The sequence below is a fragment of the Pelophylax lessonae genome (assembly GCF_965119305.1).
Source record: "Pelophylax lessonae genome assembly, chromosome: 11".
NCBI classification, from domain to species: Eukaryota; Metazoa; Chordata; class Amphibia; order Anura; family Ranidae; genus Pelophylax; species Pelophylax lessonae.
In genome coordinates this window covers 75,501,253-75,645,431 of record NC_138778.1, presented here as the reverse complement: position 1 = coordinate 75,645,431, position 144,179 = coordinate 75,501,253, and the positions used below count along the sequence as shown (strand labels likewise).

At 44.9% G+C, this 144,179-nt stretch overlaps 1 protein-coding gene across 8 annotated transcripts; it reads left to right on the top strand.

Annotated features, from left to right (window-relative positions):
* The first annotated feature begins 33,765 nt into the window (after window positions 1-33,765).
* On the top strand, window positions 33,766-123,010 carry EXOC7 (exocyst complex component 7). Of its 8 annotated transcripts, XM_082271855.1 has the most exons (22): window positions 33,766-33,930; window positions 49,953-50,018; window positions 50,100-50,284; window positions 56,236-56,341; window positions 56,577-56,799; window positions 60,795-60,962; window positions 66,162-66,173; window positions 68,899-68,991; window positions 70,671-70,739; window positions 73,372-73,517; window positions 73,612-73,764; window positions 78,509-78,607; window positions 79,505-79,567; window positions 79,756-79,822; window positions 82,145-82,183; window positions 104,958-105,023; window positions 109,980-110,100; window positions 110,178-110,273; window positions 113,171-113,231; window positions 113,320-113,361; window positions 118,568-118,701; window positions 122,792-123,010. In XM_082271855.1, the coding sequence occupies exons 1-22, from the start codon at window positions 33,871-33,873 to the stop codon at window positions 122,895-122,897; spliced, it is 2,175 nt and encodes a 724-aa protein (XP_082127981.1). In that variant the 5' UTR covers window positions 33,766-33,870; the 3' UTR covers window positions 122,898-123,010. The 8 variants fall into 8 exon arrangements, with proteins under 8 accessions (XP_082127981.1, XP_082127976.1, XP_082127974.1 ...); XM_082271850.1 differs by lacking the exon at window positions 68,899-68,991; XM_082271848.1 differs by lacking the exon at window positions 70,671-70,739.
* Window positions 123,011-144,179: the final 21,169 nt, after the last annotated feature.

The following is a 144,179-nucleotide window of genomic DNA, read 5'->3' as shown; positions in this document are numbered from 1 at the left end:
AACAGGAATCGAGATGGACATGAGTAAAATATCCTGCATTCAGGATTGGCCTACACCAACTACACGCAAGGCGCTACAGCGATTCCTGGGATTTTCAAATTTCTACAGGAAGTTCATAAAAAACTTTTCTGCTATTGTGAGACCCCTCACACAGCTCACTAGCATAAAAATACCATTTAAATGGTCAGAAGAAGCAAATAAGGCTTTCCACTTGTTAAAGACAAGGTTTACTTCCGCTCCCATATTACGCCATCCAGACCCATCCCTCCAATACATTCTGGAGGTAGATGCGTCAAACATGGCAGTAGGAGCAATACTCTCCCAACGACCTACCCACACTTCACCACTTCATCCAGTCGCCTTTTTTTCTAAATCCCTGAGCAGTCCGGAGATAAATTACCCCGTGGGTGAAAAGGAACTGCTTGCTATAAAATTGGCTCTGGAGAATTGGCGACATTTACTCGAAGGCACCCAACTACCAATAATTATATACACGGACCATAAAAACCTCCAATATCTTCAGACTAGCAAAACTCTCTCGCATCGACAGGTACGATGGTCACTATTCTTTCTAAGGTTTAACTTCCTAGTGACCTACACACCTGCAGATAAGAACAAAAAGGCGGATGCACTATCACGACTAACTGAAGAAAACTACTTTGAAATCCCTTCCGTTCCTATAATACCTCACAAAAGCATTATTGGAGTTGTCCGTTCCTTAAAGGAAGAGGTTCTGCATGGTATAAGTTTGGATTCACCCCCACCACAACTAAATACTGATGCAGAAGGCTTCCTCTACTACAACGACAAACTTTACATACCACCTACCCTACGCACCAAGATCTTGGAATTATCGCATGATGTGCCTATGGCAGGACCTATGGGTATGACAAAGACTTTCAATTTGATTTCTCGACAATTCTGGTGGCCTGACATGAAAACATCTATACAAAAATTTGTCTCTTCATGCAATGTCTGTGCCAGGTCCAAAATTGACAGTACGAGACCATCCGGTCTACTATGCAGTCTACCAATACCCCAAACTCCATGGGAGGTTTTGTCATTGGACTTCATCGTAGAATTGCCTCCTTCCAAAGGATTTAATACCATCTTGGTGTCAGTGGACCATCTGACAAAGATGGCACATTTCATTGCTATTCGCAGACTACCTTCGTCCAAACAAACGGCAGAACTCCTGATGAAACATGTCTTCAGATTACATGGTATCCCAAAAACTCTTCTGTCTGACCGTGGATCCCAATTTATTTCGAAATTCTGGCAAGAACTATGTCACATACTACGGATTGAGCGGAAGCTCACTTCTCCTTACCATCCGCAGACCAACGGACAGACTGAAAGAGTCAACCAATGCATCGAGCATTATTTACGTTGTTACACTTCTTACCAACAGGATGATTGGTTGGATCTTCTCCCCCTGGCAGAATTTGCCTACAACAACGCAACTCACAGTACAACCAAGCAGAGTCCGTTCTACTTGAACTATGGGTTCCATCCCTCTATTCTCCCTCCACGCATCCTTCCTTCAAATAACCCAGTAGCCTCAGACTATCTTACCCAAATAAAGGATTCTCTGGGTTTACTAAATACTACCATTGCACACGCTCACAGTCAACAAAAGAAGTACTATGATCTTCATAGAAGACCTTCTCCACAGTATACTATCGGGGACCTCGTTTGGCTCTCAACAAAAAACTTGAGACTGAAGATCCCTAGCAAAAAGCTTGGACCTCTGTTCTTGGGACCTTTCCCAATCAAGAAACTTATTGGAAAAGCTGCAGTGCAGCTTACATTGCCAATGGACCTAAAAATCCATCCCATTTTCCATGTGTCGCTACTAAAACCCCATGTTCCGGACCAAGGAATAAGGCCTAATATTCCACCTCCCCCTCCTGTACAAGTTGAAGGTGGAGAAGAATACGAGATAAAAGAGATTCTGGATTCTCGTATCTACAGAAGAAGACTTCAGTACTTGGTTAGATGGAAGAACTATGGGCCCCAAGACGACACCTGGCTAAACACCTCTGACATACATGCCCCTAGATTAATCCGCAATTTTCATGCGAGATACCCAGACAAACCAGCTCCAGAGGCCTTCAGGAGCAGGCCTTAAGGGGGGGGTATTGTAATGTTCCGGTACCTTTGGTACCCTAAATTACACTTTCCACAAGTGTATGCGCCCTACCATTTACTTTTGGAAAGGTGCGCATACACCTTTAAGACTGGAGCTGTCATCACTCAGCGCCGGACTAGATGGCTATTTAAGGCGTCGGTTCTCACTCACATGTGTTCGTTCAAACACCCTTATCTGGATGCTAACCTTGCTTGAAGCTTCCATGCTTGCAAGCTTACTTCGCTGACGGAACCTCGCTGCGCTGATCCCTGTATCCCGCTACTGGATCATCCGCCTCTCCTGAACCACCCTTCGGCTGTATCGCTAATAGTGCTAAGTACCCCACAGGGGAATTCTCTATAAACTTATACTAAGCTTACACTATCTAGCTCTGCATAGTAAAGACTGTTTATTACATCTGCATAAACTAGATTGCTAGCTCTTGAGACTACTGCTACTTTTCTGCACTGGGTTGATCTCTTTTGTATGTCCACCTGCTATTCTATCATCTGCTATCATACAACATTGCTAAACCTTCCTGCATCCATCTGCTACTGTCTCACCTTCAAGTGTCTATCACCTATCACCTCCACTCAACCTATCCCTCAACCTTCATCATTGTGTTACCACATACATAAAGTCACTCTAGGAACCAGCTTGCTAATTGTGTGTATTTACTGGCTGAAATAAGACCTTCCACACATGATGAGTCATTGAGGTTGGGAATGGTATCTCAGCATATCTCTTACATGACTACTGACGTGGAACTATTTCTGCAGCTGAAAATCCACACCATATAAGAAACGCAGGAGCGTTACACCGGGGAGGCAAGGGAGCCTTCCTCGGCAGAGCCAGATGCCGCACCCTAATGAGGAAAGTGTGAAGCAAAGAATAAGATGCCAAGGGACGTGGAAAAAGACAGCCAAAGCCGACAACTGACCCTCGATCGTGTTCAGCGCCAAACGCTGATCCACTCCATTCTGCAGGAATGCCAGAAACTTTCGCCACCGAGAAGGAGCGAGGATGGAACGCATGCCATCCGCACCAGGCCTATACACTTTCCAGGTGCGATGAGAAATCTTCCTCAAGGTAGCTTTACAAGCCTTCAATAATGTAGGGATGACCGCCTGTGGAAGACCCCTCAAGACCTGGCTTCCAACAGCCACGCCTTGCAAAGCAGGAAGGAAGATCTTCCCTTGAGACAGAAAATCGTCCCGCCAGGGAGGCCCGATGACTATCTGAACGATGTCCGTGTACCAAGACCGACGTGGCCAGTCTGGGGCCACCAGAAAGACTGATGTCTGTTCCAACCCCAACCTGCAGAGGAACCTGGACAACAGTCGAACCGGAGGGAAGGCATACAACAGCCGATACCGGTGCCAAAGGCACCCCGAACGCACCCGTGGCATCCGCCAGAGGATCGTGAGGTCCGGCCACGAACTTCCCAACCCCATTGTCGAGACGGGGTGTGAACAGATCCACGTCCAGAGTCCCCCACCGGGCACACAGGAGGCAAAACACTTCCGGATGCAGACTCACTGGTCCAAGGTCAGGTGACTCAGACAGTCCACCTGCCAATTTTCCATACCCGGAATGGGAACAGCCGAAAACGCAGGAATGCGCAATTCGGCCCAAGACAGGAGCACGGCCGCCCGGGCACTCTTGGTGCCACCTTGGTGATTGATATAAGCCACAGCTGTGGCGTCGTCCCTCCGTACTGGAACCGGACACCCCTGAAGTTGAGATAACCAACGGAAACAGATAAAGCTTGAGCGCGCGGAGCTCCAAGACGTGTAACAGCAAGGAGGCCCCCACCACCGACCACAACCCCGGGGCACAAGGCGTGCTCAGGACTTCTCCTCAGCCCGACAGGCTGGCATCCGTGGTGAACACCGTCCACAGCAGAGGCCGAAAGGACTGGCCCTGTGTCAGGGTCGGTGACCCGAGCCACCACAAAGGATCCGACCACAGCCGGTGGTACAGAGAAACTACTTGTCCAATGACCGAGGCGTTCTGCCTCAACTGGCCAGAATCCCCGCAGGCAGGGTCCTTTTGTGAAATGGAGCAAACGGGACTGCTGCGAAAGTTGAAACTATCAGACCCAGAGACCGCACATAGGTCCACAAGGAGGAGGGATCGTCGTCCCTGAGGGATCTGATCTTGTCCTACAGCAGCCGGGGGGCAGCCCACCGGAAGAAAAAACTCGCGCCTAAGCCGAGTCAAGGACCATCCCCAGGTAATAAAGATGACCTGAAGGAGTCAGTGCCGTCTAATGAAAATGGATGTTCCACCCGAACTCCCGAAGTGTCTGAAACCGGCACGGTCAGAAAACTCGACAAAGATGCACACAAGCTCGAACTGAACAGGAGGTCAGCCAGATAAACGAGTACGCAATCTCCTTTAAACGCAGTAAGGCCCGCAATGGAGCCAAAATCTTGGTGAAAAAACCTGGGACCTGAAGCGAAAACGAAGGGGAGCGCCACAAAGCTGGCAAGCTCCCCTGCCACCGTGAAGCGGAGACATCTCTGAGAACCCTCGTAGATAGGGATGTGTAGACACTCATCTAGCAAGGCGATGGGAGGCCAGGAAGTTCCCTAGACCCAACAACGCCAGGACCGACTTTGAGGGATTCCATCCAGAACTCCAGCACCCGCAAAAAAAGGTTCTGAGACTGCAAGAGCCGAAGCGGACGCACTGTGCCCCCTGTTCTGAGCAGAGTGAACAGGATGGAAGAAAAAAAGGGGAAACCTGTCCCGTGAAGACACGGGCACAAAGACTCCTTGGGCGAGCAGAACATGCGCCGCCCCCATGAGACCCCTGAGATGAGCAGAAGGCAGCTGGAGAGCCGACAGGAAGAACCTGTCCATGGGGCGAGATTAAAACCTGATCTTGTACTCTGAAAAAAAAGCAACTCGTGAACCCACCTGTCCTGAATACTGGACAACCGGTATCAGGACAATATCCCCCCGGACAATATCCCCCCGGACATTATCCCCGGGGCAATATCCCCCGGGACAATATCCTCCTGGAAAACATCCCCCTGGACATAATCCCCCCGGGACAACATTCCCCCCCCGGATAATATCCCCCCGGGACAACATCCCCCGGCCAATATCCCCCGGGACAATATCCCCCTGGAAAACATCCCCCTGGACATAGGGTTAGGGGGTTAGGGTTAGAGGGGGGATATTGTCTAGGGGGATATTGTCCAGGGAGGATAATGTCCAGGGGGGATGTTACCAGGGGGATATTGTCCGGGGGTGATATTGTCCAGGGGGGATATTGTCCTAGAATCGGACACCAGGGAACCTGAAAGCAACACAGACGTCCCCCCACCCCTAAGAGCTATCAAGGAAGGCCCCCGCCTAGCACGGGAGGACCTACCCCTAGTGACCGGGGGCAACCGTGTACTCTGACCCCCGTAAGCCCCTTAATCAACTCAGCCCGAGTGTTCCCATAGGACGACTCACCAACAAGGAACATCAGACACCGTCTGTCTGGAAGTGTGGTCAGCCGACCAGCTTTTGTGCCAAAAAAAAAAAATTGCGACCCCGACCGCAGACAACCGAGCGACCAACGGAGCCTCGCCCAAGGCCGTGTCACACAGGTTCATCCCCGTTCGGGTAACTCAAATCACCAAGTCAAGGGCAGTCGGATAGGTCGACTCCGCCACCAGGATGCACCGAAGCACCTTGGCCCATGCCGTAAGAGCCTGAGAGGCCAACACCGCGGCAAACACAGGTGTAAACAGGAAAGCGCCTCATTGAGCCTATCAGCCAGATCTGTGAACTGGCATCGAGGTGGATTCAGTCAGCCCAGAGACAGTGTGGTCCACGTAAGGGGACACCGTCCAACGTCTGATCACAGCCTCCTAAAAAGGCACAGGCACCACCAGCATATGTGTAATGTGAAGTCACCGGACATGCACAAGTTTGCCAAAATAATTGTGTAAAAAAATATATATATATATATATATATATATATATATATATATTTTTTTATAAAAGAGCACTCCGCAGATCCACCATGGATGTAAAAAAAGTGCAAGAGCAGCAGAAAACGGAGACCAGGGAAGAGGCTTCAGGAATACCCAAAGCCTCCACCAGGCCTGCGGTGGAATTTTGGTCTGGGAGTCCAGAAAGCCAAGATAAAATAAATGGGACGCTGGTCCTTTAAATCGGCGGTTCCTGCGGAACCCCACCGCAGCCTGCATTATTTGAAAGAGCTCCTTCAGAAAATGCAAAATCCACAAAAAAATAACAGTTTTGGCAGAAAAATGCCTTTGGCATTAGTAAAAAACCCCCACAGTTTCATAAACTGTCACAGACTGCTCTGAGGTAAAATGGAAGGAAAGAAAGGGAAGTGACCTCACGCCCTTAGAGGCCTAGCCCAGGAGCCACAATAAAATGGTGCCTAATGAAACTCTATGTAAAAAAGGCACCAGCAAGATCACCGCTTGCCCTTGCAGCAAGGCAGTATACATGACATGGCTGCTGCCCACACACAGAGCCCAGTGACCTGCCCTCACCTAAAATGGCGGCCGCGCTAAAACGGCGCCAAGCTAAGCGTACACACGTGGTCTAGCCACCACAGGGGACCCTAGGGAGACCCCACACTGCTATGGAGCCCCTCCCAAAACCCCCCAGGTACCACAAGTACCTCACACAGTGCCCTCAGCAGGGCCAGGGAGGGAGGGAAATAACACCAAGCCAGCCAGACGGGGGATCCCACAGAGACCACCAGCCCTGCCATCCCCTAAGAGTGGGCCCACAAACCCCCCAGTACTCACCAGTCCAGAGAAGTGGGCACCGCTCTGATACGGGAGACCTCCCACCCTAAGTGGGGGTGCCGTCAGCCAAGGAGGGATGCTGGTAACACGCGGGCGTTCTGGGTTGAGACACCCTCAGCGAAGACGTAGCTCCGCAGGCTCATCCCCATTCCGAGGGGAACTGTCGTTGCGAGGCCTGGGCGCACCAGTAGCCTGCGACGCTCGTTGGCAGGCTGGGACTCCATAAGGATCTATATTACCCAGTGCGAGGCCCAGCTCTGCAGTCACTTGTAGTCCTCCAGGAAAAAGTCCCTGACTAACTAGTGATAGTGAGAAAATTAAAAACCTATTTTCAGTAGAAAAATACATATTGTTAGAAAACAACAGAAAGAAAAACCGAGACAATAGGTCCCGGCTAGAAAAGCTCCTAAGCTAGGCAGCATAAAACTGAGGACCAGTTGTGACCGGATCAGGGATAATGGCTGGGGACCGCCCCCTAGAGGTGTGTCTAAGTATAGAAAAGTTTTGTATTAACATTTCTATCTGCCTAGCTTACTCCTGCAGAGGGCGCCATTACCCAATAGTGAAGGCTTATATGTATCGGCGGCGACTGTCAGAGGACTTAAGAGAAAAAGACATTGAGCTCAACCAATAGAAAATAAAACCCCTCTAAAAGTATGATCCAATTTGCTCCAACAGCAGAAAAAATGCTTCCTAATCTCTCTCCAATGGCAACTGGATATTCTCTGGTTCAGCAATCTCTGTTATTCCCTTTAAACTTTATTATCAAGTTATATTTTGTGCATTTAGGACAGGGTGACCAGACGTCCAGGGTTTCCGGGGACAGTCCCCAGATTGAGGACACAGTCCCCGTTCCAAATCTGTCCCCGGTTTTGTCCCTGAATTCAGGGCTGGATTAATGTAGACAGGGCATCCCATGCTGGCTGAGTGAGCCTGGTGGCTGGGATGCTGACGCCCCCTGCTGGATGATCTCACTGCTGCTGTTCAGTGGAGGAGAGGCAGAGCCAAAAATTGACTGTGTGGAGGGCTGAGAACAGGAGATGAGCAGATGTACAAAGGTGAGGGCAGTGGGTGAGCAGGGTTCAGAGATGATGCAGCTGCATGGAGAGATGGAGAGTTTAGCTGTGGTGGGGGGAAGGGCTAAGAGGTGGCTACAGAGATAATCTGTGAGAGCAGGGTGCAGAGGTGAGCTATGGATGTGGGGGGGGGGGTGCATAGCAAACCTCTGAACCCTGTACTCTATGCCTAACACCCTCCTTTATATTATGTAGTCCTGTGCCCAACGCTCCCTCTATAATATAGTCCTGTGCCCAGCACTCTGTATTATGCAGTCATGTGCCCAGCGCTCTGTGTATTATGTAGTCCTGTGCCCAATGCTCTATGTATTATACAGTCCTGTGCCCAGCACTCTGTGTATTATGTGGTCCTGTGCCCAGCACTCTGTGTAATATGCAGTCCTGTGCCCAGTGCTCTGTGTATTATGTATGTAGTCCTGTACCCAGCGCTCTGTATATTATGCAGTCCTGTACCCAGTGCTCTGTGTATTATGTAGTCCTGTGCCCAGCTCTCTATGTATTATGCAGTCCTGTGCCCAGCATTCTGTGTATTATGTAGTCCTGTGCCCAGCTCTCTGTGTATTATGTAGTCCTGTGCCCAGCGCTCTGTGTATTATGTAGTCCTGTGCATATATATATATATGTCCCCGGATTTAATTTTAAAAATCTGGTCACCTTAATTTAGAAATGCATTTAGCTTTTTTTTCTAGCAATCAATCAAGCTAACAATTTTCAGTAAAGAAGTTCAAGGAACATAGGTAACATGTAAAGTGCAGATGCCCACAGCAATCACATTTAATTTTGCAAGTGTTAGGTCAGAATGTTTTATTAGGGTTCTGCCCTTTGCATGTTGCTTTTTGCCTTAATAAATAAAACCACAATGTTTAGGACTATGATTTCTTGTTTTTTATGTGTGTTAACTTTTGGTAATGTGTCATATGATGTGATTTACAGTATACAGAGTGTTTTATAGCCACCAGCGATAATAAAAAAGCTGAATGGACAACAGTACAAAACATCAGAAGATCTATTGCACCACCTAGTGGTAATCCATGCACAGCACATTGTTAATATATTTGTCTTATAAATTGCATGCCTTGAACATGGATCAACTCATAGGGGGAAAGTTACTAAAACTGGAAAATACAAAACCTGGTGCAGCTCTGCATAGAAACCAGTCAGCTTCCAGGTGTTTATTGTTAAAGTTTAATTAAACAAGCTGAAGTTAGAATTGTGAGTGTACCATTTTTAGTAAATCTCCCCCTTAAAGCGGAGTTCCACCCTCGGAAAGTTTTTTTAATAAAAATACCCCCGGGACAGTCAGGGCTAGTGCATTCCACAATAAATAACCTCTGAACTGTCCCAGGTCGCACTTACCTTTAAGAAGAAATACTTACCTTGAAAATGTCTTGTCCAGCGCTGCCATCTCAGGTGTGGGCAGCTGAAGCCAGTGCATCCTCTTCGGCGTCCTCTTTGTCCCAGAATGCCCTGCACCGGCCCCGCTCGTCATGTCCGGTGCAGGCACGTCATTCCTGTACAGCTTCTGGGCATGCCCAGAAGCTGTTTAGCAGTGAATGACGTGTCTGCACCGAAACTGACAAGCGGGGCCAGTGCAGGCGCATTGATTCCTGGGAGCGATGACGCTCAGCTCCCAGGAATCAATGCAAGCAGGAAGTGACGGCGCGGGCAACGGCCGAAGAGAGAGAAACAGGAAGTAACGTGAGTATATTTTCTTCTAAAACAAGGTAAGTAAAGATAAAAAAATGTTCGATTATCCAATTGTTTTACAGGTGACAGAGAGGAAAAAGATGGCCAATTTTAGGGTGGAACTCCACTAAAGTGGAGTGGAACTCCACTTTAACTGGTTCCTGCCTGACCTATGGCAAGAGGACACTGGCAGGAACCACTTGTCCTTCCGGGTGGATTTCCTCTTGGTCATGCCACGCTGTGGCACAATCTGTCACTAGCTGTCGCCCGGACACAGCCAATGACTGATCACTGTACTAGTCGGTTGCAGGTACCAGATGACTGCTGTAACCAATCACAGCGGGTCACAGGACAGTTGTAAAAAATGGATGGCTTCCTTTCAAGACATCCATTGTATACAATTGTGTTGCTAGCTGTGATTGGTCACAGTGTTCACATGGTACAGACTGGGCCAATCACAAACAAACTGAATAAATAGATTTTATTCAGTAAAATGCAATAAAATTAATTGTTAAAAGCAAACATAATGTGTAAAATAATGTGTAAAAAAAAAAAAATACTGATCACTTTCCCAGAGTAGTACAATGTTACTATGGTAACATTCTATTGCTCTGGTCAAAGTATGTAGAGTGTTTTTCTTCTTTCCAAAAAGGGGTCGCTTGGGGGATATTTGTATTGTCCTGACATTTTTGGGTCTCAAGTATTGAGATAGGCTATCAGTACATCAGAAAAGAGGGGGGGGGGGGGTGAGAGGTAAATGGCACTGTCTATACTGGTTTGTTTTGCAAGAACATGTGAACCAAAAAACTCAATAAAGGTGGCAAATGCATAAAAAGTGCTGTAAATCAGTATATTATCACACATATCATAAAAATAAGTGTATGTAAACATAAATCAAGTATAAGGTGCATCAGATGCAAACTTGTCACAATTGTCACAGGAATAGAAAGGGAGGGGAAATCTTCTAAACAGGGCACAGACACCAAAACAAACATTACAGGGGTGTTAACTCTTCCCTATGTTATCCAAACCTTGAAAATGTTTTTTTGGCTGGAGTTAAGCCCCGTACACACGTACCGATGGTCGGCATACAAATGTTCCTCTTTTCTCCCCGGGATGTCGGTGTCTGCTGAAAAGTGCAAAGACAGCACAAGGACAGCACAAGAATTTTGTCCGCCGACTGCAGAAGTGATGTCATGTAATGGTTAACTTTCCCTGTGTTTTCTATTTTCTGAGCATGCCCAGTCTTGCAAATCTGCGGTCTGTCGGCCGAATTGTGTACTGACAGGCGAACAATCGTCCGTTCTGGTGTCGGCATACAAATATTTTCATGTTTGCACGAAAGACTTTTGTCCGCGGATTGTGCGCAGACATCTGTCGGAGGCACCATACTAACACGCGTACAATCGGCAGATCCTTCGTCCACCGACGTTTGTATGCCGACGATCGGTACGTGTGTACGGGCCTTTACACTAACAAATGTGCCTTTTCCAACATACATACACATTCATCTTCAAACCTACAGAACCTATCTTGTAACCCAGAAACTGCCTGTACTGCAAAAGGATATGGATAAATGTCTCCATTTTTTTAGGATGGCGCATTGTTTACAGCTACTTAAAGAGGAACAGCAGCAGAATCACTGTTGTGATATAAGTGTTACCAGCAACTACCAAAAAGGAAGGTGGACAGCGCCCTCTGTTGGTAATTTGACAAAAGCATTGATGGTGTTGGCCACCAACAGAGTGGCGATTCTCACAGTAGTAGTTTTGGAAATCCTGGTGGTGATTTAGACAATTGGAGTTCAAGAAGTCCTGGTGGAGATTCAGACAATTGGAATTCTAGAAGTCTTGGTGGGAATTCTGACAATAGGAGTTCTGGAAGTCTTGGTGGAGATTCTGACAGATGCAGTTCTGAATGTCCTGGTGGAGAGTATAACAGTTGGAGTTCTAGATGTCCTGGTGGAGATTCTGACAGTTGGAGTTTTGGAAGTCCTGGTGGAGAGTGACACGGGTATTTTTTTTCTCTGAAGATACATACAGGCAGTTTCCTGTGTAACCAGTTTAGGGAATATTGTGGCTTTGTGGTGTCTAGTGTGATTGTCAGATGCAGAATAATAATTGTAGATATAGTCCCTTGAAAAAATATTTATACCCCTTGAAATTTTCCTAATTTTGTCATGTTACAACCAAAACATAAATGTATTTTATTCGGATTTTATGTGATAGACCAACACAAATTGCCACATAACTGTGAAGTGGAAGGAAAATGATAAATGGTTTTCAAAATTTTTTTTTACAAATAAATATGTGTGCGACTGTGAGTGTTGTGCGACTGACCGGGGGGTGCGACTGTGAGTGTTGTGTGACTGTGAGTGTTGTGCCACTGACCAGTCTGTGCGATTGTTAGTGTTGTGCTACTGTGAGTGTCAAGTGAGTGTAGCGGAGTACCAGAGGGTGAGAAGGTAGAGTTAGGAAGCTAGGAAACAGCCACACAGGTTAGACTAAAATTACTGAATCCCCATTAGATTAGATTAGTAGGTAAAATGCCCAGCGGGTGTGGAGATGCGATTTGGTGTGCATCTTGTGATATGTTTGCGTTCCTTGATCATGCGATCGAGGGTGAGTACAAATGCGCAAAATGTAAGCACGTTGCTTCCCTGGAAGTTCAGGTCCTGAATCTAGGGAAGCAGCTGGCAACACTGAGCCAAATGTCCATACCGAAGGAGAGCTGAGATTGTACCCGTCAGGCGCAGGCAGGGGCCTGCACAGGGGTGGGCGGAGTATTGGAGGTGCAGGCATCAGAGTAGAGGGGTGACAGTTAGGAGGCGTAGAAGGGGACAAGGCAAGGAGGCCAGTCCTGGGCTGGAGCACCCCAATAAATACACCCTGGTGCGTGATGTTGGGGAAACCAGTCAGGGACCAGCATTGCTGGAGCAGAGTGACGCCCCTAGCTGCCAGGGGAAGAACTCCTCCAGTGAGGCCGGGAGAGAGGGAAAGGAAAGACAGGTGCTGGTGGTAGGGGACTCAATCATTAGAAGGACAGACAGTGCAATCTGTCACAAAGAGCGTGAGCGCCGAACAGTCTGTTGTTTACCGGGCGCTCGGGTTCGGCACATCGCGGATCGGGTGGAAAGATTACTGGGTGGTGCTGGGGAAAACCCAGCTGTCATAGTACACGTGGGTACCAATGACATAGGCAGAGGAAGATAGAGAGTCCTAAACGATTTCAGGGACTTAGGAGCTAAGTTGAGGAGTAGGACCTCCAAGGTAGTATTTTCAGAAATACTACCTGTACCTTGAGCCACACCAGAGAGGCAGCAGGAGATTAGGGAAGTTAACAAGTGGCCGAGGAGTTGGTGTAGTAAGGAGGGTTTCGGGTTTCGGGTTCCTGGAGAACTGGGCCGACTTCTCAGTTGGCCACCGGCTCTTTGGTAGGGACGGATTGCACCTAAATGGGGAGGGTGCAGCTGTACTGGGTGAGAAGATGGCCATAAAGTTAGAGGGGCTTTTAAACTAGGTGATGGGGGGGGAGGGTACAGATGTAGAATTAGCCAGTGGAAAGCAAGATTCAGAGGGCACAAATGGGGACATTAGCGGTAGGGTGTTCAGAGCTCCTAAACCCAGGGTGGGAATGGGGAAAAATCTCAAGAGCAGCCTAAAAACATCAAATGAGGATATATGCAACCGGTCAAAATTAAGAGGTTTATATACCAATGCCAGAAGCCTGGCCAACAAGATGGGAGAGCTGGAGCTACTGATGTTTGAGAAGGACTTAGATTTTGTGGGGATAACAGAGACTTGGTTCGACAGCTCTCATGACTGAATGGCGACCATTCAGGGGTACTCCCTTTATCGCAGAGATAGAGAAGGTAAAAAAGGGGAAGGGGCATGTCTGTATATTAAGAACAGTGTACAGGTAAATATGAGGGATGATATTACTAATGGAGCTATGGACGAGGTAGAATCCCTATGGGTAGAACTTCAAAGGGACGGCACTGTGGAGAAGGTAATATTGGGCGTATGCTATAGGCCCCCCAACCAGAGGGAGGAGGGGGAGGCAGACCTCCTTTTACAGATAGGATTGGCAGCAAGGATGGGAAATATCATTATAATGGGGGACTTTAATTATCCAGATATAGACTGGGCAGAAGGAACCGCGCATTCAGTCAAGGATCGTCATTTCCTAAATGTTTTGCAGGACAATTTCATGGGTCAGATGGTGAATGCACCGACAAGAAACAATGCGGTACTTGACCTACTGATCACCAACAATACAGACCTGCTCACGGATATAGAAATACGGGGCAAATTAGGAAACAGTGACCATAGGTCAATTAGTTTCAGTATTAATCATAGTAATACGAAACATAAGGGTAATATAAGAACACTGAATTTCAAAAGAGCCAAATTCCCAAAACTGCGCTTGCTGCTAGAAAATATCAAATGGGATAGAACCCTGGGAACAAAGAACAGGGAGGAAAAATGGGAGTGCTTCAAGAGCATACTTAACAAAGGGATTGGCCAGTGCATTCCAAAGGGAAATAAATTTAAAAGAGCGAAACTAAACCCTGGGTGGCTAAACTCCAACATAAAAATGCATATTAGTGCTAAAGAAAAGGCCTTCAAAAAATACAAGGCTGAGGGGTCATTGGCAGCATTCAAGCATTACAAAGAGTGTAATAAGAAATGTAAAGACGAAATCAAGGCGGCTAAAATAGAACACGAGAGACATATAGCGGAAGAGAGTAAAAAGAACCCCAAAAAATTCTTTAAGTATATAAACAGTAAGAAAGCGAGGCCAGAACACATTGGCCCCATAAAAGATGACAAAGGAAATATGGCCACAGAGGACAGAGAAAAGGCGGAAGCGTTAAATAATTTCTTCTCTTCAGTCTTCACAAAAGAATCGGGGGGCTACACTAACCCAGCTTGTAAGGCCAAACTAAATAAAACACCTCAGGAAGTACCGCCATGGCTAACAGATGATAGACTTAGAACTAAACTAGAGAAACTTAACATAAATAAATCACCGGGACCGGATGGCTTGCACCCAAGGGTTCTTAAAGAGCTCAGCCAGGTGATTTCCAGACCATTATTCTTGATCTTTAAGGATAGTCTACAGGTGGGTATGAAGCCAGGGATTGAAAAAAAGCCAACGTGGTACCAATATTTAAAAAAGGGCAGAGATATATCCCGGGTAACTATAGGCTGGTCAGCCTAACATCATTAGTCTGCAAGATTTTGGAGGGGATGTTAAGGGACCACATACAAGACTTTAGTAATGAAAATGGTATTATTAGTAGTAATCAGCATGGATTCATGAAAAATCGTTCTTGCCAAACCAATCTATTAACCTTCTATGATGAAGTGAGCTGCCACCTAGATAAAGGTAAGCCTGTGGATGTGGTGTATCTGGACTTTGCAAAGGCCTTTGACACCGTTCCCCACAAACGCTTACTGTTCAAACTAAGGAAGGTAGGTATGGACCATAAGGTGAGTACCTGGATAGAGAACTGGCTCCAGGGGAGAGTGCAAAGGGAGGTGATTAATGGGGAGTACACGGATTGGGCGGGTGTAGAAAGTGGGGTCCCCCAGGGTTCTAGCCTGGGACCAATCCTGTTTAATTTATTCATAAATGATCTAGAGGAGAGGATATCTAGTACAATCTCAGTATTTGTGGATACTAAACTAAGCATGCCAATATCTTCTATGCAGGATTTGGAAACCTTACAAGCGGGCCTGAACAAAATAATGTGGTGGGCAACTACATGGCAGATGAGGTTTAATGTTGAAAAATGTAAAGTAATGCACTTGGGTGCCAGAAACCAGAAAAAAAAACCTCTGGGTGAGTCTAGGATGGAATAGGACCTGGGGGTACTGGTAGATAACATGCTTGGCAGTGGCATGCAATGCCAAGCCGCTGCAAGCAAAGCCAACAGAATACTGGGATGCATAAAAAAGGGGATTCACTCCAGAAATAAAGAGATTATTCTGCCACTCTACAAGACTCTGGTCCGGCCACATCTGGAGTATACTGTCCAGTTCTGGGCACCGGTCCTCAGGAAGGATGTGCTGGAACTGGAGAGAGTCCAGAGGAGGCCAACAAAAATAATTAGGGGAATGGAGGACATCAGCTATGAGGAAAGACTACAAGCACTGGACTTATTCTCTCTCTCGAGAAGAGACGATTGAGGGGAGATATGATATCAATGTACAAATACTGTACTGGCGACCCTAGCATAAGGAACAAACTATTCAGAGAAAGGGAATACAATAAGACACATGGCCACTCACTAAAACTAGAGGAAAGGCGGTTTAACCTTAAAATACGTAGGGGGTTTGTCACTGTAAGAGCAGTAAGGATGTGGAATTCTCTTCTACAAGCAGTCGTATCAGCAGGGAGCATCGATAGTTTCAAAAAACTATTAGATGGGCACGTTAAAGACCACAACATAGAGGGGTATACAATGTACGGTTAACAGCAAATACACACACACACATCATAGGTTGAACTGGAGGGACGGATGTCTTTTTTCAACCTCACTAACTATGTAACTATGTAAAAAGTGTGGCGTGCATTTGTATTCAGCCCCCCAGAGTCAATAGTTTGTAGAACCAACTTTCACTGCAATTACGGCTGCAAGTCTTTTTGGGGATGTCTCTACCAGTTTTGCACACATAGGAATTTTTGCCCAATTCTTCTTTGCAAAATAGCTCAAGCTCTGTCAGATTTGATGGAGAGCATCTGTGAACAGCAATTTTTCAAGTCTTGCCACAGATTCTCAATTGGATTTAGGTCTGGAATTTAACTGGGACATTCTAACACATGAATATGCTTTGATCCAAACCATTCCATTGTAGCTCTGGCTGTATGTTTAGGATCTTTGTCCTGCTGGAAGGTGAACCTCCGCCCCAGTATCAAGTCCTATGCAGACTTTGCTTCTAAGATTGTCCTGTATTAGGCTCCATCCATCTTCCTATCAACTCTGACCAGCTTCCCTGTCCCCGCTGAAGAAAAGCACCCCCCACAACTTGATGCTGCCACCAACATGTTTCACGATGGGGATGGTGTGTTTGGAGTGACGTGCAGTATTAGTTTTCCGCCATACATAGCGTTTTGCTTTTAGGCCAAAAAGTTCAATTTTGGTCTCATCTGACTAGAGCACCTACTTCCACATTTGTAGTGTCCCCCACATGGCTTCTCGCAAACTGCAAACTGGACTTCTTATGGCTTTCTTTCAACAATGGCTTTCTTCTTGCCACTCTTCCATAAAGGCCAGATTTGTTGAGTGCACGACTAATAGTTGTCCCATGAACAGATTCTCCCACCTGAACTGTGGCTCTCTGCAGCTCCTCCAGAGTTAAGATGGGCCTCTCAGGCTGCTTCTCTGATTAATGCTCTCCTTGCCTGGCCTGTCAGTTTAGGTGGATGGCCATGTCTTAGTAGGTTTGCAGTTGTGCCATACTCTTTCCATTTTCGTATGATGGATTGAACAGTGCGTGTGAGATGTTCAAAGCTTGGGATATTTTTTTTAGAACCTACCCTGCTTTAAACTTCTTCACAACTTTATCCCTAACCTGTCTAGTGTGTTCCTTGGCCTTCATAATGCTGTTTGTTCACTAAGGTTCTCCAACAAACCTCTGAGGGCTTCACAGAACAGCTGTATTTATACTGAGATTAAAGGAGATGTACAGCCAAACGACCTTTGGCTGTACATCTCCTATGGATCACAGGAGTGCAGTTCGTTCTGCACTCCTGTGACCCGTTTTCAGCAGAGAGCGGTCTGAAATCTGCTCTCTGCTGATGTCACAGATGTCAGTCCAGGCACTGCGTCATCAAGAAAATGGAAGTCAGGATCCGCCAGGTGCCTGGACTGATACCCGACTCAGCCTTTTAGCGAGCTGCTGAGAGCCTGAGCCAGCCGCTCCCTGCCCCTCCACAGCTCAGCGCTCAAATGAGTGAGGAGGGGTCTGAGCAGAGAGCTGCTTACTGACAGTCAGAAGCTCTCTGCTCAGGGAGCTGTCAGAACCGAGCGAGCGGAGGTGTTCGATCACTTCTCAGTGCAGAGGCACCAGATGCAGCATCAAACTAGGTAAGTATAAATGGGCAATAACCCCAAACCCCATACTTCTCTTATAAATTACACACAGGTGGATTCTATTTACTGATTAGGTGACTTCTGAAGGCAATTGTTTCCACTAAATTTTAGTTAGGGGTATCAGGAAAAAAGGGGGCTGAATACAAATGCACGCCACATTTTTCAGATATTTATTTGTAAAAAATTTTGAAAACCATTTATCATTTTCCTTCAAATTCACAATTCTGTGCCACTTTGTGTTGGTCTATTACATAAAATCTCAACAAAATACATTTAAGTTTTTGGTTTATTACAGGGGAAACTCCTGCAGAGCCATTGTGTTCTTCCCCTGCTGGGAGAAGACATCTCAAACAGCCTACGCTCACCACTCCCCCCACACACACACCACACACATGGGAGGTTGGATGTGTTAAGGATGTCAATTTTCTCTATTAGCTCAGTGTTTCTTAATGGGGAGGGGCTCTCTATAAATAAGCAAACCTTGATTGTAGTGGGAGGTCTGCTTTAAAGTAGAAGTGAAGGCATTTTGTTTAAATTTTGGACAGAGTAATGGAGGGTTATAACTAGGGTTGAGCAAACACGGACTGTATTATTCGGGTCCGTACCGGATAATTGGATTTTTGTTACACGGACACGGACCCGAAAACTTTACTGTATATTCGGGTTTAAAATCCGTGTTCGGTAATTTTATTTCCTGTTTTGTATGTAATGGTGCGGTTTTAATGGCGCGGTTTCAACAGCCAATCAACAAGCGTTTAACTGGTGTGCCATAGAAGCCATCACAGCCATGCCTACTAATGGCATGGCTGTGATTGGCCAGCTGAAGCATGTGACCCAGGTCTTTATAAGCTAGAGACACAGCGCGGTGCGCGTCAGTCTGTTCTAGTGTAGGGAGAGAGCACACACAACGGTGCTGGCTGCTGCTGATTAGGGACAGAGACAGGAAAAAAAAACATTGTGGCTGAAAAGAATGTAGGGACAGGTCGGAGTGTAGGCAGGGAAAGATAGAAAAGCATTTTAGGGACAGGCTGGAGAGAGTAGGCAGGGAGAGATTAGGAGACACAGGACAGAACAATCGTTCGTTAGCAATCTACATCGATTTTGCTGTGTGGGGGGTGGTGCAGTGAACAATCTTTTTGCCCTCACTTGAGCCTACTGAGGAGGAGGGAGAAAAAAAAATATTTCTATCAGTCTGTTGTGTGCAGCGTTCAGCTATATTTTACTACACAGTGCTGCTCTAATCTGCTATTTAAAAATTACAAATTTAAAGGGGAATTTTTTTTTTTTTTCCCTTCATAGCCTGCTGCTGACCGTGATATAAAACATAAGACACTGCTGTGTTCACATCTGCTATTGAAAAATCACCAATTAAAGTGAAAAATAATTATTAATTTTTTCATTCATACGTTACTATGACATATAGCCTTTACACACAGTGCTGTTCTAATCTGCTATTTAAAATTTACAAATTTAAAGGGGAGTCTGTGTTTGTACGTGTGAGATAGCAGGGCGCTTCAGTTTGCCTCCTGTTCCGAACTCCTCCTACTCCTCTTCCTCATCCTCCCTTTAGGGTACAAAAAATTGTAATCGGGGCCTAGTCTGTGTGTGTACGTGTGAGATACACCTTTTTATATACTTTTTTCTATTCCGCTATTCAATATACACGCTTTTGGGGTGAAAAAAATGTAATTGCGGCATAGTCTGTATCGGTACGTGTGAGATACACCTTTTAAATTTGTTTGGCGCATCTCCTTCCACCGCCGAGGATTGCAGGGCGCTTCAGTTTGCCTCCTGTTCCCAACTCCTCCTACTCCTCTTCCTCGTCCTCATCCTCCTTTTAGGGTACAAAAAATTGTAATCGGGGCCTAGTCTGTGTTTGTACGTGTGAGATACACCGTTTTATATACTTTTTTCTATTCCGCTATTCAATATACACCCTTTTGGGGTGAAAAAAATTAAATTGCGGCATACTTTGCATATTTGACTGTGAGATACACCCGTTGAATTTGTATACTGTTTTTCTATTCCGCTATTTAATAAACACCCTTTTGGGGTAAAAAAAAATAAATTGCGGCATAGTTTGCATATTTGACTGTGAGATACACCCGTGGGATACTGTTGTTGTTTTGTTCCGCTATTCAATAAACACCTTTCTAGGGCAAGATCATAAATTACAGAAATATGAGGAGAACGTCAAATAGGGGCCGTGGCCTGGGTCGTGGTGCTGCTGGTAGAGCTCCTGTTGCAAGGAGAGGACGTGGTCGATCTGTGCCAGCTACACGCACAAGTGAAACACCTTCCTCAAGTGTGAGTAGGCGACAGAACCTGCAGCAGTATTTGGTAGGGCATCATGCGCCTCTACAAGTGTTGAGGCAAGAACAAGTACAGGTGATAGTAGATTGGGTTGCTGACAGGGCCTCCAGTTCCTTCACATTGTCTCCCGCCCAGTCTACTGCAGAAAGGTCAGAGTTGGCACCTGCAGCCGATGTCCAACCGTCTTTCACCTCACCCCCTTGCAAATCAGGCAAGCAGTCTGAGCCCCAAGTCATGCAGCAGTCTCTTCTTCTTTTTGATGACTCTGTCAGCAGGGTTTCCCAGGGCCATCCACCTAGCCCTGCCCCAGAAGTGGAAGAGATTGAGTGCAGCGATGCCCAACCACTTATTTCTCAAGATGATTACATGGAAGGACCATCGCAGCACGTCTCCGATGATGACGAAACGCAGGTGCCAACTGCTGCGGCACTCAGAATTGTGGAGACCGACAAGGAGGGCAGGGGTGAAGACTGGGTGGAAGATGATGTGGAGGAGGATGAGGTCCTCGAACCCCATATGGAATGAAGGTCATGCAGGTGGCCTGAGTAGTTTGGAGGAAGAGGCGGTGGTCGCACAGAGCCACCAGCACAGCAGAAGAGGGAGCAGGGTGCAGAAGCGGAGCGGCCGTGCCCTAGACACTACGCCTGCTACTGCCCAACGCAGCAAGGGACCGAGCGCACCAAAGCCAGGTCAAAGGAGTTCTCTAGCGTGGAAGTTCTTCAGACAATGTGCTGATGACAGGACACGAGTGGTTTACACGCTGTGCAATCAGAGCCTGAAGCGAGGCATAAACCTTCTCAACCTGAGCACAACCTGCATGATCAGGCATCTAAGTGCAAAGCACGAGCTGCAGTTGAGTAGACACCTTCAAAATCATGAAAGGTCTCTGGCTCCTCCTGCTTCCTCTTCTGCTGCAGTCTTGGCCTCTTCATCCACCTCTGTAGTGATACCGGCACCTGCCACCCTGCAAACAGAGGATCTGTCAGCAACACCACCACCTGGGTCACCAACCATCTCCACAATGTCCCGTGGAAGCGTTCAGGTTTCCATCTCCCAAACACTTCAGAGGAAGAGGAAGTACCCCCCTACCCACCCGCGATCCCTGGCCCTGAATGCTAGCATTTCAAAATTCTTGCCCTTTGAAATGCTGTCATTCTGTCTGGTGGAGACGCACAGTTTTAAAAGCCTTATTGTCGGTGGCTGTCCCACAGTATGTCGTGCCCAGCCGCCACTACTTTTCCAGGCAAGCCATCCCTTCCCTGCACAACCAAGTGGGGGAAAAAATCAGGTGTGCACTGCGCAACGCCATCTGTGGCAAGGTCCACCTAACTACCGATACGTGGACCAGTAAGCACGGTCAGGGGCGTTATATCTCCCTAACTGCATACTGGGTAAATGCAGTGGCGGCTGGGCCTGAGTCGGATAGCAATTTAGCGCATGTCCTTCCACCACCGAGGATTGCAGGGCGCTTCAGTTTGCCTCCTGTCCCTAACTCCTCCTACTCCGCTTCCTCATCCTCTACCGCCTCCTCATCCGGTCAGCGTAACACCTTCACCACCAACTTCAGCACAGCCAGGGGTAAACGACAGCAGGCAGTTTTAAAACTTGCCTGTTTGGGGGAAAAACCACACACCGTGTGTAATGTTCTGGTACCTTTGGGTACCCTAATTACTCTTTCATAAGTGTATGCGCCCCACCATTCTCTTTTGGTAAGGTGCGCATACACCTTTAAGACTGATGCTGTCATCACTGAGCGCCGGACTGGATGGCTATTTAGATCGCCGGCTCTCACTCACATGTGTTCGTTCAAACTGCTTTGTGCCTTGATGCTAACCTGTCTTGAAGCTCTCATGCTTGCAAGCATACCTCGCTGTCGGAACCACGCTGCGCTGATCCCTGTATCCCGCTACCGGATCATCCGCTCTTGCCGAACCTCTCCTCTGCTACATTGCTATTAGTGATAAGTACCCCACAGGGGAAACCTCTATAACCTTTATACTAAAGCTTACACTATCTAGCTCTGCATACTAAGGACTATTACTACATCTGCATTATCTAAGATTGCTAGCTCTTGAGCCTACTACCACCTGTTCTTGCAGTGGGTTGATCTCTCTTGTATGTCCACCTGCTACTCTGTCATCTGCTACCATACATGATTGCTAAACCTATCTGCATCCCATCTGCTACTATCTTACTTTCAAGAACATTTCCTTTCAAGTGTCTGTCATCTACCATCTCTACCCAACCTGTCTCTTCAGCCTATCATTACTGTGTTACTATATACATAAGTCACTCTAGGAAACATCTTATTGAGTGTGTGTATTTACTTGCTGAATTGAAATCATCCACACATGATGAGTCATTGAGAGTTGGGAATGGTGTCTCAGCGTTTCTCTACATGACTACTGAAGTGGAATATTTCTGCAGCTGAAAATCCACATCATACGTAAAACGCAGGAGCGTTACACCATGCAGGAGTTGTGGAGGAGCATGAAACAGCAGACCGATGAGTGGTTGCTGCCAGCGAGCCTCAAGCCCAGCCTGGTGGTGTGCGATAACGGGCGAAATCTCATAGCAGCTCTGGGCCTAGCCTGTTGGACGCACATCCCTTGCCTGGCGCATGTGCTGAATTTGGTGGTGCAGAGGTTCCTTAAAAATTACCCCGATATGTCAGAGCTGCTGCAGAAAGTGCGGGCCGTCTGTGCGCACTTTCGGCGTTCTCACCCTGCTGCTGCTCGCCTGTCAGCACTGCAGCGTAACTTCGGCCTTCCCGCTCACCGCCTCATATGTGACGTGCCCACAAGGTGGAACTCCACCTTGCACATGCTGGAAAGACTGTGCGAGCAGCAGCAGGCCATAGAGGATTTTCAGCTGCAGCACGCACGCGTGAGTCGCTCTGTGGAACAGCACCACTTCACCACCAATAACTGGGCCTCCATGCGAGACCTGTGTGCCTTGTTGCGCTGTTTTGAGTACTCCACCAACATGGCCAGTGCCGATGACGCCGTTGTCAGCTTAACTATCCCACTTCTATGCCTCCTTGAAAAAACGATTTGGGCGATGATGGAAGAGGATGTGGCACAGGAGGAGGAGGAGGAAGAGGGGGAAGAGGGATCATTTCCAAGGCTTTCAGGGCAGTCATTCACAAGTGGCTCCGAGGGTGGGTTCCTACACCCACAAACGCCAGGTACACAATTGTGTCAGGATACAATTCCTGCTTGTGAGGAGACGGGGCTCTGATACAGGAGGGAGCTGTACCCAGGAGATAAAGTCACCTACATCTCTGGTCGGATTCCCTGGTTATTCGTTTAACATACAGGCTTAGATTACATGCAATTTGGGGTCGGTTTTTGGCCACTTGGTTTACCCTACAGGCTTGATATAACTTCCCATGTGGTAAGAGGCAACTCTCACAGGTGTGATATTGCGGGCTCCTGAGTGGTACACTGGATTTGTTTAGTACACTTTGGCTAACCTATATCTATCCAGGGTAAGAGGCGAATCCAGCTGGTGGTGGTTCAGCACGATTATTTCTTTTCAGCGTTCTCTTCACTGTGTTATTACTTTTCTGTTTGGTAAGAGGCCACTCCAACCGAGACACATTTCAATCACTTAAGGCGTTAACCCTTAACCTATCTGGTAAGGGGTATTTATCCTAAATTCCCCATTTTTTGCATGACTTAATCTATTTATTATTATTGTGGTGGAGGTTATTTCACATCACAATCCTTATTTACCCACACCTGCGGTGATAGTCACAATTTATTTGTTTGTTGGGTTTTACGCTATTGCGGTATTTTTTGCCTTTCATGATCCTATGTCCACTGAGTTGACCGATCATAGAGGCTTGGATCTACTGTCAAGGTGACAAGTTTCTGTTATACCTGAAGGGTTTCACATGTACTGTCACTTTAAGGCTGGCTCCACCCAGGAGTGATGACAAGGGTCAAGGGGCAGAGTGGCCATCTTTAGAGACATGTAGAGATGTATTGATATGCAGAGCTGTCCTGTAATGCTGTACAGTGAGTCCTGAATAAACAACCGTTGTTCCAGACCAGAGTCCTGTGTCTCTCACAACACGGAGAATATAACAGTGGCGACGAGGATGGGATTTACAAGGTTACTATCCGTGTGAGAAAGGAAAGGAAGAAAAAAAAAAAAACTCTGGATTGTCAGGAATACAAACACCCACAGAGCCCAGCAGGAAAATGTCATTGATCGGGACATTAAGTGAATTTGATGGCGAACAGACAACGTGGATTTCTTGGATTGAAAGATTAGAACAATATTTCTGTGCAAATGCCATCCCAGGCGACAGGCAAGTAGCAGTTTTTCTGACAGTGGTTGGTGCTAGGACATATGACACTCTTAGGGATCTCCTTTTCCCTGAAAAACCAGCAACTAAGACTTTGGCAGAGCTCCTGACACTGTTAGGGAATCACTTCCAGCCTAAACCACTAGAGATTGCAGAAAGATTCAGGTTCTATCAGCGGCAGCAGCAGCCAGGTGAAGATATTAAGGCTTATGTGCTCGCCCTTCGCAGACTAGCCTCAACCTGTTCTTTTGGGGAGTATTTACCGACTGCACTGAGGGATACGTTTGTCATGGGACTAAATAGTGAGTCTAGCCAAAAGAGACTGTTAACAGAGAAAGACCTTACCCTTACAAAGGCAATTGAGATAGCTTCAGTGATGGAAATGGCTGTGAAAGATACAGAAGCTTTGAACCCCCAGAGCAGAAGGGAAGAGGTTAAAGAGGAAGTTTTCAGAACAGCAGTCAAGCCAACTGCAGCAAACTGTAAATATAGAACCTCACCAACCAGGACGTCAGCTTGCTACCGTTGTGGGAATACAGACCATGATCACAAAGTCTGCCGGTTTAAGGATCAGCTCTGTCATAATTGTGGTAAGGCAGGCCATCTGAAACGAGTCTGCCGTAGTAAGAAGGTGCGAAATAAACAACCTCTGAACCCCAGGACAAAGGCATATATGGTGGGAAGATATACATCGTCATCGGAATCAGAGGATGAGGAAGTGCTCCACAGATTGGACATACATCATATGCATTCAGCACCCTCAGCAATGACTGTAGAGGTAACCGTGGAAGGAAAGAAACTCAAGATGGATGTAGACACAGGAGCAGCAGTTTCAGTTATCACCCAGAAACAATGGAGAAAACTTCTGATCCGAACAACTGTCCGTCCAACACCAATCAAACTGCAGACATATTCAAAGCAGATACTCCACCCACTGGGGTACGTGAAAGTACAGGTATCCTACAAGGGTCAGACAAAGAGAATGCCATTATATATCCTAGAACATGGGGGACCCCCTCTTTTTGGGAGAGACTGGATTGCTCACTTTGGCATGCCAGACATCGCCATTAACCCCTGCAACACCGTGACCATCCCATCAGGGGATGAAGAGGGATGGGTGAAGTCCCTGAAACAGCGATTCCCGCAAGTCTTTGATAACCATTTGGGAAAAATAAAGCATGACTGTGTGAGACTCAGGCTGAAACCCAATGCCCAGCCTAGGTTCTTCAAAGCTCGGACGGTACCTTTCGCACTCCGAGCAGGTGTGGAAGCTGAACTAAGCCGGCTGGAGGAACAAGGTGTCATCTCAAAGGTAGAGCACAGCGAGTGGGCATCACCAGTTGTACCAGTAAAGAAAGCGAATGGGGACTTACGCATTTGTGGCGATTTCCGCATGGCACTAAATTCTCAACTGGAGATAGACCAGTATCCCCTACCCAGAGTAGATGACATTTTTGCCTCTCTTGCAGGAGGTCAAAAGTTCACCAAGCTTGATCTCAGGCAAGCTTATTTACAGTTTGAGGTCCACCCTTCGTCCCGCAAGTTTCTAACAATCAACACTCACAAGGGACTGTATGAATACAATCGGATGGTGTTTGGGGTAGCCTCCGCCCCAGCCATTTGGCAACGCAAAATGGATGAGATTTTGGCGGACATTCCTTTCACACAGTGCCTGTTAGATGACATGCTCATCACGGGCCTGACGGACCAGGAACACAAGCGTAACGTGGAGCTTGTGTTGGCCGGACTCCAAGAGCAGGGTCTAAAAGTGAACTTAGCGAAATGCCAATTCATGGTACCTAAATTGGAGTTTTGTGGCCACCTTGTGGATGCAGAGGGTATACACACCACGGAAGCCAAAGTTGATGCTTTAGTAAAAGCTCCAGCCCCGACCAACGTCCAGCAGCTGCGATCATACCTGGGCTTGCTGAACTATTACCACAAATTCCTGCCGGATCTAGCACACACTTTGTTTCCATTAAACAAGCTTTTGGAGAAACACTCCAGATGGAACTGGTCGGCTGCATGCCAACGTGCTTTTGAAGTTTCTAAGCGAAAGCTGTTGGCGTCACGCATGCTCGTGCACTATGACCTCCAAAGGCCTCTCACCTTGGCTTGTGATGCCTCACCCTATGGTCTAGGGGCTGTACTATCTCACGTTTTACCAGATGGGTCAGAGAAACCTGTGGCATTCGCCTCCAGGTCCTTGACAAAAGCAGAAAGCAATTACTCTCACATTGACAAAGAGGCTCTGGCGCTCATATGGGCAATTAAGAAGTTTCATCTTTACCTGTATGGTAGGGAATTCACCATACTGACTGATCATAAACCACTCCTTCAGATCTTTAGCCCTGACAAAGGCATCTCCCAGACGACTGCAGCCCGTCTTCAACGCTATGCCCTATTCTTGGGAGCATATAGCTACAAAATCCAGTATCGCAGCCATGATGCCAACGCTAATGCAGACGCCATGTCCCGTCTGACAAGGACATTAACAGACTCTTCTCCACCTGTCAAGAGTTGTCGTTACACTAGCCTGTCCTTTCTGTCTTCCGGGGAAGTAGCAGCCCATACAGCCAAGGATACCTTCCTTAAGACAATACTCTCCTGGGTACGGTACGGTTGGCCTGCAACTGTCACACAGGATTATGAGCCTTACTTCCGTAGGCGTCTGGAATTAACTGTGTCTGGCAACTGTGTTTTATGGGGAGACCGAGTGATCGTTCCACAGACCCTCCGGAGACACATTCTGGAATTGCTACATACTGGTCATCCCGGGGGCACACGTATGAAACAAAAGGCCCGAGGCTATGTGTGGTGGCCGAACCTCGACTCCGATATCACGACATATGTGAATGCGTGTGCTGGATGTGCACAAACTGCGAGAGACCCTCCTCGAGGGTGCGTCCAGCCCTGGACTTGGCCCACGGTTCCCTGGTTTCGCCTACACTTGGACTTTGCAGGCCCGATCAGAGGACACACCTTTTTGATCATTATTGATGCCCATTCAAAGTGGCCTGAGGTCGTTCCTGTTACTCAGCCAACGACTAAGGCGACGATTTCCATACTGTTACATCTCGCTGCTACGTTTGGATACCCCAGAGAAATTGTCACAGACAACGGTGCTCAATTCACAAGCCAGGAGTTTCAGGGTTTCCTGACTGCCCACAACATCAAACACAAGTTGACCGCACCTTACCACCCGGCTACAAATGGTCAAGCAGAAAGGTTTGTACAGACCTTCAAACGCTATTTCAAAGCTACTGTGGCTACAAGTAAACAACAGTCCCTGTCACCCCAGCAGCTGGACTCCTTCCTTTCTGCTTACAGAACCACACCACATGCAACCACTGGGAAAACTCCAGCTGAACTTCTTTTGGGTCGGCAGCCATGGACTGTTTTGGATATGCTCCGCCCTCAAACGGTCCAGGAACATGTACGGCAGTCCCAAGACAAGAGGGTCGAACACGACGAGATTCCCCGGTTTACAGCCCAGCAAAAGGTATGGGCCCGATCTTATGGCGCTTCCAACACTCGTTGGCTTCCTGCTATCGTCGCAGAGACTTTGGGACCCAAAATGTATAGGGTCTGCCTGGAAGATGGTTCCATTTGCAGAAGGCATGTGGACCAATTGCGTTCTCGTTCTCAGCTGCCCGAATCCCTGACATCGGCTGCACCTCCAGTGTCTCAAGGATCTGCTCCTACCGGATCAGGAGGCATTGAGACTGATGCTTGGGGAGACTCTGAACTTTTGAACTCAGCTCCAACAGAGCCCTCCAGCCCTGGTCCAGAGGTCTGCTCACCCTCTGAGCTAGGGAATCCCCTCTTGGCCCCGCCGGTGTCCATTCCGGCCAGCCCTGCTTCCTCCAGCCCCGAGTCGCTGGGTGCCCGTCCTCAACGACACTGTCGCCCTCCTGACCGGTTTCAAATGCAAGACCGGTTACGAGACTTTCGACGGGCCCGCCGAAAGTGATCCGCTGCCATTTTCCCCCCGGAGCTTCCCTGGAAGTTGTTCTCACATCCGGACGTGGAAGAAACCATGTAAATCTCCTGAGTTGGAGGACTGTATTGGACAATTATGAGTTACTGTTTTATGCCTGTTCTTGTTTTGTTGTTTTTTTTTTTTGTTGTTTTTTGTTTTTTTTTTAGGTATGGATGGAAGGTGTTATACCTGAAGGGTTTCACATGTACTGTCACTTTAAGGCTGGCTCCACCCAGGAGTGATGACAAGGGTCAAGGGGCAGAGTGGCCATCTTTAGAGACATGTAGAGATGTATTGATATGCAGAGCTGTCCTGTAATGCTGTACAGTGAGTCCTGAATAAACAACCGTTGTTCCAGACCAGAGTCCTGTGTCTCTCACAACACGGAGAATATAACAGTTTCCACGCAGCGAGACTGCCTTTTCCTTACCTTCATCTGGTAAGCACATACCCTTAAGGGAGCTTGATCCTGGAATCTTATCAACAATACATTTTTGGACTTTTATGGACTTCACATCTCCATCTAATATATTTAGCGCGACTTATATATACAACACAATTGTCCAGCAGGGGCACAGTTCTGGAGGATGAGGAGGAGGAGATGGAGGAGGAGATGGAACCATGTTCACAGCAGGGTGGCACCCAGGCCAGCTCATGGCCATCACTGGTGCGTGGCTGGGGGGATACAGAGGACACAGACGATACACCTCCCACAGAGGACAGCCTTTTGTTGCCTCTGGGCAGCCTGGCACACATGAGCGATTACATGCTGCAGTGTCTCCACAACGACCGCCGAGTTGCCCACATTCTAACTTGTGCTGATTACTGGGTGGCTACGCTGCTGGATCCCCGTTACAAGGACAACGTACCGTCCTTAATTCACTCACTGGAGCGTGATCGCAAGATGCGCGAGTACAAGCGCACGCTGGTAGACGCGATGCTGCTGGCATTCCCACCTGACAGCGGGGCCACAGTGGAAGCACAAGGCCAAGGCAGAGGAGGAGGAGGAAGAGGTCGCCAATGCAACCAGGGCACCGCCAGCACCTCAGAAGGCAGGGTTAGCATGGCCGAAATGTGGAAAAGCTTTGTCAGCACGCCGCAACAAACAGCAGCACCAGCAGCTCATATGGAACGTCTTAGCAAGAGGCAGCATTTCACCAACATGGTGGAGCAGTATGTGTGCACACGCCTACATGTAGTGAATGACGGGTCTGCCTCCTTCAACTTCTGGGTCTCCAAATTGGGCACATGGCCTGAGCTTGCCCTTTACGCCTTGGAGGTGCTGGCGTGCCCTGCAGCCAGTGTATTATCTGAACGTGTATTTAGCACGGCTGGGGGCGTTATCACAGACAAGCGCAGCCGCCTGTCCAGAGACAATGTGGACAAGCTCACATTCATTAAAATGAACCAGGCATGGATCCCACAGGACTTTTCCGTACCTTGTGCAGAATAGAGATGGATACCGGCATTACCCAGCCATTGTTATATTTTTGATCTTTCTCACTCTTTTGGGGTGTACCCTAATTTAAAATGACAAAAAAAAGCAGTGTTGGCTACCTCGTCCCCCTCCACCGCCGCTTCCACCTACACCGCCACATCCACTGCCACCTCAACCTCCCTCCTACTCCATATGGGCCTCGTCCTTCACAGATGAAGAAAATTGTTTTATTTTTCTGTTTTTTTTTTGTTGTTTTAAGTTATTTCCCTATCCACATTTGTTTGCAGAGCACTTGCCATGCTCTTAACTACGTTTTGCTGCCATTTGCAGCACTCTAGCCCTTTCCATTGGTTTTTTTAGAGCCATTTTAGTGCCTGAAAGTTCGGGTCCCCATTGACTTCAATGGGGTTCGGTGTCCGGGTCAAGTTCGGAAAAAGTCCGGGTCACGGACCCGGACTTTTTTTTCCAAGTTCGGCCGGACCCACCGAACACGGACATCCAGGTGTCCGCTCAACTCTAGTTATAACCCCTGGCATGTTTTTTTTTTTTTTTGTGGCATCTGTGTCTCATTGGGGAGAAAGTGAGAAGAAATCCCACCAAAGCAAGGGAATCCCTAGTTGTCACCAAAACTAGTGCCCTTACTGGAAAATTTCCCCCATATTCCTTTTCTGGTGACAACTCGGAGGTCTCGTTTACACTTGTGTCCAATGATAGATCGCTTTTCAAAGGCAACTAACAGGCAGCTGGGAGGTGATATGTCGCCTCCTCACTGTCTGTTTTACCTACAGTACAGCACCATAACCATGTACAGTGCACACACTTGCAGGGCAGTTGGGGCACTGCCCTATTCAATTGAATGAGTGGTAATGCCCACTTAACACGGCAGGGGGTATTCTTTTTGCTGTGGCATGTGTACCAACCCATGCAGCCACCATGTTAGCATTAGGTGGGTGTTAAGGGGGCAGTAAAACTACTGCTCAACTGTCAATGTTTACCCACTGTTTTGAATTGTCACCAGAAGAGGAGTTGAGGGGAAATCTTCCAATGGGGACACTAGTTCTGGTGACAACCAGGTATTTCCTCATTTCCCGTTGTGGCTGGGGGACAGGGAGTGAAGGGATATCATATGATCACAGTGCAGCGCTAAGGAACAATAGAACATTAACAATAGATATAAACGATGGAATATATGGAAATGCAAATGAGAGTCCCAAAGTTAAAGGAGCACTCATGCAGTCAAGAAAACCACTGGATGTGCTCCACTGAGTGAATCCTCCACCAGCCACACTAGCTTCTTACCTCCAGGAGAGCCCCTGTTTTACCAGACGAGTCAAACAAGCAGAGTCCTTGAAAGAGTATGTGGATAGTAATCACAGCTGAAGCACTCTGAGACCCGGGATCCTCACTCAATTGTGGTCCAATCGATCACCATGAAAAAACAAAGTAATGCACATATGGCACTTTTCCACTATATGGACTACCGGCTTGGCTCCACTCAGCACTGCTTGGCCCAGCTCGGCTCGGTTTGCTTTTCCACTGCGTGGTACGAGTCAGCACGTTTCAACACTGTATAGGCTCTACTCGGCTCGGTTTGCTTTTCCACTAAAGTAGTAAGTGGGTGGGATTACAACGATTATCTGACCAATCAGTGGCTAGTAGTGACAAACAATCAAGGCTGCATTCGAAGGATTGTGGGATATGGTATAGGTACGGCCCGCTTGGAAGCCCAACCGAGGTGGTACTGTTTAAGTGTGCCGTACCGAGTACATGTAGTGGAAAACCGCCGCTGTACCAAATCGTACCGAACCGTTCTAACTCGTAACATGCGGTACCATGCAGTGGAAAAGTGCCAAAGCGCCTTATTTATAGGTGTGTAATATATAGTGTGTAACGTACTAAAAGAATCCTTTATTGTATCACACATAAGGTTAAAATTACCGGATAAGGCACTGTACCCAGTGCACAGTATACATTTGAACAGTGGAATCGTTCTCCGAGCTGGATGGCGGGTGACATCATCGACTCCTCCTCCCTCCATACGCGTTACGTCCCCGTAGGTGGGACTTCATCAGCGGATGTGAGGGAGGAGGATGTGATTGTATAACAAGGTAAAGGGCCTCACTGGATCCTTCCCCAAAGCGTGACGCCAGCGATAAACTCGGCAACATGGAAGGCTCCACCTGCTGTGGTCATGGTAACACAGGACGCCACTGACAGTGAAGGGATATCGCCTCAATGGGGCACAGATAGCATACAAAGTCTGACAGGGTTGATAAACCCTATTATTCTATCCAAAATAAAAACATAGCCTTTACTTTAACCACTTGCCGACCACTCACTCGAGCTCTACTGCGGCAAAGTGATTAGTTCCCGTCCAGCGACGTAGACCTATGTCGCTGGATTCCTCCCCTTGTGGGCGGCGCTCGCGCACCGCCGGAGGCTCGCTCCCGCTGTATTCACAGTCACAGCGGGAGTCGGGCCAGGGGAGGAGCGGCAGCGATCGCCGCTGCTCTTCCCCGATCGTCGGGGAATCGAGTTTGGAGATCCGCCCACTTGTGTAAACAAAGCGGGTGGATCTCCTAAGTGACAGACAGTGACAGATTGCAGGGTTCAGCATAGCTGAACCTGCGATCTGTCCCTGTGTCACTCAGTCACCTCCCCCCACACACGTTAGTAAGCACCAGGCATACATTAACCCCTCCCTCTCCAATAGAATTAACCCCTTCCCTGTCAGTGTCATTTTTTTACAGTAACAGTGCATATTTATAGCACTGATTACTGTAGTAATGTCACTGGTAACCCCAAAAGTGTCAAAAATGTCAGTCAAGGGTCCGATCTGTCCGCCGCAATGTCGCAGTCCCGCAAAAAAAAAAAAAAAAAAAATCGCAGATCGCCGCCATTACTCGTTTAAAAAAAAAACACCAAAAATGACAGAAATCTTTCCCTTAGTTAGTAAACGCAATAACTTTTGCGCAAACCAATCAAAATACGCTTATTGTGATTTTTTTTACCAAACATAGGTAGCAGAAAACAAATTGGCCAAAAATTAAAAAAAATTTTGATTTTTACATTTTTTTGGGGGGAATTTCATATAAAAAAAATGTGAAAAATATTGTTTTTTTTTAAAAAATGTACGCTATTTTTCTGTTTATAGCGCAAAAAGTAAAAATCACACAGGTGACCAAATACCACCAAAAGAAAGCTCTGTTTGTGGGAAAAAAAGGAGGTAAATTTCGTTTGGATATGGCGTCGCACTACCGCGCAATTGTCAGTTAAAGTCGCACAGTGCAGAATCGCAAAAAGTGGCCTGGACGTAAGACAGCAAAATCCTCCGGTGGTAAAGTGGTTAAGGCTCCTTTTACACTTGTGCGACTTTTCCTGCAACTTTGGGCTGCAAAGTCGCATGACAGATTGTACCCCATGATTTCCAATGAATACCATTTATATCTGTGCGACTTTAAAGTAGTCCCTGCACTACTTTGGTCCGACTTTGATAAGACTTGAGGTCCATAGACTTTAGGATTACACGGGCAGTGCTTCAAGTCACGTGACTTTCAGGTCATACAAGTGTGAGGCCTTACTCTCACTTCACTTTATCCACTGAAAGTTCAACAAACTGACAAAATATCCCTGAAATCTCATGAATTTCACTAAAATTCAAGGAAACTAGAAATCTCCACCACCCCTAACAATAACAACTTTTCCAGAGATCTCACGTTGTATATAATAACCGTGTCTGCCCAATGAGGAGATTACTCGGTTATATACAGTATTGCTCTCTGTATATACTGCCCCTAGCGGTGTCCGCTGTCATCTGCACGAAGTGTCCGCACAGTACACCTATTCCGCCTCCACCAATATGGCGGCCGCTCCCAGCCCTCCCATCCCCACCAACATGGAGGGCCTTCTGCAGACGGAAGTGAGGGTGACCTTTGGGCGGAAGTGAGGCTTGTTGACATCTGATTCTGGAGCTGCCAGGAAGGGTGGAGAGGATTCTATTCCATAGCCGGTTTTATTGTTTGCACGATTTACCAGAAGAATGATCCCGAACGAGGAGACCTCGGGCCGGAAGAAGGAGATAGAAGAGAAGCTGAAGCAGGTTGTGTGTCATGTTTATCCCTGAGGGAGAGGGCTGTGGACAAGGCTCTGTGCCAGGCAGACATAGATGGAATATTTCTCCTGGGATGAGAAAATCCTGAGTGCTGTCATAGCTGAGTTCTCCTTGTGAATGTCATGCTGATCGCAGGGCTTCATTACTGTCTGACCTGAGACCAGTCTTCAGATTTGGAGCACAGTCTAGGGCAGTGATGGTGAACCTTGGCATCCCAGATGTTTTGGAACTACATTTCCCATGCACTCTGCATTGTAGCTGAGCATCATGGGAAATGTAGTTCCAAAATATCTGGGGTGCCAAGGTTCGCCTTCATTGGTCTAGGAGGTTCTAGGGCTTGTTTGGACCAGGATCCAACCCCAGGTATGAGATCCCGCATGGAAGCGGTCACCTGTATGGACCAGTCATCTACGGTCATGGTATTCCCTGCCCTTCACCCACATGTATACTCGCCCACATGTAGGGCAGGGAATGCCCCAGGCGCAGATGGTTGGCTTATACAGGTGACAGCTTCCTGGTGGGATCGGATCCTGGACCAAACACTCCTCAGTTCATTCACTTCTCTAATATAGGTCAGTGACTGAGATAGGATTGAAGCATGATGAGAAAGTAGACTGTCCAAGAGGAGGTCAACAGTGACTGCCTGTATACCTCTTCTCAGCAGGTTTACTTTAACCACTTAAGCCCCGGAGGATTTTACCCCCTTCCTGACCAGGGGGTATTTTGCGATTCGGCTCTGCGTGACTTTAACGGACAATTGCGCGGTCGTGCGACGCTGTACCCAAATTAAATTGACGTAATTTTTTTCCCACAAACAGACCTTTCTTTTGGTGGTATTTCATCACCTGTGCGATTTTTGATCACGCGCTATAAACAAAAAAAGAGCGACAATTTTGCAAAAATAACAAAATTTTTCAAATTTTTTCACATGAAATTCCCCCCCAAAAAAATGTAAAAATCTAAATTTTTTTAACATTTTAGGCCAATTTGTTTTCTGCTACCTATTTTTGGTAAAAAAAATCGCAATAAGCGTATTTTGATTGGTTTGCGCAAGTTATCGCGTTTAATCTTTTAAGGGAAAGATTTTTGTCATTTTTATTTTTTTAACGAGTAATGGTGGCGATCTGCGATTTTTAAAAAAAAATTTTTTTGCGGGACTGCGACATTGCGGCAGACAGATCGGACCCTTGACTGACATTTTTGACTCTTTTGGGGGTACCAGTGACATTACTACAGTAATCAGTGCTATACATATGCACTGTTACTGTAAAAATGACACTGGCAGGGAAGGGGTTAACTATATTGGAGAAGGAGGGGTTAAGTGTGTCCCTAGGGGCGTGCTTCTATCTGTAAAGGGGCGTGGCTTTTCATGTAACAGCAGAGATCTACGGTCCTACATAGCAGGATCGTATGATCTCTGCACTTACACAGGGCCTTTCTCCCTCTGTAACCGATGATCGCGAGTGACCGGCGGACATCGGGTCCGCCAGTCACACGCGCGTGGATCCCAGTGAGCGAGCGGGAGCGCGCCCCCTATTGGCTCGCAGGCGAGTGACGTACCGGTACGTCACTTTGCCTGCACGGGGCTGACCGCCGCAGTATATGTACTTGCGGTGGTCGGCAAGTGGTTAAAGTGGTTCTAAATGTAAATTTTTTTTTTCCTTTTTTAACCACTTTACCATCGGAGGATTTTGCTGTCTTCCGTCCAGGCCACTTTTTGCGATTCGGCATTGTGCGACTTTAACTGACAATTGTGCGGTCGTGCGACGCCGTACCCAAACGAAATTTACGTCCTTTTTTTCCCACAAACAGAGCTTTCTTTTGGTGGTATTTGATCACCTGTGCTATTTTTACTTTTTGCGCTATAAACAAAAAAAGAGCGTTTATTTTGAAAAAATAACAATATTTTTAACATTTTTTTATATGAAATTCCCCCCAAAAAAAATGTAAAAACCAATTTTTTTTTTTAATTTTTGGCCAATTTGTTTTCTGCTACCTATGTTTGGTAAAACAAAAATCACAATAAGCGTATTTTGATTGGTTTGCGCAAAAGTTATTGCGTTTACTAACAAAGGGAAAGATTTCTGTCATTTTTGGTGTTTTTTTTTTTAACGCGTAATGGCGGCGATCTGCGATTTTTTTTTTTTTGCGGGACTGCGACATTGCAGGGGACAGATCGGACCCTTGACTGACATTTTTGACACTTTTGGGGGTACCAGTGACATTACTGCAGTAATCAGTGCTATATATATATGCACTGTTACTGTAAAAATGACACTGGCAGGGAAGGGGTTAATTTTATTGGAGAGGGAGGGGTTAATGTATGCCTGGTGCTTACTGACGTGTGGGGGGGGGGGAGGTGACTGAGTAAGTCATGGACAGATCGGATGTCCAGCTATGCTGAACAGTCCGATCTGTCACTCCCTGTCACTATGGAGATCCGCCCGCTTGTGTTTACACAGGCGGGCGGATCTCCACACTAGATCCCCGACGATCGGGGGAAGAGCGGCGGCGATCGCCGCTGCTCCTCCCCTGGCCCGACTCCCGCTGTGACTGAAAACAGCGGGAGCGAGCCTCCGGCGACGCGCAAGCGCCGTCCAGAAGGGGGAGTGTCTGACGACGTAGTACTACGTCGTCAGACGATAACGAGCCACTCTGCCGCAGTAATATTACTGTGGGCGGTGGTAAAGTGGTTAAATAACAAATATGTTATACTTACCTGCTATATGCAATAGTTTTGCACAGAGCAGCCCCGATCCTCTTCTTCTGGGGTCCCCTGTCGGTGCTCCAGGCCCCCCCTCCTCATCGGGTGTCCCCATGGAAAGCAGCGTTGCAGGCTCGCTCATAAGTCTTGCTGCTGTGTTCATTGACACAGACAGCGGGATTCAGCCCTGCCCCCACTCTCGTATAGCAGCTTTTGATTGACAGCAGGGGGAACCAATGGCTCCTGCTGCTATCAATCTGTCCAATGAGCAGAGTGACAGCGGCTGGAGCTGCTGTGCTTGTGCACGTTGCTGGATCAGGTCGGGCACAGATAAGAAAAGGGTGGGTCTGGGGGGAGCTGCAGCACAGAAGGTTTTTCACCTTAATGTATAGAATTCATTAAGGTGAAAAAACCTTAAAGGAGTGGTAAAGTCAGAAGGTTTTTTTATCTTAATGAATTCTATGCATTAAGATAAAAAACCTTCCGTGTGCAGCAGCCCCCCTAATACTTACCTGAGCCCATCTCGATCCAGCGATGTCCACGAGTGCCTTGGCCACCCAGGACTCACCCTCCTGATTGGCTGAGACATTGACTCCTGCTGCTGTCAGTTTCTTTAAAAATGACAATTGTTCATTAGAATAGAAAAAAAGGAGCTATCAAGCGCGTGCCATAATCCTAATATTCAAAAATTGGAGCAGCAGATGTACTTAGAAATCTGTAAATTGTGTGAACTTTATGGGCACATCCTGAGACAGATAAATGTACACAAAATAGATATTTATTAATTCCATATTAAAACCAATACCAATTAAAATGACGGAGCTTACCCAAGAGGTCAGCTAACCGAACATACATGTAGGAGGATATTGTCTACAAGGTATACGTCATTTACATAATGAGAAAAGTGCAATACATATCAAGATCACGTAGATGTGAGAGTACGGCTGTTCGTTGGTCAACGCGTTTCGCAATAAGCTTCAAGACCATATGGTTGCACAGACAATTATACTCTTAAGATAAGCAAAATCAATACTAGTAATTCATAATCATATACGATATACTTATATTGTAATACATCATAAACAAGGTCTTACTAGCAGACAACTCTCCTCCAAACACTCAAGGCAAAACTGGCTTGGGGTGGACACAGGGGATAAGTGGGACCATGAAGCAAGTCACTATCTACATAGATGTAAAAGATGATGAGAACAAAATTTTATTTTACTTTATTTTAAAGTTTCAGGGTGGAGAGAAACATATTTTTTATATTGTGTATAATGCCAGTCAAACAACTAGCATAAAAGGCATATGTGTAATAATCACCCTATAATGGTAGAGAGTAGGTATATCTTCATATCACTAATGCAAGCAATCTGTACTTGTAAACTAGCCAATAGAAATGGTCATCCTCCACTCTGGAAATGTTAATTTCCTGATTGGAACCTACTGGATATAAAGGTAATCAACGTAAGAAATCACAGCTGTGTATAATTCGGTACGCCCTATAGAGGTAATGAGTAGGGATCGACCGATTATCGGCAACACCGATATATCGAGCGCTGATATGCACTTTCCCCGATATATCGGAATCGGCCCCAGTGGTTTCTGATATTGCCATGACGTCATCACGTATGTTGCGCCACGCGCCTCCACGCACTGGGAATCTGGGACAGCTTCTGCAGCCTTCTTAGGCCGCCTCCCTCAGCCTCGTTTTGGAGTCTCACAGTGTGCACAGTGTGTTTTACAGCCGCCGCGGCCACATACTGGAGTCTCTGCTGTCAGTTGGGACAGTGAGTGATTCTTTATCAATGACACAGCCACAGTGCACAGTGTGTTTAACACAGCTGCCGCGGCCACCCACCCACAGCTGCCCAGTGCCAGCCAGCCACCCGCACACACCCACTGGCCTGTACCAGCCAGCCACAGGTCCTGCCTGTACCAGCTAGCCGCCAGCCACCCACGGTGCCAGCCACCCACCAAAGGCAGCCAGCCAGCCACCACAGGGTGCCACCCACCCACCACAGGATGCCAGCCACTCACCCACCCACCACAGGGTGCAAGCCAGCCACCCACCAAAGGGTGCCCGCCAACCACCCGCCACAGGGTGCCAGCCACCCACCACAGGGTGCAAGCCAGCCAGCTACCACAGGGTGCCAGCCACCTACCAAAGGGTGCCAATCCAGCCACTCATCACCACAGGGTGCCAGCCAGCCAGTTTTTTTAAGCCTGTTTTCAATTCATTAGTGTCTTTCAAATTTCAATGGAGATGGATGCAGATAGAAAAATTAAAAGTGTGGTCTGGGACTATTTCTCATCTCCATCTCCAGGAAAAGCAGCAGCACTGTGCAACACGTGCACAAACAATGTAAGCATGGGGATCAATAACTGCAAAAACCAAAAAAACTTCAAATCTTTGGGCCCATCTAAGAGTTCATCATCTTGAATTACATCATGCAGCACAGAAAAAACAAAATGAATCACAAGGTGAAACATCACTATCCCAGGCAACAATAACAGATATGTTTCAGAAAAAAAACAGGTGGCTAAAATCGGATGGAAGATCCCAACTGCTCTGAGTAATCACAGAGATGATGGTCACTGATAACCAGCCATTTACAATGGTGTCTGACTCTGGATTTAAGCGGTTGATGTCCATAGTTGAGCCAAGGTACACACTGAAGTGTGATAAGTTTTATCAAACTGAAATGCTGGAAAAGATTCACCAAAAGGTCGTTGAGAAAGTAAAGAATATCCTGCAACCAAAGAATGCTCACTCTCTCTCGCAACTCACTCTCATTCACGACTAACTGCTGGTCAGGACAAACAGAATCACTAATGAGTCTTACATGCCACTTCATTGACAGCGGATGGACAAGAAGGCATTTGGTGTTGAATACAAAAGTGATGCAAGGATCCCACACTCGGGAGTACATTAGAGAATTGTTTCTAGGCATGCTAGAAGAATGGGGAATCACCAAAGACTGAGTGATGTTTGTGCTTTGAGACAGCGGAGCGAACATGGTGAAAGGAATGAGACTTGCTGAAGTGTCAGACTTCAGTTGCATGGCACACACCCTCCAACTTGTGGTAAATTAGCATGCTGAAAAAGTGCGCAGGCCATTTCCACCATTCAATCCTGGCCAAGCAGCGACTGAGGTGCATTCAGGAAGACCTTGGCATACCCAAAAACAACTTGATACAGTCTGTTCCAACACGATGGAACTCAACACTTCACGTGCTGCAAAGAATGCTGGAGCAGAAGCAAGCCCTTATCATATATTCAGGTGAATATGGACTTGGAGGACATTCTTGTCCTACTGCTGATCAGTGGGACATTGTAGCCAATGTCATTGAGACCCTCCTCACCATAGAGGAAGTGACACTAGAGGTGAGTCATTACGACTCATCTGTGTCATCTGTCATCCCATGTGTGAGAGTGCTGAAGATGCTTCTTCAACAGAATGAAGGACCCAACACACGTGGCATTAAATGTAGGCAGGCCATGAGTGACAGCCTCACCAAACGTTTTGAGAAGCATGAAGAGAATAAAAATGTTGTGCTTGCATGTCTTTTGGATCCTCGATACAAGAACCATTCTTTCTCTTCTGATGATGTATTGGCCAAGGCAAAACAATGACTGACAGAAGATATTCAACAGAAGGTGCAGGAGGTTCCTGCCGAAAAGAAAACTCAAGAAGAGCAGGTTTCTAATGTGGAAGAGCAGGATGCTAAAGGAGAAAAATGTCCAAAAAGACAGCGGACATCAAGGTCAAATAGATGCCATGTTCAGTGTTTATTCGGGCCTCATGCGGAGGTTTCATCTGAATCTGCAATAATGAGCCTGGATGATGAACTTCATCTCTATTTGAAGGAACTAGTAATTGACAGAAAAAGTGGTGATCCTCTTCGGTGGTAGAAAGACAATGAGGCACGCTGCAAAAGACTTGCTTCTCATGCTAGAAGATATCTTTCTGCTTCCTCGGTACCAAGTGAGCATGTTTTTAGTGAAGTGGCAGCAATTTATGAAAAGAAAAGAAGCTGGTGAACATGCTGAAATGTTATGCTTTCTGCACTATAATATTGTTCTACTTAACTGGGAGTATTAAAAGTGTAGTAGTATAGTACTACTAGTGTCCACTCCACTCTAACTTTTGTCTAGTTTTTTTTTTCTAGCAGTTTTGCACTGACTGACTGGGCTGCACTGCAGTCAGTGCAAAACTGCTAGAAAAAAAGCTAGCCAGTGGATTGGAGTCAGTGGACTACTGCTGCTGTAGTGTGCCACTCACTGCTGCAATGATTTTAAATCACCAGTGCAGTCACTGCAGTAGTGATTTAAAATGATTACAGTGAGTGAGTGTAGTACTACTGCCGCAGTAGTCCACTGACTCCCCACTGTCTAGATTTTTTTGTAGCAGTTTTGCACTGACTGCAGTAGTGATTTAAAAGCATTGCAGTGAGTGCACTACTGCAGCATTAGTGACTCCTCCAATCCACTGTCTAGCTGTTTGGTGTTGTCAAGCTTTTTTTCTAGCAGTTTAATTTGCACTGACTGCAGTGTTAAAAATGTTAATAACAGGGTTCATACGGTCCTGGAAATCCTGGAAAAGTTTTGGAATTTTTAGATGACACTTTCCAGGCCTGGAAAGGTCATGGAAAATTAGGAAACACACTAGGTTTTGGAAAAGTCATGGAATTAAATTACTGTGGGGGAGCGGATGCTTAATTATTTTAATTATTTTTTGATAATTGCCACATACTGTATTTACATTTCGCTGTATTAGCGTCCTTCCGGGTCCGCGGTATGCGTGTGCTGTCATTGGCCAGCAGCAGCCGAAGAGATGACCCAATCAGGCAGCGGGGAGGGCCAGCCGCGGTTTGCCTGGCAACACTGTGACTGGCTAGCAGCAGCAGTAACAGCCGGGAGATTATCAACCAATGAGGCAGCGAAAGCGTCACTGGAGGGCGGGCCGGCCGCATGAATGTGATGATGACGTGGAAGGGGATGGTAACCGTTTCGGGTACCGCACCGCAGCGTCATCACGTTCATGCCGGCTCCCCCCTCAGTGATTTCCAGTTCCCCCCAGACTGTGCTCTCCAGTCCCCCCCCCCTCTCCCCCTGTGCTCTCCATCCCCCTGGTTTTCCATGCCCCCCCCGCGCCTTCCAACCCCCCTGCAATGCTTTCCAAACCCCCCCTTAATTCTCTCCTTTCCCCCCCCCCCCCGTGCCCTTCAGCTCCTCCAGTGCTCTCTGCTTCCCCTGTGTTCTTCTATCATGTCTGCAGTCTCTGACCTTCTCTTGTATCATGTCCACAGCCTCTGACTACCTCCTGTATCATGTCCGCAGCCTCTGACTACCTCCTGTATCATGTCCGCAGCCTCTTACCTCCTCCTGTATCATGTCTGCAGCCTCTGACTACCTCCTGTATCATGTCTGCAGCCTCTGACTACCTCCTGTATCATGTCCGCAGCCTCTGACTACCTCCTGTATCATGTCCGCAGCCTCTGACTACCTCCTGTATCATGTCCGCAGCCTCTGACTACCTCCTGTATCATGTCCGCAGCCTCTGATCACCTCCTGTATCATGTCCGCAGCCCCTGACCACCTCCTGTATCATGTCTGCAGCCTCTGACCACCTCCTGTATCATGTCCGCAGCCTCTGACCACCTCCTGTATCATGTCCGCAGCCTCTGACCACCTCCTGTATCATGTCCGCAGCCTCTGACCACCTCCTGTATCATGTCCGCAGCCTCTGACCACCTCCTGTATCATGTCCGCAGCCTCTGACCACCTCCTGTATCATGTCCGCAGCCTCTGACCACCTCCTGTATCATGTCCGCAGCCTCTGACCACCTCCTGTATCATGTCTGCAGTCTCTGACCGTCTCTTGTATCATGTCTGCAGTCTCTGACCACCTCCTGTATCATGTCTGCAGTCTCTGACCTTGTCCTGCATCATGTCCGCTAAATGTACAGTGTGTGTCGTAAAACCTTTGACATTTCGAACATGGGAGAAGCAGCGCTGTCTAGCCACGCTAAAGGTGCAAAGCACCAGTCTGCAGCTGCATGCTTGACAGCTTCCAATCCGATCGCTGGCTTTTTCACCCGTGCGCCTGAAGTGACACCGGCTCCCAGCTGCGGCAGCGGTGCTTCCCTCTCATCCACTGTAAAACAAGGGACCATTTTGAGTCACGCTGTATCCAGAACGAAACCCTAACTGCAGAGGTTCTACAAAGATTGTCATTTATTTTAGTAAAAATATGCTGGGTGTGACATGGATTTTCTTCTTATTTAACATGTATACATAGACATTTCATGAAACATAAGGTCATGAATATTTACGTGAAGTCATGGAAAAGTCATTTTTTGGTGAAAATGTGTATGAACCCTGTAATAAACAAACATTAACATGTTCAGTAAGTTTCGGTTCACACTAGGTCGCTCCGACTTCGGGGGCGACCTGTGAAGTCGCGTGCACCGCGACTTCGGCACGACTTGCACAGACTTTATATAATGAATGTCTATGCAAGTCGCTCCGAGGTCGCCCCGAAGTAGTACAGGACCCTTTTTCTAAGTCGGAGCAACTTGTGTCGCTCCTATTAGAACGGGTCCTGTAGCACTGCATGGACCGCGACAGACCGCGACTTGTCAGGCTGACAAGTCGCCTGACAAGTCGCGGTAGTGTGAATGAACACTAACAGATTTCTGTCGAAATTTGTGTTTATTTTGAAAAACTTTAAATTTTCAAAATATCTGCGCATATCAGCCGATACCGATATACATTGGCCAAAATATCGGTATCGGCAACGAAAAACAGATTTCGGTTGATCACTAGTAATGAGAACCTACCTATAAAATGGAACGTATCCTTGAATAATCAGGAAAAAGCCATATAGACAGGAGAATGAAGATGATGAAAGGGTCTGCTTGCATTAAGGAGAGGGGAAGAGATCCCAGCATACATATCATAAATAAAACGGATTTACACCTATAGCATGGACATTATTTAAAGTCAGAGCTGCACAGTTTGTTTTTATTTACAGACTCCCCTTACCTGCCTAACCCATTTTTTTTTTTTTTTTAAAAGGTGAACTAACTCTTAAATCACCCCCACCCCCCCCCCAAATGAACATTCCTGCATGTCCTTGGGTTTCAGTGGTTATACCGGGATGATGCCAGCACCTACAGGCATCATCCTGGTATCAATCTTTTCAGCCAGCAATTCTCTTTAATACAGAAGTGACCTGAGAGGCTAATTAGTCACTCGATCACTTCTGCAGGTGCCGGAAGGGGTCCCACCTGCCACCGCCTCTCCCGGGCTCTCCATGTCCCATCGCGGAGGCCAGGAGCTATGTGGCCGGTGGCAATGGCTGCCCTGTACAGCGAGAGAGGAACTGACATCCTTCCTTTCTCTCTGTAACCCTGGAAACCGGGAGCAATGAGTAATTTGTCACTTCCGGTTCCGCCCCTTTGTTTATCTGGCCATCAGCGGCCAGGAAAGCAACCAATCAGACCGATCTGTGTCTGATCAGCTGCATGGGGGGCCAGAGGAGAGACCCCCAAATCACTCAATAAAGAGAACCTGTCATGGTCCATGCTGTCACAAGGGATGTTGTTCATCCCTTGTGATAGCAATAAAGTTAGTACAAAAAAAATTAAATAAACAAGTGTAAAAAAATAAATAAAATAATTTGTTTAAAAAAAAAAAAAAAAAAATGTAAAGCATCCGTCCCACTGTGCTTATCCGCAAATGTGAACGCATATGTTACTCCCGCAAGCATATGTAAACGGTGATTGCACCACACGTGAGGCATTGTCGCAAACATCAGAGCAAGAGCAATACTTCTAGCACCAGACCTGTGCAACTCTAAACTGGTGACCTGTAAAGGCGTTTAAAGCGTCACCTATGGAGAATTTGAAGCACTGTAGTTTGCTGCCATTCCACGGGCAGACGCAATTCTAAAGCGTGACATGTTAGGTATGTTTGTACATCTTTCACATTAAGCAAAAAAATAAGCTTAACTTTACTGTTTTTTTTTTTTTTTAATTAATGAAAGTGTTTTTTTTTTTTCCCAAAATAATTGCGTTTGAAAAACGTTTGGGGGTTCCAGGTAATTTGCTAGCAAAAAAAGTTGATTTTTACATGTAGGAGTGAAGGGTCAGAAATGCCTTGGGAAGGAGGTGGTTAAAGCCCAGCTGCAGAAATATCCAAAAAATACCCCCTTTTCTCTGCAAGGGTGAAATGCTGTTTATGTTTAGGGGTGCTGGAATGAGGGGTAAATACTTACCTGCCCCCTCACTACAGCAGGGTCCCTCCAGTGTTGCAACCTGTTTTGATTGCACTCCAGCATCCTCAGCATACAGTATAGGGTTAAACTCCTGCTCCTGCATTAAAGAGGTGTTATACTTACCTCCTTTCCAGTGGTGTCCCGGAGCTCCCTGTCGGCTGTTGACATTCTCTGCCAGTATGCTTTGGATATTTTCATTGGCTAGATCAAGATATTGCAGTTCCTGCACATTCATCTCGGCATTTCCAAAATTGTATACTGAGCTGCACATCTAGAGAGATGACTTTAGCTGTACAGTGGTTGTAAACCCTTATATATCCACAGTGAAATGACTGGCCTTAGGTGATACACAGAGATTAAACAAATCCTCCATCATAAGTTGTACCTGTTTATCTGCAGTCTTCTTTTCTCTGCATCTGTTCAAAGTGCATGATTTATACAGTTTGTCTAAAGTTTCAGAAAGCAGAGGATGTGGAGCTAAAATAATACTCTACAGAATTCACAAAGGGACAGAGCTGAGGCTGTCAATCACAGGCTGTGTGTTGTAGCTCCATCCCCTATTACCTTTTTATCTCTTGGTGTCAGGAAAATGCATCAGAAGTGACTCATGCTGATAGCAGAGAAGTGTGGCATCAGACAGAAATGGACTGAGAGAAGTAACACTAAAGAGGGATATGCTTTGTTCATATTTCATGTCAGAAGTTTACACTTTAAAGCATTTTATTAATTCGAGTAATATGTAGGTATTGGTTAAATATGTATTGGTATTAACCACTTCAGCTCCGGAAAGGTTTTACCCCCTTAATGACCAGGCCATTTTTTTTCGATTCGGCACTGCATTATTTTAATGAAAAATTGAGCGGTCGCGCGATGCTGTACTCGAATACAATTGATGTCCTTTTTTCCCCCACAAATAGAGCTTTCTTTTGGCAGTATTTGATCACCTGTGCGGTTTTTAGATTTTGCGCTATAAACAAAAAAAGAGCGGCAATTTTGAAAAAAAAAACCGCCATATTTTTTACTTTCTGCTAAAAAACATTCCCAATAAAAAAAATGTAAAAATCAAATTTTTTTTATCAGTTTAGGCCAATTTGTATTCTGCTACATATTTTTGGTAAACAAAATCCCAGAAAGCGTATTTTAATTGGTTTGCCCAAAAGTTATAGCATTTACAATCTACAGATAGATTTTTGGAATTTTTATTTATTTATTTTTTATTAGTAATGGCGGCGATTAACGTTTTTTAGCGGGACTGCGACATTGCGGCGGACAGATCGGGCCCCTAACTGACATTTTTGACACTTTTTGGGTACCAGTGACATAAGTACAGTAATCAGTGCTAAATAATGGCACTTTTCCACTGCAAGTACGCGCTTGGCTCTACTCGGCCCTGTTTGGTCCTGCTTGGCCCGGTTTGCTTTTCCACTGCTGGTACGGTGTTGGAACGGTTCGGTACGGTACGTTATGGTTTGCTTTTCCACTAAAGTAGTACTAAAGTTACTTGGATGGGATTCTCTGACCAATGAGGGGCTAGTAGTGAATGACTGCAAAGGATTGTGGGATATGGTACCGGGTATGGTACCTCTTGGAACCACAATTGAGGTGGTACTGTTTTTGAGAGCCGTACCGTTCGGTTCCATGCAGTGGAAAAGAGCCACCGTACTGTACCGTAGCGAACCGTTCCTACACCGTACCATGCGGTGCCAGCAGTGGAAAAGCACAAAAGCGAGCCGAACCGTTCGGTTCCAGGCAGTGGAAAAGCCCCATAATATGCACTGTTACTGTATAAATGACACTGGCAGGGAAGGGGTTAACACTGGAGGTGATCAAAGGGGTTAATGTGTACCTAAATATGCTTACTAACTGTGTGTGTGTGTGGGGGGGGGGGGGGGGGGTTCTGTGACAGGCACAGAGAAATAGAAGTTTTAGCATAGCTGAAACTTCTGATCTCTCCCTGCCTGTCTAACAGAAGGCTCGTCTGCTTTGTTTACATAAGCAGGTGGGTATTTTGTCAGTTTATCTAACGATCGCAGGAGGCCGGCGACAATCGCCGCTGCTTAACTCCTGTCTAAACACAGCGGGAGTGCGGCTCGGGCGGAGTGCGCGCGCCGCCCGAGACCTCATGCACTAAATCACGTAGTACTATGTGATTCTGCCCAGCCAAACCACCCTGCCGCAGTAATATTACGGTGGATGTTCGGCAAGAGGTTAAAGGCTACACCATTTGAAGGTCATGTCTGCTCTAGTGTTAGTAGGCCTGACGGTAGTACAAGGTTTGTAGATATCCAGCTAGATGCCTCTGTTAAGTTGCAATGTGCCTAAGGGCCTGTGCACACATTCTTTGGTTTCTGAAGAGTGATTCATGTTTAGATTGCTCTTCAGAGTGCATTTGACAAACCCTGAAGAGGCATTGTATTGCCTCTTCACCACCTGCGTTAACCCTCTAAACCCCACCCTCGCGTGTGCATGGTTGCAGGGCGCTTGCAAAGCAGCCCTCTTAATTTAAATGGGTCACGTTCAGCAGGGGGTTTAACCACTTGCCGACTGCCGCCCGACTATTTACGTCGGTAGTCAGCCCCTCACAGGCAGAGTGACGTAGATCTACGTCGCTAGCCTGTGAGGGTCTAGGGAGCGAGCGTGCGCCCCCGCTCCCGCCCCCCCCCCCCCCGCGCGTGTGACTGGCGGACCCGATGTCCGCCGGTCACTCGGCGATCGTCGCAGAGGGAGAAAGGCAGGCGGCTAGTGTAAACAAGCCGCCTGTCATTCTCCTCTGTGTAGAAACAGTGATCATACGGTTCTACTATGTAGTAATGTCACTGGTAACCCCAAAAGTGTCAAAAATGTCAGTCAAGGGTCCGATCTGTCCGCCGCAATGTCGCAGTACCGCAAAAAAAATCGCAGATCGCCGCCATTACGCGTTAAAAAAAAAAAAACAACAAAAATGACAAAAATCTTTCACTTTGTTAGTAAACGCGATAACTTTTGCGCAAACCAATCAAAATACGCTTTTTGCGATTTTTTTTTTTTTTTTTTTTTTTTAATTTACCAAACATATGTAGCATAAATCAAATTGCCCGAAAATGTTAAAAAATTTTGATTTTTACATTTTTTTTGGGGGGAATTTCATATAAAAAAATGTGAAAAATATTGTTGTTTTTGCAAAATTGACGCTCTTTTTTTTTTTTTTTTGTTTATAGCGCATGATCAAAAAATTGCACAGGTGATCAAATACCACCAAAAGTAAGCTATGTTTGTGGGAAAAAAAGGACCTCAAATTCGTTTGGGTACATCGTCGCACGACTGCGCAATTACATAGTTACATAGTTAGTGAGGCTGAAAAAAGACACAAGTCCATCCAGTTCAACCTATGTGTGTGTGTTTGCTTTTAACCGTACATTGTATACCCCTGTATGTTGTGGTCTTTAAGGTGTCCATCCAATAGTTTTTTGAAACTATCAATGCTCCCCGCTGATACGACTGCTTGCGGAAGAGAATTCCACATCCTTACCGCTCTTACAGTGAAGAACCCCTTACGCACTTTAAGGTTAAACCACCTTTCCTCTAGTTTTAGTGAGTGGCCACGTGTCTTATTGTATTCCCTTACTCTAAATAGTTTGTTCCTTATGCTCGGGTCGCCAGTACAGTATTTGTACATTGATATCATATCCCCCCTCAATCGTCTCTTCTCCAGAGAGAATAGGTTCAGTGCTTGTAGTCTTTCCTCATAGCCGATGTCCTCCATTCCCCTAATTATTTTTGTTGCCCTTCTCTGGACTTTCTCCAGTTCCAGCACATCCTTCCTGAGGACCGGTGCCCAGAACTGGACAGCATACTCCAGATGTGGCCGGACCAGAGTCTTGTAGAGTGGAAGAATAATCTCTTTATTTCTGGAGTGAATCCCCTTTTTTATACAACCCAGTATTCTGTTGGCTTTGCTTGCAGCGGCTTGGCATTGCATGCCACTTTCAAGCCTGTTGTCTACCAGTACCCCCAGGTCCCTTTCCATCCTAGACTCACCCAGAGGTTCCCCCCCAGTGAGTAGCTTGCTTTCTGGTTTCTGGCCCCCAAGTGCATTACTTTACATTTTTCTACATTAAATCTCATCTGCCATGTAGTTGCCCACCCCGTTATTTTGTTCAGGTCTGCTTGCAAGATTTCCACATCCTGCATAGAAGATATTGGCATGCCTAATTTAGTATCATCTGCAAATACTGAGATTGTACTCGATATCCCCTCCTCCAGATCGTTTATGAATAAATTAAACAGGATTGGTCCCAGGACAGAACCCTGGGGGACCCCACTTTCCACACCCGCCCAATCCGAGTACTCCCCATTAATCACCACCCTCTGGACTCTCCCCTGGAGCCAGTTCTCTATCCAGGTACTCACCTTATGGTCCATACCTACCTTCCTTAGTTTGTACAGTAAGCGTTTGTGGGGAACGGTGTCAAAGGCCTTTGCAAAGTCCAGATACACCACATCCACAGGCTTACCTTTATCTAAGTGGCAGCTCACTTCATCGTAGAAGGTTAATAGATTGGTTTGGCATGAACGATTTTTCATGAATCCATGCTGATTACTACTTATAATACCGTTTTCATTACTAAAGTCTTGTATGTGGTCCCTTATCATCCCCTTATCATGTCCATTAAAGTCACGCAGTGCCGAATCGCAAAATAGGCCCTGGTCAGGAAGGGGGTAAAATCTTCCGGGGCTTAAGTGGTTAACTACTGTGTACACCCCTCGCCACTGCCTCTGCCCCTAAAAAGGGAGCACTATGGCTGGAGAGGCAGGCAAAAATGTGGTTCAATAAATGGGGTTTAGCCGTCACAACCCCCCCCCCCCCCCCATCTCAACTCCAAGTGTGATTAAGCATTAAAAGACGATAGTTGAAACTTCAGGTAATAATGTTCTTGTTTTTGGGTCAGCAATGACAGCCCTAATGCTGCTTTAAAGAATACAAGGAAATACAAAATATCTATAAGGTTGGTGACTACAGATTTCTTTATTTTTTCTATCAGGAGGAAGAAATGCTGACATTCATCAAAGAGAGTCTAGATAAGAGTGATCAGCTAACCAATAACATGGTGAGTATAAGACAAGGAATGGAGGGTGGTTCATAGTAAATCATATGGGCTTTGCTGAAACCTCTTGTGCTTATCTTCCAGGTGTCCATCCTTTCTTCCTTTGAGAGTCGATTAATGAAGTTGGAGAATTCGATCATCCCAGTGCACAAGCAGACAGAGACGCTGCAGCGCCTGCAGGAAAATGTGGAGCGTACCCTTTCATGTCTGGACCATGTCATTAGCTACTACCATGTAGCCACAGAGACTGAGAGGGTTATCAGAGAAGGGTAAGAAAGACAGGAACATGGTTTCCTAAATGAGCAATGCATTTTTATTTATTAGATGCATGGGAAGCATTGTGTCAATATTCAAGTACCCTGGATTTCAATGCAAACCCACCAGTCAGTCACATTAATTAAATGTAAACTTTTTTTTAAAAAAACTGTCCATTTCGGTTTTCGACCAAGTGCATCCTGAATTTTCGGTTTTGGTTTGTTCTAAAATTTCATTTCGGTGCACCATTAGGGCTCTTTCACACGGTCCGCCTCCGTAGGCGGATCTGTGCTGCTCAGCGAGGATCGAACCGCCGATCCCCGCTGAGCCAGCGGATGACAGCTCCGTCTCCACTTGCAGTGCGGAGAGGGAGGTGTCACAGCTCCCGCTGCTCTCTATGGGGGATCGGATGAGAGCGGACCGCCTGTCCGCTCTCATGCGATCCGATCCGATACCTGAACGGATGGAAAAATAGGGTTTCCATCCGTCCAGATTTCAGGGACAGGATCGGATACGGGTGTCAGCGGAGGTGTCTCCTCTGACATCCGCTGCCCCATAGAGCTGCATGGAGGATCCGATCAGATCCGCCTAAAAAACTGACTGGCGGATCTGATTGGACCGCCCGTTTGAAAGAACCCATAATGTCTTCCTAGCCTGCCATCTATAAATCATAAAATTGTAAGAAAATAACTAAAGTAGAGGTAGGCAACCTTTGACAGACGGAGACCTACCTAAACAACATTAAAGAGATCACTGGGGTTCGGCACTCTTCATTTTTTTGTTACAATATTTTTATTCAAGAAGTGCAGAAATAAGCTCATAAATGCCCATGCAGGGACCCGACATGGAATGAAAAGCATAAGAGCTAGAATGAATCCTATACATGGTAGCTAATATTAGGCAACACTGGGGCACAGGGATGCCAACTGGGCGCCCTTATGTTTTTAAAGAAATTACTAGCAAGGCCTAACGAAATAGTAAGGAAAACTTAGAAAAATATAATAAAATAAATGTTACTGTGAAAATATAAACTTACACAATATTAAAAGTGGATAGTGTCAGCAGGGCAGAAGTTGGTGTCAGTTTTTTTTTTAATTATTTTTTACATTTGTATTTTTTTACGGTATTGTTTTTTAATTTTTCTACAATCATTTTAGGAGCCCCATTAGGGGCTTTGGTGCAATATTAGGTGTCTAAACAGACCCCTGATGTCTCAATTTTGAGACAGAGAAGGGGACTAAGGCCAAAGATTTCCCCAGTCCAATGAATTGGAAGTGCTCTGTGCTAAGCGGCTTCCTGTTTATTCTCAAACTGAAATTTACTCTGCTTCAGTTATGAATGAACATAATGAGTGATCAGTATCACTCACTGTGTTCATTCAGAAAAGGAAGGAGCTTTTACATATTTACCAGCCCCTTCCCCTGTTCTCCATCTTGAAACATCCCCCCATAGCAGTTGGCTTGAGAGGAGGGAAGCCGGGATCATTGTTGGGGGGACACAGGGTGAAAGTGGCAGCAGGTGCGCGTTTACTGGTACTGATCCCCTTTCCTCCTGCAGCTGCTGAATGCCAGTGGGAGGGAGAGAAGGAGAGGTGGCTTTCAGAGCAGCTGTAGGAGGAAAGGGGATCAGTACCAGTTAATGCGTCCCCACCGCCCCTCCTGTCCAAGTTCTGGGGGTAGGCAAGGAAGGATCGTCATCTACCTGTCACCTACCCGCCATGGATGGGTTGCTGTCCCCCGAACTAAAGTATTCCTAGGCTATTTTTTTTCCAGACTTTTGTAAAATTTTGGATTTCCTCTTTTTCTTTCCCAGTGGCAATGGTTACCAGGACAAATGGGATGAATCATCCCTGCTGGAAAAAATCCTGACATGGAGTTTAACACTTCCATGATGAATCCTGAGGTTAAAGAAAAAAGCTTTAGTTTAGATTTTTTTTCAAGAATTTGTATTCATTTTAAAAAACTTATAGCGTAAAGCAAATCAGCTGGTGGAGAGCCTGAATTATTAAAACCAGTCTTAGTGGTTGTCTTTATATTACAGAATCATATGTAATTAAACAACTCCTATTACAGCAAGAAGACAACAGATATCTTAGCTGAGCTCAATAGCACATTTCACTGGAGGTGAAATTGGGGCCTAAAGTTTTTGTTTTATTTTTCAAAAGCATTAACGTATAAGTGAAGCCTTACCCTCCTTGTAAAACAACCCATTTAGTTTATAATCAAAATGAAAGGCAAAACGTGTGTGTGTGTGTGTGTGTGTGTATATATATATATATATATATATATATATATATATATATAAACATTATTTTTTATATATATATTGATAATAATCAAATTGACATCCATGTGATGAGTTCGGGGACATGCACTCACACCCACTCAGATGTCATATTGGGACACAGTGCCGGGTCACATATATGCGATGCAGGAACCCTGCAAATCCACTGTGGGTTGCCACATCGCATTCAACTGGCAGGCAGTTCACACTGCCATATGCGAATCGCTGGGGTTGTCAGTAATGACACCCCCAGGTCAGTTCTCATACGCTGTGCGAACTGTCAGTGCGGACATGAATCGGATCATATAGGTGTGAACACCCATTGCGATCTGATTCTGGTCCTGTGCGAGTTGTGTCCGAATGCGATGCAAATTCATCCATACAATCTGTATGGCTGAATTTGCATTGCACAGACATCACATGTGATTTGCAGAGCAGTGCGCTCCGAATCACGTGCAATGTCTGTCATCGCACATATGTGAACCGGGAAGCGGTTGTGTCTCAATAGACATCAATAGGACTGCCTGCACGGGCATGCATAAAAACACTTATGCCTCCCGTATGGGTAAACATGGCCCTGCATGGGCTCACAGTGTTGTACGTCTTGTGTGAACGAGGCCTATGAGTGTACAAACAGGGTCTGCCCACAAAAACAGATGCATCCAAAGAAAAGGTGTTCAATATTTTTCTAAAGGAGCTATAGCCTGAACAGAAAACCTGTCCACTGCCAATATGCTGTAGAGAAGGACTCTCTGTGTGGAAGCAGCGGTCTCTCTGCAGAGGTCACCTTGCTTGGTCATACCTAAAGCCCTGCAATCAGCAAACCTTGTGCTCCTTGCTAATTGGAGTGCTCTGTTTTTTTTTTATTTTTTATTCTTTATTCAAATAAAGTATCCAACAAAGCAATGTAAGACAAAAATGAAGCAACATCTCATAGCAGGTTAATCGCCATACAAGAAGACATACAGAGTATGTACACAGGATACAAAGTGCAAGAGTTCCAAATGATTGCCATATACCAAATGCCAGTAGGAAAAGTGTTTTCAGATATAAAGAGGTCCAGCTAAGCAAAACCTAGGCAACAGGGAGAATAGCCCGTGTATTGGCTATAAGCCACATTGGTCATTGGGATGGAAGCACCCCTAGAGGCAGATGTAGTAAGCAGAGACGTCTCCAAGTTCCAGTACTGTCAGTTACCAGTCAAAGTACGTGCTCAGTTGATATCCAATTTTTAGGAATGGAGAAGTTAGAGTTAAGAGAACAGGAGAAGTAGAGGAGTACAGAAAAGGGTGTGGGGAAAGAGGAGAGGAGAGAAAAAAGGCGGGGGGTATCATGCTGTGGTGCGCACAAAGGAGGAAGGGACCAAAAGAGTTCAGTCCCCATAACTGGAAAATAAGGCCTTGCCCTTATCAAAATATATAAACATGTTCCATTATAACCATATTTTTGTATATTGCTCCCCCCTGTTCTGGGCGGTGAGGACCGAATCTTCCAACTTGTTGATGTCCTCAACCTTGTTGAGTCACATTAAGATAGAAGGGGAGGTTTGGATACTTCCATCTTAGAGCAATGAGAGTTCTGGTTATGATTTAGAAGAGGGTATGTTGGACCTCTGCAGTGAGACCACTGCTTCCTCGCAGAGAGCAAAAGTCCTTCTCTTCAGTATTCTGGCAATGGAAGGTTTTTTACCTGGAAAAAAATGAACTGTAAGGTATTATGCACACCTTTGCAGCCTGTAAAACACTATGAGAGGCTAAAAGCTGCTGGGGCTGAACAGCGCACCGAGTGGTACTGACATTTAGGGCAGTTATGTACCCGGGGATGAATGCCCGGAATGTAAGCAGTCTGTGTTCCAGGCATTGGGCGATGGCCTTGTACTGCCCTAAAAATGAGTACCACTGCACTGCACTATTCAGCCGCATCAGCTTTTAGCCGCTCATAGAGTTTGGAGGGCTGCTAGCAGTGGGACTGGACACTGCCTTCACCTGCACCAGAAAGCTGGGGCTAAATGACTAGAGGGTCGTATGAACAGGCGGTATCGGCCGCTTCAATAGTGTACAGCAGCCATTCCGACAGAAGCCAGCCAAAGGGGGCATGCTGAAAAAAGTCTACTGATTGGCATCCGATCAGCACTTTGAGCTGACTAGTGTGTTGTGGTGGGAGGCCATCCTGTGAGAACACAATAACCCAGCGGGGCGATTGCTGTACTAATGTCGTATTGTTAGTACAGAATTATCCTCCAGAGCTTTTAAGTTTTTTTTTTTCGTTCAGCTGGGTTGAACAAAAAAAAACTGATAGTGTGTACCGGGCTTTAAACTGAGAGTTCAATTGGTCTTTAACTCTGTTTGACCATTTTCTTTTCAGGTTATTCAGTTAACATGCCAACATTTTGCAGACATGTGTCATTGCTAATTTGTTGCATTAAATAGTTATTTGGCCACTGCAAGCCTCTGTTTTTAAAAATCTTTTTGTTTTTGCTGAATTATTTTGATCTCCATCTGGAATTGCTCTATTTTCTGCTGTCTCCAACAGATCGCTTGTAAGACCTCAACATTCATTCAATATTTTTTCTGAACTGACTTTTACATACAAAATACCATCTGAGAAAGGTCTAAAGCCCCGTACACACGCACCGATTGTTGGCCGTAAATTTTCGGCCAACGTCCGATCGGCCGATTGTCGGCTTGTTAGTATGATGATTCCGACAAGCGACTGCGACTTTTCGGCCGAACAAAATCTGGTGTGCATGCTATAAAATTTTTGTTGGCCCTCAACAGAACGGCCGATTGTTCGTCAGTCAGTACAGATTTCGGCCGACAAAAATCAGATGAGCAATCACATGCTCAGAGAAGAAAAAACACACGGAAAGTAAACCATCACATGACATCACTTCTGAAGTTGGTTGTTGTTGGCCGAAAAAATTCTTGTGCAGTCTAGAACACATTTCAACCAACACAACAACACTGGACAAACGTCGGCCGATCGGTCGGCCAACAATCGGTGCGTGTGTACGAGGCTTTAGTGGTTTCCTTGAATGACAAGCTTTGCCATATTCAGTTCATATTGATGGGCCACTCTGTCACCTAAAATCTTCACAGAAGTAATGAAGGAAGTTTTGTGTTGCTTATCTTTTACATATTTAATATACAGTATCCCTTGGGTTTATTGTTTTGTATGATGGAAGATAATTACCCTTATTCTTTTTTTGGAACTAAACCCTCCTACCGTTTACAGCCAAGGAGCTTGCCTTTTTAGCCTCTGTTTGATCTGCACTTGCCATGGGTGCTGTACATGTGTTGCAATGGAATATTTTTATGATTTTTAAAGTGTATGTATAGCCACTCTATCAGAGACGTAACAGGAAGTAAGAGGAAAGCTATAAAAGTGAGGGTTGTCACCATAATGGGGGTTCTAAATAATAGATTCACCTTCACCTCTTCTTCTAATGACCGCTGCCAAAGTTTGAATTCACCATCACTTTTAGTCTCAATTGGCCATGGTGACCAGGGTGATTAGACAGGGTAAATCTCAAAGGCAGTGAAAAAACCTAACAGGGTTTGGCTATGCATTTACTTTAAATCTGTTGGTAATTTAAAGAAGTGTAACTCCCAGTTTTGTCGTAGGATCTTTATTTTATTTGTTATATGTATGGAAATCATTTTTCATACTTTATATCTTTTAGGCCATCGGGACGACTAGAAGAATACCTAAGCTGTATTGCTAAGATTCAGAAAGCAGTGGAGTATTTTCAGGATAACAATCCTGACAGCCCTGAGTTAAATAGAGTGGTATGTTACGAATTATATGCATGCTAAGAAACGAAGTAATTTGTTTAGAAGATACAAATGTAGAGAGTAAATTAACTAGACATGCTAATGAAGATCATAAATCAAACTTGTACTGTTATACTGATTTTTTTAGCTGTTTATTTGCTCCTAATTCAAAAGGTCATATTCTCTATCTTATAACAAAAATTATTTCTTGGATGTTTTCTATAGTGATTGTCTTACCCAAATTTTGCAGAAGTCGCTGTTTGAAAGAGGAAAGGAGTCCTTGGATGCTGAGTTTCGTAACCTCCTTCAGAGACACAGTAAACCAGTCCCTCCTATTCTCATCTTGGACCTTATTGGTACAGATGAAGAGATAGAAGGACAAGAGGAGGGAATTCTAGAGCATCTTCCAGAAGGGATCTTACAGGACATCATACGCATCTCTCAATGGTTGGTAGAGTATGGCAGAAACCAAGGTAAGTGCATATCACTGAGGTTCTATAAAATAGTACACGATCATTTTGCAATAGATCATAGTTCTATTCTTAGTCTGTATTTTATAGCTTACAGATTGGATAGCATTTCTGAAGATCTATGCTTTGCAAACAATTAAAATGTAGCCATGCTTTGTGATAGCTTATCAAAGAGTAGCAGAATGGTTCTGGCGAATATTAGTGAGTAGATCTGTCAGTACCATAATGGTAATAGACAATATGCTGGGCTACAATGCAGGCATTGATTGACACCTGCACTTACCTCTGTATATTTTCTTTAGCTCATTGGGTGGTCAGAGTTCCAGTTCTAAAACAAGCATGTTTTAACAATTTATGGATAGTGCCTATATCTGATCCTCCTGATATTGGTAGTGTTCATTGCTGACTCTCCTCTCCTGTCTTAAGTCCTTTTCTTTCTATCCTATCATATCATAGATGACCTTCCTGGCTCTCTCTAATGACTCTAAATCTCCAGTTGCAGTACTATACAAATTTTAACATTTCATGATAGTTGAGAACTTGCCCTTATTGGCCAATAAGAACATCAATGGGTGAGTGGGCACTTAAAACTGTTAAAATGTAAAATTTGTATTCTACAGCACCCAGAGACTGGGGGCATCATGGAAATTGGACAATACTTCCAAAGCATGGTAGTGCTGTAGCATGTTCTATTACTATTGTTAGGGTACTTGACAGGTTTACCTTAAAGAGACACTGTCGCCCTGACAATTTAGGGCAGAGTAACCCTATCTTTGTAGAAGTCCCCCTCCCAGTACCAGTTATTCTTAACTCTGTAGCATTTCAATGCTGATTCTGCATTTGTTGCAGCTGGCAACAATTTCTAGTGCTTCTGGGTGTGTGGGAGCATGTGACTTCCTTGCATGTGACATTGCTGTCATCTATCAGCCTATTCCCAGGCATGAATCCTGTTGCTTGATTGGGGAGGGGCATCTTTACACCCCTTATCATCCAACACCAGTTGACACCTTAGATTTTAGTGCTTACTGTAGTGCAGAAGCTGTAAGGGAATGCTGGAAGGGTATGTATAACTGGTGTGGTGTCCCTATAACTGGTGTGGTGTCCCTTTAAAAACATTAGCCAATTGTATACTAGCCTGAAATTCTCCTTCATTACCACGCCATTTTTCCGTTTCCAGTGCTGTGATAGTCTGACTGACAATTATTCTGTCATGCAACATTGTACTAAAATAAATTGTATTACATTTTTTGAGACAGAGAGCTTTCTTTTGGTGGTATTTATTAAGTGCTGCTTTTTTTTACTATAAAAAGGAAAAAAAGACCACAGATTTTGAGTAAAAACGGTTTCCCCTATTTTCTGTTAAAATAAAAATGCCAAAATAATACAACCCCAATTCCAAAAAAAAAAAAAGATGAGATGCTGTGTAAAATCTACATAAAACAGAATGAAATGATTAGCAAATGTCATAAATCCATGTTTTATTCCAAATAGAAAATGTTTCAAATGTTTGAACTGAGAAAATGTACTATTGTAAGAAAAAAAAAAAAAAAAAAGGTAATTTTGAAATTGATCTCAGCGGTAAGTGTCAAAAAGTTGGAAAAGGCCCATGTTTACCACGGTGAAGCATCCCCTCTTCTTAACCAACACTCTATAAACTGAGGAGACCAGTTGCTGGAGTTTTGGGGGAGGAATATTGTCCCATTCTTTCCTGATATAGGATTCTAACTGCTCAACAGTCCTGGGTCTTTTTTGTCGTATTTTTTGTTTCAATTGGTAAAAGGTCTGGACTGCAGGCAGGCCAGTTAGGTTCCTGGTCTCTTCTACTATGAAGCCATACTGTTGTCAGAGCTGCAATATGCAGTTTAGCATTGTCCTGCTGGAATATGCAAGGCCTTCCCTGAAAAAATAAGTTTTCTGGATAAGGAGCATATTCTGTTCTAAAACCTGCATATACATTTCAACATTGATGGTGCTTTTCCAGATGTGCAAGCTGCCAATTCAATACTCACTAATGCACCCCCATACCATCAGAGATGCAGACTTTTGAACTGAGCACTGTTAACAACCTTGAAGGTCTCTCTCCTCTTTAGTCCGCAGGATGCGGCGCCCAAGGTTTTCAAGAAGGTCAAATTTCAATTTGTTTGACCACAGAGCAGTTTTCCAAATGCAACAGACCGTTTAAATGAGCTTTGGTCAAGAGAAGATGGCGACTTTTCTGGGCAATGATTTTTGGAAGTATTACTGAGCTCATCCCTGAATCATTCCAGATTTTAATGCAGTGCTATCTGAGGGCCCAAAGATCACGGGCATCCGGTATTACGTTTTGGCATTGTCCCTTGCTCACAGAGATTTCTTCAGATTCTCTAAATCTTTTGATATTTTTTACTGTCAATGTTGATTTAAAGTCTGCAATATTACAATTCGGATTATTCTGAATTTGTTTAACAATTTTTCGATGCAGCTTTTCACAGATTAGTGAACCTCTGCCCATCTTTACGGCTAAGACACTCTGACTCTCTTAAGATGCCCTTTTTATACCCAGTCATGTTACGAACCTGTTGCCAATTAATCCAATTTGTTTCAAAATGTTCTTCCAGCTCTTCCTTGTTAGTACCACTTACTTTGCCAGCTTTGTGTTGTCCTGTCACAATTTTTTGGACGTGTTGCTGGCATCAGTTTCAAAATTACCTTATTTTTTCTTAAAATGGTGCATTTTCCAAGTTTAAACATTTGATATAACCGAAAACGCATCTAAGATGAGTGCGCTGTCTCTTTATATCATTAGTGTCTTATGTGCAATCAAATAAGTCATCATAATAAACTTAACAATGTATAAATAATTATAAAACCTATATAAAATTCATGAAATTAAAAATAACATAAAGTGCAACTCAAAATAGAATTCATACAACTTACAGTACATATGTGCTATAAATAAATTGCAAAGTTCAATAAAGTTTATCAAAGAACAAGTGCCATGGCAAACAATGAGAAGTCACTAATAAAGTAAACGAATCCAAAAGTTGATGTGGTGACAGATTCAGCCAGAATGTTCCTGTGGGTTGCTCCGCCACCAATATGCACACTCCTTATTGAATGATCAGACCTCTAAATTATAGGAGATGGATCTGGCACAGATGGATCAAAGGTCAACAAACAGCAGCCTGGAATCAAAGGAATCAAACATGCCAGATGGCTCCAACTCCTCTCAAAGAGCTCCGGCAGACCACCTCCACAATCATCTGACCAGTAAAGCTTAGAGAAAGTAAACCGAATACTCCATGAGCCATTATCAAAAATTACAAGTTTTATTTTAAGCAAATATACTTGCAAGAGAAGACATCAACAAGCACTCAGCTCAAAACATGGCGCCGCTGGCTGGCTGGCATTGAGCGTGTGCAATGATATCACAGGCAGGTAAAAAAAAAGGATGTCCTTTGTCACAACAACAGTATAATTGGATCAGCAGCTTCTAATCTATTCATTCTGTGCCCAGTCATAAGCTCAGTTGTAAGGGGAAGGGCCAGCACTGTAAATAGTACCATGTGATTGCTATGATGACCAATCACAGCGATCACATGGTACCCAGCCCCTTGGCTCAAGTGTGTACAGTATCTCTGTGCTCCAAGCTGCTCAGGACGCAGCAATCACCTGGTGGATCAGCAGTTTGATAGCTGTTTATCAAGTGCACTAGCAAAATAAAGGTCTATTGATCTGCCATTGATAGGCAAAGTTGAGTTTTCCCTTAAAGTGCATTTACTCTTATTATCAACTAGAACTACAATATTAGATTTCATGTAGCTTTAAATCTTCCTTATTGCCTGCTTTACTATTAAAAGTAGTTTATATAATTTTTTTTCAGCTTTATTGTATTGCTTTCTAATTTTATAATTATCTTTTTTTCCTGCATTGTTGCCATCTGATCTTCTATTTGTTGTATTCTTCTATTTACTCTTGTCCTCATTGAAGATCATTCATTTATCTGCTTCTCCTTGCAGATTTCATGAATGTATACTACCAGATTCGCTCCAGCCAATTGGATCGTTCAATTAAGGGACTGAAAGAACATTTCCGAAAGAACAGTGCAACTCCTGGGGTCCCCTATTCTCCCATTGTGCCTACCAAGAAGAAGGATACCCCCACCAAGAAGCCAGCCAAGAGGCCAGGTCAGTCTTAATATTCACTGTAGCTCTTATTTTCCCAAGCATTCCACCCTCCGTATACTTGTCTACACTTTGTGGCCAAAAGTTTGTGGACACGTGACTATTCTACCTTTCTGGATGTTTAGAAAGTTGTTGTTGTTACCCCTTCAAATTATTGAGTTCAGGTGTTTCAAGTGAAGGGTATTATTAGTGTTACAGCATACAAAGACATTATAAACATTTGTGCGCTTCCATTTTGGAGAAGGGCCTTTCCTGTTTTAGTATAACTATGCCCATGTGCACAAAACCAGCTGTATCTAATTATTAGGAACTCTTTAATGACTGGCATAGTACCAGTGGATTGGTGTATGACCAATATGGTGCACATATTTAAAAAGGGATCCAAGACTTTACCAAGTAGCTATAGGCCTTTTAGTTTAACTTCTATAGTTGGGAAGATACTGGAGATTTTAATAAATAACCACATAGAGAGTTCTTGCTGGACAAAAAAAAAATATTTTAAGCAACAGACAGCATGCATTCATGAAAGACAGAAGTTGTCAGACTAATCTGATTTCTTTTTATGAGGAGGTAAGTAAAACCTTAGGCAAAGGAGTGGCTGTTGATGTAGTATACTTGGATTTTGCTATGAATCATTTGCTAATGTTTCATGTTAGTGGTTTACCCTAAGGTTTAGTGTTGGGACCCTTACTTTTTTAATATCTTTATAAATGATCTAGGGTCTGGGATTAAAAGTAGAATTTCAGTCTTTTCAGATGACACCAAGCTTTGCAGTGGAATAACTTCCTTACAGGATGGCTCCAACTTACAAACTGACCTCAATGCACTGTTTAATTGGGCAACTATATTGCAAATGAGATTAATGTTGATAAATGTAAAGTTATGCACTTAAAGCCCCGTACACACGTACCGATCGTCGGCATACAAACGTTCGTCTTTTCTCCCCGGGATGTCGGTGTCTGTTGAAAAGTGCAAAGACTGCCCAAGAATTTTGTCCGCCGACTACAGCCGACTGCAGAAGTGATGTCATGTAATGGTTAACTTTCCCTGTGTTTTTTCTTTTCTGAGCATGCCCAGTCTTGCAAATCTGCGGTCTGTCGGCAGAATTCTGTACTGACTGGCGAACAATCGTCCGTTCTGGTGTCGGCATACAAAAATTTTAATGTTTGCAAGAAAGACTCTTGTCCGCAGAATGTGCGCAGACAGCTGTCGGAGGCACCATACTAACAAGCGTACAATCGGCAGATCTTTCGTCCGCCGACGTTTGTATGCCGACGATCGGTACGTATGTACGGGCCTTTAGGGCTAAGAATATGCATGCATCATATATATTAGGGGGAGAACAACTGGGGGATTCAGTGACGGAGAAGGATCTGGGTGTTCTGGTAGATCACAAGCTTAATAATACCACGCAATGCCAAGCAGCAGTTTCCAAAGGGAGCAAAATCCTTTCTTGTATGAGGAGAGAGACATCATTTTACCCCTGTACAAATAATTTGTAAGTTAGTTCTGGGCACCATTTCACAAAAAAGATATTGGGAACTGGAGAAAGTGCAGAGAAGGGGTAACCAAACTAATGAGGCATGGAGGAACTCCGCTATGAGGAAAGTTGGAGGAACTGAATTTATTCCCTCTTGAGGAGAGGAGATTAAGGGGGGATATGATCAACATGTATAAATACATAAGTGGTCCATGTAGTGAACTTGGTTTTGTTGTTCACTGTAACCACTTCAATACCGGGCACTTTTACCCCCTTCCCGCCCAGGGTCAATTTCAGCTTTCAGCGCTGTCACACTTTGAATGACAATTGCGCATTCATGCAACACTGTACCCAAACTAGATTTTAATAATTTTGTTCACACAACTAGAGCTTTCTAGTGGTACTTAATCACTGCTGAGTTTTTTTATCTTTTGCTAAATAAACTAAAAAAGACCAAAGTGAAAAAAAAAAAAAAAACTTTTCTTCGTTTCTGTTTCTGTGTAAATTTTTCAAATAAATAACCTTTCTTCAAAAATTTAGGCCAAAATGCATTCTGCTACATTTCTTTGTTGAAAAAAACCCAAATCAGTGTATATTATTTATTCTGTAGGAAAGGTATACAGTCTAAAATCTATGGTAAATGTCTGAAAATTGATCAATCCTGATGTACTGATGGCCTATCTCATTTCTTGTGGCCCAAAAATGTCTGGACAATATAGATATCCCCAGGGGCGGACTGACAACTCATGGGGCCCCGGGCACTAGGGGTTAATGGGGCCCCCAGGTTTAAAGATGGCCACCGCACGGCAGCCATCTTTTTTTTTTTAAATAACAAACATGTTATACTTACCTCCTCTGTGTAGTTGGTTTTGCACAGAGCAGCCCCGATCCTCCTCTTTTCAGGTCCCTCTTCTCTGCTCCTAACCCCTCCCTCCTGTTGAATGCCCCCACAGCAAGTAGCTTGCTATGGGGCCAGCCGAGCTGCAGCTCCGTGTGTCCATTTAGACACAGAGCTGTGGTTTTGCCATGCCCCCTCTCTCTCCTCATTGGCCAACTTACTTTGATTGAGAGCCGTAGAAGGGAATGGCGCTGCTGCTGTGTCTCAGCCAATCAAGAGGCAGAGTCCCAGATGGCCGAGGGACTCGTGGACATCCCTGGACAGGGATGGGGCTCAGGTAAGTATTAGGGGGGCTGGGGAGTCCCCTGCACAAAGGCTTTTTATCTTAATACATAGAATGCATTAAGATAAAAAACCTTCCGCTTTTACAATCCTTTAATGTGGCAGGCCCTAGTTGAGGGGCACCTAGCTTGGGGACATGCAGAGTGTCAGGAGACCTAAAGCTGGTGACCCAGTAAAGGTACCAGGAGCCTCTCATGGCAGTGCCACCTAAACAGCATCATGGGCAAAGTAATGCACTGTAGGCCCCTACCAGGGAAAAGGTGGCCTGTGGCGTGTATAGTGCACTGTGGCACATATTGGGTGTGACTAACAAATGCCACATGTTACGAACCTCAGCGTAAAAAGGAATGAAACCGCCGTTTAGTGGATGTACCACCTTTTGCAGCATGTCCGAATTACCCCTGTAGCACACCAGCATACGAATAGTCATCCAAAGAGAGCCCCAAACAGTCGAACGGCTTTCTGTATAATAAATCCCCCTCCAAAAACGAGACAAAGCTCCGAGTTGAGGGTAAGACAGGAACTGTTTATTACATTCCAAGACATACAGTTACACACAGCTAAGGGGCACTCCCCTTAGCCTTGCGGGGGGGGGGGGGGTGAGACAAGGACCAACCAATGAGAACTGAACATTTGTACATTTGAAACAGGCAGTCTTAATACACACCCCCTGCGGAGAGATGTTTCCAGCCCAGCTCAGGCTATTGTCTTTATCATGAATCCACACACTTAGACACAGGAACAGGAGGAGGGGGGGATGGGCTGTAACATTACATTACATTAACTCAATGCCATGAGTCCTGCCATCTTCCTTGTTCAGAGGATGAATAAAGAGGAAATAAAATGCAATAAAAGTGCAATGTCCCAAACTCATAGGAAAATGACACAAAGGGGTTTACAATCCAGGGACAGGGTGATCCGTCACACATAGTGACGGTTAGTACCGTTACACCACATATTGGGCGTAGCTTTTTATTCTGATTAGAATTGTAAGTCTGATTTTTACAAATGTTTTTTTATTTTAACTAAATTTAATTAAATGTTTTTTTAAAATGTTTTTCACAACATTGGTGGGTGGCTTTGATCGGGTATCAGTCTCACTTTTGAGACAGAGAAAGGGACACTGATAGTCTCTGTAGCCTCAGCTGCACTGCAGATGAATGAACAGGAGACAGAGGCTCCTGTCCATTCATAAACTGAAGCATAGTAAACACAGTTAATACAGTGAGTGATCAGTATCAATCACTCACTGTGTTCACTTAGAAAAGGAAGGAGCTGGTAAATTACATTTTCCAGACCCTTTCCGGCTCTCCATCCTGAGGTTCTCCATGTGTACCCCCAACTACTGCCAGTGGGAGAGGAAAGGAGGGATGCCGGCAAAGCTGTGGGGGTTGGAGGCCCAGGAAGTGAGAGAAATTCAAATCAGTGCAGCAGGTGGGGGAAATAACTGGAAGCGATTCTTTGTGGCTTTCACTGTAGCAGCTGGAGCAGGAGATGTTGGCTTTCAGCTGCTGCAGTGAGAGCCACAAAAGGTTGGTTACACTAATTTTCCCCACCTGCTGTACTGATCACCTGCTCTATCCACTTACCATCCTCCTGTTGGGGGAGGGGGGGTAACTGCAGCCCCCCCCATGCAGTGGGATGGGGGTGTGAGGCAGTTGTGGGGGGGTGACAGTTGGTTGGGGAGGGATTTCTTTCAATGGCAGTGTCTGTGGGGATGTTGGGAAAGTAGAGAATGGAAAGTGATGTCTTCCAGCTGGGAGGTAGTCAGTAGCTGAAAGTGATATCTGTTGGCTGGATGTATGAAGTGGCTTATATGTAACTATATGTATATCAAATTATGGTTTGAAGAGTTTGGTGGGGAGGAATTTGATTCCTGACCTCAATCTTTTTTAACACCATTGGAATTGGAATCTTCTTGCCCAAAATCAGCACCTATCAAAGCCTTATGGAAAGCATTCCCAGAGCAGAGGCTGTTATAGCAGTGACAGTGGGGCCCCCTCCATAATATTGCCCATTGTTTTGGAATGTGCTGCCCAACGATCTCATATAGGTGTTATGGTCAGGTGTCCACAAACTTTTGGCCATAAGGTATATGTCCTGATAAAAGGTTCACATTTTAGTTTACCATTCTGCAGAGTTACTGATGACCTATGTTTGCATCTTCAGAAAGTTTTAGGTAGTTATTATGAAGCTGAATTTGGCTTAATGTTACAATCAAGTAAATCTATGAGTTATTTGAAAAAGTACATTACGGTAAGTGTTTCTTAAGTTTAGTTGATTTGTGTAGGCAGGAGCAGTTTTCTTTTCCCCTATACTGTGGTTAAATTAAATTAGTACAAAGCTTTTACCATAACAACCACATTAAAGTAATTCGATGCATCCTAATATTGAATTAGCTGTCATCATTGTGGCAGTACTTTCCTATGTTCAGTAGCCAAGCTCCCTGCATAGCAATATATTTAGGAAGAACCTTATGTTCCGTTGTCTGGGAAATACTGATTTTACTGTTTCCTCTTTTGTATATCCTGATGACATGCAGTCTTCATGCCAGGTAAAAAAAAAGTAATTTCTGTCTTAAAAGCAGTGCTGGCATTAACCCTAAACATGCATCACATATGTTTGAAGCTGTGCTCGGTCTCATGTAACACGCTAGAGACGTGTAACGCTGCTTTCAGCCAGCTTCCTTGTCTAAGTAAACTGAATATTGCTGCTTTCCTATCTGTTCTTTAACCTGAATATTAATATTAGCAATGCGTCAGGTGGTATGAATTATTAGCATCTGTTTCCCACACAGGTTAAGCATCACGGCATACTGACTTGGCTTGGATGCAGAGTATGTGCCACCTTAGAGCCCGACAGTGTCTTGTTGCTCACTGACTGCAGAAATGCTTTTTATATTCTTACATGTCATTCGTGTTCTTTGCTGTGCTATTTAATATGCATTCATGTAACATGATAATCCTTGTTTTGTCAGCCTGCAGCCTTCCAGAGTTAAGGCCTCTCCGCGTGTCCAGGCTAGTGGGTGGGAGACTAACTTCTCTCTTGCTTTTCTACCCTAGCAAACGGTTGGCCTGGGTCTCCGCTGTCAATTGAAATAACTTTTCGGGTGCATTCTGTGTACAAAGTATGCTGTCACCCTTCTCCAAGATGCCGATGAAACAGCTATGCTTAGCTGCCAAGTTAAAATGATAAACTATTGATTCAATGAACTTACTAAAAATGTAATTTACAATATACTTGTCAATATCAAGATGAGATGCAAGTCACAATATTGGAACCTTCAGATACCCTGGTTTGATTTTATCAATTTAAAGCGGCAGTATGCCGCTTTTTTTGACTTTTAACTACAGGTAAGCGGCGCATGCGCTCTGAAGGTCCGGCGGACCTTCAGAGTTCCTTGCCGGGAATTGCCGGAAAATTACTCCCGCGCGCATGCACGGGAGTAACGTCATCGCGGCTCCGGCCACTCACAGCGCCGGAGCCGCGGAACCCGGAAGAGACGCTGTGGGATCATGTCCGCTCCCACAGCGGTGTCCGGGGGTCCGTGTCGGGGCTTTGTTCTAAGGTAAGTAATTCATAATGAGCTAGTATGCGATGCATACTAGCTCATTATGCCTTTGTCTTGCAGGGTTTTTTTTTTTGTCATTAGAGTTTTACCGCTTTAACAAGCATGCCCTTAGGTCAGCTATTAATTCAGGAATGTTTCTGGGACTAGCTAGAAGTTTTCAGTTCTTCTGTGATGAGGGAACTGTTGTTTTACCGTAGAATCCTAAGGACTTAACGTTTTTGTGTCCTACGCCTGATCCACAGGCCCCCAATACCTGTACATTATGGATAGGTTCACTGCAGCACACTCTGAAATCCGTTCTGCAGTGGATCCCTTGTTAGTGTGAAATTATGCAGCAGCCTCCAGGCTTTCAGGAGATGGTACTGCTACTTAGTAAAAGCCTGTGTTTTTTTTTTTTTTTTTTTGTGCCAAATGCCTGTTTAATAGAACTAACACACCACAGCTGTGATGCATGCATTTAGGTCGTGATCGCGCAGCAGCTTCTTTAGCTTGAATGAGTGCTTTTGATAGGCAAAACATCACTAATGCAGCATGTGATCAGCCCCCTACAGCTGTATTTTATCATTTGGGTGGCCATTCGGGTGCAGTAAAAATGGGATTTAAACACCTGTTTTTACTCCCCCCTCCCTCTGGCTGTGAATTTATATATTTTTTTAGTCCATTGTACTGTATAAACTATATATATATATATATATATATATATATATATATATATATATATATACATACATACATACATACATACATACATACACACACACACACACACACACACACACACACACACACACACACACACACACACACACACACGTATATATATATATATATATATATATACACAGGGTGCAGACACAACGTTTTGGGTAGAATGGGGAAAGTTTAAAAACATCTGTCAGGTTTTACTGCTATGAGGGATCCGTTAAAAATATTTTTTCTCCCCTTCTGTTTTGGAGACAACCTTTACCAGAGAGGAAGTGAGATAAAATTAAATAAATTGAATAAAACCGGGGAGACCGGCAACAATAAAAAGCTGACCGAGGTTCTAGCATTCACCTACCTGCTGGGTTACTGTTCAATTTCCCCCTGACTTTCTGACAGTCTTTTTATCTAAAAAAAAAAAAAAAAAAGGGAAAGAATCTCTCCAGCAGAGCCATTGACAACAGTAAAATCTGACAGAAGGCCCAATCCTTCTCAATTCTAGATACACTTCAAGATCTGTAAGCAGCCCTTTTTCAACAGAGCAGCTAAGAATATGCAAGAAAACTTGTAAAAAAAAACCACATCACCACCTGCTGGCTGGAAATAAAAATGAAACGTGTATGTGCCATAGTTTACACGTACCAGGACTGTGGAGTGGTAGTAATCCATTGATGCATACCATAGTCTTCGTTTTACAGGCATTCTCCTCTATTCCAGATTATCTGTTGTTCCAATATGATGACTTGCTATATATTGTGAAGTCAGCTAATTACAGCTTTTTTTTTTTTCATACCAACATATTCTTGCAGATGGTTTATCAGCATTCTTTGTGGCGTGGTGGCAGTCCAATGCTTGTCTAATACTTTTCTGAGCAATCCCTAGTACACAGTGTTAGTCAGTCTTCTCTGCACTCTTACCTGGTGACCTGTATTTTGGTGTTTGGTTTCTTCCTGCTCATTTTCCTTCCCTTGCCCTCTCCTTTTTTCGCTCTCCTTTTTGGTGACAGGAACTATCCGCAAAGCTCAGAATCTTCTCAAACAGTACTCACAGCACGGGCTTGATGGGAAAAAGGGAGGGGCCAACCTTGGAGTCCTTGAAGGTAATTGCTCAACTCTGTATTGGGGTTTCGGGGATGTAACTTGAATCTGAAATCCGAATCTTGTGGTGGGACTTTAAAAGCAGGCTACACTCTTCTGAAAATGTCAATTGGCAGGCAGAAAGTTGCTCTATTTACAAGAAAGATGCTCAATAAAATTCAGTTAGATTTAAAGCTGAACTCCTGACATGTATAAAAACACCAAAACCTGGAGTCATGTATTTATTAAAGCGGTGTTAAAGTCATTTTTTTGTTTATTAAAAGTCAGCAGCTACAAAAAGTGTAGCTGCTGACATTTAATAAACAGCCACTCGCCTGTCCCATGATCCAGCGGTGTACTCACCCCAGCCGTGTTTGCCCTCATGTCCTCCCTTTGCGGCACCGGCATCTCTACTATTGGCACCCGGCTGTGACAGCTTGCGGCTTCACAGCCGAGTGCCCACTGCGCATGTGCAAGCGGCGCTGCTCTCTGTGACTGTTCCTGAAGTCTTCTAGGACCTGTCGTGTCACAGAAGACTTCGGGAAGGGGAACTTCCGCTTCCGCTTGCTCAAGCTGGCCGGAACGGAAGTGGGAGCAGGTACCTGTCAAAATCGGGCAACTGCTTAGCCAAAAGCTCTGCTTCACAAACAGGAGTCGGGGAGGATGCTTTAAAGCGGAAGTTCCATTTTTGGGTGGAACTCCGCTTTAAAGTGATACTAAACTGATTGTTAAAAAAAAAAAAAAGTATTCTTAACTAAAAAAGTTCTTTCTATTTCTCTCAACTTCCTCCAAATCTACAAATACATTTTTTCCCCACTGTATTCCCACTGTATTTAGGAACAGACCCCCTCTCTTGCTTGCTCTTGAGATTGACTAGGGACTATGGGATTTTTAGTGTGCTTGGAGCAGTGCACATGACTGCAACTAACCTGCTTAATCCAAACAAATTGAAGTGGGATGGAAAAGGAGAGATTCGGGAGCGCACAGAGGGGATTACAAGGAGGAAGAAATGCTTTAATGAAAAATATGTTTTACATGACCATTAGGTAGTGGATGTGTATGGATTATTTTTGGAAAATAAGGATATTGTTTAATGTTTCTGTAAAGATAATTAAGTGTAATTTCAAATGTAGCAATTATCAGTACCTAAATTTGACTTGCTACCCACCTCTTGTAATCCCCTATACAGCAGAATTCAGAGAGGGTGGGACAGCACCAGGGGACAATCAGTGTGCAGCATCCAGATGTCCTGACCAGGAATATGTTGACAGGAGAAATGGGACAGAGGGATAAAATGCTGATGCTCAGTCACTGTCCCTTCACAGTCTGGGGACAGGGAGGTAACCCAGCTTCACTGCTTAACTGACGGAAAAAAATGTAAGGTCACAAGCCTGACTGTCCTGTTAAGCAGAGAAATTTATTTCGGCCATTTATTTATTTTCCAGGAGTTCAGCTTTAATAGTATGACATATTTTTTAGACAGTACAAACAATAACATAAAAAGAAGTATATAAAGACAATGAGAAGGTCATACAGAAGACTATAGCCTGCATGGTACTTGGTAGCTATCTGTGAAGGGACCTTTAATTACTCCCTTGCCACGTCTCTCCTTTTTCTTTGGACACCGGATTGCCACTCTGCGTGGCCCAGGCCTCTGTGTAGTTTACTGGATAACAGTATACCTAACCTCCACACTGATCAGGTCATGAACAAGATTCACGTAGCAGGCACCATGGAGAGGCAATGGGAGAAAAACACGGGGCACCTTTAGGTGAGTACTGGTTTAAACAGATTGTGGGGATACTTTGTAAATGAGCATACTACAATGTACTCTATGGGTTGGGTCTACTTAAAGTGAACCTGACCGGGACTGAAAACTGCTTAAGTGGTAAATGCTATTACCTGTCTGCCCTTGGATTATCTGTATAAAAGGGCCTTACATCTTTCCAGTTCAGGGTTAAGCTCTACCTTCACCTGGCACTAAGCCTACCCTTTGGCTATCGGTGCCAAATCCTCGGTGGAAAGTAAGAGGTTTAGGCATTTGACAGATGACAAGGTAGGTGTATGCTTTGGGAGTCTGCATTCCTTTGAGGTATTTTTCTTTAATAATACTTCCTCAACTTTTTTCTTCATTCAAGAATACCCTTTCTTATATTACCAATAAGGATAAGGATTTAAACAACACATTAAAAGATACAGACTTGATACAGATATCAAGCTTAAGTTTATTCTGCTTATATTTTTCCTTCACTGGTTTCTGAGACCTGGAAGGAGGGAGGCTGCAGTCCTGCAGTGGGCCATGACCAAATGGTTGAGAACCACTGATCCTAGAGTATTCAACACACAAATTAGGAACCTGTGAACACAGACAGTGTTTTTTTTTTTTTTTTTTTTAATAGTAAAAATAAAATCCAGAACTCAGGACTGCGAGACAAGAGTCCTAACCCCTTGCCACCATGATGTTCCACCTGACTACAGTATTTATGGTGGAAATTAAATCCAGAACCCTAGTTCCTCCACACAAGAGTGTCCACTCCCTCGCCACCACGATGCCCCGCCATGTTATAATGTGCACTTCATCTAGGGCAGGGTTAGGCAATCTTCGAGAGATGAAGATCTACTTGAACAACACTGATGAACTCAAAGATCACCAGGCAGTGTCCTGTTATTAGGGCTGGTTGACACCAGAATGCAGTGCCGAAAAGGCATGTTCCATGTGTGTTTCCCGTACTGTATTCAAAATGCACTGCCTTTGTGATCTACCGCGGGTGATAATACATTGTTAACCCCAAACGTAGATAGATCATAAACGCAGTGTGTTTGTAGACAAAAGATCGCATGGTCCTGCAGTATCATAAAATTGGCACAGTGCATGCACTACTTTTTGTGCAGTCTGATGCGATTTGCAGCCAGGGCCGGATTTACATCTCAGGGAGCCTATAGGCAGAGAATTCTAAAGTGCCCCCAACCCCCCCCAAAAAAAACAGTAAGACTGACTGAGGGTTCACCAGTGCATTATTCTCAGAATGCAGGGATCAGGAGTGCGTTGCGCCCAGTATGCTGGATTAAGGAATGTATTCGACTTAGAATGCAGGGATCAGGAGCACGTTGCGCTAAGAATGCGGGGATCAGGAGCGCGTTGCGCTCAGAATGCAGGGTTCAGGAGTGCATTAATCTCAGAATGCAGGGTTCAGGAGTGCGTTACGCTCAGAATGCAGGGTTCAGGAGTGTGTTACGCTCAGAATGCAGAGATCAGGAGTGCGTTATGCTCAGAATGCAGAGATCAGGAGTGCGTTATGCTCAGAATGCAGAGATCAGGAGTGCGTTATGCTCAGAATGCAGAGATCAGGAGTGCGTTACGCTCAGAATGCAGGGTTTCAGAGGGGGTGGAGGGGTGATGTAAAGGGCAGTAGAGAACACTGCTTTGGGTGTAGCCCCTCCCATAGCAGTGTCCTCTGCCCCTTTACATCACCCCACACACACACACACACAGCAGTGTCCTCTCACACCCCCCCCCTTTTCCCTTATAGCAGCATTGTCTCCTACCTGTGTACACAGCGCAGAGCAGAGAGCAGCACAGTTCTGGACAGGGGCGGGAACAGGAGGTGGCAGAGTGGCTTTTCATGTTGACAAGCTGGTGATTAATTGCTAAGGACCACCCTGTGCCCTAGCAACCAATTTCCTGCGGGTTAACTTGAATAGTTAATTTGGCCAGCTCCTCCTCCCGCCCTCTGTCCTGAGCTGTGCTGCCTCCTGCTGTCTGCTGTTCATGGGATGACAGGTGGCGCAGGAGGCTGGTGGGGAGGGAGAGAGAGAGAGTGAACCGGCACCTAGAAGGTGTGGTGGAGGAGGCTGGGGGGGAGAAAGGACCGGCATCTAGAAGGCGGGGGTCAGCGGTGCAAGGACCTGTTTGCAGTCTACCTGTGACCTTTCTGCGGTCGACAGGTAGACCACGATCGACAAGTTGCTGAACCCGGATCTAGGGAATCCTTTCTAAACCTTTTTTACATGTAGGAATCTTAAATAGCATTCCAGTCTCAGGGAAACCTGTTATGGTCAACGAGAAAAATGCTCCTTACATTTTTGGTCATTATGAAGATTTCCCTTTTACAGATAGCTAAAAAGATCATTTTTGTCAGTAGTTACTTATCTGGAAAGCAGACACTGCTAATTTCTCAAGAATCCCCTTGCAATTTATGGAGAAACCAAAGGGTTCTATGGAACCCTGGTTGAGAAGGGCAGATCTAGGGAGTAAATGCTCATACTGTAACCTTTTCTTGTTGAAATATTTTTTTGAGAAAAAAAGAAAAGGGTTCCAGTACAGAGGTACAGGTCATAACACTACAGGTACCTATACACATAATTTATTCTTTTCTAAAAGATTTCCATTCTTGCTGTTCTAGGGAAGGAAGATGTACTTGATTTTGAGATTGATACTTACATGTACTGTGTCAGTGCTTTTGTGCGACTTGCACAGAGCGAATACCAACTACTTATGGACATCATCCCTGAACATCATCAAAAGAAGACTTTTGATTCTCTCATCCAGGTTGGTTGTTACTGTAAAATGACGACTGACAGTATTTCAGTTCTGTTCATCTTACAGATAGAATATAATTGATTCTATTTTTATTTTCTATCAGGAGACCCTGGATAACCTCATGCTGGAAGGAGAAAACATTGTCTTAGCTGCAAAGAAAGCCAACTCTAGGCATGACTTCACCTCTGTTTTGAGCATCTTTCCCATATTAAGGCACCTGAAACTTCTCAAGCCCGAGTTCGACAAAGTTCTGCAGGTGGGGTCATGCTCTTTTGAAAAAATGGGCCTGTACCAATAAAGATGGAGTGGAGAGGGATTAGACCACCTGTCACGTTTTTATTGTCACCTATGTCCCCATCATTAGTAATATTTGTCCCAGTGATCTGTGTCTCCAAGAGTGAAAATTAAAGAAAATGCAAAATTGTGAGGTGTCACCAGAACAGAAACTGAGGGGAACTCTTCCAATGGGGACAGTAGTTTTGGTGACAAGCAGAAATTTCCCTCACTTTGGAGGAATGTTCTCTTACCTTCTGTTGTGGATATGAAGGAAAATCTCCCCAATAGGAAACAGAGGATTATAAACCATGGTTTGGCCTTGTTCTTCTCGCCCGCCCTATAGACAATTGATGGCGACGGGGTGGCTCTCTCGTTCTGGGACAACGTCATTTGATGTCATCCCACTCTCACCGCACTTGGACGCCTGTGGGGACACACAGCGAGGAAATGGGCAGCGTGTCCCTGGGACATGGCGTATCCCCTATCTCGGTAAAGAGCCAATGACGAGGCTCTTTACCTATGTGATCAGCTGTGTCCAATCACAGCTGATCACATGTAAACAAGGAAATGCTGGCTATCGGCTTTCCTCTCCTCACATTGACAGTATGTGAAGAGAGGAGAGCCGATTAGCATCATTTTCTTAAAGCGGAGACCTGCACAGATAATCGGTGTCCTGATTATCAGTGCCACCTATCAGTGCTTATCAGTGCTGCCAATCAATGCCCATCAGTGCAGCCTATCCTTGCCAACTCATCAGCACACATCAGTGAAGGAGAAAAATTACTTACAGTGCACTTTTCCCCCATTTTTTTATGTTACAGCCTCATTCCAAAATGGAATAAATTCATTATTTTCCTCAAAATTGTACAAACAATATCCCATAATGACAATGTGAAAGAAGTTTGTTTGAAACCTTTGCAAATTTATTAAAAATAAAAAACGAAAAAATTCCATGTACATAAGTATTCACAGCCTTTGCCATGACACTCAAAATTGAGCTCAGGTGCACCCTGTTTCCACTGATCCTTGAAATGTTTCTACTACTTGATTGGAGTCCGCTTGTAGTAAATTCAGTTGATTGGACATGATTTGGAAAGGCGCACACCTGTCTATATAAGGTCCCACAGTTAACAGTGCAAGTCAGATCACAAACTGAGCCATAAAGTCCAAAGAATTGTCTGTAGACCTCTGAGACAGGATTGGATTGAGGCACAGATCTGGGAAAGGGTACAGAAAAATGTCTGCAGCATTAAAGGTCCCAATGAGCACAGTGGCCCCCCCTCGTACATAAATGGAAAAAGTTTGGAAGCACCAGGACTCTTCCTAGAGTGGGCCACCCAGCCAAACATAGCAATCAGGGGAGAAGGGCCTTAGTCAGGGAGGTGACCAAAAACCTGATGGTCACTTTGACAGAGCTCCAGCGTTTCTCTTTAAAGTGAGGAGAACCTTCCAGAAGAACAACCTTCTCTACAGAACTCCACCAATCAGGCCTGTATGGTAGAGTTCCCAGACGGAAGCCACTCCTCAGTAAAAGACACATGATAGCCCACCTAGAGTTTGCCAAAAGGCACCTTAAGGACTCTCAGACCATGAGAAAAAAATTCTCTAGTCTGATTAAACAACAATTGAACTCTTTTCCCTGAATGGAAAGTGTCTTGTTTGGAGGAAACCAGGCACAGGTCATCACCTGGCCAAGTACCATCCCTACAGTGAAGAATGGTGGTGGTGGCGGCAGCATCATGCTGAGGGGATGTTTTTCAGTGGCAGGAACTGGGAGACTAGTCAGGATCGAGGGAAAGATGAATGCAGCAATATAAAGAGACATCCTTGATGAAAACCTGCTCCAGAAGGCTCTGGACCTCAGACTGGGGCAAAGGTTCATCTTCCAACAGGCCAACGACCCTAATCACACAGCAAAGATAACAAAGGAGTGGCTACGGGGCAACTCTGAATGTCTTGAGTGGCCCAGCCAGAGCCCAGATTTGTATTGGCAAAGGCTGTGAATGCTTATATACATGGCATTTTTCTATTTTTAATAAATTTGTAAAGATTTCAAACAAACTTCTTTCATGTTGTCATTATAGGGTATTGTTTGCAGAATTTTTTTTAAAAAATAATGAATTTATTCTATTTTGGAATAAGGCTGTAATATAAAAAAATGTGGAAAAAGTGAAGGGCTGTGAATGCTTTCCGGATGCACTGTATTTACAAAATGTTATAACAGAAACTAAGAAAAGCTTTTTTTTTTCAAAATGTTCGGCCTTTATTTTTTTTTTTTTATCAGAAAATAAAAACCCAGTGGTGATTAAATACCACCAAAAGAAAGCTCTACCTGTCTCAAAAAAATGATAAAAATTTCATATTGGGTACAGTGCTGCATGACCGTGCAATTGTCGTTCAAAGTGAGATGGCACTGAAAGCTGAAAATTGGCCTGGGCAGGAAAGGGGTTAAAGTGCCCAGTATTGAAGTTGTTAAAGTTAACTGCAGCCAATGCTTTTTTTTTTCTTTTGATTGAATAGAGTAGGGGAAAGTTAAACCCCTGGTTTTGTATTTTTTTTTTTTTTTAACATCTGTGGCCCACTGGGCAGAATTTTATGTTATTTCCTGTCCTGTAGATACAACAGAACATGAGAGCAAATCTTTCCAATCTTTCTAAAATAGTTGTTCTTGTAGCAGATGTCCCTATTGTAAGATTTCTCCTGATCACCTGTCCAGTTGAAAATGGTAAAATTATAGATTTTCTTTGACATCCTGTGCAATGGGATGGGACAAATATACAGGGTGAATCTCCCAAGCATGACAGCAATAAAAGAACAGAAGTTTTATCAAAATACCGTATTTTCCGGTGTATAAGACGACTGGGCGTATAAGACGACCCCCCTATTACATGATCTACCGGTAATACTTATACTTAGGCTACCTTGGAGATATTATACTCGGCGTATAAGACGACCTCCCATTTTTGGGGGATTTTTTTGAGGTTCAAAAGTAGTCTTATACGCCAGAAAATACAGTATTAAAAACAGCAGTAACAGTCACACCCTTCATTACAAGTTTTTCTGCACAGAATCCTGGTGCAGAGAAAGGGGGTCTGTGTCTGATCAGATATACCTGACCATCGGAGGATCGAAATTCAGCAGGGAACAGCCGAATTTCGATCAGTGTGTGTGGCTGTCCCTGCTCAACAGAAGTCGATTGCTTGCAGCTGCTGATCAGTGTATTCTGACAACACCAGGAGCCGCTGTCAAAATACGATGTCCTGGGGGGAAACTACTTGTTTACTGCGTACTGATTGCTGTGTGCACTGGGTCTATCTTTGGTGCTCACTGTCTATTGGACTGCACAGTCACATTTAGACAGCCTGCCCTACTACTGTAAGAGGAAAGTGGAATAAAACAATACACAAAAGAGGATGTTAGTACAATATCTGATTTTGACTATTTATATGATTTCAGTTGGGCTTTAACCACTTGCCTACAGTGCACTTTCACCCCCTTCCTGCCCAGGCCAATTTTTAGCTTTCAGCGCTCTCACGCTTTGAATGATAATTGCGCGGTCATGCTACACTGTACCCATATGACATTTTTATCATATTTTTCACACAAATAGAGCTTTCTTTTGGTGGTATTTAATCACCTCTGGGTTTTTTATTTCTTACAAAAAAAAAAGAAAAAAGACAGAAAATTTTGAAAAAAAAAAAGTTTTTCTTTTTTTTTGTGAGTACATTTTAAAAATAAATACATTTTTCTCCTTCACTGATGTGCGCTGATGAGGCGGCACTGATGGGCACTGATAGGCTGCACTGATGGGCCCCGATGAGGTTGCACTTATGGGCACTGATGAGGTGGCACTTATGGGCACTGATGAGGAGGTACTAATATGCCACACTGATGAGCACTGATAGGCGGCACTGATGAGCACTGATAGGTGGCACTGAGAGGTGGCACTGCTGGGCAATGAGAGGCGGCACTGACGGGCAGCACTGATGGGCACTGAGAGGCGGCACTGATGGACACTGATGGGTGGCACTGATGGACACTGATGGGTGGCACTGATGGGCAGCACTGATGGGCAGCACCATCAGTGCCCACAGTGCTGCTAGTCAGTGCCCATCAGTGCCTAGATGAGCAGGCACTGATGGGCACTGACTGGCAGCACTATGGGCACTGATGGGGGGTCACTATGGGCACTGTTGGTGGGCAGTTATGGCATTGTATTTCCCTCTTGTGTAATCAGGGCACTGGTGATCAGGGCCCTGATTCCATTTCTCTGTGTCCCCTATGACGAGGAGCCGCTGATCGGCTCTCCTCTTCCTCACACACAGTTTCTGTGTGAGGAAGGAGAGCTGGCAATGAGAGATGATCTCATATGTTTACATTTGAGATCATCTCTCATTGGATGTTCCGATCGCATGGCAAATGGCCGCTGTGATTGGCCATTCACCACGATCTGTGATTGGCTGTGTCCAAGGGACATGGCCGACACAGATTTTTCCCGATGCGCGCGTGCGGGAGCGCGCGGGGAGCCTGTTACTGGGAGGCCGTTTAAAGACGGCCTCCCGGGAATTAGAGCCCGCGCTGTAGCCGTCTTTCGGCTATAGCGCGGGCGGGAACTGGTTAATGTGATGTAGAATTCTAAATAAATGTACAAAAATTATACTATAAACTGCTATTTACTTATAATACATTTCAAATATTATTCCTGTTTCTTTTTAATGTTTAAGGGTACTGCTGCTAGCACCAAGAACAAACTTCCAAATCTTATCAACTCTATAGAGACAACAGGAGCCAAAGCTCTAGAAGATTTTGCGGACAGTATTAAGGTAAGATTGGGTATGGTTCTAAGTGATTAAAAACCATTGATTCAGGATATGCCTTTCAGTTTATTACCTGCAGACCACCAATTTTTGTTGCACACACATGCACACTGGGCGTTTAGCCCTCTTGCATTTGGCTCTGGTGTTTAGCTGCATCTGGAGGGCACAGGCACACCATCCAGCCCTATCCAGTCACAGCAACTAACTGTCAGACTCTCATAGAGTTTGACAGGCTGCTGGCAGTGGTGCTGGACAGTGCACCTGTGCCCCCTAACCGCAGCTAAATGCCATAGCGTCATTCACGGGGGCTAAACAGCCAGTGTGCACAAGGCATAATATTTTAAAGCGGTTAATTCACATTCTAGCTGTAAGTAAAAAATGATGGTGTGCATTTCCCTTCCTGCTGTCTAACATACCAGATAAAGGCATTGAGGTTTTTGAGGTCAGAATACATTACACTGGAAAAAATGAAAAGCAGTGGCTCATTGAACAGGTGAATAGTTGATGGAGGCATTCGCTAGTAACCAGCAAAATGTCTGCTCAATGACTGGTCACGTTTTAGATGAGTGAAAAACCTCTTTAATATTTAGGGTAAAAGTAGACTAGTACACCCTGTAAATAAATATGTATTTAGTCCTGGACCTGATGTGAAGTTCCTATTGATTGCCTTCCCTCGCTGCTCCTGAAGCTGTGTTGTCAATGTATTGGAAGGACTGGAGACCACTGGAGGAACTTTACCCTGTGGGATCCATAGTATTAGTCTGCAGGTACACATCTAATGTCCAGATTGAGTAGTATGTTCACACCACCCAAAACTAATGTCAGCCTGGAAAGCAGCACTACCAGGAGACTGATGTGGTCTTGGAAGTACAAGTGGTTTAAAACCTAATTTTCTGCCCACAGAACGATCCTGATAAGGAGAATAGCATGTCCAAAGATGGTACGGTGCATGAATTGACCAGTAATGTAAGTATACTCTATTATCTGAAATATATCATTTTGCTGTTTAACCATGCTGTGTGCTCTTGTACAACTATGCTTATAATTTTTTATTTTATGTAACTGATGGGCTGGTTGCCTCTTGCTTTCCATTGGCATGTTTAATTGTGCTATTTTAAAACTGTAATGATCCAGCAATTGTGTTTTTCACACAGGCCATCCTTTTCCTACAACAGTTACTTGAGTTCCAGGAGACAGCAGGAGCCATGCTGGCCTCACAAGGTAATCTATTTCTTTTACTATCCTTTTTTTTTATGCACCTTCCCAGAATTCCACACATGGATGTCCATTTTGGTGCAAGACTATTCTGCATACAGATGCCTTTTTTTGTGCGTTATCTGTTTTCTTGTCACATTTTATTGTAATTAATTTAATAGAAACCTGGTACTACAGTTCTATTTTACCATACTCTGTCTTGTTGTGGTATGTGCCATTTAAAGAATTTGTATAGGCATAACTTAAATTTACTCCTAAGCCCTTCTTTCACTTTCCGAAGTGTATCCCAGCTTTTTTTTGTCTATTATGTTGTTCCTGTAGCAAGAAATGGCTGAGAGTAGGGATAATTAGGGTGCCCAAGGTCAGTTCCTATTGATGTGGACATGCCCCCCCAGAACTACATCTCCCAAGAGCTATATTCCTACACACAGTGTGTGGTCAGGCTCATAGGAGTCAAGACAGCAGCATTGTTTTGCTAGATAAGATGTCAATGTTTGCATGTGGAGAGGGACAGAGAGGGATGGGAGGGATAGGTGAAGTTCTGTAGTCCAGCAGGAAAAATACAGGAGGGCTGAGGATACTGCTTGGGATTTCTCTGCAGCAGAAGCAGCATTTTGACCACTGCATGAATTTAGCAGCTTACTAAATTTCTGGCAGATTCCCCCCAGGTATTTTTCTGTAATTGCAACATTTTTAAAGGAGTAAAACATGGGGAAATGGACATGACAGACATGCATGCAAGTATAATTTTAAATCTGCATTAAGCTGTGACCCCATAGTGCCGGCCTCCAAGATAGGTGCTTATTGCTTTAAATAGTCCATTACTGTTTTAATCTTTGATTGCTTTTTTTGTATCCCTCTTTACCTTCCTTTTGTGTCCAGATACACTGGTGAATGACAGGAAAATAAATGATCTATTTAAAATATAAAGTAGTGGCATTGCATATTCCTTTTGTGCCAATAAGGCAGCCTGTCAATATGATAGATCAATTGGAATGTGTGGGATGGGAAGGCGCAGCCAAGCTTTGACACAATCAGGGAGTGCTGAAGTTTAGTCAGTCAAAACAGCCTAGCATTCAGGTGTAAGAACAGGATTGAGAAGCGTGTGCAGTTATGTTTTGGCACCTCTGGGTGCCTGGATATTATACTTGTCAGCCTTTCTGAACATGACCTGGGCCAAGTGCACCTGTGCCCAGACTATGGACGTTAAAGTAGTACTAAATGCTCAGATTTTTTTAATTCATACATTTATGGCACGCTATTTAACATTTCCGTGTATATAGGTAGCTCATAATACACCTGTACAAACACTTTCTAAACTAACTGTACACGCTTCCGGCTCTAGATCTCATAATGCCATTTCTCTGATCTTCTGGGCATGGAGACACGTTCTGAGCATCTGTTATGGACTGTTCTGAAGTAATAGTGCAGGAGGAAGGGAAAGAAGGAGAGTAGCTATCTTTCCATGGATGCATGTAGCATCTGAAGGTGCGAGCTGAAAGCATGAACGCATAGATGGCTCAGAAGGGCCCTCCAAGGGGAATCTTAAATACAGATAGTTTGGCCAGAACTCGGGGGTGGCAGGGCCATCTCATACAGGTAGAACAGAAAAGTAATATAAAACAAGCTAAGATTTTAGTGGCTCTGTTGTGAACATTGAAGACAGATTCCTCCAGAATGTATATAAGTACAGAGGTAAAGGGGGCTTGTCCAAGTGCATTTATTGCCTGTTTGGAATATGTAAATACTTTAGTGTTCATAGTCTGGGCACAGGTACTCCTTAAAGAACGCTCAAATGAAGATTGGTCTATTAGAGCTACCCTAGGTGCCAGTAGTAAGCAGTTTAATCCATTGGAGGTGTTCAGGTGTAATCAGGAACAGTGATTTCCCATTTTCTGGGTAATCTCGGAGTTGCCTGTATTGCACTTCAGCCTGTTTAGTGTGTCACAGGAGAGAGAGCAGTGGGTCCCAGCACTACTACAGAGCATAGGCAGAGGTTCTAACACCTTTCATTCTCAAGGAGACCTCTGCCTGTCTATCAGCTGTTATACTTCATTATCAGTGTCTGTCCTGTCTTATCTTAATTTCTCTTTTGCTCTTTAAGTTTTTATATTTTGTAATCACTTTCTACTACATTTCTGGTGCTTTCCTCCACTCACTTCCCGCTGAGGTCTACTGACTTAATCTACTTTTGTAATTTTTGCTTTGTATTCTTAATATTCTTCTTTAACTGAAGTAAACTGATATTCTGTTCCTCCTCTTGTTGTTTTGGCCCTTTGTCTCCCTCCTGCTCCTCTTTCTTTTCTTGCTCTCTTATACTGCCAATAGTTCTTGGGGACACTTACAATATTCCTATTGATCCCAGAGGTAAGCAGCGTAATACTTCTAGGTGTTCCCCTTATCATAGTTTTCAATGTGTGTTTAGTTGCAGCATGATACTCCAATCTCATCTTCACAAAGTCAAGTAACTTTCATCAACATAACATATAATTTCCACTTTTAAAACCAGCGTCTCTGCTTTTAAACCAGTGTCTTTATTTTTCATAACTGCACCCATTAAGTATGGCTTCAAATGAGCACAATATACTTAATTTCTAGGAATAAATGCAACTTGCTGTGGTTTCAGTTGCAATCGCCTTTATATCATGTACACGTTTTGAATGAAGCTTTCCACTTTCTCATGTCATTGGTAAAATAAACTGTGCATTATTTATTCAAGACATTGTATTAGACATGCACAGCATTAAATATTTTCCCTCTTCTTAATCACATCTGAGTATGTTGATTTGGAGACCCAAGATGTGAAGTGTATTGGCTGGTTCATCTCCCAGTACTATAAAATCAGTCATTATGCAAAGTAGCCTGTGCTTGTTCTAGAAACAGTCAAGGTTGGGGATATTACAAACAATGCCAAAGAAGCGTGGTTAGTATATGCAGTTGAAGACTAAGAAAGGTGTGACGGACTTTGCCAGAACAAGGTCATCCAGTGACCAGGTGAAGATCCAAAACTGCACCCCTATCCTTCCCTTGGTCAGAGCTGAGCAGTAGCTCAGGGGGAGAGCCTGTGTAGAAAGGCTATGGGGGAGATTTACTAAAACTGGTGCACCCGGAATCTGGTACAGCTGTGCATAGTAGCCAATCTGCTTCTAACTTCAGCTTGTTCAATTAAGCTTTGACAATAAAGCCTAAACCTAGAAGCTGATTAAATACTATGCACAGCTTCACCAGATTCTGTGTGCACCAGTTTAAGTAAATCCCTAAGGGTCTTGTAAGTGTTTAGAAAAAAAAATTGTTTGAGAATTTTGATACAGGTTATCCTCTTGGACCTGCAAGTCTTCTTTTCTATAGGCTCTTATTTGTATGTCTTTAGCATAGACATACAAATAATTGTCGTAGAGACAGTAAATTTCACTTGATAGCGTCTGATGAAAATGGATCAGTGTTCTCTGTGAATCACTGTAGAGTACACCAGTACTATATACTAGGGATCGACCGATTATCGACAAAGCCGATATATCGGAAACGGCCCCTGAGGTTACCGATATTTCGGGAAAGTGCTTGTACCGGAGTGATGCCTACAGCTAGAGGCATCGCCCCGGTACCGGTGTCCATAGCCGATGGTCAGCTGTCTTGTAATGACAATCGATGTGGCTGAGAAGCCGCTTGGCTGTCATTACAAGGATCAGGAGGGGACCCCGGGTCTCCCGTCCCGCGAGGAGACCCCGGCAACCAGCCTGCACGGCCGCCGAAGGGAAAACCTGGAAGTGATGTCATGACATCACTTCCGGATACTCGGCACCAAATTCAAAAAAATTACAGCATTCAAAACAGCCAAACTTGGCGTTTAAAGTGCAAAGGAGGGGTTTGGTGTCTTTTAGACCCACAGATCCCTCCACAAGAGTACCTGTCAAAAAAAAAAAAAAAAAAAATATTTTAATGTACAAAAATATCGGCCGATACCGATATGCGATGACCAAAATATCGGTATCGGCAATAAAAAAACGATATCGGTCGATCACTACTATATGCATTAAAGTGCATTTCTAGCTCACACTCTTTTTTTTTATTTATTTATTTTTTTTAACTTTGGATAAAGTGGAGAAGAGTTAGACCATCTCATTGTACTAGTGACCTTTGTTTGAAAGTTTTAGCTTTGTCCCCTGAACAGGAGGTGAGGATAAATCATTAAATGGGGACACCTGTTCCAGTTTCAGCTATGTAAGAAGGGAATTCCCTTCCCTTTGGCAGGTTTCCTCCGACTTCCTTTTGCGTCTTTGGGACAAGAAGTATAGGCAAATTTTCTTAATACACAGACAGCAAAAAAAAGTCTCCTTAGTTCATTGAGGGACACAAAAATTCAGAAAGAGTTTTGGTTATTTTGCTCTACTGCCGCCTACAGGAGGTTGGGACACTGGGAAAGGAAAAAGTTGTAAATCAGCCCCCATATGACTCCTCCTCTACCCAACGTGTCTCAGTTTTTTGCTAGTGTCCCAGGAGGTTGGACACCTTTTCTTCAACTCTGCTAAGAAAAGTATAACTAAATTAATTGCTAGTGTTCGTGATATTTTTACTTTCTGTCTTGAATCCAGATTCCTGTGGCACCACTGGTATTTCTTTTTCAGCGACTTAAAAGCGGTTGTAAACTGTGGATGTTGTAAGAAAAAAAAAAAAAAAAACAAGGCAATGGCACAAAGCAAGGGAATGGCATAATAGCACATTATGAAATACCTTAGAATGAAGCCCTCCAGCGCTGTACTGTCACTGCTGAGAGGGCTTTTCCCCCCGGTCTTTCTTCTGGGTTCGCACGCTCCGGCTATGTGATTCGCTGGAGCTGCGATGACATCACAGGCACGTGGGAGCCCTTGGTTCTGGCACGAAGCTCTGAAGTTCTGTCAAGGTATGCCGGACCTTCAGAGTGCATGCCCCAGTGATATCCCTGGCTGCATGCAGGGTGTATATCTCCTAAACGGTGCACGTTTAAGAGATATTCATTTTACCTACAGGTAAGCTTTATTATAGGCTTACCTGTAGGTAAAAATGACCAAGCAGGGTTTACTACCACTTTAAGATTCCAACATCGCTGCTTGAGCTTATCGATATTCGGACCTGAAATGTACTGTTACATAGTTACATAGTTAGTGAGGCTGAAAAAAGACACAAGTCCATCCAGTTCAACCTATGTGTGTGTGTTTGCTTTTAACCGTACATTGTATACCCCTGTATGTTGTGGTCTTTAAGGTGTCCATCCAATAGTTTTTTGAAACTATCAATGCTCCCCGCTGATACGACTGCTTGCGGAAGAGAATTCCACATCCTTACCGCTCTTACAGTGAAGAACCCCTTACGCACTTTAAGGTTAAACCGCCTTTCCTCTAGTTTTAGTGAGTGGCCACGTGTCTTATTGTATTCCCTTACTCTAAATAGTTTGTTCCTTATGCTAGGGTCGCCAGTACAGTATTTGTACATTGATATCATATCCCCCCTCAAGCGTCTCTTCTCCAGAGAGAATAGGTTCAGTGCTTGTAGTCTTTCCTCATAGCCGATGTCCTCCATTCCCCTAATTATTTTTGTTGCCCTTCTCTGGACTTTCTCCAGTTCCAGCACATCCTTCCTGAGGACCGGTGCCCAGAACTGGACAGCATACTCCAGATGTGGCTGGACCAGAGTCTTGTAGAGTGGGAGAATAATCTCTTTATTTCTGGAGTGAATCCCCTTTTTTATACAACCCAGTATTCTGTTGGCTTTGCTTGCAGCGGCTTGGCATTGCATGCCACTTCCAAGCCTGTTGTCTACCAGTACCCCCAGGTCCCTTTCCATCCTAGACTCACCCAGAGGTTCCCCCCCTAGTGAGTAGCTTGCTTTCTGGTTTCTGGCCCCCAAGTGCATTACTTTACATTTTTCTACATTAAATCTCATCTGCCATGTAGTTGCCCACCCCGTTATTTTGTTCAGGTCTGCTTTCAAGATTTCCACATCCTGCATAGAAGATATTGGCATGCCTAATTTAGTATCATCTGCAAATACTGAGATTGTACTAGATATCCCCTCCTCTAGATCATTTATGAATAAATTAAACAGGATTGGTCCCAGGACAGAACCCTGGGGGACCCCACTTTCCACACCCGCCCAATCCGAGTACTCCCCATTAATCACCACCCTCTGGACTCTCCCCTGGAGCCAGTTCTCTATCCAGGTACTCACCTTATGGTCCATACCTACCTTCCTTAGTTTGTACAGTAAGCGTTTGTGGGGAACGGTGTCAAAGGCCTTTGCAAAGTCCAGATACACCACATCCACAGGCTTTCCTTTATCTAAGTGGCAGCTCACTTCATCGTAGAAGGTTAATAGATTGGTTTGGCATGAACGATTTTTCATGAATCCATGCTGATTACTACTTATAATACCGTTTTCATTACTAAAGTCTTGTATGTGGTCCCTTATCATCCCCTCCAAAATTTTGCAGACTACTGATGTTAGGCTGACCGGCCTATAGTTACCCGGGATATATCTCGGCCCCTTTTTAAATATTGGTACCACGTTGGCTTTTTTCCAATCAGCTGGCACCATACCTGTCTGTAAACTATCCTTAAAGATCAAGAATAATGGTCTGGCAATCACCTGACTGAGCTCATTTAGAACCCTTGGGTGCAAGCCATCCGGTCCCGGGGATTTATTTATGTTAAGTTTCTCTAGTTTAGCTCTAAGTCTATCCTCTGTTAGCCATGGCGGCACTTCCTGAGGTGTATTATTTAGTTCGGCCTTACAAGCGGGGTTCGTGTAGCCCCCCGATTCCTTTGTGAAGACTGAAGAAAAGAAATTATTTAACACTTCCGCCTTTTCTCTGTCCTCTGTGGCCATTTTTCCTTTATCATCTTTTATGGGGCCAATGTGTTCTGGCCTCGCTTTCTTACTGTTTATATACTTAAAGAATTTCTTGGGGTTCTTTTTACTCTCCTCCGCTATATGTCTCTCGTGTTCTATTTTAGCCGCCCTGATTTCGTCTTTACATTTCTTATTACACTCTTTGTAGTGCTTAAATGCTGCCAATGACCCCTCAGTCTTGTATTTTTTGAAGGCCTTTTCTTTAGCTCAAATATACATTTTTATGTTGGAGTTTAGCCACCCAGGGTTTAGTTTTGCTCTTTTAAATTTATTTCCCTGTGGAATGCACTGGCCCACCCCCTTGTTAAGTATGCTCTTGAAGCACTCCCATTTTTCCTCCGTGTTCTTTGTTCCCAGGGTTCTATCCCATTTGATATTTTCTAGCAGCGAGCGCAGTTTAGGGAAATTGGCTCTTTTGAAATTCAGTGTCCTTATATTACCCTTGTGTTTCCTATTACTGTAATTAATACTGAAACCAATTGACCTATGGTCACTGTTCCCTAAGTTGTCCCGTATTTCTATATCCGTGAGCAGGTCTGTATTGTTGGTAATCAGTAGGTCAAGTACCACATTGTTTCTTGTCGGTGCATTCACCATCTGACCCATGAAATTGTCCTGCAAAACATTTAGGAACTGCCGAGCCTTGGCTGAATGCGCAGTTCCTTCTGCCCAGTCTATATCAGGATAATTAAAGTCCCCCATTATAATGACATTTCCCATCCTTGCTGCCAATCCTATCTGTAACATGAGGTCCACCTCACCCTCCTCCCTCTGGTTTGGGGGCCTATAGCATACGCCCAATATTACCTTCCCCACCGTGCCTTTCCTTTGAAGCTCTACCCATAGGGATTCTGCCTCGTCCATAGCTCCATTATTAATATCATCCCTCATATTTACCTGTATACTGTTCTTAATATACAAACATACCCCTCCCCCTTTTTTACCCTCTCTATCTCTGCGATAAAGGGAATACCCCTGAATGGTCGCCATCCAGTCATGAGAGCTGTCAAACCAAGTCTCAGTTATCCCCACAAAATCTAAGTCCTCCTCAAACATCAGCAGCTCCAGCTCTCCCATCTTGTTGGCCAGGCTTCTGGCATTGGTATATAAGCCTCGTAATTTTGATGTTTTTAGGCTGCTCTCTTGATTTTTCCCCGTACCCACCCTGGGTATAGGGGCTCCGAACACCCTACCGCTAATGCCCCCATTTCTGCCCTCTGAAACTTGCTTTCCACTGGCTAATTCTACATCTGTACCCTCCCCCCCATTCCCTAGTTTAAAAGCCCCTCTAACTTTTTGGCCATCCTCTCACCCAGTACGGCTGCACCCACCCCATTTAGGTGCAATCCGTCCCTACCAAAGAGCCGGTGACCGACTGAGAAGTCGGCCCAGTTCTCCAGGAACCCGAAACCCTCCTTACTACACCAGCTCCTCAGCCACTCGTTAACTTCCCTAATCTCCCGCTGCCTCTCTGGTGTGGCTCGAGGTACAGGTAGTATTTCGGAAAATACTACCTTGGAGGTCCTAGTCCTCAACTTAGCGCCTAAGTCCCTGAAATCGTTTAGGACTCTCCGTCTTCCTCTGCCTATGTCATTGGTACCCACGTGTACCATGACAGCTGGGTCTTCCCCAGCCCCACCCAGTAATCTGTCCATCCGATCCGCAATGTGCCGAACCCGAGCGCCCGGCAAACAGACTGTTCGGCGCACACGGTCTTTGTCACAGATTACACTATCTGTCCTTCTAATAATTGAGTCCCCTACCACCAGCACCTGTCTTTCCTTTCCCTTTCTCCCGGCCTCACTGGAGGAGTTCGTCCCCTGGCAGCTAGGGGCGTCGCTCTGCTCCAGCAATGCTGGTCCCTGACTGGTTTCCCCAACATCACACAACGGGGCGTATCTATTGGGGTGCTCCAGCCCAGGATCAGCCTCCTTGACTTGTCCCCTTCTACCCCTCCTAACTGTCACCCCTCTGCTCTGCTCTGATGCCTGCACCTCCGATACTTCGCCCACCTCTGTGCAGGCCCCTGTCTGCACCTGATTGGTACAATCCTGGCTCTCCTTCGGTATGGACATTCGTCTCAGTGTTGCCAGCTGCTTCCCTAGATTCAGGACCTGAGCTTCCAGGGAAGCAACGTTCTCACATTTTGCGCATTTGTATTCGCCCTCGATCGCATGACCGAGGAACGCATACATATCACAAGATGTACACCGAGTCGCATCTCCACACCCGCCGGGCATTGTACCTACTAATCTAATCTAATGGGGATTCAGCGATTTAAGACTATCCTATGTGGCTATTTCCTGGCTTCCTAACGCTACCTTCTCACCCTCTGGTATTCCGCTACACTCACTTGACACCGGTCAGTCACCCAACACTCACAATCTCACAGCCCGGTCAGACGCACAACGCTGAGTCGCACAGCCCGGTCAGACGCACAACACAGAGTCGCACAGCCCGGTCAGACGCACAACACCGAGTCGCACAGCCCGGTTAGACGCACAACACTGAGTCGCACAGCCCGGTCAGACGCACAACACTGAGTCGCACAGCCCGGTCAGACGCACAACACTGAGTCGCACAGCCCGGTCAGACGCACAACACAGAGTCGCACAGCCCGGTCAGACGCACAACACTCAGTCGCACAGCCCGGTCAGACGCACAACACTGAGTCGCACAGCCCGGTCAGACGCACAACACTGAGTCGCACAGCCCGGTCAGACGCACAACACAGAGTCGCACAGCCCGGTCAGACGCACAACACCGAGTCGCACAGCCCGGTCAGACGCACAACACCAAGTCGCACAGCCCGGTCAGACGCACAACACTCAGCCGCACAGCCCGGTCAGACGCACAACACTCAGTCGCACAGCCCGGTCAGATGCACAACACTCAGTCGCACAGCCCGGTCAGAAGCACAACACCGAGTCGCACAGCCCGGTCAGACGCACAACACCGAGTCGCACAGCCCGGTCAGACGCACAACACCGAGTCGCACAGCCCGGTCAGACTGACCAAAACCGAGTCGCACAGCCCAGTCAGACGCACAACACTCAGTCGCACAGCCCGGTCAGACGCACAACACTCAGTCGCACAGCCCGGTCAGACTCACAACACAGTCGCACAGCCCGGTCAGACACACAACACTGAGTCGCACAGCCCGGTCAGACGCACAACACTGAGTCGCACAGCCCGGTCAGACGCACAACACTGAGTCGCACAGCCCGGTCAGACTCACAACACTGAGTCGCACAGCCCGGTCAGACTCAAAACACAGAGTCGCACAGCCCGGTCAGACGCACAACACTGAGTCGCACAGCCCGGTCAGACGCACAACACTGAGTCGCACAGCCCGGTCAGACGCACAACACTGAGTCGCACAGCCCGGTCAGACGCACAACACTGAGTCGCACAGCCCGGTCAGACGCACAACACTCAGTCGCACCGCCCGGTCAGACGCACAACACTCAGTCGCACCGCCCGGTCAGACGCAAAACACTCAGTCGCACCGCCCGGTCAGACGCACAACGCTCAGTCGCACAGCCCGGTCAGACGCACAACGCTGAGTCGCACAGCCCGGTCAGATGCACAACGCTCAGTCGCACCGCCCGGTCAGATGCACAACGCTCAGTCGCACCGCCCGGTCAGACGCACAACGCTCAGTCGCACAGCCCGGTCAGACGCAAAACACTCAGGTAGTGATAGGTACTCCCAGACACTCAGGTAGCAACAGGTACTCACAGATACTCAGGTACTCACAGATACTCAGGTACTCACAGATACTCAGGTACTCACAGATACTCACAGGTACTCAGGTACTCACAGATACTCACAGATACTCACAGATACTCAGGTACTCACAGATACTCACAGATACTCAGGTACTCACAGGTACTCACAGATACTCACAGATACTCACAGGTACTCACAGATACTCAGGTACTCACAGATACTCAGGTACTCACAGGTACTCACAGATACTCACAGATACTCACAGGTACTCACAGGTACTCACAGATACTCAGGTACTCACAGATACTCAGGTACTCACAGATACTCACAGATACTCACAGGTACTCACAGATACTCACAGGTACTCACAGATACTCACAGATACTCAGGTACTACACTACACCCTCAGTCAGTGTACAATCTCAGTCACCAGTCTTACTTACCTAGTGTATGTCCCTTTAAGTCTGACTCTAGCAGTTCCTGGCTGTTTTTTTTTTTTTTTTTCCCTCAGACGGTCAGTCTCCGCTCTGCACCCGCCTCCCTCTGTCACTTCCCGGTCAGCCTTTGCTCGCTAGTCTCCTCTGCTCCCTCTCTGTCTGGGGGGGGGGGGTCCGCACCACTCGCCGCCCGCCGCAAAAAGGGGGGGGGGGGTTTACTGTTCCGCTCGCCACCCGCAACAAGAGAGGGGGGGGGTTACCGACCCGCTCGCCGCTCGCTTCTGGGGGGGGGGGGGGTCGGGGTTCGAGCGCCGCTCCCCGCCGCTGCTCTCCTGGGGGGGGGGGGGGTTACTCACACGTGGTCGGTCACGCACACTGTATAAATAAATCCGTGCTTAGTGCACTCCTACCATGTGTTATAAATCAGAGTGCTGCACTCTCTTGATATTAAAGCTGAACTCCAGTTTTTGATACACTTTACATAGTTAGTTTGAGCAAAATATGGCCCTCATCAACATGTGAGGCCACTGGATGTGCTGTATAAACTGTGTGTAGCTGAGGATACATACAGCATACCGCACTGTGTTCCGATTGTGAGCCAGGACCTTCCTTTCTCATACCCGGAACAAATTGGGGTCTTTCTGATCAGCGCTCAGCCATTCACAGAAAGCAATGCATTCTAGCAATGAATACAAAGCTTCCTCTTATTGGCAGAGTTAGAGGTTGTGACATCATCAGCCCGCCTCTCTTACTCTCTAGAATTCATCCCTTTCTCTGCCTGAGCGTCAATCAGATAGACCAGTGTTTCTCAACTCCGGTCCTCAGGGCACACTAACAGGCCAGGTTTGCAAGAAAACTGAAATACATCCCAGGTGATATAATTTGCTGCTCAGTGATTGCAGTATTCTAGTCTTCATCTCCCCAAGGTAATACTTAACCACTTAACCCCCTGGAAGATTTTACCCCCTTCCTGACCAGGGCCTATTTTGCGATTCGGCCCTGCAGGACTTTAACGGACAATTGCGCGGTCGTGCGATGCTGTACCTAAACGAATTTGGCGTCCTTTTTTTCCCACAAACAGAGCTTTCTTTTGGTGGTATTTGATCACCTGTGCGATTTTTTGATCATGCGCTATAAACAAAAAAATAGCAACAATTTAGCAAAAATAACAATATTTTTCACATTTTTTTTTATATGAAATTCCTCCCAAAAAAATGTAAAAATCTAACATTTTAGGCCAATTTTTTTTTACCATGTTTGGTAAAAAAAATCGCAAAAAGCGTATTTTGATTGGTTTGCGCAAAAGTTATTGCGTTTACTAACAAAGGGAAAGGTTTTTGTCATTTTTGTTGTTTTTTTTTAGCGTGTAATGGCGGCGATCTGCAATTTTTTTTTTTTTTTTTTTTCGGGACTGTGACATTGGGGCGGACAGATTGGACCCTTGACTGACATTTTTGACACTTTTGGGGTTACCAGTAACATTACTACAGTAATCAGTGCTATATATATGCACTGTTACTGTAAAAATGACACTGGCAGTGAAGACGTTAACTGTATTGGAGAGGGAGGGGTTAAGTGTGTCCTAGGGGCGTGCTTCTAACTGTGATTGGCTGTGGCTTGATGTGTAAGAACAGTGATCAACGGTCCTACATAGTAGAACCGTTTGATCATCATTCTTACACAGGGAGAACTGACAGGCGGCTTTGTTTACACTAGCCGCCTGCCTCCGGCGGCGCTCGCTCCCAAAACCCTTACAGGCTAGCGACGTAGCCCTACGTCGCTCTGCCTGTGAGGGGCTGACTGCCGACGTAAATAGTCGTGCGGCGGTCGGCAAGTGGTTAAAATCTGGCCTGTTTAGTGTGCCCTGAGGACCAGAGTTGAGAACACTGAGATAGACTCTATTTGTTCCAGGTATAAGAGAGGAAGATTCAGCTTGAACCTGGAACACAGTGCGGTATGCTGTATGTAGCCTTAGTTACATACAGTTTATACAGCACATCCAGCTGTCTCACATGTTAGTGAGGGACATAGTTTGTTTGGGCCAGCCTGGCCCAAACAAACTTTTAAGTATATCAAAATTGCTGGGATACTAAGTAGAGGAATTTCCTCTGACTTAGTGTCCTAAAGGTTCCTTCAATCCATTGCTGCATATTATATTTTGATTTATATGGTTATATCATATTGGGATCGGGCTTTGTAATTGCCCTGTATCAGCACACACCACCATCAGTAACATACATCCATGGCCAAAAATTTTGAGAATGACACAAATATTAATTTTCACAAAGTCTGCTGCCTCAGTTTTTATGATGGCAATTTGCATATACTCCAGAATGTAATGAAGAGTGATCAGTTGAATTCCAATTAACTGCAAAGTCCTTCTTTGCTTTGAAAATGAACTTAATCCCATAAAACATTTCCACTGCATTTGTGAAGAAGGCTTCAGAGCATCCAAGAAAGTCCAGCAAGCACCAGGACCGTCTCCTACACCTGATTCAGCTGCGGGATTGGGGCACCACCAGTGCAAAGCTTGCTCAGGAATGGCAGTAGGCAGGTGTGAGTGCGTCTGCACGCACTGTAGGGGGAAGACTTTTGGAAAATGGCCTGGTGTAAAGGTACAGGAATTGGACTGCTGAAGACTGGGGTAAAGTCGTTTTCTCTGCTAAATCTCCGTTCCAATTGGGGCATCTGAAAAAAAATTGTGCGGAGAAGAAAAGGTGAGTGCTACCATCAGTCCTAGGTCATACCAACAGTAAAGCATCCTGAGACCATTCATGTGTTGGGGTTGCTTCTCAGTCAAGGGAGTGGGCTCACTCACAATTTTGCCTAAGAACACAGCCATGAATAAAGAATAGTACAAAAACTTCCTCTGAGAGCAACGTCTCCCAGCCATCCAAGAACAGTTTAGTGATTAACAAGGCCTCTTCCAGCATGATGGCTCTTGCCATAAGGCAAAAGTGAAAACTAAATGGCTTGGGGAACAAAACATGGTCATTTTTGGTCTATGTCCAGAAAAGTCCCCAGATCCTTATCCCCTTGAGAACTTGTGATTAATCCTCAAGAGGCGGGTGAACAAAAAAAAACCCCACAAATTCTGACAAACTCCAAGCATTTTTATAAGAATATGCAAGAATAGGCTGCCATCAGTCAGGAGGTGGCCCAGAAGTGGATCGACAGCATGGCAGGGCAAACTGCAGAGGTCTTGAAAAAAAAAAAAAGGTCAAGACTGCATATACTGCATAAACCTAATGTAATTGTCAATAAATCCATTGACACTGAGGAAATGCTTGTAATTATACAGTGTACAATAGTAACGTCTGACAAAAAGATCTAAAAACACTGAAGCAGCAGACTTTGTGAAAATCAATATTTGTGTCATTCTCAAAACTTTGACCATGACTGTAGGATGTAGATCGTGAGAACATCCTCCACTGGGTCCGCTTCTCACAGTCCATAGATTTGTACTACATTTATTACCCTTAAGCTGGATACACACTATCCAACTTTTGTGGTTAGATTTCCTTCAGATTTACTTTTCTATGTAGTGCAAGGGCCTGCTAGATTGCATACAAATTGAAAGTGTTTAGGTTTGACCTCATATTATATGGTTTTGGTAAATCTGAAGGAAAAAGTATTCAGAAAATCTTAGTGTGTATGACCCATTAGACATAATGAGGCTTCATGTTTAACCACTTGCCGACCAGTCACTGGGACTGTACTGCGGCAAAGTGGCTCGATTACGTCCAGCGACATAGACCTACGTCGCTGGACTCCTCCCGTTCTGGGCAGCGCTCGCGCTGGAGGCTCGCTCCCGCTGTGTTCAGTCACAGCGGGAGTCGGGCCAGGGGAGGAGCAGCGGCGATCAACGCTGCTCTTCCCCGATCGTCGGGGAATCGAGTCTGGAGATCCGCCCGCATGTGTAAACGAAGCGGGCGGATCTCCTAAGTGGCAAACAGAGACAGATTGCAGGGTTCAGCATAGCTGAACATGCGATCTGTCCCTGTGTCACTCAGTCACCTCCCCCCCACACACGTTAGTAAGCACCAGGCATACATTAACCCCTCCCTCTCCAATAAAGTTAAACCCTTCCCTGCTAGTGTCATTTTTACAGTAGCAGTGCATATTTATAGCACTGATTACTGCAGTAATGTCACTGGTACCCCCAAAAGTGTCAAAAATGTCAGTCAAGGGTCCGATCTGTCCGCCGCAATGTCGCAGTCCCGCAAAAAAAATCGCAGATCGCCGCCAAAAAATCTTTCCCTTAGTTGGTAAACGAAATAACTTTTGCGCAAACCAATCAAAATACGCTTATTGTGATTTTTTTTTTACCAAACATATGTAGCAGAAAACAAATTGGCCAAAAATGTAAAAAAATTTTGATTTTTACATTTTTTTTTGGGGGGGGGGGAATTTCATATAAAAAAATGTGAAAAATATTGTTATTTTTTCAAAATCTACGCTCTTTTTTTGTTTATTGCGCAAAAAGTAAAAATTGCGTTTGGGTACGGCATCGCACGACCGCGCAATTGTCAGTTAAAGTCGCACAGTGCCGAATCGCAAAAAGTGGCCCAGACGTAAGACAGCAAAATCCTCCGGTGGTAAAGTGGTTAACACACTGTAGTTCTAAACAGTGTATATGAGGTTTTTTTTTTTTTTTTCTCTTTTCTTTTTCCGACAAAACTTTAAATCATTTTTTTCTTTTAAGTTTTTGGGTCTATGAAGTTTTGAAGAAGTGCAGTTGTGATCACACAGCGCATGCACAATACCATAGAGCTTGCCCCAAAGCCTCCTGAGATGTGTGACATCAATATCCCCCAGGAGGCTTTGGGTGGGGCATCTATCTCATAAAAGCCAAAAATGAGCCTGGGTCCCGCAAAAAAAGGTAATTAAGCATCTAAAAAAATGTTTAGTATCCAGTTTTGTAAGTTGGGGAGGAGGTAAATAATGTAATGTGATAAGAAAACAATGAAAATTTCCTTCCTATTTTAGGAAGTAGACATCCTTATAGCAGTTTTTATTTTTTTTTCCCTTTCTGACTAAGGCTGGACCTGCCACTGTAAATGCACATTATAGACACTAGAGGGCAATGGTGCACGTAGTATAACACTTCTATTTATAACTCTTTGTTATTGCAGCATTTGTCTGGATTTATAGGGATTAAAGAGAAATCTGCTACTTGCCAGCTTTCCACCATTTGTTTATTTTTTTTACTTTTATTTCACTGGAGGTGAGAAACAACATTTTGAGGTGTGTCCTCAAATCTACTAAGAATAGAACTTTGAAAGCGGTTTGATAAAAGACGTCAGTGTAGTTGTCATAGAAACAGCTTTGACAAATATTGGTGACGCTCTTACACTAGATAGGACATATGCTCTATAAATTCTTTTCTTTTTATACTTGGCATGTTTATAGATAGGGATAATAAATGCCAGACAACCTTTTGACACTTATCATAATGTGTATAAAATAAACACATTCTATATGTATCCGGTAATTCTTTTGAGGAGTACTTGTATGTTATGTTATAGGTTTCTTCATTATGCCATTGAGGCTTTTGTGCGGTAAGGTTGTTTGCAATGCCCATTCTTTACCTTCTACACTTATTAAACAAAGGCTTGTGCACTCTGCCCTGGTTTTGTATCCTCCTATTATCTCTCCGTCTATATTTACTTAAAGTGTTACTAAACCCACAACAGTAAAATCGGTGTGTATATGCAGTAAAGCATGCTTGTTATACTCAATGTGTAACCTAAAAGGTTAATTCTCCGCATTGTGTAAAAAGGCTGCTTGATCTTCTTGAAAACATGTTCGGATAAGATAAAGCATTAAGAGTCAGGCTGCACATTCTCAGTTTGGTGTGTATTGCTAGAGAGATTTTTTTTTCTTGGGAGAGTGCATGTGATCAGCACAGGGCCAATTAGCACTGTCCAGACAGAGGGTCAGGAGCCCTGCAGCATCATAGGACAGATCAGTGCAGTATGAAAACCTCTATTACAAGCTTCACCAGGAATTGATAGAAATCACAAGACTGCTATATACTGCTGATGAGAAAAGGTATTTGGCAGTTTATATTTACTAAAATAATTGAATTTCCTTGTTCTGTGTACGGTTGGACACCAGATATAGTGAATGCCGGGCCCTGGGTTTAGCAACACTTTAACCACTTGCTGACCGCTCACATTGAGCGTACTGCGGCAAAGTGGCTCGTTATCGTCCTCCGACGTAGACCTACGTTGCTGGACAACGCCCCCTCTCGGCGGCGCGCTCTCGCTGTATTCAGACACAGAGGGAGTCGGGCCAGGGGAGGAGAGGGGGTGATCACCGCCGCTCTTCCCCGATCGTCTGAGATCGAGTGTGGAAATCCGCCCACTTGTGTAAACAAAGCGGGCGGATCTCCTATGTAACAGACAGTCACAGATTACAGGACTCAGCATAGCTGAACCTGCGATCTGTGTCTGTGTCACACAATCCCCTCCCCCCACACACGTCAGTAAGCATGAGGCATACATTTAACCCCTTGATCACCCACAGTGTTAACCCCTTCCCTGCCAGTGTCATTATTACAGTAACAGTGCATATTTAAAGCACTGATTACTGTAGTAATGTCACTGGTACCCCCAAAAGTGTCAAAAATGTCAGTTAGGGGTCCGATCTGTCCACCGCAATGTCGCAGTCCCGAAAAAAAAAAACGCAGATCGCCGCCATTGCTAGTAAAAAAATAAACAATAAGTGCATATTTAAAGCACTGATTACTGTAGTAATGTCACTGGTACCCCCAAAAGTGTCAAAAATGTCAGTTAGGGGTCCGATCTGTCCACCGCAATGTCGCAGTCCCGAAAAAAAAACGCAGATCGCCGCCATTGCTAGTAAAAAATAAACAATAAAAATTACAAATCTTTCCCGTAGTTAGTAAACGCGATAACCTTTGCGCAAACCAATCAAAATACGCTTATTCTGATTTTTTTTTTTACCAAAAATATGTAGCAGAAAACAAATTGGCCTAAAATGTTAAAAAATTTAGATTTTTTAATTTTTTTGGGAATGTTATATATCAGAATGTAAAAAATATTGTGTTTTTTTTTTTTCAAAAGTGTCACTCTTTTTTTTTCAAAAATTAAAAATCGCACAGGTGATCAAATACCACCAAAAGAAAGCTCTATTTGTGGGGAAAAAAAGGACATAAATTTAATTTGGGTACAGCGTCGCATGACCGCGCAATTGTCCGTTAAATTAACGCAGTGCTGAATCGCTAAATATAGCCTGGTCAGGAATGGGGTAAAATCTTCCGGTCTTAAAGCGGTTAAAAATACGCTCATTGAGGATTTTTTTGTCAAAGACATGTAGCTAAATACATTTTGGCCTAAATATATGACAAAAATTTTATATATGTCAATTTTTTCGCAAAATTTTCGCTCTTTTTTTATTAATATCGCAAAAAATGAAAAGCGCAGAGGTGATCAAATACCACCAAAGGAAAGCTCTGTTTGTGGGAAAAAAAGGACCTAAATTTCGTTTGGGTACAGGGTTGCATGGCCGCTCAATTGTCAAAGTCGCGCAGTGCCAAGTTGCAAAAAGTTGCCTGGACCTAAAGCAGGAAAATCCTCCAGTGGTAAAGTGGTTAAAGTGGAAGAAGTGGAAGAAAATGATGTCCCGCTAGATAACTTCAGGCTGGCCCCTTTTGCAGGCATAGCTACCGTATCTCACAAAAATGAGTACACCCCTCAAATTTTTGTAAATATTTTACTATTTCTTTTCATGTGACAACACGGAAGAAATGACACTTTGCTACAATGTAAAGTAGTGAGTGTACAGCTTGTATAACAGTATAAATTTGCTGTCCCCTCAAAATAACTCAATAAACAGCCTTTAATGTCTAAACCGCTGGCAACAAAAGTAAGTGAAAATGTCCAAATTGGGCCCAAAGTGTCAATATTTTGTGTGTCCACCACTATTTACCGGCACTGCCTTAATCCTCTTGGCCATGGAAATCACCAGAGCTTCACAGGTTGCCACTGGAGTCCTCTTCCTCCATGACGACATCACGGAGCTGGTGGATGTTAGAAACCTTGCGCTTCGCCACTTTCCGTTTGAGGATGCCCCACAGATGCTCAATAGGGTTTAGGTCTGGAGACATGCTTGGCCAGTCCATCACCTTTACCCTCAGCTTCTTTAGCAAGGCAGTGGTCGTCTTGGAGGTGTGTTTGGGGTCGTTATGTTGGAATACTGCCCTGCGGCCCAATCTCCGAAGGGAGGGGATCATACTCGGCTTCAGTATGTCACAGTACATGTTGGCATTCATGGTTCCCTCAATGAACTGTAGCTCCCCAGTCCTGACAACACTCATGCAGCCCCAGATCATGATACTCCCACCACCATGTTTGACTGTAGGCAAGACACACTTGTCTTTGTACTCCTCACCTGGTTGCCGCCACACACGCTTGACACCATCTGAACCAAATAAGTTTATCTTGGTCTCATCAGACCACAGGGCATGGTTCTAGTAATCCATTGTCTTCAGCAAACTGTTTGTGGGCTTTCTTGTGCATCATCTTTAGAAGAGGCTTCCTTCTGGAACAACAGCCATGAAGACCAATTTGATGCAGCGTGTGGCATATGATCTAAAGCACTGACAGGCTGACCCCCCACCCCTTCAACCTCTGCAGCCATGCTTGCAGCACCCATATGTCTATTTCCCAAGACAACCTCTGGATATGATGCTGAGCATATGCACTCAACTTCTTTGGTCGACCATGGGAAGGCCTGTTCTGAGTGGAACCTGTCCTGTTAAACAGCATACAGCTGTATGGTCTTGGCCACTGTGCTGCAGCTCAGTTTTAGGGTCTTGGCAATCCTCCTATAGCCTAGGCCACAGGTGTCAAACACAAGGCCCGCGGGCCGAATGCGGCCCTCCAGGCCATTTCATGTGGCCCTCGCACCTCTCCTGCAGCTGCAGCACCCCACTTGTCTCTGCCCCCACCTTGTCTCTGTAGTCGACAGCAGAGAGGACAGAACTCCTTTGCCAGATCCTGCACTCCTCTGTGCAGCTGTAGAAAGGCTCCTCTTTGCCCCCCCAGGATATGAGGTGCTCTGGACATCTAATCCTACAAATATAACCGGCCCTTTGAGGGCAACCATAATGCTGATATGGCCCACGATAAAATGGAGTTTGACACCCTTGGCCTAGGCCATCTTTATGTAGAGCAACAGTTCTTTTTTTTTTCATATCCTCAGAGAGTTTTTTGCCATGAGGTGCCATGTTGAACTTCCAGTGACCAGTATGAAAGCATGAGAGTTATAACACCAAATTTAACACATCTGCTCCCCATTTACACCTGAGACCTTGTAACTCTAACGAGTCACATGACACCGGGGAAGGAAAATGTATAATTGGGCCCAATTTGGACATTTTCTCTTAGGGTTGTACTCACTTTTGTTGCCAGAGGTTTAGACATTTGAGGGGAAAGCAATTTTACACTTATACAAGCTGTACACTCACTACTTTACATTGTAGCAAAGTGTAATTTCTTCAGTGTTGTCACATGAAAAGATATAATAAAATATTTACAAAATGTGAGGGGTGTACTCACTTTTGTGAGATACTGTTTTTTGAAGCCATTAAATTGATGGGTTTAGTTCCCTCCTGATGATATACTGCTGTTCAGGGGCTCTGGGCTTTAGCAAAAGGGCAGCCTCCAGTAAAAAGAAACAGGAGCAATGCTGGAGACAATTTACAACATACACTAGTTTTGGTAGCATAATTATTATTGTGAAATGTATGTCCTTTTGCTAAAGAACATTCATTTTTATCAAGTTGTTATGTGTAAATTTCTGCTTTAAAGTGGATGTAAACCTGATTCATGAAATTGGACCTAAGCACATATATCTGTAGTGTTTATCTCTCTCCAAAGCCCTAAGTCTTGTGTCTTTCTGCTGCTCCGTTCTTCTGTTATCAGCATGATAACTTCTGACAAGTTCTCTGACAACCGAAATAAAACCAGCCTGAAATGTGTGTCGCGGCGGGTGCTATAACTAATTTAGCAGAGAGCTGGTCTATTCACAGCACAGCTCTGCACATTCCTTCCTTCCTTTGCCTATGCGGAGTGGGGGTGTGTGCCTTTCTTCCAATCAGTTACACACAGTGTATGCCAAGAACCCACACCCAGTGCTGAACAGGAAGAAATATTCTCTAACACGATGTGCACTTTCTAAAGATTATAGAAAGCTGAAGACAGCAGATATACTGGCCATGTAAAACGTATGTAGTAAGATTTTTTTTGAATCCTCCCCAATGTGCTTTATATTCTAACAGCAGGACTTCTTGCTGTTTTCTGATGTAGCCACTGATCGAAAAAAAAAAAAATTTCGGTAGATCAACTTCTGTTGAACCGGAATGGCCATACATGGATTGAAAACTGGCTGGTCCCTGGTGAACCAGCCAAATTTCGGTCCATCTATAGCCAGCCTAAGTGTAATTTCCATTATATACTCATTGTTCACTTTTATATTCCTGTAGGCCTTCCCTAAGTTTCCCAAAATACCTTTACAGAATAAGAATAATTTCAGTTTTTTCCTGGCAATGGTTAAAATTCTTAGTAAGAGACTTGGCATAACTAGTGGATATCTATAATGGGAAATTTATTACTGCTTGGACCATTTCACATGAGTGGTAAAGGAGGTTAAAAACAGTGAGAGCATTCTACAGTCTAGGACACAGGGCTGGGGGACTTCTACACAATGGGGGAGACTGAGACTTCTCTGGGATATCCCATGTGTGGGAAGCTAACAGGAGCCAGTATGGGGAAAGGGGTGGGCTGAGTTCTGGACATGCTGGGACTTGTAGGTTTTCCTTCACATACCACCCACCTTACACGCCATACCCCAATCCTGCACATACCACCCAACGCCGTACACTCCGTACCCCTCTCCTGCCCATACCATTCACTGCCATACACTCTGAACGACTCTTCTGCACATACTACCCACCGCCATACTCCCCCTCTCTGTCAGCCCCCCCCTCTCACCCCCCTTTCTCTCAGTCCCCTATCTCTCTCAGCTACCCCTCTCTCTCAACCATACCCTCTCTTTCAGCCCCCCCCCCTCTCTCTCTCAGCCACCTCTTTCTCTCTCAGCCCCCTCTTTCTTTCTCAGCCCCCTCTTTCTCTCTCAGCCCCCTCTTTCTCTCTCAGCCCCCCTCTCTCTCTCAGCCCCCCTCGCTCTCTCTCAACCCCCCTCTCTCTCTCTCTGCCACCTGCTCTCTTTCTCAGCCAATTTAGAAGACGTGCTTAGGGGCGGGGCAGGGTAGGGGTTAGGTGGGGAAACTGGTGGTCAGTAACTCTTCGGGCCTGGCTAGTAGCTCCGTACTTGAGATTTTTGAGCCCTGATTAAACCCTGTACAAAGTGCATTCCTGGTATTTAATACATCTTTTAAAACCCTCCCTCTCTTAGTGCAATTTGGCCCCACCCACCATTTTCTGTGGCTCTCCGTCCTTCCCCCCCCTGTCTGGGGGAAAGTTTGGGGTGTGGTTGAGTTGCTGCACCTATTCTCTGAGGGGAAAAAAAAGGCCTTGCACTTAAGGCAAGGTCTATCCCTACCTCATTTTGTAAATGTGGCAATATTGCCATTGCTGTCCTCCTTCTAAATGTTCCATTGTCTGCTATAGCTATAGTACTTTTTCAGCTAAAACAAGCATGCAGCTAGTGTAACCTGAAGAAAGTTGGAACTTTGGATCTTTATACTTATTTTGAGTCAGTGACCGAGAAATTGAGGCCTTTGGGTCAGCATAATAGCCAGGCAAATTGCATTATCCCCAAAAAAAAAGGGAGAATGGTAATGGCAGCCATGTAATTTCTTAGCACAAGTGTCCTTTAAAGACATCCTGTTACCACGTAAAACACAGAATAATCAAGTATTTTAACTGCGATACCATTTTTTTTTATTCTACTGCAATGCTCCTTTGAACTTGGTAGAAAATCTGACTACTCTGGTAAGAGTCAATTTCCTAGCACAGCTAGGGAGTGTCTAATTACTCTTTCTGCTGGCCCAGCTCCACCCTTCACCCTATCTTTTGTTGTAACTGCCGGGGGAGCTACATCAGAGTGACAGCTTTATGTCTTCTGGGGCTCTTGACGTCTCATCCAAGATGGCGGCACCCAGCCAAAGTCACGGGGATTTTAGATGTCTACACAAGGGAGGATTTTACAGGTGATTAACATGCATAAATTTACAATAAATGAGCATACAAACTTATGGGAAGATTGTTCTTGAAATGAATGGTTTGGTGAAATGGTCTCCCTAAAGTAAGGCTATGTTCATACAAGCCTTACTTTAGGGAGTCCTACCATGCAGGATAGTGCAGCAGTGCCATTGGCAGGGGGCAGTGCAATGTGTGTTTCAGCGCATCGCACTGCATGTTTTTTTTTTCAACTTTGAAGTGTCACACAGTGACACTTCATTTATGTCACTGCACAGCAGCTTAGTGCTGTGGTCCAGTTAATTGCAATGCCTTTATGTGCAGTAAAATGCAGACTTGAAAATAACGGTATTGTGGTGTGAATAGGGCGCATAGAAAACAGTTGTTTTCTATATGTCCTCACGGTGACCTACATTTATCCAGTGCAGAAAAATGCGGGTCACCGCACAGAGTGTGAATAGGCCCTATGCCAAAAAGATAAATTCTATTTTTTTTAGACCAGCTAGGCAGTGGCACTCCTTGCATATTTTTATCTCTCATTATTTAAGAATAGAAGTACAGCCAAAGCTTTTTTCTGGATCACAGGAGTGACCCATTTTCAGCAGAGAGCGGGCTGAAGCCCGCTGTCGGCTGATGCCACCAAGCCATTCGGGATCCGCCCACATGCCTGGACCAGCACTCGGCCCAGCCTCTCAGCGAGCCACTGAGAGCCAGAGCTGGCCGCTCCCCGCCCCTCCACAGCTCAGCGCTTCAGTGGGCGAGGGTGGGAGGAGGGGGAAGAGCAGAGAGCTGCTGACTGTCAGTCACTGGCTCCCTGCTCAGGGAGCTCTGAGAACTGAGCAATCTGTGGTGTTTGATCGCTCGGTTCTCAATGTTAGAGCCGGCAGGAGACAGGTGCAGCATCGAATCGATGCTGCATCGAGCTAGGTAAGTATGAATCTGAAAAAAACCCAAACCCCATACTTCTCTTTTAATACTTTTGATAAGACAAACAAGTGTAAGATCTGGAGGCACACTAGGTAATTATATCAATGTACAAAAACACAAAGCTTTTCACCCTTCTTATGCGATTACCATTGATCATTTTTATAAAGAAAATAAAGGGGGGGGGGGGTTGGGGTATATCTAAAACATAAGAAAAACTTCTGAAGCTGAAGTTGAGTGGAATAAAAATAAGGCATTGGGGTATTACTTACGATCAATGAAGAGTGCCTCGTGGGCTGGTGGCTGCTGTGTTCAGGTGACATCTGAAGTCTTCTGCCCCTTTCCCCCTGGATATCCCCACAGCACTGGAAGATCACTATTGAAGGACAGAGGGCTTCAGATTTCAACCCAACACAGGAGCCACCAGCACACAGGACACTCTTAATATCAACGGCTGCACATGTCACAGGTATTTGTCAAGTGTTGACTATGCCCACCCTGTCTGCCCCTCTTCTCCATTCATAGATTTTGTAATGCCTGCTTCCCACAATGAACCCAGTTTTCTTACCCTCTCATATGCTGTACATCATCTTTATAAGGGGATAATATACAACAGGCCTGCACAAGCATCCATGTGTGTCTAAGGTGACTGTTATTCTCACCCATCAGTTTGGTGCACATAACTATTGTTCTTCCTTTCTTGTTGCATAAGTTGGTTATCAAGACAAACATTGGCAGGATATTATATATAGTAATTCTATACATTTGTACCTATGCCGTGAATAAGTGCAAACGTATGAATCTGTTAACTTTTTAATTCAAATAAAGAACCTTGCGGATGAATGCAGTATATAGTGAACTTCAGTTCTGTGATTTTGAAACAGAACAACACTGTCATTTTGAAGATATTGCTCACACAATTAGGAGCCAAAAAAATATTGCCATTATATAACCTGTCTGCTGTATGTTTTTCAGAGAGCAGCTCCACTGCCAGCAGCTACAGCACGGAATTTAGCCGACGTCTCCTCAGTACTTATATCTGTGAGTATTTAGCTTGCCCTGCTCGCTAGACATGCTCTTCTGGCTTCTTGTTGGTCTTCATTAGGGATAAGCTCAGGCATGTTGGGATCAGAGTTCGAACCCGCATGAGCTATCGCACCTGGAAGCTGTCACTGCTGACAGCCAATCGTAAGAAGACGCATTTTTATAAGGGGCATGTATACATGTGGCTGTGGTGCAAGGAAAGCCTGAGCCACATTTATGATTGGCTATCTGCAGTGACTGCTTCCTGGCGGGGTAGCCCATTTGGGTTCAGACCATGTGAATTCATGAACAAACCCATCTGAACTCAAAAGACTGTTTTTCTACTGCGCTCGAGTGGTATGCAAGTAGGTGAGTGGTCTTATGTGGTCTTTGTTGACACCACCTAAGATCTTGCCGCCCCCTCAGGACCAAGGGTATCCAAATACACTGAAAAACAACAAGAGAAGGGCGTTGAAATCCAAAAAAACTAACATACATCGTACTCACAAACATATGATAGTTGTACACATGCAAAGACGTCCTCCCTCGAAATGTGTCAGCCAGGTATATGTGGATACAATCAAGTCACCCAGCGTAGGAGTATCCTGGCTGTCTTGGAGACGATTGGTTCCTGCTGATGCGTTTCGAGGGAGGACGTCTTTGCATGAGTGCAACGATCATATGTTTGTGAGTACAATGTATGTTGCTTTTTTGGGATTTTAAATAAACCTTTTTAGTGATAATACACGAGGTTGGTACTCCCTTCTTCTGTTGTTGCACATCTGAACTCATCCCTGGTGCTGGGTCTTGTTTTGTGGATTTATGCACATTTTGACACGAGAGCTGTGTGTACATGACCATTATTCTCAGAAATGAGTCCAAAGTAGTATGTTTTCCTGAAATTCTGACTTGCTTTGTCTTGCATCTTCCTGCTTCAATGTTTATTTCATGCTGTTATGTCCGCATTGACTTGTGTCAGAAAGAAAAACAGTTCAGATGCAAAGGAGTGTATAGCTATCAAAGCAAAAAAAGGAGCACAAAGCAACTCATGCATGACTTAGAAATTAACCATGAGCAACTCAGAAGCCAAAGAAATACAAAAACACTCAAAATCCCATGAAAACCTACCTCATTCACTCTGAAGCCTATGTATATAAATCCTATGTCACATTACGTAGTGAATCTGAATGTCATCTACTGCATGCCAAGTGACAGTACATGCATTTACCATTTTCCTCATGGCTCTTAAAGCAAATCTTTACAGCAATGTAGAGTATGTATGCTTTAACTCCACCCCTACCCAATAGCATATACTAATGCTTTCTTTGCACCCCGCAGCTCTGTTTGGGGTGTTTTTCTTCAGCTACTAACACTAATCTTCCAGTTATGAAGGAGAACATAACTCCCTCTATTTGATGGTGCTGGACCAATCCGTGCTTTCACATGTAGAGTTTCTAGCCCTGTGTAATTTATGACTTCAGTGACCCTTAGCTTTAAAGGTCTTTTCCTTATTTCACTGTGGCTGAAAGGAAAAATGAAAACACCTTGAAAACTTAAAGTGCTGCTAAAGGCACAATTACTTACATAAGTTTCAATGATTCAGTGCCTGTGAGGTCCCGTCTGGTACCGGAATCTTCCCCCTGGGTTCTTCTGGGTCCTGCCCAACGCAGGGTGGCGTTATTTCTACTTATGCACAGTTCAGTGTACATTCCACAGAGAATTGCAACAGGCGAAAAAATTTATATTTGTTCTTACACCCAAAAAGATAGCAGCAACTAAAATGTGAGACAAACATACAGTATTTCACAAAAGTGAGTACACCCTTCACATTTTTGTAAATATTTTATTATATATTTTCATGTGACAACACTGAAGAAATTACACTTTGCTACAATGTAAAGTAGTGAGTGTACAGCTTGTATAACAGTATAAATTTGCTGTGTGGGTTCTTGGCATACACTGTGTGTAAGCTGATTGGAAGAAAGGCACACACCCCCACTCCTCATAGGAAAAGGAAGGAAGGAATGTGCAGAGCTGTGCTGTGAATAGACCAGCTCTCTGCTAAACTAGTTATAGCAACCGCCTCGACACACATTTCAGGCTGGTTTTATTTTGGTTGTCAGAGAACTTGTCAGAAGTTATCATGCTGATAACAGAAGAACGGAGCAGCAGAAAGACACAAGACTTAGGGCTTTGGAGAGAGATAAACACTACAGATATATGTGCTTAGGTCCAATTTCATGAATCAGGTTTACATCCACTTTAAAGCAGAAATTTACACATAACAACTTGATAAAAATGAATGTTCTTTAGCAAAAGGACATACATTTCACAATAATAATTATGCTACCAAAACTAGTGTTGTAAATTGTCTCCAGCATTGCTCCTGTTTCTTCTTGCTGGAGGCTGCCCTTTTGCTAAAGCCCAGAGCCCCTGAACAGCAGTATATCATCAGGAGGGAACTAAACCCATTGATTTAATGGCTTCAAAAAACAGTATCTCACAAAAGTGAGTACACCATTCACATTTTTGTAAATATTTTATTATATCTTTTCATGTGACAACACTGAAGAAATTACACTTTGCTACAATGTAAAGTAATGAGTGTACAGCTTGTATAAGTGTAAAATTGCTTTCCCCTCAAAATAACTCAACACACAGCCATTAATGTCTAAACCGCTGGCAACAAAAGTGAGTACACCCCTAAGTGAAAATGTCCAAATTGGGCCCAATTAGCCATTTTTACTCCCTCGGTGTCATGTGACTCGTTAGTGTTACAAGGTCTCAGCTGTGAATGGGGAGCACGTTTGTTAAATTTGGTGTTATCGCTCTCGCTCTCAATCTCTCATACTGGTCACTGGAAGTTCAACATGGCACCTCTGGCCTAGGCTATAAGAAGATTGCCAAGAACCTGAAACTGAGCTGCAGCATGGTAGCCAAGACCATACAGGGGTTTAACAGGACAGGTCCCACTCAGAACAGGCCTCGCCATGGACGGGCAAAGAAGTTGAGTGCACATGCTCAGCGTCATATCCAGAGGGTGTCTTTGGGAAATAGACGTATGAGTGCTGCCAGCATTGCTGCAGAGATTGAAGGGGTGGGGGGTGTCAGCCTGTCAGTGCTCAGACCATACGCTGCAAACTGCATCAAATTATTCTGCATGGCTGTCGTCCCAGAAAGAAGCCTCTTCTAAAGATGATGCACAAGAAAGCCTGCAACCAGTTTACTGAAAACAAGCATACTAAGGACATGGATTACTGGAACCATGTCCTGTGGTCTGATGAGACCAAGATAAACCTTATTTCAAGTGTGTGTGGTGGCAAACAGGTGAGGAGTACAAAGGCAAGTGTGTCTTGCCTACAGTCAAGCATAGTGGTGGGAGTGTCATGGTCTGGGGCTGAATAAGTGCTGCCGCACTGGGGAGCTACAGTTCATTGAGGGAACCATGAATGCCAACATGTACTGTGATATACTGAATGATCCTCGTCCTTCAGAAACTGGGCCGCATGGCAGTATTCCAACATAACCCTAAACACGCCTCCAAGACGACCACTGCCTTGCTAAAGAACCTGAGGGTAAAGGTGATGGACTGGCCAAGCATGTCTCCAGACCTAAACCCTATTGAGCATCTGTGGGGCATCCATAAACAGAAGGTGGAGGACTGCAAGGTCTCTAACATCCACCAGCTCCGTGATGTCATCATGAAGGAGTGGAAGAGGACTCCAGTGGCAACCTGTGAAGCTCTGGTGAACTCCCATGTCCAAGAAGGTTAAGGCAGTGCTGGAAAATAATAGTGGACACACACAATATTGACACTTTGGCCCAATTTGGACATTGTCACCTAAGAGTGTACTCACTTTTGTTGCCAGGGGTTTAGACATTAATGGCTGTGTGTTGAGTTATTTTGAGGGGACAGCAAATTTACACTGTTATACAACCTGTACACTCACTACTTTACATTGTAGCAAATTGTCATTTCTTCAGTGTTGTCACATGAAAAAATATAATAAAATATTTACAAAATGTGAGGGGTGTACTCACTTTTGTGAAATACTGTAAAAAAGCAATAAAAAACCAGTAAAGTTGCGCTGCATATCGAAATTATGTGATAAGACAATAAAAAAACAAGAAATCTGTATATGCACCACCAGTGAAGTGAATATTTTCCTCCAAACCACTTCTTCTTACAACATTAAGTGACTTTCAACCCAAAAAGTGAAAATTCCTCCACCAGAATAAATTGGCCTCTTACCAAAGAATAGGAAGCTGTACTGTCAACAACGCCTGTGGCTTAACCCCACCAGGGCCCCTTGAGTGCAGAGGAACCACGAGTATATAGTCCTGAGTGTCTGCATCCACACATCCACCTCCACAGTATCAAAAGGGTATCGCTCCCCATGGAAAAAACAATAAATCCGCCATAGTGTAAAACGTACCAATATTTATTATAAAGAGTATAAGAATGTATTTATAACAATACCATATAAAATGCGCATGTAGGTTGAAAAAGCTGGCTGGCTGGCTATCCCAAAACTCGCCCGTCCTTCTGGAAGTGACATCAGCACGTCGCGACCCAACGCGTTTCATCACAAATGACATTGTCCTGAGGCCCCATGTAATTTCTGCAATACTATGCCTACCTGTTCGCAGTTTTTTATATTTAGCATTAAATTCTGCTTTAAAACAGAACTAAACCCATCAATTTAACAGTTTCCCAAAACTGTTACATTGAAGGCATGCAAGGTTTATTTCTGTTTGAAGGAAGGTAAGTATAGGCTGTCCTGCATAGGCAAAGCAAAGGTTCATGCTAATTCCTTCTACATTTTCTGGCATAGTGCAGCAAGCTAAGAAGACTGCCCTTCTGTGACCTGCAGATTTAAAATTGCTGTTCCTTTGATCATCGGCTCATACAGCGTGCCATACATATTAGTGACTGCTAACTTTGTGTTGTACCCTTGGCATTTTTGCCCTCAGGTAAAGTCCTAGGAAACCTTCAGCTCAAACTACTGTCTAAATCCAAGATGTATGAGGATCTGGCCCTGGGAGCTATCTTCCTGCACAACAACTATAACTACATCCTCAAGTCTCTGGAGAAGTAAGGGAATGACTATAGCAGTGAAAACTGAGAATATTCTGTCTGCAGGTTGACGCTTACATGTCTCTGTTTTCTAGGTCGGAGCTCCTGCAGTTGGTGTCTGTGACCCAGAAGAACCCTGACAGTTTGTACCGTGAACACATAGAACAGCAGATTCAGACATACCAAAGAAGGTTGTTTTATCACAAATCCAATACCATTAAATATTTACAATATTCATCAATTATAAAACATATTTGTTTTATTAACCCTAAAGTATATTTTTATAAATACATGGCAGCTCAAAATAATGGCATATATACGATAGCTCAGATCACCCAAGTGTAGAACATATCTATAATGCAGAAGGAGGCGATCATGCCTGCACTCTTCCAGCACCAACATGTCTCAGAGGAAAATAAGGGCCTGTGTCTATGGGCATTTGTTCACTTAAGAACAGCGTATCACCCATTGTAAGTCTGGGAATGCAAAAGCAGTTTAAAGCAGGTTCAGTCACCTGCAGTGAACTCTGTTGATCTCAGAAGTATCTTGGTTTGATGTCTAAGACCTGTTGCATTTGCTCATCGAAACCCATTGATCCAGGCTCTAATAATATCCAGAGAGGCTAAATCTGTTTTTTACCTAAAATCTATTGGTTGAGGGTGTACTAAGCAGGGCCATCTTTAATATTGATTGGACCCTGAGGCAAACATTTTCTTGGGCCCCCCTGTCCTGTCCCAAAGCAATTTCTCTGTAGAAGATCAGGCATGCAATTGCAACTGGTTGCCAGAGGTTATAGCATATTATTACTACCACTCACTGACTGGTTGCTAGAGGTTACAGCACACATTACAGCACATCCTTACCGCATATTGGTTTCTCGGGGTTACTGCACATCATTATCGCTCACCCGTTAGTTGCCAGAGGTTATTGCACATCCTTACCCCTCACTGATTGGGTTTGAGAGCTTACTGCACATCATTACTGCTCACTGATTTGTTGCTAGAGCGAAATGCACATTATTACCGCTTATCCATTGTTTGTTAGCGGTTACTGCACATTATTACTTCTCACTGATTAATTGCTAGAGATTACTGCAAATTATTACCGCTTACCATATGGTTACTACAGGTTATTGCAAATCCTTACCCCTCACTAATTTGTTGCTAGAGTGAAATGCACATCATTACCGCTTACCCATTGTTTGTTAGCGGTTACTGCACATTATTACTTCTCACTGATTAGTTACTAGAGATTACTGCAAATTATTACCGCTTACCATATGGTTACTACAGGTTATTGCAAATCCTTACCCCTCACTAATTTGTTGCTAGAGCTTAATGCACATCATTACCGCTCAGCCGTTGGTTGCTGGAGGTGACTGCACATTATTACTGCTCACTGATTGGTTGCTAGAGCTCACTGCACATCATTACCACTCACCCATTTGTTGCTAGAGGTTACTGCACATTATTATTGCTCACTGATTCGATGCTAGAGGTTGCTGCACATCCTTGCCGCACACTGATTGCTTGCTAGAGGTTACTGCGCATCATTACCGCTCACCCATTGGTTGCTAAAAGTTACTGTACATTATTACTTCTTACTAATTGCTTTCTAGATAGATTATGCTCAAACACACAACCGTCTCCTTGCCAGGGTAGAAGTGTTTTTTTGCATTGCAGCAGAATTTAACATGTGGCAGAAAAGATGGGGGGTTAATAAAGCCGACCAGGGTTACATTTCAAAAACAGTACTGTCAATAAGCATAGCAAGCAGAGAGGCAGAGATGAGTGATAGGTTAACGGCAGTGAAAGTTCAACTCAGCAGGGCAAATTAGCTGATTCCTATTGTTAATCACACAACATACCAGCTGTCTGCTCATCCATGCCAACCAGTGTACAGGCTGGTAATGTTGTTAACAAGCAGAGAGGTAGAGAAGGCGATAACAGATTAGCGGCTGAAACAGCCAAGCACATGTTCTCATTCAGATTGTAACTCTAACTGCCCACCGGCTTTCCTCATCCATGTCATAGCCTCCTCACTGCGACCTTCCCTCACTTCTCCAGCCCATGCCACTGCTTGTCCGTGTATACCTCTACGCGGCAAGCTCTGCTGTCAGGCAAGGACACCGCCGCTTACTGCTTCCCTTTCCCTGCAGCTGCACTATGTGACCGGGAGAGATTGTTAGGATGCTGGGCCCCTCAACAGTGACCAGTCCCTGGGTAGGTGCCCCTTTTGCCCCACCTTAAAGAGGGCCCTGGTACTAAGTAAGTGAAGGGAGGGACTGTGCATGTTAAAGTTTGGATCCTTTCAACCTAAACAACATTTAAGAGGTCAGGTACCGATGTTGGATAAGAAGGTCCAGCTGGCAGTCAGCATTCCAATTCATAACAAAAGTGTTTAGTAGGGTTGAGTTCAGGGTTTCTGTGCAGGCCATTTGAGTTTCTCCAGATTAAACTCATCAAACCATTTATTTGTGGACATGTAGCACATGCAAGGACACGCCATATTCACCTTAAGACTAAAAACTTTTTTGTGCAAATTCCAGCATTAACAGCATTACACTCCAACCCACTCCTTCCACTGATGCATTTCACCCCCTAGTGCAGTTTATCCATATAACTCTATCATTAAGCTCCACTAAGGGGTGAAACTCATCTGAGAAAGGTGGGAATTTGATTAACAGTGTTCATGGTGGAATGTTTTTTTTAGCCTGAAGTAAAATAAAGTGCATGTGCTACTAAGTCTAGAGGCACCTGCACCTGTGACATGATGGAGGGTCTGGAGTGGTATGCAAACTGTAAGTGATCGTGTCTATACGGAGCTGGCTTTCTGCAAAAGGGCCACATTTATGCTGGAACACAAAAGGGCCTTCCCTAAACTGTTGTCAGAAGATTAGAAGTGCACAATTGTATAAAATGCATGCTGTAGCATTAGGAGTACCCTTCACTGCAAACAGCTGAACTCAGTAGTTTGCAGGTGTTCACATACTTTTGGCCTTTTTAGTGTATCTGCCAAAATGGTGAGTGACTAGATTTGGCCCAGCTGTTTTGGCCAATACTAATGTGTTTTTTTTCTTTCTTTTTAGTTGGTTAAAAGTGATTGACTATGCTAGTGATAAGAACATGCCAGCACTTCAGGGAGCTAAGGTGACTGCTTACCAAAAGATGCATCTCATTTGATTCTATTCACCTGTAAAATGCTGAAAGCGTTACTCTAATTTCTCATCTATTGTAGCTAAAAGACAAGGAGCGGCAGATCATAAAAGAACGTTTCAAGGTAAATTAAAGTAGCTGTAAAAGTATATATATATATATATATATATATATATATATATAATATTTTTTTTTTTTTTTTTTTTTTTTTTTAAATAACAAACTTGTTCTACTTTCCATGTTATACTTACCTGCTGCAATACCATTGTACATAGTGACACCGAACCTCCTCTTCTGGGGGTTCCTTGCTGGCGCTCTCTACTCCTCCTCTTCTCAGTTCGCCCACTTCCTATGGTGGCTGGATTCACTCCCAGGCCAGGCTGTGTGCGTCTATTAACACACACAGTGCAGCTCAGACCCACCCCCAGGTCCTTCCTTACAACAATTGACTGACAGCAGCAGGGGCCAATGGTGTGGGTGGGAGAGAGATCTTAGAGGAAGATTTTTTACCTTAATACAGGGAATGCATTAAGGTGCTTTAAAATCACTTTAATTCCTTTTTGTTTGAATCTGTGTTGACAATATCTGTCTGAAAATGTGTTTATTTTGGATTCTAAAGTGATTCTCTCTTGAGAGAATTATGGGGCTGCTTTCTGAAAATTCTAAATTCCTCGCTTTGACTTTAATGGGAACTTTACCTCAAGGGCCAAATTAACAATAAAGGCACTTTCTTTAAGATCACTGTATAAATGGTAGTTTAACTAGGCTGTCGATTCTGCACTTGTATTCTTTATTATTTTTCTGTTCCTCATGAGATCACTCTGCCCTTGTTCGCCAGCAGCTATTTATATTAAGGGCCTTTCAGTTCCTGGTACTTCTGGCTTCCCCTTAGCCATGAAGCGTAGCATGATAACATGTGTACACATTCAGATCGGCAATCCATTGTTAACAAGTTGTGATGAAGAAAAATGTCCAAAGACTCCTTTGAATATTTGATGCTGATATCCCAGGAGTCAGCGGGTGGTACCTACAATGTCATTTTTATCTAGGCAAGAAAGGCAAGGGTGGAAGGAAGAGTTTAAAAGAAAAAGCATTTAACAAAAGAAAAGAAAATCTATCCATTTTGTTAAAGAGGTTGTAAACCCAATTTTTTTTTCACCCTGAAAGAGAAACACATAATGAGCTAGTATGCATTGCATACTAGCTCATTATGAAATACTTACCTTAGAACGAGCCCCCGCCGTGCCGCCCACTTACCTCTATGACGGGCGACATGTTCAGTCGCCTGTCTTCGCCTGATTGGCCGGAGCCGCGGTGACGTCACTCCCGCGCACGCGCGTGGGAGCCGACGGCCACGTCACGGCTTCGGAGCGCATGCGCCAGTGTCGTCACTGGCTGCATGTAAGGTAAATATCTCCTAAACGGTACATGTTTAGGAGATATTTACAGTACCTATAGGTAAGCCTTATCATTGCAGAGGAGGGTTTACTTCCTCTTTAAAGGAATCGGTAATAATTTAACATTAGAGAAGGAATAATATAAGGGTGAAGGTCTGCTTTAAGTGATTTTGAGTAACATACCTGGAAAAAGCATGCTGTAAATGAGTGTCAGAAAAGTGTCAAAGCTCCTTATCTCTATACATGTTCTAGGTCAGCTGCACAGACAACACTGAAACCAAAGCATCAGAAAGAAAGCCAGGGAACTAGCATTCTTCAAAGGAGAGTTTATCAAGAACAGCCTCCAGAGTCTCTCATAATAGAGTTTCTTTAAAGAGGAACTGCAGTCTGCTCACATAATATGTAATAAAAACATCTTGCTGATCTGAAGCTTCCCTCCAATCACTTTGCATACTACACTGCTCAAAAAAATTAAAGGAACACTTTGAAAACACATCAGATCTCAATGGGGAAAAATATCATGCTGGATATCTATACAGATATGGCCTGGGTACTGTGTTAGTAATGAAAGGATGCCACATAGTTTAATGGAAATGAAAGTTATCAACCTACAGAGGGCTGAATTCAAAGACACCCCGAAAATCAAAGTGAAAAAATTATGCAGCAGGCTAGTCCATTTTGCTGAAATTTAATTGCAGCAACTCCAAATGTTATTCAGTAGTTTGTGTGGCCCCAACGTGCTTGTAAGCATGCCTGACAACATCGGGGCATGCTCCTTTTGAGACAACGAATGGTGTCCTGGGGTATTTCCCTCCAGATCTGGACCAGGGCATAACTGAACTTCTGAACAGACTGAGGTGCAACTGGATGGCGTCAGATTGACCAAAACATAATGTTCTAGAGGCGTTCTATTGGATTTAGGTCAGGTGAGCATTGGTATCAATTCTTTCATCCTCCAGGAACTGGCTGCATACTCTCGACACATGAGGCCAGGCAATGTCGTTCACCATGTGGAACCCAGGACCCACAGCACCAGCATAGGGTCTGACAATGGGTCCAAAGATTTCATCCCAATCCCTAATGGCAGTCAGAGTGCCATTGTCTAGCCTGTAGAGGTCTATGCATCCGTCCATGGATATGTCTCCCCAGACCATCACTGACCCACCACCGAAACCGGTCATGCTGAACAATGTTGCAGCATAACATTCTCCATGGCTTCCCCAGACCCTTTCACTTCTGTCACATGTGCTCAGGGTGAACCTGCACTCATCTGTGAAAAGCACAGGACGCTAGTGGCAGACCTGCCAATTCTGGTGTTCAATGGCAAATGCCAATCAAGCTCCATAGTTCTGGGCAGTGAGCACAAGGCCACTAGAGCAGTGGTCCTCAACCCTGGCCTACAGGGCCCACTAACAGGCCAGATTTTAGGTATTACCTTGGGGAGATGCAGACTAGACACTGAGCAGCAAATGATATCGCCTGGGATGTATTTCAGTTATCTTGAAAATCTGGCCTGTTAGTGGGCCCTGTAGGCCAGGGTTGAGGACCACTGCACTAGAGGACATTGGGCCACCCTCTGGAAGTCTGTTTCTGATTGTTTGATTAGAGACCTTCACACCAGGAGCAGATACTGGTTCTGCTGATGGGTTAAGGATCTTTGACTCTGTCCAGCTCCCCTAGTGTAACTGCCAGTCTCCTGGAATCTCCTCCATGCTCTTGCGATAGTGATGGAAAATGCCTGTGCAACCTCCAGGCAGGTTTTCAGGTTTCGCCTCATGCGACCGGTAATGACACTAACCCTAGCCAAATGCAAAACTAGTGACAAACAGTCAGAAAAGATGAGTATGGAAAACAATTTCAGTGGCCTCCACCTGTAAAACCATTCCTGTTCTGGGGGGTTATCTCATTGTTGCCCATCTAGTGCACCTGTTATTTTCATTAACACCAAAGCAGCTGAAACTGATTAACAACCCCCTCTGTTTAACTGACTAGATTAATATCCCAGGAGTTTAATTAACTTGATGCTATGCTCTGTTTAAAAAGTGTTCCTTTCATTTTTTTGAGCAGTGTATACATTTCTCCTCTCTATATGAATATTCATGGATCTCTGCAGTCTCCTGTTATCTCTGCCCTCAACCAGCCCCTTACAGCTCTGCAGCTGATTCATCCTGACAGACTCCTTGGTGGTTCCCTTTCAGAGAAGATCTTTTGTCTCAGGGACCGATCTCCCATCCTGCTTTACAGTCGCTGGCTTTAACGGCCTAGCCATTAAAAGTCATGTACTGAAGGATAGGTTGGATTCTGCGATTCCTACTCTGTTAGTAGCTAGAAAATCTACTTCTCGGAAGATATATCATCAGGTTTGGTTCATTACTTGGTGTGAGTCTCGGAGGGTTTCCCCCCATTCCTTTTTGGTATCACGTCTGCTGGAGTTTCTACAAGGTGGTGTAGATAGGCGTTTGGCCCTGGGCACCATCAAGGGCCACATTTCAGCCTTGGCATTTTTTTTTCCAACTCCCGTTAGCCACAAATTCTTTGGTGCACACCTTCATGCAGGCTCCTCCAGTAAGGTCCCTGGTGCCTCCATGGGATTTTAATCTGGTGCTGTCGGTTCTTCAAAAACCACCATTTGAAAATATTTGTGAGATTCCTCTACTGACTCTATCACAGAAGTTGGCCTTCTTGGTGGCTAATAATTCGGCACGCAAGGTTTTTAAAACTGGCTGTGTTGTCCTGTCGGTCGCCTTACCTGGTTGTTCACGGGGACAAGGTGGTTCTCCATCCCTGTCAGTCGTTTCTTCCTAAGGTCATCTCGGGCTTCCATTTGAATGAGGAATTGTGTTGCCTTCGCTGTGTCCTAAGCCAAAACATCCAAAAAAGATGCCTTACATTCCCTGGATGTGGTTCGAGCCATCAGGGTGTACCTGGTGGCGACTGAGTCGATTCTCAAATCAGATTCCTTATTTGTCCTTACGGATGGTTCTCGTAAGGCAGGCCACATCTGCTGCGACTATTTCCAGGCAGACACTCGTGCAGACCTATTCCATTAGGGGTCAGGTTCCTCCTTTCCCTGTTAAGGCGCATTCTACGAGGGCGCTTAGTGCCTTCTAGGCCTTTCCGTCATCAGGCGTCAATGGTCCAGGTTTGTAAGGCGGCCAACTGGTCGTCTGTACATACATTTACCAAGTCTTACAAGGTGGATTTCCTGGCATTTGCGGATGCTGCTTTTGGCCACAAAGTTTTGCAGGCCACCGTTGCAGAGGCTATGGCCTCTTGAGGGTGTTTTTTCCTGGTAGGTGAGCCCCAGTTGTTCCTGGTTGGGCTCTTTGGTTACCTGGTTGGCTATGTTTAGCCCTTTTGGGGATTTTGATTATTTTTTGCTGTGTTTCCCACCCCTCATGATGACACTGCTTTGGGACGTCCCAGCTGTCAATGAAGATATGAAGCTTCGTCCGTCAATGAACGAAAAAGAAAACTGGATTTTTGTCTTACCTTTTTTAAAATGCTTTTCTCTGATGTTCATTGACGAACACAGCACCCACCCCTCTGCGGAGTTGGGTTATGTATTCTTCTGACACTGCTTGTTACTAAACTGAGATCCTATAGCAGGAAGTGGGAGTATAACCCCTGGTAGTACTCCGTAGGGCCGTAGCCAAGCTTTAACTCTTTTCCGCCTAGTGTCCTACTCCTAAGAAGAGCAGCATAACCCAACTGTCAATGAAGATATGAAGCTGTGTCCATCAATGAACATCAGAGAAAAGTATTTTACGGTAAGACCGAAATCCAGTTTTTACTATCCAAAGTTAAAACAAGGGCAGAGGATTTAATAGATGGAAAGATTAAAAAATTACTGAAGAGCCGCTTTGAGTTAAAGAAATTATATTTTTCAGCAGTATATGGCTTCATTTTTTTCTCTCACTTAACATATTTAAGGGGTTTAACGAAGGTCTGGAGGAGATCTGCAAGATCCAAAAGTCTTGGGCTATTCCAGACAAGAAACAGCGTGAACGGATACGCCAGGCTCAGAAGACCATCGTGCAGGACGCATATGGGGCCTTTTTACACAAGTGAGTTAGGCACTTATAATAGGCTTTGGATCAACTTGTTTTCCTTTTTTTGTTGTTTTATATATTTGTATGGCTTATTTTTTTATATCTTTACCACACATGGGTGTATCTATGATACACTGTTTTTAAAACTTTTTTGTATTTCTGATAAGGCTGGGATCTCCCCTTTATTGAACCATTTATAAAACAGAGCAACAAAACTATTTTAATCTTTTTTGCTTAACAAAACCAAAAAGCAATGAGCTTATTCCTCCTTTAGGAATGGGTTAAAATGTCCAAATCATTCCCTGACATAGTGACCAACTGTGCATCTAGACTAAGGATATATAGAGCCACCAAACCAACTTGCATTTAGTTTCAAACTTGTGAATGCAAGATATATAACCATGATTTCTGTGAAGTAGACAATATGAAGAATAAAAGAGAACAATGATATTGTGATGAAACATGTAGTCCCCAGAAGGCCATATGGTAACACTATTGTGAAATATTTCTGTGCCTATTTAAAACAGAAGGTTTTTGAATGATATTACTTCTGTCACAGGCAAACTGGACAGTGCTATCTGCATGTTTGGAGGGGATGTAAGCCCTTAAAAGGGCAGAGGCACAGAGTCTAGGCAAACTTCACCGAAGCACCCCCCAGAATCAGGGGGAGGCCAAAGCTCAGGGTGGGCAGCAAACAAATGTATAGTCAAAATTCACCTGAAGAAACATGAAAAAAGAAATAGTAATCAATGATAGATACAAAATTACAAAAATGTATTGATACATAATAAAGTGAATACTTGAATGACATCCCTAGCCCACAAAATCCAACTTTGCGGTTAAAATGTGAAAACGTCATCCCCATAGTTTGTCACCAGTCCATGGGTTGATGCAATAATATAGCGTGACATGTTAGGTTTCTATTTACTTAATGTAACATCTTCTGTTCTATTTTAACAAAAAATTGGGTATTCCATTGTGTTTGTGGGCACTAAAATGTATAAAAGTCTATGTTTTTAAAAAAAATGGCTGCTCAAATATCGTGCAACATACATAAAAAAAATTGCAACAACCACCATTTTATTTTCCAGGTTCTCCCCTTTAAAAAAAATATATAATGTTTGGGATTTCTAAGTAATTTTCTAGCAAACAAAAAAGATTTTAACATGTATGTGAGAAATGTCAAAATTGTCCTGCTTTGAAGTGGTTAGGCCTCATTCACAGGGACATAAGCATATGTCTGTGTTTGCCCGCACAGGGATTCACAGGTGTTCCATTTTTGGATAAGACAAACAAATTCATGTTGATCCTGCCAAAAGTCCAGTGAGTTTATAACTTCCTGTGTTCTCTACCTGTGCTGTACTTATGAATAACACTGTTCCCAGAGCTCCTAGGTGACCATGCTGCTTCTTCATAGATGCAGTACAGTGAGTATGCATTGTCACCCTAGTACAGTGTGTAATGACACAATCATCAGATAAAAGCCTTATAAAAGAAATCGAATGCAGCCACCACATCATGAATTTAGAAACACTTTAACCACTTTAAGACTGGAAGGATTTGCCCCCTTAATGACCAGGCCCTATTTTGCGATTCGGCACTGTGTTACTTTAACGGACAATTGCGCAGTCGTGCGACGTTGTACCCAAATAAAATTGATGTCCTTTATTTCCCCACAAATAGAGCTTTCTTTTGGTGGTATTTGATCACCTATGCGATTTTATATTTTTTGCGCTATACCAAAAAAGTGCGACAATTTAGAAAAAAACAAAAAAAAAACAATATTTTTCACATTCTGCTATGACATTCTCAAAAAAAAAAAAAAAAAAAATACATTTTTTTTAACATTTTAGGCCAATTTGTTTTCTGCTACATATTTTTTGGGTAAAAAAATTGCAATAAGCTTATTTTGATTGGTTTGCGCAAAAGTTATTGCGTCTACTAACTACGGGAAAGATTTATGTAATTTTTATTGTTTTTTTTTTTTATACTAGTAATGGCGGCAATCTACGATTTTTTGCGGAACTGCGACATTGCGGTGGACAGATCAGACCCCTGACTGATATTTTTGACACTTTTGGGGGGGACCAGCAACATTACTACAGTAATCAGTGCTAAAAATATGCACTGTTACTGTAATAATGACACTGGCAGGGAAGGGGGTTAACATTATGGGTGATCAAGGGGTTGAATGTGAGCCTAGGGGAAAGATTCTAACTGGGGGGGCTTCTGAAATGACCATAGAGTCATGTGATTCTATATAGAAGGATCACATGGGCTCTATGATCATTGCAGGGAGAAGAAAGCTCAGCTGTGTTTACAACAGCTGGCCGTTCTTCTCTCTCAGCGGGGAACGATCACGGGTGTCAGGCGGCAATCAGAGCCGCCTGACACACGCATCAGCGCGCGCGCGCCCCCTAGGCTCCTGAGAGCGAGCGACGTATACTTACGTCGCTTTGCCCAGGAGCGGCTGCCTGCCACAGTATATCTGCGGTGGGCGGTCGTAAACTGGTTAAAGAACATGTTAAAGCCCATTTCCACATTATAGTTTGTATAAAGGGCAGTCATATTTACTTACTACATACCATAATAAATTTACTCATACTCATTCACCGTGTCTGCCTTTGCAGATTCCTTCGCTGTCCTAAACCAGCTTGGACCTATGTAATTATGTATATACCATTACTCCTGGGTTCTGTGCTGAGCAGCTGATCTGATGCATTGTGAACACAGGAGGTAGGCCGCTCACCACAGGCTCCATTCTGCATGAATGCAATGCTTTCTCTGATAGGAAGAGGTAGAGAGCATTACGTCACCACCCCATCACTTCCAATAAGGGAACACATGGCATTCATTCAGAAAATGCAAAGCATTCACAGTGCATAAGGCAAGCCGCTTGGCATGAGACCCAGAAGCAAGTGGAGATCACTGGAGTAGCGGTATCTACTTAAAGTAATAATAAAGGCTCCTTTTTTTTCCCCCTAAAATAGAAAAAAAGCTTTATACTTACCTACTCTGTGCAAGGATATTGCACAGAGCATCCCTTACCTTATCTTCTGGAGTCCTCTGTTGGCGCTGTTTGCTCCTCCTCTATTCTGAGTGCCCTAATAGCTATTGGGGCACATGTGCGGGCATGCTCCTGAGCTGGGATGTATGTGTCCATAGACAGGCCCCCTCCTCACGGGATTTTACTGACAACAGGAAGACAGACAAGCAATGCTGCAGGCGGGCACAACACTGGATCGAGAGAGGACTCAGAAAAGTATTTGGGGGGGAAGGGGGAGAACAGCTAGTTAAAGTTTTTTTTTTTTTTTACCTTAATGCAGGGAATTAATTACCTTTTAGGTGATTACCCAGCTTCAGGAGGGATTACACAGGTTTGGTTTATACATAGTTACGTTGGTCCAAGCTTTACCAAATATCCATATGTGGAATTCCTCTTTAAGCATTTGCTCACAGTTTTGAACTTGTTTCCTTTAATACATAGAAGATTTAGTGCCTTCTGTTTGTGCTGCTATTTCCACTGCTACATGGCATCTTCCATAAGAAGCATCATTAATATACTGGTTATATTTGGTAAGATATTTTGTCTCTTACAACAGCAATTGTTTTTTAAGCTAGAAGACATGACCATCTCTAAAGCTGGCAGTGCATTACTCTGTTTTATCTTTCAGCCGAAAATAAACTAAACTGATTTCCCCATCCACACATTTGAGGAAATCCTTCTTGCTGTGTCGTATTCTGACAGCGGGACTAACACCGTCATCAAAATACACTGATCAGAGCTGTTTGAGTGAAAATATACCAACAAGTCATTCATGAAAAGTCGATTGATAGGTCAACTTCTCATGAAAATGAACAGCCATACATGGATTGAAATTCCTCCGGTTTCTGCTGAAGCAGTTGAATTTCGATCCATGAATGGCCAGCTTTAATATGTTTCCACCTATACTCCCATGTCAATTCAGGGTTCCAGTTGTCATCCATCCATTCCTCGCAGCATAATATCAGTTACCTGTTCTTATACTGTATTGTCACTCAGTCTTCCCTACATGCCTAGAGGCTAAAATCTCTTAATACTTTTTTCACTTTTTTTTTCCTGCAGATATGGGACAGGTGTAAGCTTTACTAAGAACCCAGATAAATATATCAAATATTCAGTGGAACATGTTGGTGAGATGATCGAAAGGCTCTTCGACACTTCAGCATAAAGGACTCTGTTCCTATTGAAGACAATGTATATAGTTATACATTTATGTCACATGACTGTACATATATATGTATATAAAAAAAACTTGCCCTAATAAAAGATAACTGGACTCTGTTTTAGTTGTGGAGTAGTGTGGTCTGTGTGTGTGTTCCTATTGTAAGTAGTACTTGTTATGGTTTTTGAAAAACACTCACCATAAAGTATAGCTGTGGGAAGATAAAGAGATGCTTTGTAATCTAGTTATGGATGTATTAGTAAATACCTTTATATATTTTAATAATTGTAATAAACAATGCTTCCAACAACCTGTCAAGATTTATGACAAGCTGAAATACGCAGCAACTATACACTGTATCAAGCGGTAGGCTTGTATTTGACACTGATGTGCCGAACCCCTCGTGCTTATAGATCAAATCATTCAGCTTTTACTACATTACAATGCTGTGAATATAACAAATGTAGCTTGCTGATTAGAGGAGAAAGCACATAGATGAACTTATCAGTGAGCTGCTGTTCCTACTGTCCACACACAGTCTTCACTAAGGTTTTTTGCTTTGGCTGCAGTGGAGAAAGGCAAATTAGTTCAACATTTTGTAGTGTGTGGCAAAAGGGGTTTCCTAAAATAGAAAAATTGTTAAACAAGAATATACCAATAATAACAAAGTCTGGTATATGGAACCATTGACACCTACAGTATATCAACTGCGTACTACAAAGGTTATCATTGGAGTTTGTTTTAGACTTCCCATTGTTAATGAGGAGGTGGAGACTCTGCTCCCTGCACAGATTGAAAGGGCTGCAAGACAGTGATAATAATGGGGGCTTCGAACTACCCAGCAATTGACTGGAGTAATGGCACTGCTGGGACAGTTAAAGGGGCAAACATTTATAAACCTACTACTAGACAATTTTATAGATCATTTTTTGAGACCCCGACTAGGAATGATGCCCTGCTGGACCTGGTAATCTCAACTATGCAGAGCTTATTACCAATGTTCATATAAAAGAACATCTGGATAGCAGTGACCATAACATGATTTAATTTACTGTTAGCTGTAAGCAACAAGCTCATACTGGAAATATAAAAACCTTTTAAGAGAGAACATTTTCCAAGGATGAGGGTTGCTCTCCAAAACTTAGACTGGGAGGGAATCTTGGCATTGATGAACACAGAACTGAAATGGGAATTCTTCAAAAAGACTGTATGCAAACTTACTACAAAGTACAGTATATTCCCATGGGCAATATGTTTAAAAGGCTAGAAATAAAACCTATGTGGCTCATGGCCAAATTTAAAATAAAGCTATAAAAAAATAAGAAAATGGCTGTTAAAAATATAAAAATGAAGGAACACTATCATCGTTTAAATGTTACAAAGAATATAACAGGATATGTAAAAACATAATCAAATACGCAAAAAATTAAAAACGAACGACCGATTGCAAAAGATAGGACAAACCCCAAAAATTCTTCAAATATAATAATAGTAAAAAAGTCAGGTCTGAGCATGTAGGGCCTTTACAAAATAATCTAGAGCGGGTGACTGGGGACAAAGAAAAGGCAATATGTATTAAATACTTTCTTCAGCACTGTGTATACAAAGGAGCATGGGGGGGAGCTCTTGTTCATAATGGGGATGGTATTGACACAACCCCAAATGATCCACAATGGCTCAAAAGTGAAATGTTCCAGAAATATTTAGACAGAATAAAGGTGGATAATGCACCTGGACCAGATGGCATTCACTCACGGACCATACAACAATTGAGCTCAGTAATCTCAAAGCCATTGTTCCTAATTTTTAGGGATTCTTTAATGACTGGAATAGTACCACTGGATTGGCGTAAGATACCGAAGAGTTCTTAATAAAAGACCACATAGATGAGCTTACTGGAATAAAATATTTTGAAGCAACAGACAGCATGGAATCATGAAAGACAGAAGTTGTCAAACAAAATCGATTTATTTTTATGAGGCGGTAAGTAAAACCGTGGATAGAGGAGTGGCTGTGGACGTAGTATTTTGCACAGGCGTTTAACACAGTTCCCCACACACAGCTATTGTGTAAGATAAAGTCTACAGGCTTAGAAAGATCATTTTGTAAATGGATAGAAAATTGGCTAAAAGACAAAATTCAAGTGCGCATGCGCGCGGCGCCGAGTCAGGACATGATCTGACCGGGCTCCGCGCAACCCGCCGTCTTCACAGCTACAACGGGCGGTAGAAGCTGGAGATCGGACCCACGGGCAGCAGCGGAGCGTAGGCGAGGGTGAGATGCACCGCAGGAACCCAGGAGCGAGCAAAAAAAAGCAGTCCACGCCGGCATATCCTCCCGGCAAACAGCGCCTGTCGTCTCCAAGCCAGCCTCAGCCTTCACAGCGATCCAAGATGGCCGCGACCCGCGGCTCGGCTGCACGAGGCGGCCCGCTTCACAACAGCAGCGCCAAGCCACCAGCCTCCCCGAAGCTGGGGACCACCACTACAGCATCCCCCAGCGGAGCGGGGCACCCACCATCGCCTGTGATCTCCGGGATGGCAGAGGTGAGAGATCCCTTCTCCTCCCAAGGGACCGGATCCCAATCCCCACAGGCCACATCCCATGGCTTCTCCCCATACCAGGCCTCGCTAGATGGGGAGGTAGAGGGGGTTCCTTCCCCGACATCTTCCTTGGACAGACAGATCGCGGAGTTAGCCCTGAGCCAGGGCAGCTCTGCAGCCCTTCCCCCTCCTCCCCAGCCCTCATATTCTGGGGACTCTGTGCTCATTGCCAGATTTTCGGCCCTGCTGCAACAGGAGCTTTCCAAGGCCTGTGCCACCATTGCTGCAGGCATGAAGGGGGACTTTCAAGAAATTGGAGGCAGGCTAGAATCTATAGAATCTAAAATGGATGGGACTGTTAAAAGAGTTAACCAAAATCATAAGCTGATTGTCACACTTCAGGATCAATTGGTTGAGGCCCAGGCAAAAATTGAGGATCTTGAAAACAGATCTCGCAGATATAATTTTCGAATCAGAGGCCTTCCTGAGTCGGTTACTGATCTTGAACCGGCTATCCACACTCTAATGACTGATCTCATTCCGGAAATCTCCCCGCACCACCTGGAGCTTGATCGCTTCCATCGGGCCCTGACGGCACCGCGCTCTGATGGGTTGCCACGTGATGTCATTGTGAAACCCCATTTTTATAGGATCAAGGAAAAAGTCATGGCAGCAGCCCGCTACCGCAATGATGTCACTCTACTCGACCACCCCGTGCAGTTGTTCGCCGACATATCTCAGGCAACTATACAAAAAAGACGCACTCTGAAACCGCTACTGACTCATCTGATTAACCGCCAGATTAAGTATCGCTGGTCCTATCCGTTCAGACTGTCTTTTTCATTTAAGGGGAGATCCTACTCCTTCTCCAATTTTCATGAGGGCGAGGATGTCCTTCTGGATCTGGGCATCATTTCACGGGATGCCCCCCCGGCCAGGTCCCCGCGGGGATCCCCGGAGGAGCCTTCCCGACCACTGTCGCCTTTGTGGTCACAGCCGGCCAAGAGGGGTAATACTAAGTCACGCACCCCGCCGTGAGACGTTGCGGCCAAGTTGCTTCACTTTACTTGTTTTTTTGATTGGGGACCAACATGTTTTGTTTTTTTCATGTCCTCATCTGCCTTCGGTTTTTGGCTGAACCCTGACTGTGGACTAGGCTAAACGGCTGTTGATCTGTCAGCCCCACTACACCGGAGAGTTCCTGCTGTAAGCCCTCACTGAGAACTTAGGCTCCCTGAACTCGAGGGTTTCCACTCTACTTCTTTTTGATTGGGGACCAACTTTGGATTTCAATAATCTCCGGACACTGCTGTTGGGACATAGACGCTACGGCCTCCCCACCCTGTGGGATGTAGAGCTACGGCTCCTGCTGGAGTGGAGATGTTTTTTTTTTTTTTTTTTTTCTCTCTTTCTGCCGGTTGGCCATGTTGAGGTTGGCCGGTGACAGAGGGTTATCTGGGGACACGTGGGTCTCCCACTGGATTGGACCTATGATTTGTGAAAGGATCGTTTTATTGTGTTACTGTGTTTTCCCTTACAGTTAAATGATTCTATGGCATGGATTGAAGCGAGTCGGGTTGTTTCCGCATGCCACCCTCTGGGACCTTGCTCACGGCTATGTGCGGTGGGCAACCTCGCGAATACTTATGGGGAGCTGGACCCCACAACCAGCTCATGATGCATATTGTGTTGGTTTCGCAAGCATATCCTCCGCCCCCCCCCCCCTCCCGCCATATGGGCGACGGGGGGGAAGGCGGGGGACTCTTTGTTCTTTTGTGTTCCTTTTTCTACTATTCTGTATTTCTTCTAACCCCTCTCTCTTTTTCCCCCCCAACATGGCGGCTAATCGACACCCAGGCACCCTCGGCTCGATCCAGGGACTCCTGGAGACGGGGAGGAGAGGTGGATCATTCTCCATGACGTTCAGGCGAGTACAACCTACCGAACCACAATGACGAACCCCTTGCCAAGTAATTTTAAAATTTTGACGCATAATGTCCAGGGCCTTAACGCACCGGTGAAGCGAACGAAAGCCTTTCAATTTTATCACAAACAGGGAATTGATGTCCTCCTCCTGCAGGAGACCCACTTCTCTCGCACTTCTGTGCCCAAAAGAATTAGCGCTAAATTTCCCACCTGCTATATGTCCAATAGCGAAGATAAAAAACGGGGGGTGGCGGTCTGTATAGCCAAGAGAGTCCCGTTCACGCCCAAAGAAGTGATCAGGGACAGGGAGGGGCGATACCTAATGGTCCAGGGCAAAATAAACGAGCATGACGTAACCTTTGTCTCATACTATGCTCCGAATGTGGGGCAAATACAATTCTTTCAGGACATGTTGAGCGTGGTGATGCCGCGTGCAACTGGACATGTAGTATTTGGGGGTGACAGTAATGTTCCCTTGGACCAGGTCATGGATAGGTCAGACGCCTTGCGTACCTCTCTGAAACATGCCCCGCGTCTGGGGGTTAAATTGGCTTGTTTACTGCACTCCACGGGCTTGGTGGATGTGTGGAGAAATGACCACCCCACGACACGCGACTTCACCCACTACTCCCATGCGCATAAGACATATGCCCGCATAGACCACCTCTTTGCATTGTCGGCTCTCCTTCCGTTTGTACTGAAGACGCAAATAATTCCCACCCCGTGGTCCGACCACTCCCCAGTAGCGATGACTGTCTCTGACTTATGGACTAAACCTAAATTTTCCTCCTGGAGGCTCAACGCCTCCCTACTGAATGACCCCCTCATTCTTAAGGAAGTAACCGACTGCTTGAACCAATATTTTCTCGACAACCCGACAGCCGACACTTCCCCGACCGTAGTATGGGCAGCGCATAAAGCGACGATCAGAGGTAAGCTGATCCAGATAGCCTCCCGGAAAAAGAGGGAACGCGACGGGGAGATAACGCGTCAGGATGCAGAGCTGCGGGACCTCCTACGGGAGCAGAAAAGGAATCCGGGGGTGGATATCAGGCACAAAATTGACGCTGCGAGGGTAGCCCTTAATTTTAGCTTGACCACCAGAGCGGAAAAGTCCATTCGCTGGTCGAGAAATCGCTATTATACGCTAGGGGACAAACCACATACGCTTTTGGCTCGTAAGCTGGCCCCGAGACTCTACTCCCCGGCACTCCCAAAATTGAGACTCCGGTCTGGTCTCCGGTCACAGGACCCCCAACTGGTAGTCAACGAGTTCTACCATTTTTATACTAAACTCTATTCTCAACCGCAACCGCTTAGACAGCCCGCGGTAATGGCCTTTTTTCAGGACATCTCCCTCCCCAGCCTTTCCTCCCCCCATTCGGAGATCATGGATAGAGAGTTCTCTGCCACTGAAATATTGGCAGCCATTAAATCCATCAACCCTAATAAAGCGCCGGGCCCGGACGGTTTCTCTGGCCACTACTATAAAAAATTTCACGAAATTCTGACCCCCCATCTCTGCTCCTACTTTAATTCCATTAGAACAGGAACCCCTATCCCGACGTATGAAAACAACGCGTATATCCATGTGCTGCCGAAACCGGGCAAAGACCATGGGGACTGTCTTAATTACAGGCCAATATCGCTCATCAATGTCGATCTCAAAATCATGGCGAAGGTGCTGGCAACTAGGCTCAACACCTTCCTAGCGGAATACATACATCCGGACCAGGCCGGCTTTGTGCAGGGCCGGCAGGCGCCCGACCAGACCCGACGTGCAATAGACGTGATCTCAGCTCTCCAATCTAATTGGGATAGCATGGGTCCCAGGAAGGGTATGCTGTTATCCCTTGACCTACACAAGGCCTTTGATTCCCTGTCCTGGGAATATCTTCTGCTGACATTGGAGCGCTTTGGCTTTGGACAACGCTTTCTATCCCTCGTCCGTACACTATACAGCGACCCGGTTGCGAAATTGTCTATCAAGGGTTACGGATCCCCTTTTCTGAACATTAGGAGGGGTACCAGACAGGGGTGTCCCCTATCCCCGCTCTTATTTATTTTAGCCCTGGAACCATTAGCCATTAAATTGCGCTCTAACCCAGACATCAAGGGCATACAATGTGGGGGGGTGGAGCATAAGTGCGCCCTGTTTGCGGACGACATCCTGATGTATCTCTCGGCCCCACTGATTTCTATTCCCAATTTGCTTAAGGACATGGAAGTATTTGCGTCCATCTCTGGTCTTCAAATTAACCCCTCTAAGTCTCTGGCCCTGAACCTAACACTGGACAACACTACCCTGTCTGCCCTCAGAGACAACTTTCCGTTCGCATGGCAGGAAAGGTCACTGCCATATCTTGGGATCCATCTCACGGCTTCGATAACTACACTTTATACATGTAACTACCCGCCTCTATACAAAAAACTACGGGAAGATCTTGCTGCTTGGTCTGTTAGCCCCCCGTCGTGGTTCGGTAGGTTGAATTCGGTAAAAATGAACATATTGCCTAGATTATTGTACCTGTTTCGCACACTACCCATAATGCTTAATATGACTGATCTTAAAGATTTTCAGGGGACGGTTATTAGGTTTATTTGGGGGGACAAGAGGCCCAGAGTCAACAGACGGACTCTTTTTACCCCTAAACTCAGGGGGGGATTGGGGGTCCCGGAGCTGGGAAAATATTACTACGCAGCCCAACTGGCCCATCTGGTACGCTTCCACTCCCGGGACCCTCTCCCGATCTGGATGCACATGGAGGCGACCCACCTGGGGGTTCCGGTCCACCACGGACCTCTGTCCTGCCCTCTCCCTTTCCCTGGGGATTTGGGATAGGCTGTCGGGCAGACACTCCTTTAAGTCCCTCCATGCTCCGCTAGCACCCCTGCTGGGCAACCCTTTGTTCCCGCCGGGCCTAACCCCTGTGACATTTGAATGGTGGACGAATAAGGGGCTTCTCAGGTTGGCAGATTTATGCGACCACCGGGGACTACTTACCAAGTCCCAATTGCAGGAGAAGTATTCCCTCCCTGAGGGGGAGTACTTTCGCTACGCCCAGATCTCCCATTTCGTGGCCTCCCTCAGGCGTAAGAGCGACATCTCTACCTCCACACCTATGGAGTACCTTTGCCGCACACTTGACAAACAAAAAAACTATATATCAACAATTTATAATATACTCCATGGAGACGATAGTAAATTAACGTATATGCTACGCTGGGAGGAGGATCTGGGAGAATCTCTGGACCGGGCGGAATGGAACACTTTAGCGCAGTTTAACTCTAGATCCATACTCAACACTTCCTTGATAGAAGCAAACTTCAAGGTATTTTTGCGTTGGTACATGGTTCCGGTCAGGCTGGCGGCGGCGGTGAGCACCGCATCCCCCAACTGTTTTCGGGGATGCGGACAGGCGGGCACGGTGCTCCACACGTGGTGGACTTGTCCAAAAGTCCGACGGTTTTGGATCCGGGTCTATAATTTTGTTTACTCCTTGACCCAAGTCAACTTGATAAAGGATCCCCAAAATGCCCTTTTGGGTAAACCGGTGGAGGGGGCTACTAAACCCGCCAAGCGCCTTATCGCCTTCGTGTTCACGGCCGCCAAAATAGCAATAGCCCGTTCATGGCGAACCCCAGTAGTGCCTTTCGAGCTTTTAAAAGCCAAACTGACCTGGATCATGACAAACGAACGGATGGTGGCGTTGTTGAATGACAGGATGCGTATGTTTGACAAAACATGGGACCCCTGGATAAGGTACCTGGCGAGCCCCTCATAGGGGCGGTTGGGAGCATGGGTAGCCTTGGACGAGATGTTGGGGAAATCTCCCCCTTAGGGAGTGAGCGGGACCTGGGTGTCGACCCTCTATTTTTCCACTGACTGCTGATGTTTCTTTCCTCTTTCCCATCTTCCCACTCCTGCCACCCTCCTCTGCTGTTGTCTCCTTTCTTCCCTGTCTTTCCCTTTTCCCCCTATTTCTTCTTTTCTTACTTTTTCTCTGGTACTATCTGACAGTGCACGGATGACAGGCTACGCCCCCCACTGGTAGAGGGCCTGGTATGGGTGTTGGGGGCCGTCCTCTCCCAGGGGCGCAGTATGTTCCCGTAGGGGCGCCGGGGGGGGGGGTCGGGCCCAGACCTCCAGCCCTTCAGCATGCTATGGAGGGGGCACTGTCTCTATGACTCTGTTTTTTGCTCCATTAGCTGGATGCCCAACCTGAGCTTACCGTTCCTGTTACTGATTTATTGGTTTCTCATTTTTGATATTGTAATTTTCTGAATTGGCACCATTGTATTTTGTGTATTATGTGATATTTAATGCCCTCAAAGACAATGATTGAGCCATGTTGGCTCCTTGTGCGCTGTTATATCTTTTTCTTACAAAAAATCTAATAAAAAACATTGAAACATAAAAGACAAAATTCAGAGAGTAGTGGTAATGATTCTTATTCTGAATGGTCTAGTGGTGTACCCCAAGGTTCAGTGTCGGGACCCTTTACCTTTTTAATACCTTTATAAATGATATAGCGTCTGGGATTAAAAGTACAATTTCAGTCTTTGCAGATGAAACCAAGCTATGCAGTGGAATACCGTCTTTTCAAGATGTCTCCAATTTACAAGCCAACCTCAATGCACTGTTTAATTGGGCAATTATGTGGAAAATTAGGTTTAATGTTTATAAATGTAAAGTTATGCACTAGGAGGCTAAGAATATGCATGCCTCATACATACTAGGGGGAGTACAACTAGGGGAGTCAATGGTGGAGAAGGATCTGGGGTTTTTGATAGATGAAAGGCTTAATAATAGCATGCAATGCCAAGCTGCGGTTTCCAAAGGGAGCAAAGTCCATTCTTGTATTTAGCGGTATGGACACCAGAGAGAAAGATATAATTTTGCCGCTGTACAAATCATTAGTAGGACCTCATCTAGAATATGCAGTTCAGTTTTGGGCACCAGTTCTCAAAAAGGATATGGGGTAACTGGAGAAAGCGCAGTGAAGGACAGCCAAAATTGATGAGGCATGGAGGAGCTCAGCTATGAGGATAGATTAGAGGAACTGAATTTACTCTCTCTTGAGAAGAGGAGATTAAGGGGGGGATATGATCAACATGTATGATTACATATGAAGTTATTCACTTCAAGGGAGCACTATTTACATCTAGAGGAAAAGAGATTTAATCTTCAAATAGTGTCATCTCTTCACAGTAAGAGCTGTGAAAATGTTTAATAGGCTCCCTCAAAGCTGGATCTGGCCAGCTCAGTATATTGATTTAAAAAAAGGCCTGCATTCTTTCCTAAATGCACATATTATAATCTATACTGGGAAAGATATCCCAAAGGGTGAGACCAACAGCTAGACCTGAGGTGTGCAGGTAAGTGCTGGGGTACACAGAAAAAAGGAGAAGCAAGAGAAAAAGTAAGGAGAGGGAAAGAAAAAGATGGGAGGAAGGAAGCAGGGAAAAGGAGAGGGATGGGAAAAGCAAGGTAGGGAAAGTAAGAGAAAAAGACTGGGAAGGGGAGCTGAAAGGGACAAGAATGGGGAAAGGTGGGACAGAGAACTGTAGGGTAAAGAAGAATAGGAAGAGAAATGGGAGGGCTGGTGGGACTTTTAAGGTACCAGATAATTCAAAATAATAAAGACATAATTAAAAACTAGAAATGTTTATTGACATGACATCTTTAAAACCAAAGACCAACAGTGTGACATCGATACAACATATATATATTTGGACATATACAAATACAAAAAAAGGGCAAATACATAAAACATAAGGCTGTAAATGAATGATAAGGATGAATACGTCCAATGATTAACATCAGACCAGTCCCGACATGTTTCACGGGCAACAAAGCTCCGTTTCTTCAGGGGAATGAGAATGTATCAATATATCAATCTATAATGCCTGTATGATACAACAACAGTAAACATTAGTTTTTGGATCAAATGCATATATGTATAACAACAAATATAAGTTGCATGCCACCATAAAGCATTGAGCCGCATCCGAGACCACCACCAAGGACAGACCCACTCGTGAACCAATTGGATAGAAGTGCTCCCCAAGAGAAACGTCTCACCCGCGGATGTGGAGGGGCATATGAAGCAGGATAAAGATGTAGGCTGCAAAAACCTTTATAATGGAAGAAAGTGAAGGGAGACTATATATTTGGCTAGTATATGTACCTCATTTGATGTGTATAATAGACCCGTTTGTATAGTCAGGATAAACACGGTTAAAAACAGGAGGGCTCAAGTTTGGCGGCCAAGTTGGAACCAACACGCAGGGCAATGAACTGTTAGGGTAAAAAATGCAAAAGACGTATGCCTATGATTAGGAGTCTATAGAGTGACTCTCCAATAAGTAAATGTAAATTTTTTTTTTCCCATTTACTTATTGGAGAGTCACTCTATAGACTCCTAATCATAGGCATACGTCTTTTGCATTTTTTACCCTAACAGTTCATTGCCCTGCGTGTTGGTTCCAACTTGGCCGCCAAACTTGAGCCCTCCTGTTTTTAACCGTGTTTATCCTGACTATACAAACGGGTCTATTATACACATCAAATGAGGTACATATACTAGCCAAATATATAGTCTCCCTTCACTTTCTTCCATTATAAAGGTTTTTGCAGCCTACATCTTTATCCTGCTTCATATGCCCCTCCACATCCGCGGGTGAGACGTTTCTCTTGGGGAGCACTTCTATCCAATTGGTTCACGAGTGGGTCTGTCCTTGGTGGTGGTCTCGGATGCGGCTCAATGCTTTATGGTGGCATGCAACTTATATTTGTTGTTATACATATATGCATTTGATCCAAAAACTAATGTTTACTGTTGTTGTATCATACAGGCATTATAGATTGATATATTGATACATTCTCATTCCCCTGAAGAAACGGAGCTTTGTTGCCCGTGAAACATGTCGGGACTGGTCTGATGTTAATCATTGGACGTATTCATCCTTATCATTCATTTACAGCCTTATGTTTTATGTATTTGCCCTTTTTTTGTATTTGTATATGTCCAAATATATATATGTTGTATCGATGTCACACTGTTGGTCTTTGGTTTTAAAGATGTCATGTCAATAAACATTTCTAGTTTTTAATTATGTCTTTATTATTTTGAATTATCTGGTACCTTAAAAGTCCCACCAGCCCTCCCATTTCTCTTCCTATTCTTCTTTACCCTACAGTTCTCTGTCCCACCTTTCCCCATTCTTGTCCCTTTCAGCTCCCCTTCCCAGTCTTTTTCTCTTACTTTCCCTACCTTGCTTTTCCCATCCCTCTCCTTTTCCCTGCTTCCTTCCTCCCATCTTTTTCTTTCCCTCTCCTTACTTTTTCTCTTGCTTCTCCTTTTTTCTGTGTACCCCAGCACTTACCTGCACACCTCAGGTCTAGCTGTTGGTCTCACCCTTTGGGATATCTTTCCCAGTATAGATTATATACAGACTAGGGATGTGGTACCTCCATTTATTATCTTGTGCTACAAACACACCCTTTATTTAAATGCACATATTATAACTGGGTACTAACATTTATAGGTAAAGTTGATCCAGGAAATATCTCGGGGGATCAGGAAGGAATTTTTTTCCCCTGCTGTAGCAAATTTTATTTAATTTTTTTTCTTAACAGAAAAGTTTTATTGATAAATTAAGTAAAATTCTCTCTCTCTCTCACTCTCTCTCTCTCTCTCTATATATATATATATATATATATATATATATTAAACAGAATGACCAACATGAGCAGAGTAAACAAGATCTAGTATATGTAAGGTTTCTCTTAGTTGGTTCTTGGGATACTCTAAGTAGCCCTCCAGTGGAGCATGGAGAAACCACCTTCTCTGCAATCAATAATCAGATTAAACATCAATACCTACAGGTAGGGGTATACTAGTGTCAATTAGGAGAAAGGAAAGAGGATTGGGGGGGGCAAAACTAAGAGAAAATGAGAACATATTGGGAGCTAGTCAGGGAGGAGAGGAAGTAGAGAGAGTCTAGTCTTCAAAGGAGCAGAGTAGTGACAAAGATGTCTAGGCTACCCAAGCAATTGTCTCCAAGGGCTCGGTTCTTAAAGTATCTAATCCTATTTCCCCAGGGGGTGTTCCCCCAGTTAGGGGGAGAAAATATAGGTCTATCGTCCGAGACCTGGAGTCATAACCTAAGTGACCTTGCCTTCACCCAAGCATTCCAGACCTTCCCAAACTTCAGGGGACACTTGCAACTCATAAGTTAACTTGTATAGGGGTAACACTGAGTCGATCCGTAGTTGCCATTGTGTAATCATAGGGGGGGGCAGCTTCCAGTTTTGAAGAATAACCTTTCTAGCTTTGAAACACATATAGATATAGTGTATCTGTACGTTGAAATTTATGTTTCTTATGTGTTGGGGTCATGCAGGCGAGCTTTTTCACCATATCTCCTGTAGTTGTCATCGCTGTTTTTGGTGATGGACCAGACTCTTTTGAGTTCCCCTCCCCATGGGGCAGACCGTTTTGGGTGTTTCCCCAGCGGCGAGCATGTGACGTCCTGACCTGAACCATCCTATTTGATTGTCTTCATGAGTCCGGCCGTCCATCCCCTCTCTGAAATACTGGCGCATTTTCCCGCCATTGGTCGCGGCATCTGCCAGTCATTTCAGAGATACCTGGACATGCCGGTCTGTGTGCATGCACGTAGCTTCCCTTGCGCATGCTCTATGCGCCTTGGTCTTCTGCGCGGCACGTCATTTGACGCAATTGTCACATGGGGCACTGGGGCGGAGCTTTCTCTGATAACAGGCTGCACACTTCCTTCCGTTACTCACTCGGGGACGGGACATGCCGCTGTGCTGATCATCAGGTATCTTTTGAGCCATATTGAATCTCCTTTACCGTTTACTTATTTATACCATACTTTTTCCCTTCTTATCGGCATACCTTTCTTTCTTTTATTGACAATATAGGCCTACTTTTATCTGTTGCCGCCACCCAACCCTGATACTCCCTTGCACACCTTTACACCCATCTTTAACTCACTAATCAAACAATATATGTTTGTGCACATATGGATAATTATAGCTTCCCATATATATGGCTGTGGCTCTTGACATGCATGTTTGCATGCCGGATGCTGTTTGGTGTCTACCAATATATTTCAAACACGCTTTGCCATGTATGCACATCCTACTGTTGTCTTATATATTCCCATATACATTTTGTTTTATGTACGGTATGAATACTACTGTTGCCATTTTTCTATGGCAATATACATGTATCATGCATGGATATACATCTCTCAATACTCTCTCTTTAGTATTTATTTCCACTCTCCCTATAAACATTTCAGGATATTTTGACTATCTCCTGAGTCAGTACCTCTTGATCTCTCATTCGGTTAAGGACTATTATCTCCCACCCGTCCACCTTGTCATTAGAACGGTTTGGATGCGGCTTTGGGTAAGATCCCTCTATATATACATGCATATTTTATTATCTCTATACCAATATTTCTATGATCTAACAATTACGTATAGATATATATTTATGCACTTATACCTTACTCATTATACACATTTATCTTTCATACTACCCCATCTAGACCCTATGTATGGGACCTCCAACTCCCGAATATCCATTAATATATTATATGGACTGTGTTCAGTGATTTGCTCCCGTGCTCGCCCTGGGGGAGTACCTACCTTATGATCCTTGGCCCATCCACGACCTGTGATTTACACACTATTCAGGTGTGGTCTATATGGTCCAGTCTCCTCTGTATGATCTTTTTGTACTGTGAGGGATTAGCTCGGTGGCGGGTGTGGATGACCCCTTGGGGGGTTCGTTACACAGGGAGATAGCCGAGAATTGGTTGCAAACAACAGTGTTTGGTTTTATTCTTGCTATTCATACTTCAAAATAAACATAAAATAAAATAAACCCTTGCCACTGTGGGCGGCTACCTTCTCACACACAGGAACCTACCTAAGGAGTCTGTCCCCAACCTACTGTTGGGCAGACTTTGCTGATCCTACAGCAGACACTCAATAGTCCATTTATTTTCTCTTCACACAGAAAATGTCCCTTTTCTCTTCACATAGACAACATCCATTTGTTTTTCTCTTCACATAGAAAACAATCCAAGACCTCACCTTGAGAAGTCTTCTGTCTTTTTACCCTCCTCAGCGCACATCGCTTCAGGAGGCATTCCTCTCCCATGCTCACACAGCTTCAGGAGGCACCCATCTGACTGTCCTCCTCTACTCACACAGCGTCAGGAGGCAGCAATCAATAGACTTTCTCTGGACAAATTATAGAGGCCTTATTTCCTCATTCTGAATAGCTGAAGGTTTTTCAACTTCCTTAAACCTTCCTGCTGGCTACCTCTGCAGCTGACACCCTATAGTAATTGGTGAAGTGTCTAAACCAAGCAGACATGTATCTCCTGTCTGTGACAACATCCACAGATTTACCTGACTTCCTGTCACAGTACTTTATATGTTAATATCTCTTCATGTATGATATATATATATATATATATATATATATATATAGATGTTTATGTATAATTTATCGATTATTTTTTACATTATATTCTGACATAGATATGTTCTTCTTTTCTTGTTTAGTAGCATTTTGATGTTTATACAACCCCTAAACTGCCCCTGAGGAAGCGGTTATTCCGTGAAACATGTTGGGCAAGGTTCTGGGCATCTTTGTCTACTACATTTAAACTAACCAGTATTATTGTCATCTAGTTAGCTTAGGGTCTGTATAGATTTTCTATCACCACTCAATAGGGATGCACCAAAATTTCGGCCACCAAAATTATCGGCCGAAAATGGGCCTATCCCATTTCGGCCGATAATGGGTTAAAAATGCTGAAAATAGCAGGTTTAAAAAGTCCAGTCTCTGGCTGGCCGGCCGCCCGCCGCTCAATGATGTCCCCACTACTATGATCTGTTCATGAATCAAGTGACCTAACGGGCGGGGGGGCGGGCGAGCGGCTGCTAATACGGTAGCTGTAACTATGTAAGCGCTTCACTTCCCTGTCAGCGGGGGACGATGAGCATGAATGAACTGACCTGACACCGGGCGGGAGGGCGGGGGGAGCGGCCGCTAATAGCTATAACCAGTGCTGTATTTTGGCCTAGGCCAACAAGGCCCAGGCCTAGGGCGGCACTTTGCAGGGGGGGCAGCAAAAAAGCCACCCCCCTCCACCTGAGATTCTATTGGCCACTGGTTGCTAGAGCTGTCTCTCTCTCTCCCTCTCTCACCCATCCCCCCTCTCTCTCTCACCTCCTCTCACCCATCCCCCCTCTCTCTCTCTCTCCCATTCCCCCTCTCTCTCTCTCACCCCTTCTCTCTCTCTCTCTCTCTCTCTCTCTCTCTCTCTCTCTCTCACCCCCTCTCTCTCTCTCTCTCACCCCCCTCTCATCCATCTCTCTCTCTCATCCCCCTCTCCCACCCACTATCTCTCTCTCTCACACCCCCCTCTCTCTCTCCCATCCCCCTCTCTCTCATCCTCTCTCTCATCCCCATCTCTCTCTTTGATCCCCCCTCTCTCTCTCTTTCATCACCCCCCTCTATCTCTCCCTCCGTCCCTCACCCACCCCCCTCTCTCTCTCTCATCCCCCCTCTCTCTCCCTCCCTCACCCACCCCCCCTCTCTCTCTCTCTCCCTCCCTCAACCACCCCCTCTCTCTCTTTCACCCCCTCTCATTCCCCCCCCCTCTCGTGAGATCTCAGGAGTTAATACTGGGACTCGTAGTCCTTCGATTTTGGAGTGAGTCACATCCATTAAAAAAGGAGTGGGGCAAATTTACATAAGAGGAGGTGGGGGGGGGTGCCCAAGTCTTGCCTAGGGCAGCACAAAACCAAAATACACCACTGGGTCACACTGCTACCTACCAGTATGATAATACCGGCCGGTCACGACATTCGGACAGACCGCAGGTCGCCGACCACACTTAATACAACAACAGGGCGGGTCATAAACAGGAAGGGGCGTGGCCTTTACAGGAAGGGGTGGGTCATATTTAAATTGGGGGTGCACAAGTTTAGTCAGGCCTAGGGCAGCACAAAACCTAAATACGCCACTGGCTATAACTATGTGAGCCTTCACTTCCCTGTCATGCGGGTATCTCCTTTGCTTCTCCTTCCCTGTGTCTGAACACTGCTGTAGAGTAAAGCGAATCAATAAATAAACAGAGGGTGCACCTGCCTAGCGCATTATCCTCAATACAAACGGCTTTATTAAGTGAAAGTACAAATTCATACTCACAAACATAGGTTTGACAAAGGCCCATTAACACTAATATAACAAAAAAACTATCAGCGCAAAACCAAATATGTGATATAACACTCAAAATAGGTAAAAACACTGTGCGTGAATAATGTACTGAAAAAGTGCTTGAATATCACTGTGCATAAAACAAATATAGCCGGCAGCAAACACCAATCGTGTTCACATCCCACAATTAATCAAAATAAATACAAAAAATGTGCTGCGCCAGACGTGCACCAATAAACATAAATGATGTTAATATAATCAATATCTGAAGTCCATACAAGCTGTGATTGTGCTCAAAATCCAATAAATGTGCATTAGTGTCCAAGTGTCCAAATCAGAAATGCAATCTGGTGAAAAGTGCACACCAATCAGTGAAATCCCTCCACCTGCTAGATTGGCCTCTCACCTCCAAACAGGACCCAGACGGGCCAGCAAAAGCATGTACTGAGGATATCAGACTCCTGGAAAGACACTCCAGCCTCTCACCTCCGGATGTCTCAAGACACGGGACATGCGATGCAAAATATAAAAGGGAAAATATAGTGCTCTCCGTTTCAACAATCAGGCTTTATTGAGGGAAATAGAAGTTTACTCACATGTACAGGGAACTTCACCGTGCCTGCTGTTATGGCAATAGTAATAGCGTGTGTCACTCGAGAGATGTTCGGCGTCGGTCACGCAAGCTCCGCCCCCCTATACACGTTACGACGAGCGTATGGCTCCAACGTCTCCCCTACCGAGGAAGACGTCTCCAACGTCTTCCCTACCGAGGAAGGCGCAGCACATTTTTTGTATTTACATTAACACTAATGTTACATCATCAAGAATGTCACATCACATATATGAAGTCCTTAAAGCGACTGGCTAATGTGTTTCGAGGTCTCGCCTCTTCCTCGGGGATCATCCCCAGTCTTGAGAGGGCAGCAAGGCGGGTGCTATCCCAGGTGGACATGTTTTAGAGCCTAGAGCGACACCTTTCTTGAGGCCCACCGCTAAGCGCAGGAGAGTGGTGTTTTTATTCTTGGAGGCTGCTGTAGAGTAGACTGCACAAACTTGATACAAAGTAAGTAATTTGGGCCATGCATTAGGCATTTCCTAATTTTCTTTTTTTGGGCGCTGTGTGCATCTTTAACCTATTTCTCGATGGCTTTTCCGTGGGAGAGGTTAACACTGTGGCAAAATTTCTACACTTCTCTCAAACAGCATCAAGGAAATATCTCCACACTGCTGCTTCTGCTGCAAAAAATAGCAAGAGAGAGCTACTGCAAACAGTTTCTGCTCACTGCTTTCAGTTACTTTTTAACCCTTTCCATCACCCTGTCCTCCAAACATGAAATTGTCTACAAGCTGTCCTCTTACCCTGGGTCAGTGTTCTGTCTCAATCGGTGACCTGTCAGATTAGGTTTTGGAGGTGACGTTCCGTCACCTGAATACTTACTGCAGGTTTGCTAATGTAAAAAAACATAAGTTGCGCTAAAGTGAAATACAAAAAATTGACAAAAGTGACAGGAGGGCATTCCTGCAATGCATCCTGGGATTGCACATAAATAGGAAGGGAGCATGTGACAGAGTGTCTTTTGGCGGGAGCATCAGCCCCAGGAGGAGGTGACGGCTGTCTCTCTTCCTGTTGAAGTGTGAAAGTGGTCCAGGCAGTCGGCCTAGGGGCCAGAGGTTGAGCTGGGCTGCAGAGGATCCAGAGTGTGTTGACCAAGTGGAGCTGATGGGCAGAGATCTTCTGGAAAAACAGTGTCGTGAGTACTTAAGATCTGCCCAGGGGTCTACCTAGGAAAGGGGACCACTCCAGAAAGGTCAAGGGGGATCCAGGAGCCAGTTAACCAGGAGAGTACAGTAAAGGGGGTGCCAAGTACTAAAGCCCTGAAGTTTGGGGATTAAAGGGGGTGCCAGGAGGACCCTGAAGTGTTCAGTGGTACGGATTGCACTACAAGTCAGCTACCCTAGAAAGGAGTACCTTAGGGGGCTCAAAGGATTTTCCACAGTCAGAGGTGAAGTCATAGTAAGCGGCCTAGCCGTGACCAGCGTCAGACAGCGTTAATCAGCTTCAGCAAGCGTTAACCAGCATTAAGCAGCATTTTTGTAGAGTCCCTGCCTATTTGTGCATAGTTCAGTTGTTGGAGTATCCCACTCACCCCTTCTCCTATTCAAGTTCTCAAATAAACCTAAAAACCCAAAGAAACTGGACTGGTTCTTGTCTCATTTTTGGTGTGGGGGGGGGGGGGATGTAGCACCCTCCTAGGTAGGTGCTAGGAAAAGCATATTTGTGGCCCTATCTGCTTCATGAGGGCCTGATTTATTAGTTTAGCCTGTCACATGTTTCCAAGTTCTCAAATAAACCTAAAAACCCAAAGAAACTGGAGTGGTTCTTGTTTGAGGTATTCACACTTGGGAAACATGCTTAAAGGTACTACTGTTGCTAGCAGTAACCCAGGGGGACCCACACTCAGCAGCTCCCTTGGGAGTAGTGTTACATGTGGGGGCTCGTCCAGGATTTTGCCCCGGGTTACCAGGCAGGTTGCTAATGGCAATGGCCAAATACATTTTTCAAAATCTCAATTTTTGTGTCCGGGACTTTGGTCTACTGTTCAAACCAAGTGTGAAGCCTGCTCCACAGGAGATAGGGAGAGTGGGATGAAGATAAAAGTGCACTTTGAAGGTTGCCCGTGGCAACGCAAAAATTCCAGTCAGAACCATAAAATGGCAGGAATCTTTCACCTCAGCTATGAAATGTACACCTCTGTAAAGTATTGGAAGGCTGGAAAAAGGCCTCTGACCGTGAATGAAAACTGTGTCTGCCTGACAGGAAAAGGTCCAAGTGTAGACAGAGAAAATGGCGGCCAGGGGCACGCGGATCAGTGTGCCAAGGGCCGTGTGTGTGTCAAGACTACATGGAATGATGTTGATCGTGCATGCGACAGCGGGACATTTATTCTGTATAGTGACAGTGTGGATACTGTGAAGATAGCAGTCAGCCATGCTGGGAAGGGCAGTGGAGCTTTCTTCGGAGACAGTATTGTGATGGGCCTTCCTTGTACATGTGCTGGGAAGAGGACTGTCGACCGTGCATGTGACAGCGGGACAATTCTCCGGACTGGCAAAGAGGGACAGTGGGCTCATGGAGATGAAGGCGCAGCTGGGGCCCTGCTACAAGTAAAAAGAGTGGATGCATGTCTGGCGAGGGACATGGTCCGCTTTGCAGCAACTTCTGTGTCGGCTGAGGTGAGAGAGAGCGTGGCATTGGAGGGGTTACTGCACTGCGTGGGAAAGCGCAAGTTAAAAGTTTCTGCCTAGAAGGAGGAGCCTCCACCAAACAAGGAGTATGGGTGGAGATGTCGGTCGCGCCCAACCAATCAGGAGTGACTAAGGAAGTCTATAAATTACTTCCCCCTTCGGGTGTAACAACACGTGTGAGATGAAGCAATATGGAGTATGCTGGAAAGCGAGAGTGCGCAGCCGAAACCATTCCACCTATCGGCGGAGAACCTGCTGGGCAGACCTGGGAGCAGACCAAAGAGCCGGAGGCGGCTGTCTTGTGGGATACAGGAGTGCGGATGGTGCCCGATGGAGGACTGGCGCTGTGCACTGGAGGAGGCGTGGAGCACTTAAGCCTGGTATGTCCCCAGTGTGTGATTGTGACCATGCGGGTGCGAGCGTGGAGCCAGTACGGGCACTGTGGCTATCTGCTGAAGAGTGAGGGTCAGCCCAGACAGTTGTGTGTGTCGTGGGAGACCGGGACCACTCAAGTCATGATGGCCATGGAATCGGGGCCCCTCCGCAGAGGCAGGAGGGGAGTCTTCAGGATACTGATGCAGCTGGAGGCCATGCAACCTGGCAGTGGTTCAGCTCTTGTATCACCAGGAACCCGACTGCCAGATAAAGGGTGCTTACGGGTAGTGGGGGCCGGGAAGTGGCCACCTGATGCACTGAAGGTGCCCACAGCAGGAAAGATGTCTGCTTCCATCCTGATCAAGGAGAGAAGATGGCCGGCAGCAGTCGGGACTCCTTCGGCCAGTGTGAGTAGTGAGGAGGAAGCCGGGGCCATCAATGTGGGGTCTCCCAGCTTCCAACACAAGTTCGGGTCAATTGAAGAGGCAATTGACAATTGGAGGTCTAAGGATGAGACAGAATGGGAATGGGGATCTGAAAGGGGAGCTGGAAGCAGTTCGCCAGGTTCTGATGTAGTGGAGGCGCTTGACAGTGAGACCAAGGAGTCTGTGAGGAGAGGGGAGCTGTTTCAACGTTTGGGGTTCTGTGAGGCCTATTCAAGTAGGGTCCCAGACCTAACCCCACCCATGAACTATGCCCGGGCTCGGGATCAGAACGAGGCCTACAGCTCCCTCATCAGGCCAGAGGAGATCCCATTCTCCTTAGCTGGGAGAGGAAATAGGAAGACACTCCCCAGATTTTAAAGAATGCAGCGGTGGCTGCAGCGCAAGATAGCAATGGAATACAGGTATGACTACCCATATGCTCCCAGGGAGATCCAGCTCGAGATTGAGTCTAAAAGAGAGACTTGGTGCAATGAA

Coding starts and splice junctions, on each gene's coding strand:
- EXOC7 (XM_082271855.1), top strand. CDS start 33,871: ATGATCCCGAACGAGGAGACCTCGGGCCGGAAGAAGGAGATAGAAGAG. Junction 50,019..50,099: donor ATCAGCTAACCAATAACATG/GTGAGTATAAGA, acceptor CTTATCTTCCAG/GTGTCCATCCTTTCTTCCTT. Junction 82,184..104,957: donor TATTCCTATTGATCCCAGAG/GTAAGCAGCGTA, acceptor TATGTTTTTCAG/AGAGCAGCTCCACTGCCAGC.